The following is a 144,179-nucleotide window of genomic DNA, read 5'->3' on the forward strand; positions in this document are numbered from 1 at the left end:
CTTGTCGCAAGGGTCCCACTTACCTAGAAACGGGGCCTTAACTAACAACTGTTAAAGATAATAATAAAATATGAATCTAGCTTCAGGATTACTCTGCTTATTAGAGCTGGGGTCACTGAGCTAGGAATCCGATAATAGCTTCTCCTCCTTTCAACCAATTTGGAAACAAATTACTCTTTTGTGAGTCCCATTGTCACTAGTATTCATATCTGCCTCCAGTTCATCATCTCTATAAAACATTACAGTTCAAACATCAATATGCAAATATTTTAATATGTTTTGTAAAAAACAAATCGCATTTCTATAGCAACTAAGTGGTATGGAGTGGTTTATGAGCCTCATCTTATCTCTGGTGAGATAAGAAACTTTTATTTGGCATTATATAAACAAGTTAATGGTTAGCACGTGATGTTTGTACTTTTCTTGCTTTGTTCATACTAATTGTATTTTCCGAAGTAAAAAGTGTCAGTATGTACCACAGAAGATTGCTGAGACAAAATATATTTAAAGCTTTATAATGTTTCATCATTAAGCACATGGATAAGTACATGACTATATAAACATGCTTAGCATAATCAGAGGAAAATTATAATTTTACCAAAATGGAATACAGATATTTCTGCAACCAGGAAAAATTATATGTGACTTTCTCAATCAAATCTTGATAAATTAGTAATTTATCCTAAAAAAAAAAATAGGCAAGTGCCTAGGTAGTCCAAGCTTTGCTGAACCTTCATTATTTGTATATCCTTAACCTCTACCCAGCAGCAATATGATTGGACAAAGTACTGTCTGTACAATTAGAGTACAACACAGCCCCGGTGTAAAGTAAGCTTAATATAAATGAGACCATATGAATTAACTGGTATAGTCACCCAGGGAAGCTTACAATCTATATTCCTTTACAAAAATACATCCACAAGGATCAATTTCATTACTAATGAAGCAAAATAACCTACATTTGGGGGCACATTTACTAAGGGTCGAATATCGAGGGTTAATTAAACCTCGAATTCGACGCTCGAAGTTAAATCCTTCAAATTCGAATATCGAATTCGAAGGATTTCGTGCAAATTCGAAGGATTTTAATCGATCGATCAAACGATTTTTCTTCGATCAGAAAAAGCTTAGAAAACTGTAGTGGAAGGTCCCCATAGGCTAACATTGTTGCTCGGTAGGTTTAAAGTGGCGAAGTATGTAGTCTAAGTTTTTTTTAAAGAGACAGTACTTCGACTATCGAATGGTCGAATAGTCGAACGTTTTTTAGTTTGAATCGTTCCAATCATAGTCGAAGGTTGTAATAGCCTATTTGATGGTCGAAGTACCCAAAAAAAACCTTCGAAATTCAACGTTTTTTTACTTCCAATCCTTCACTCGTGCTTAGTAAATGTGCCCCTATGTAGTGTGGAAGTAAACCATAGCTACTAGAGCAGTGATCCCCAAACAGTGGCTTATGAGCAACATGTTGCTCACCAACCACTTGGATGTTGCTCCCAGTGGCCTCAAAGCAGGTTCTTCTTTTTGAATTCCAGTTTGGGTGCATAAAAAACAGGTTTATGGCCAGACAGAGCTTCCTGTAGGCTGCCATATAGGGCAACCAAATAGCCAATCATAGTCCTTATTTGGCATCCCCAGGAACTTTTTTCAAATGCAGACAGACCTTGGGAGAACTTGCACGCTCTTCCCAGAAAGTTCTCTTGTTGGAATTGAACTACTGAGCCACCATCCTAGTAAACCAATTTAACTACAGTCTGTGATATCCAATGAGCTTCTTTGATACAAAGAACAAATACACATCTGTAGAATTTCATTCCAAATGTCACCACCTGGACCTGAGCAAATAACACCAACAAGTCCAATGAAGACACTTGCAGTTGAACTCAGATTGACATAACTCTTTCACTATCTTGAAGAGCCATTCTCATCTATTTTCCTATTTATGTTTGCAAGGCAGATCAAACAAGTTAGGTTTGAGAAATTCCCTGCAATTATAACACAGTGACTAAAAGAAAAAAAAGGCACACATTTCTGGAACATTATCAAAACTGTAAAGGATAGTCATGTTGCCTTAAAAAGAAACTGAAAGCAACCACTAAGAAAATTACAAGAAATTCCAAAATTAAAAGTTATATAGAGTAAGGAGAAAGGGAGAAAGTTGCCATAGACTGGACACATACATCTATTTTTTTTAGTTCTTATGGTTTTCCAACTCGTCATATCATTGCCAATCATATAAGACTATGGGCCACCAGCCAGAGAAAGGATATTCAGAGACTGTACTTCACAATTCACAGCTCAGTAGGATGATTTGTCAAAACACTGGAGACAAACAAATTTTTATTGACAGTTCTCCAACTGCTGACTGAATGGCATGCTATAGATAGAGGCAACATGATGGTAGAGTAGTTAGCTGTCTTGTTTTGAAGTGTTGCAGTTTCCTCTCATGATCCAAAAAACACACAGGTTTATTGGCTCATGATTAACTAAATTCTAGTGTATGTGTTTGGGGTAGGGAACTTAGATAGACTGAAGATCCAACTGGAAGAATACATTGAGAAAGCCAGATCAGTTTATTCAGACCAGAAAGTCAGTAGCTGTGTGGCCATCTTAAGCCTAGGAACAGATTTTTAAATATATTTATGTGTGTGGATGAAGTTGCATTCCTTTTAATGTTGGTGATATTGTAAGAAAAATTTGAAATACTGATTTTTTTTGCAGAAGTCCCATTCCTGGCGACTCCTTAGAAGTGACAATACAAATGAGGCATAAAAGTTACCTTTGTTCATCCAAGTTTGTTCTGTTCATCCCAAATAGTTAACACTAGGGGGCACATTTACTTAGGGTCGAATACCGAGGGTTAATTAACCCTCGATATTCGAGCGTCGAAGTAAAATCCTTCGAAATATCAAAGTCGAAGGATTTACCGCATTTAGTACGATCGAACGATCGAAGGAAAAATCTTTAGATCGAACGATTAAATCCTTCGAATCGAACGATTCAAAGGATTTTAATCCATCGATCGAACGAATTTCCTTCGATCACAAATTGGCTAGAAAGCCTATGGGGACCTTCCCCATAGGCTAACATTGATGTTCGGTAGGTGGCGAAGTAGGTGGTCAAAGTTTTTTTTAAAGAGACAGTACTTCGACTATCGAATGGTCGAATAGTTGAACGATTTTTAGTTTGAATCGTTCGATTCGAAGTCGTAGTCGAAGGTCGAAGTAGCCAATTCGATGGTCGAAGTAGCCAGAAATATACTTCGAAATTCAAAGTATTTTTTATTCTAATCCTTCACTCGAGCTAAGTAAATGTGCCCCTAGGTGCCATTGTTTTGTTTTGATCTATTACAACATTATAGTCTAAGGGAGACACTGGTATACTGTACTAGAAGGTTTCCTTTACTGACGGTTTCCCATCATATCTTTTCCTTGTTTCAGTGACTAATAGCCAAGAGATTAGATTCCTGGTACAAGACTGTAAATAAACAAAAATGATTCACATTTACAGCTCAACACCTAGTAACATGTCATGTGATAAAAAAAGGCAGTCCTTATACGACACAAACCAAAAGGGAAGAAGAATAAGGGAAATAATGCCCAGGGTTAAATACAGAACACATTAGTCACTGTGGTAAACATCAGATTTTCTGTTTTTTATTTCAAAATAACCACTGCACATGTGACTGTATACTCACCTGTATGACTGATATATGCCAAAGAAACAGTCAGCTTGACACAAAAATATCAAAATTATTATTATTTTGTTGTTTGCATTTTCTTTGTTTCACCCATAGTGGTTATTAATACCTGCAAATTTCAATACCTACACAGAACTGAAGAAGACTTTATCATATGACTGGTTTATTATTATTATTATTATTATTATTAGTGGTGGGTTACATGAATGCTATTAAATTTTACACATTGGGAAATAGCTATAGAGGTTTATAAAAACAGAATGTTCAGGTACAACTTAAATAACTACATTGACTCTGCCTTTGTATTGAAATATTTCTTGATTGGGGAGTTAATTGATTCACAGGATCTACAACAGGCCTTTATAAATTCACATTTTATTACACACCAAATTCCTCTGTTTTTAGACCTTAAATATTTTACACATAGTCCACATGATCCATAGTTTTAATGCGCAAATAACGCTAATCTATATGACAACCCTTCACTTACCATGCACCTAGTTATGAGGTTTTACATCTTGTGTGGTTTACAGCTAAATATGATGAACCCTTAAACAAAAGAGTGCATTTGAGGGGGTCGAATGGCTGATTTATTCACAGGTGAACATAACATACATATTTAGTAATATTACTCAATAAATGCAGTTGAACAGTTGAATTCTAGGACAAACTAGAAGCAGAGCAAAGTGTTATTTAAGGGAAGTGTAGTGGAAATCCAGCCCAAAATCTAAAAATATTTATGAACATGTAACATTGGGGCCCATGTTTAGAAAAAACTCCATATCCTTTTTTTTAAATGATCTCCCTAAAATGGGACTGAGTTCCAGTGTATACCAACATACTGTACCGGTACCTGTTGATAATGGAAATAAACGGGCTATTGTAACACTTGGCTCAGTAGCAGTAATGCTGATGCAAGAAGATGGCGGATTTTCGGATTCAGACTTTTTGCAACTTCAGGCATAATAAATATTTAAAGATTTTAGTTTTTGGCCAAAAAACCCCAACCAGAAAAAAATCAAGGTTTAGTAAATTACCCCCTTAGTTTTCAATTAATTCTATGATATCTTCTTCACCATACTAAGCGACATATGCACCCATATTTATACATGTATGGGATCTGTTATCCAGAAAGTCCATCTTCCACATGTAATATTTAAAATTTTATAAAGAAGTATTTCCTTTTTCTCTGTAATATACACCAGAACCGTGTACTTGATCCCAACTAAGATTTAATTAATCCTTACAGGAGGCAAAACCAGCCAATTGAGTTTATTCAATGTTTAGAAGGTTTTCTAGTAGACAAGATATGGAGATCCAAATTAAACAAGACCCCTTATCAGGAAAGCCCCCAGGTATTCTGGATAACAGGTCCCATACCTAATCAAAGCAAAGGACATATGAGAGTTAATTTACAAAATCAAGTTGCAAATGGATACAAAATGGAGTGTTCATTGTCATTATTCACAAAGGTACTGCATCCATGCATACTCCTTAGCTACTTGATTTGAGCACCAATGCTCTTTTCTAGCCTGCTATGGCCATTGGCACTGATAGATTGGGTTCCATTAACAAGCTCTTTTGGGCAGGGCCTTCCATACCTTGTAGTAGATGTTCTTTGTATGTAATCTATATGTTCATTGTATTAATACGTTTATTGTACAGTGCAGTGGAATACTTTATAAGTACATGTCAATAATAATAATAATAATTAGCAGGTTGTGTTGATATTAACTTGAACAAAGTAAATCTGGCTCTAAAACCATTATCAATGCTGAATTTCATGAAACACAAGCCTAGCTATAGTGATTAAAGGGCTGGTGCAACATTGGATATGTGGGATGGTGGTGCAAAGTCTTCATTGTCGAAGATGTACATATTAAACATTACACTTTTTTGCACTGTACTAGTTAGCTTAGGTATGTACATTCTATCACCCTGCCAGGTATAGTAGTGGAAACTGAAGCAATTGTGTAAAGTGAGGATATTATTGGACAACCTGCTGCTGTTGTTGATATACAACTCTAATTCTACATAAACAATGAAGCACTGACCAGAGTCCCCCACAGGTACAGAAAGCCCTGCTGAATGACGTGAGCTTGTTTATTTGTGTGGGGGTGGAGAAGGCAGGTTCCAGGCATTATGGAAGTGCAAATGATATAAAAGAATGGAATATTACCTATTGCCGGATCCACAATGTATAATTATACAATTATAATGTTATTTGTTGGTCAGACACCTGCCCTATGCTATTTCTTATTGATTCCATCGATCACATTAACTCACTACGCACAGAATGCCCTGTGGGTTGTTTTCTTTCCCCAGCACACAATGTCAGGAGAGACTTTAAGTAAAAGAGGAAGAAGACTGTGAAGAAATACTAATTATACATTCCGTGTTATGAACATAATATGGCACACTTGAAGACTGTCTGGAGGACTTCCCGAAAAACCCCCCAGAGGTTTCCAAATAGCTACATTGTTCTCACGGAGACTGTTAAATTCTGTATATGTTGGGATTTATTATTATGCTTATTTATATAGAAACAGCATATTACACAACACTATAGAAAGAATATGTATAGTAAAGCAGAGCTTGCAATCTAATTTCCCTACTCACACACTTATTTGGGATCTAATACAAGGTTCTGTGTTATTTTTTATAGAGAAAAAGGAAATAATTTTTTAAAATTTGGATTATTTGGATAAAATGGAGTCTATGGGAGATGGCCTTTCCATAATTCAAGCTCTCAGGATAATTGGTTAACGGATAAGGGATCCCATACCTATATATATATATATATATATATATATATATATAGACAAATACAAGATTCCTCTGCACTCAACCCATTATCAATATATTTAAGACAGACATTTTGTGCATACTGCTACTGAAAAATGCCTTACCCTTTAAACAAAACAGGGATTGTTTGTCCATATATTGCAATATATTTAAGCTGGCCAACTACGTCAAAGTCATCCCATATCTGGCCAGTCCTATGCTTAATTTTCATCTGATTCATTAAGAATTCTATAGTTTAATTATACATTTTATAAAAGGGACGAATACGTTTTACCTGCAACTTACTAGCTGCTTTCAAAGTAAAACTCCCAAACTTGGCTGCCCTTTTATTAGACACCAGTGGGATCACCTGACTATAGTTGGAGGGGGTGGGAGCTACACCATGGAGCTGGTCACTGCTCTTGTAGAACTATAACAAACAAGGGAAAGTTGTGCTCACCACTAGTTTTTAAAAACATTAGGCGGGGGTGCAATGAGGGTGTGACCACAAAATACATATAGACAAATACAAGATTCCTCTGCACTCAACCCATTATCAATATTTTGATGTTTGAGAGGATTTCCTTTTTCTGTGTAATAATGTACAGGGATGGGATCCGTTATCCAGAAACCCGTTATCCAGAAATGGCCGTCTACCATAAACTCCGTTCTAATCAAATAATATAAATTGTTTGAGAGGATTTCCTTTTTCTGTGTAATAATGTACAGGGATGGGATCCGTTATCCAGAAACCCGTTATCCAGAAATGGCCGTCTACCATAAACTCCGTTCTAATCAAATAATATAAATTGTTTGAGAGGATTTCCTTTTTCTGTGTAATAATGTACAGGGATGGGATCCGTTATCCAGAAACCCGTTATCCAGAAATGGCCGTCTACCATAAACTCCGTTCTAATCAAATAATATAAATTGTTTGAGAGGATTTCCTTTTTCTGTGTAATAATGTACAGGGATGTGATCCGTTATCCAGAAATGGCCGTCTACCATCAACTCCGTTCTAATCAAATAATATAAATTGTTTGAGAGGATTTCCTTTTTCTGTGTAATAATGTACAGGGATGGGATCCGTTATCCAGAAACCCGTTATCCAGAAATGGCCGTCTACCATAAACTCCGTTCTAATCAAATAATATAAATTGTTTGAGAGGATTTCCTTTTTCTGTGTAATAATGTACAGGGATGTGATCCGTTATCCAGAAATGGCCGTCTACCATAAACTCCGTTCTAATCAAATAATATAAATTGTTTGAGAGGATTTCCTTTTTCTGTGTAATAATGTACAGGGATGGGATCCGTTATCCAGAAACCCGTTATCCAGAAATGGCCGTCTACCATAAACTCCGTTCTAATCAAATAATATAAATTGTTTGAGAGGATTTCCTTTTTCTGTGTAATAATAATTAGTACAGGGATGGGATCCGTTATCCAGAAACCCGTTATCCATAAATGGTCGCCTACCATAAACTCCGTTCTAATCAAATAATATAAATTGTTTGAGAGGATTTACTTTTTCTGTGTAATAATGTACAGGGATGGGATCCGTTATCCAGAAATGGCCGTCTACCATAAACTCCGTTCTAATCAAATAATATAAATTGTTTGAGAGGATTTCCTTTTTCTGTGTAATAATGTACAGGGATGGGATCCGTTATCCAGAAACCCGTTATCCAGAAATGGCCGTCTACCATAAACTCCGTTCTAATCAAATAATATAAATTGTTTGAGAGGATTTCCTTTTTCTGTGTAATAATGTACAGGGATGGGATCCGTTATCCAGAAACCCGTTATCCAGAAATGGCCGTCTACCATAAACTCCGTTCTAATCAAATAATATAAATTGTTTGAGAGGATTTCCTTTTTCTGTGTAATAATGTACAGGGATGGGATCCGTTATCCAGAAACCCGTTATCCAGAAATGGCTGTCTACCATAAACTCCGTTCTAATCAAATAATATAAATTGTTTGAGAGGATTTCCTTTTTCTGTGTAATAATGTACAGGGATGGGATCCGTTATCCAGAAACCCGTTATCCAGAAATGGCCGTCTACCATAAACTCCGTTCTAATCAAATAATATAAATTGTTTGAGAGGATTTCCTTTTTCTGTGTAATAATGTACAGGGATGGGATCCGTTATCCAGAAACCCGTTATCCAGAAATGGCTGTCTACCATAAACTCCGTTCTAATCAAATAATATAAATTGTTTGAGAGGATTTCCTTTTTCTGTGTAATAATGTACAGGGATGGGATCCGTTATCCAGAAACCCGTTATCCAGAAATGGCCGTCTACCATAAACTCCGTTCTAATCAAATAATATAAATTGTTTGAGAGGATTTCCTTTTTCTGTGTAATAATGTACAGGGATGGGATCCGTTATCCAGAAATGGCCGTCTACCATAAACTCCGTTCTAATCAAATAGTATAAATTGTTTGAGAGGATTTCCTTTTTCTGTGTAATAATGTACAGGGATGGGATCCGTTATCCAGAAATGGCCGTCTACCATCAACTCCGTTCTAATCAAATAATATAAATTGTTTGAGAGGATTTTCTTTTTCTGTGTAATAATGTACAGGGATGGGATCCGTTATCCAGAAACCCGTTATCCAGAAATGGCCGTCTACCATAAACTCCGTTCTAATCAAATAATATAAATTGTTTGAGAGGATTTCCTTTTTCTGTGTAATAATGTACAGGGATGGGATCCGTTATCCAGAAATGGCCGTCTACCATAAACTCCGTTCTAATCAAATAATATAAATTGTTTGAGAGGATTTTCTTTTTCTGTGTAATAATGTACAGGGATGGGATCCGTTATCCAGAAACCCGTTATCCAGAAATGTTCGCCTACCATAAACTCCGTTCTAATCAAATAATATAAATTGTTTGAGAGGATTTCCTTTTTCTGTGTAATAATGTACAGGGATGGGATCCGTTATCCAGAAATGGCCGTCTACCATAAACTCCGTTCTAATCAAATAATATAAATTGTTTGAGAGGATTTCCTTTTTCTGTGTAATAATGTACAGGGATGGGATCCGTTATCCAGAAATGGCCGTCTACCATCAACTCCGTTCTAATCAAATAATATAAATTGTTTGAGAGGATTTCCTTTTTCTGTGTAATAATGTACAGGGATGGGATCCGTTATCCAGAAACCCGTTATCCAGAAATGGCCGTCTACCATAAACTCCGTTCTAATCAAATAATATAAATTGTTTGAGAGGATTTCCTTTTTCTGTGTAATAATGTACAGGGATGGGATCCGTTATCCAGAAACCCGTTATCCAGAAATGGCCGTCTACCATAAACTCCGTTCTAATCAAATAATATAAATTGTTTGAGAGGATTTCCTTTTTCTGTGTAATAATGTACAGGGATGGGATCCGTTATCCAGAAACCCGTTATCCAGAAATGGTCGCCTACCATAAACTCCGTTCTAATCAAATAATATAAATTGTTTGAGAGGATTTCCTTTTTCTGTGTAATAATGTACAGGGATGGGATCCGTTATCCAGAAACCCGTTATCCAGAAATGGCCGTCTACCATAAACTCCGTTCTAATCAAATAATATAAATTGTTTGAGAGGATTTCCTTTTTCTGTGTAATAATGTACAGGGATGGGATCCGTTATCCAGAAACCCGTTATCCAGAAATGGCCGTCTACCATAAACTCCGTTCTAATCAAATAATATAAATTGTTTGAGAGGATTTCCTTTTTCTGTGTAATAATGTACAGGGATGGGATCCGTTATCCAGAAACCCGTTATCCAGAAATGGCCGTCTACCATAAACTCCGTTCTAATCAAATAATATAAATTGTTTGAGAGGATTTCCTTTTTCTGTGTAATAATGTACAGGGATGGGATCCGTTATCCAGAAACCCGTTATCCAGAAATGGCCGTCTACCATAAACTCCGTTCTAATCAAATAATATAAATTGTTTGAGAGGATTTCCTTTTTCTGTGTAATAATGTACAGGGATGGGATCCGTTATCCAGAAACCCGTTATCCAGAAATGGCCGTCTACCATAAACTCCGTTCTAATCAAATAATATAAATTGTTTGAGAGGATTTCCTTTTTCTGTGTAATAATGTACAGGGATGGGATCCGTTATCCAGAAACCCGTTATCCAGAAATGGCCGTCTACCATAAACTCCGTTCTAATCAAATAATATAAATTGTTTGAGAGGATTTCCTTTTTCTGTGTAATAATGTACAGGGATGGGATCCGTTATCCAGAAACCCGTTATATTTTGTGCATACTGCTACTGAAAAATGCCTTACCCTTTAAACAAAACAGGGATTGTTTGTCCAAATATTGCAATATATTTAAGCTGGCCAACTACGTCAAAGTCATCCCATATCTGGCCAGTCCTATGCTCAATTTTCATCTGATTCATTAAGAATTCTATGGTTTAATTATACATTTTATAAAAGGGACGAATACGTTTTACCTGCAACTTACTAGCTGCTTTCAAAGTAAAACTCCCAAACTTGGCTGCCCTTTTATTAGACACCAGTGGGATCACCTGACTATAGTTGGAGGGGGTGGGAGCTACAACATGGAGCTGGTCACTGCTCTTGTAGAACTATAACAAACAAGGGAAAGTTGTGCTCACCACTAGTTTTTAAAAACATTAGGCGGGGGTGCAATGAGGGTGTGACCACAAAATACATATAGACAAATACAAGATTCCTCTGCACTCAACCCATTATCAATATATTTAAGACAGACATTTTGTGCATACTGCTTCTGAAAAATGCCTTACCCTTTAAACAAAACAGGGATTGTTTGTCCATATATTGCAATATATTTAAGCTGGCCAACTACGTCAAAGTCATCCCATATCTGGCCAGTCCTATGCTCAATTTTCATCTGATTCATTAAGAATTCTATGGTTTAATTATACATGTATTTGTCTATATGTATTTTGTGGTCACACCCTCATTGCACCCCCGCCTAATGTTTTTAAAAACTAGTGGTGAGCACAACTTTCCCTTGTTTGTTATAGTTCTACAAGAGCAGTGACCAGCTCCATGGTGTAGCTCCCACCCCCTCCAACTATAGTCAGGTGATCCCACTGGTGTCTAATAAAAGGGCAGCCAAGTTTGGGAGTTTTACTTTGAAAGCAGCTAGTAAGTTGCAGGTAAAACGTATTCGTCCCTTTTATAAAATGTATAATTAAACCATAGAATTCTTAATGAATCAGATGAAAATTGAGCATAGGACTGGCCAGATATGGGATGACTTTGACGTAGTTGGCCAGCTTAAATATATTGCAATATATGGACAAACAATCCCTGTTTTGTTTAAAGGGTAAGGCATTTTTCAGTAGCAGTATGCACAAAATGTCTGTCTTAAATATATTGATAATGGGTTGAGTGCAGAGGAATCTTGTATTTGTCTATATGTATTTTGTGGTCACACCCTCATTGCACCCCCGCCTAATGTTTTTAAAAACTAGTGGTGAGCACAACTTTCCCATATATATATATATATATATATATATATATATATATATATATATATATATATATATATATATATATATATATATATATATATATATATATATATATATATATATATATATATATATAAAATACACAAAAGCCATGAATATCCTGTAAATTATATCCTTATAAACGGTGAGTAGTGATGTCTTCAGTTATAAACGGTGAGTAGTGATGTAATTTCTGTCACATGACTCACTAAAATTTGTGTATTATAATTAATAAAGTACCCCCAGTTGTAAAATATGAGGATATTATAAGTTACCTCGGAGTTCCATGACCTGTATAAAAACACTCGGCCTTCGGCCTCGTGTTTTTATATGGTCATGAAACTCCTCGGTAACTTATAATATCCTTATATTTTACAAGAGGGGGTACTTTATTCACTATATATATATATATATATATATATATATATATATATATATATATATATATATATATATATATATATACGGCATATATATATATGTATATATAGATATATATATACACACTCAGTATTATATTTTCCCACTAAAACACCACATAACAATTATATAATACACTGTTTGCTTCCTTGACGGTAGTAATATACAGGGGGTGAAAAGTATTATTTGCAATTAGTTTTGCTTACAAGTTTCACCATCACTGAAATCAAATCAAAATTTGACTCTGAATCCTATGGATGGAAAAACAGATTGCTCAGAGGGAAGAGTGAAGAGTAACAACTTATTTCAAGAAATTGTAATTGACTGCATTTACAAAGTTCCTTATTTCCATGGAATGTAGCTGATATTAAATGTTTATTTAGTTATCTAGTAGGTCACTAATTAGGCTGTTAGTTACATTTTTAGAACGTATATTTCTCCTTTAAATGTTTCATATTGGAAGCACTGATATGAACACATGATTATGATATATAAGAATAGGTCTGGAGGAAATACCAAGAGGGGGCTGATATTACGTTGTATCATTGCTGGGCATGTTACTGATTTGGTAAGAATTACTTCTGAATATGTAAAGGTGGGTGAGTTAGTGACATGGGCTGAATCAACCCACCGTTCAGCAAGACAATTAAATACCTACAAGGAAATGTAATGACTATGAGCAAAAAACCATTGTTATCTCTGTGAATCAGGCTCTCTGCCTCATGAATCACGCATTGAGATTGTGTTACCCATTGGATAAAGCAGTGCAGGAAACTGATGACCCATCTGGGGCACATCAAATAAAAATGTTGCAAAACACAAAAAATATGTACTTCAAGTTAAAGCCCATGTGGTAAACATATGAGAGAATATATTTATTAACAGGCATAGCAGTAATGTCTCCCATTAATTGCTAGATTGTACATATCTATTTATGTTGGAGTACTACAATTCTTCGGGCAAAATGCCTTCCCACCGGCTAGAATGTAAATCGCTGGTGGGGTGTCACTTGGATCGATTCGGCTTTCCGAAGTCGCCCAAAGTTTTCTCATGAGGCAACGTTGGGCGACTTCAGAAACAAATCATTCCAAGTTCCATCCTGCCGGCGATTTACATTCTACCCGGCGGGAAGGCAGTTCGGGGAGATTAGTCGCCTGAAGAAGTCGTGATATTTTTTATAAAATCGGACTTTTAAAAAAATCACGATTTTTTTAAGAATTTATTAAACCCAGAGTATGGAAAAGCCTGAATCTGAAAATCCGGCATCTCAGACCTGTCAAGGTTGCATATAAGTTAATGGGAGAAGTCCCAATGATTTTTTGATGTGCGCTGGGTTTTTGGCAATACCCCAAAGTTTTCCGAGTTTTTGGGCAAAATTCTGAGTTTATGGGTGAAAAATCTGAAAAAAAAATTGAAAATCAGATTTTTCATGATTTTTTCGGATTTTTTGCCGCAAACAAAATTTTCAGGAAAGTGTATTAATAAAGAGGGGGTACTTTATTCACTGTGTAAACAGTTGCAGGTGATATTAAAGTATAAATTGTGCTTTGTGATGTCACGTGTGTCGCATCTCACAGAGACTGCATTCTTCTGCCTTTATATGTATATGGAGCTCATCTATGACTTTTAGATTATTATTTTTTTTCAATATTGGATACATTTTTTTCCTATATATGTTTTAAAGCCTAAGTATGCTTATCTTTACATTCCTATATATCAGTCTCTATTGATATCAGTCATTTTATAACTGTTGAAGTTTGTAAGGGACTGGTAGTAGCTGAACATAAAATTCACCCTCAATAAATGTATAAAGATCACTGAGTTCAAATGAGATCTGGTGGCTTTGAATGGCCAATGACAGGTTGTAACCTAATGGTAACCATTAAAACCTTCACTTGGCCAATTTATATACAAAGTGCTAGGAAAATATGCATTTTCATTCAAGTTTTGTAATCTATTAAGCTGTTAGTGAGTGGGTTTAGCTCATCATTTCCGTAGAATGAAATAATGCACAATACAAACCATAGCACAAATGTACAGTTAAAATTCCTGGAAAACTAGGTATTTAAACCACACACTGTTTGTTATGAGACCATATGGCCATTGCATTCTCTATATTAACACAGATAGTCCAGATTAATTTATACATTGACCTGGGATGGGTTAGGACAAGTATATTCTACTGATTTTTATTTAGGTAAGGAAATGTAGATGTACAAGAAATGTACAAGAAATACAATAAGAACACCAAGAACAATATATATAGAAGTAATTTAACCAATGATTCAAATAATTTTAAAATGAGATGCTCAAAGGCAGCTGAGCTGATTTTGTCGGAGCCATGGAATAAAATCAGGCGCAGCTGGCATCTGTACATAGAAAGCCTAGTGTAAGTAACCAGCATTTTTTGGAGGACTGCCAAAATCATTAATACAACTACACAGTGTCACAGTTCAACAATCCCCACACTGTAGAGCTGGCCTGTTATCCTTTACCCGTTCCTGTACACAAGTGTGTGAATTAATATCTATATTAGGGGTATTGTAGTAATGTTACATACAGGAGAGTGTATTCAACTGTGACCTTGCTATATTAGTGACAGAGTCACCCAAAGATAAGGTGTAAGTATACTGTGGGTTGCAATTCTAATCGTATTTAATGACAGACAGACAGACAGACAGACAGACAGACAGATAAATAGATAGGAAAAGTTGTGCTCACCACTAATTTTTAAAACCATTAGGGGTGCAATGAGGCTGTGACCACAAAATACATATAGACAAATACAAGAAGTCCTCTGCACTCAACCCATTATCAATATATTTAAGACAGAGAGATTTTGTGCCTTCAGCTTCTAAAAATGCCTTAAACAGGGATTGTTTGTCCATATATTGCAATATATTTAAGCTGGCCAACTACATCATATGGGAAATTCCAAAAACACCCGCACACCCTCGTCCTTCGATAGTGACTCCCTGGTGCACAGCAAAGGAAGGAGACGGCCACCTTCCAATAACAGCAGTACAAAAATTTCACCGGCACACAGGATAATGCAAGCAGGCTCGGCCTTGCTATGTGATTTATTGCAGCATGCAACGTTTCGGGGTTACCCCCTTTGTCAAGCATGCTTGACAAAGGGGGTAACCCCGAAACGTTGCATGCTGCAATAAATCACATAGCAAGGCCGAGCCTGCTTGCATTATCCTGTGTGCCGGTGAAATTTTTGTACAACTACATCATATCCCATATATGGGATGACTTTGATGTAGTTGGCCAGCTTAATGGGTTGAGTGCAGAATTAATTTACCTCATTTCAACCTGAAATGGCAATAAGTGACCTTTGCAGCATGGACACAGATTGCTGCAAGGCTTGTTGTGATTGATATTAATATTTTTTTTATTAGCCTTCCTGTTCATCTTTTTATTCTTCCATGAAAATGTACCATGCTAAACTAGTTCAACCACAAAATTATGCCCAAATGAAGAGTATCTTAGCGTACAATGTAACCCTAAGGTTAATTTTATGACAATTTTCCCTTTCAAATTCATCTACTCATAGCCACTCATTGCCTGGGAGAAAGGGGAGTGAGTAGACAATATGCAGTGACAAGAAAAGAACTGATAATCCATCCAACGCATTATAATTACTTGTTTTTTTTCCCCACGCATTTTAATTACTTGTTTTTTTCAAGGAACCACCCCAAACAGTCTGTGCTTATCAGTGAATTTAGTAAACAAACGTATAGAAGATTCAGGGTTCTATTTGTTTAGTGGTGAATTATCTGTTTACCTTATTATAAATATGCTTAAATCTAGGCTAGGATCTGGCTAGGACCAGACGTTGCAAATCTCGGCCTGAGGAGAAGCACCGGCTGAGAAACCGCTCCTCCACTGCTGCTCTACTGACACCAAATACATTGCCTCAGCTCAAGTGCAGGCCAGTGGCGTAACTACCGGGGGAGCAGGGGGTGCAATTGGGGCCCCGCACCCGGCAGCTCCCACGCCACTGATTCCAGGCGGATTCCGGGCAGAAAATATCGTACGGAGGGGGGCTCAGCTGCACGTCCCACACCAGGGCCGCCACTCTAGTTACGTTGCTGGTGCAGGCAGATATTGTGGAGCAAAATGCAAAACCTTGTTTTTCAGCTCCGAAATTTGCCTCGTCTGCACACATACCGAGGCAATGTATTCGGGTGCAGGCATAGCAGCAGGACAGCGGATTCCACAAAGTCTGTCTCTAGATTGTGAATGCTTTTCCACTGTTTCTAAAGATTCTCATTCATCCAGATCATGGTTTTTCTGTAGAAATAAGTCAAATCAACTGGAATTTATGTATTTTTCTTGAAGACATTTCACCAGTAATCCGACTGGCTTTCTCACTGCTGATAAAGTAACGGTGTGTATAATGCAGACTTAATAGTATATTAAGGGGAGAAACAGAGCTCACCAAAGTTCACCAGAGGGAACGCTCACTGCTCTCCATTCACTAGTGTGAAATTGTTAGTGGCACATGCCTAGAGCGCAAAGCTGGGGGGCGCCAGACATGTACCATCTCTGCCTCCTACCCTGAGTCCGGTCCCTTATCTGCACTCTCATACTGGCTGTTCTGGCGCATTTATTCACGTGTCTATGTATGCATGCCTTTCCATTTGTATGCTCACGCACCTATTCAGAGTGTGAGAGGCGGTATGGCCATTCACGTTGCCTGGCCGGCTTGGCCCAGTAATTGGCATATTTATCAGTAGTTAAAAGTGAAATACCATGCAAATGAATAGAGGGCTGTTAAGAAAATCAAATATGACTAGGTTCTGTTATGGATCTCGTGAGTATGGCTTGGGTATCTGGTTCCTCTGCATTCCTTCTTTAAAGGCTGATACTATTCTGCATTTTCCTTGTATTTATTTATGCTATGGTATGCCCTGTAATCATACTCTGAAATCATACCAATTTAAATCTATACCAATTTAAAAACTGGATTGTATAGATAGCTTTGTAAATATGGCCTGCTCTTTTGTGGGTGTAATACCATTAGAGTTTTCCTCAAATTCGTTTTCATAAAGCCGAACATCAGCCAGATATCTATCAAAAAATCCCACAACAACAGGACCACACTGGCTCATTAATATGATTGCATTGGCCTTTGTTATGATCCAATTGTTTGCTTGAAGGCCAAATGATTAGATCAGCCTGATATGGCCCATCCCATAGGTGGCTATATTGGCCAAGTATCCGCTTGTTTGGAAACACTGTCAAACAATCAGGTGTATGGCCATCTTAAGAGACTGGTCTTTGGGATTTGTTCCAGGCAGGAAGTGCCCACTCTTTAGGATTTATGAAAAGGATGCATATGCCTAGACGTTTTTCTGGATAGTGTGTTGTAGCTAGTTGCCACCTATTCTAGAAAAACAGACTTCGTCTGTAGATTTTTTTCTCTCTTAATAGCATTGGCAATAAGCATGCATCTTACTGGTCAAACACCAACCAGTGGCATAACAATGGTTTCTTTGGGTATTTCCCTGGAAAATTCCAGGTCCCAGGCAATAAGAGATTTCTGAGCCGTGGCTCACCCATGGGACCCATTACAGAGGAAGCAGACCTTCCCCCCTGCAGCCGTGAGGTCTGCTACCTCAGTGTCGACTAGGACACCAGGGGCCCACCCAAAAACCTTTGACTAGGGGCCCACCAATTAATCTTAGACCAGTACTATTATTCTTCCTCTCCTCACTCAACCTCTATTCTCCTAGTCTCTTTCTTTTACATACTATTATCTATTATTCCATCTAATTAGCCTCTTTGTTCTCATAGAAATAGGGAATGGCCATGAAATAGGCCAAATGTCTAGCAGGATAAGGGCCCACTGACACCTTGGCCCACCGAGAGTTTTCCTGGTATCCTGGTGGGCCAGTCCGACACTGTGCTACCTCTGTAAATACACCACTGATAGCAACCCTAGTTGTGGCAGTTTATCAATTTTTTTTTTCATGAGAATTTATGGGTCCACCATGAAAAAAAACCTTCTTAGGATTGCTGCTGAAGTGACACTTCCACCAATGTAGTACTTTTTCAGGTACTTGATTTTAGGCTCAGCTTTACCCAAAGCGCAACTAACCCAGCTAGATCACTGGCAAGAAAAGGGTGCCTTCCACAGAATTACATAAGAGTTAAAGTAGATTGAACAATGTTGAACAAGGTCTGATAATATGAACCATTCTCGAGTTACATTTCTGACAAAATATGGACATTTTGCTGCCCGCGTCAGCATATCCCAGTGGAAGGAGCCCTAATTGAGATTTTAAAGTAAATTCCTTAAACCCAAGTATGGGTTAATGCTTCTTGAGATGGATTTGTAACATGATTCTGAAAGCAGCAAGGCAAATAAACACTTACATATCAAGCATTCCAAGGCACATCTGAGTTATAAGGGCTGATGTCACTGGAATGGAATGGAAGTCTTTGGAAGGTGCAGTGTTATTTTTCAGTGTTGAAATTCAGCAGAGACCACCAGGCCCCACATACCTCAGTGAAAGCCTGTATTCTTCCGTTTTCATATACACAGGGGCCAAGTCTTGCGAGGAATGTATACTGCAGGAGCATATGTCTGGCAGTAATAACATTCCCCAAGAGCCAGCTCTTTGCTCAAACGCTCATATGCATTTCATTCCCTTTTTAGGGGGAAATATAATTTTGGACTTCGAAGTGCATTGGGTTGGTCCAGGGCTGAATGCTCAAATGCGTGAGCTAGAAAGAACTTCTTTTTGGATGGATGGGGAGTAATAAAACTTGCTTACCTTAGCAACGAACCTCATAAAAGCACATTGTCACAGAACAGGGAAACTTTACTCTTTAATGAGCCTGTATTTTTTAATGCATTATATTGGAATATCCTTTATTAATAATAACCAGCAGGTTCCTGGGAATTAGGGACACCAGCTTTTGACTGGATATGTATGCATGGGTAATTGGTGACTGGAAGGAGTGAGTAGGGGGTAGAAGGATTATTTTTATATAAAACACTCACAGGTACATTATAATCTATTTAGATATTTTGCATTAAATAATAAATAAATACATAGTCACCTTGTAGAGGAAAGACCTTTGGCTACAATACAGATTATTACAATAAGGTTCTTGTAAACTTTACAAACTGAGGGGAGTATGCCACATTTAGGGGGTTACTTACTAAACCTAAATTTGTTCTGGTCAAGGTTTTTTGGACGGAATTTTTAGAGGGAAAAAAACTTGATTTTTTTAAGATTTATTATACCCCCCCCCCCCGAAGCTGCTAAAAATCCACCATCTCAAACCTGTCGAGGTCATGTAGAAGTCAATGGCAGATGTGCCTTTTACAATTGGAAGATATCATCTGCGCTGGGTTTCATCCGAAAAATTCGGGGTATTCGGACAACAACCTGAAAAAATTTAGTGATTTGGGTGTCAAATCCAAAATATTTGTACGATTAGAGTTTTCACTCAATTTTATAGAGTGTTTTCCTGACCTGACTTTTTCAACGGGTTAAGCCGGGTTTCATAAAAAGATGAGACAAAATTCAGTTTTAGTAAATAACCCCCTAAGTCATGCTATTTACATTTTTAAAAAACACAGAACATCACAGATCTCCTCCCACGTTCCCATTGCTGGAAAACACCAGTATGGGAAATGGGGCTTAACCAAGCCCAGCTCATACCTGACTTCAGAAGAGAAATCCATGGTGCTTTCAACTGACTCACAGAGACAACAATGGGGAGTGTAAGTTTTATTTTATTGAAGGTGGAAATAACTTAGTGGAAAAATATTCAAAATAGGCCTAGAATTAGATCTTTAACTTTTAACTTACAGACAAAGAAATACGCAGAGCAGATACTCTTATGGCTATAGCCAGATTGCAGCCATATCTTATCACACTGGGATACATAAAAAAACTTAACCACCCATATACCACTTGTCAAAGTATTATCTCTTTCCTGGCTGGCAAGGAGTTAATGCCTGAAGCACAGAGAGATGAAGTGATTTGCTCAAGGCCATGAGAAGTTGAATAAGAGTTGACACAGGGATCACACCCAGATTTTCCTGAGTCAGAATCTAATGACTTAACCACTAAACAATCCCTTCTCTTAGGCAATAGAATGCAACTGCTATTGCTTTTTCAAAAAAGAGAGATATAACTTTTTTGACTGGAGAGTTATGTTGATAGCTCACCAACAGGTCAGTTCTTATTGATGTCAAGTCCTGTGTGTCTCATTATTTATATGAAGTTGAAATGTCCAAACTGTTCCTTCAGCTGTTGTTGAAAAATGTAATATAATAACTGAATGAGCACTGGTGGAAAAACAGGTATGGGACTTGGTATCCAGAATTCCCACGACTTTACCTGAGAAGGGATGTTTCTGTAATTTGGATCTTCATACCTTAAGTCTACTAGATAAGGATTCTTTATATCATTTGGGTATTGTTATATTGTATGGATCAATTACAAGGTATTGTTTTATTATTACAGACCAAAAGGAATTCATTTTTAAAAATGTGGATTATTTGGATAAAATGGAGTCTAGGGAAGAGAGCTTTACCAAAATTCTGAGCTTTCTGGGTTTCCAGATAACGGATTCCATACCTGTATTGATAACGTTTTGTTTACACAGTCAAGAGGTATGTCACCAAGCTTTTCTATACATATCCTGCCTACAGGCATGGACCCAGTGTGTTGGTGGAGCCAAAGGTAGTTAGTTACCCTTAATATGAATCTTTCTCAGTACAGCTCTGCTTTTCAGTTAAGCATGAGAATGTAAAAAAAAACAAAAAAAAAACAAAGAAAATAAGGATTTTATAGCTCTGATATTATCCTACTATAAATTACAGTAATTAGTGGTTTGACAAATTTAATTCATGGCTACTAAATCCCTTTAAAGTAAAAAAACCTTTTCCAGTTGTTATTTTCTGGCACCTAATTTTCAGCAGGAGAAGTGGTTCAGACACTATGATAAACAGACTCCAGGGAACAGCAATTGTTAGGTTTTCTTACCACATCATAAATCCAGGTTACTGTTCTTCCAACAACCAGCTGTAATTTAGTATGATGCTTTTGGCCAGGGTCCTCATTTCTGGAGATCTTGAAATAAGAAACAACTCTTCCATTATAACAAATAGCTAAAGTGATTTAAAGTTCGATTTTTGAGACACAATTTTTCTATGTAACCAATCTATATTTGTTTTGTGGCCTGTACTTGTAGCCAAGGGACTTAGTTGTGATCGGTCCTTTCGCTATTTCACTATGGGGACCAGTTAAATACAGACCAAATACATTAACTTGTATGGTCCTTGGCCACACTGGGTACATTTCCAAATAAAATTTATATATATATATATATATATATATATATATATATATATATATATATATATATATATATATATATATAAATATATATAGGGACGGGGAGGGAAATTGCATGACTTTTTGACACAAAACAAGGAAGTAAAAAATATTTCCCCCTTCCACCTCTAATTTGCATATGCAAATGAGGATTCAAATTCTGTATTCAGCTGAATCTTTTACGAAGGATTTGGGGGTTCAGCCGAATCCAAAATAGTGGATTCGGTGCATCCCTAATATATAAATACATTTCGCTATGTTGCCTATCAGACGTTGCTATAATACTGAGTCTGTGGCCAATATTAGGACTTTCGAGGATTTTTTTTCAATAAACACAGATCTGTTTGTCGAGCACCTGTCCAGTTTTCGGTAAAAAGGATTTTTCATTCTCTAGTTGAGCAGACAAAGCCACAAATGATTAGACCCATGGTTATTGCCATTTAAAGGGGAACTATTGTAGAAATAAAAATTTAATATAAGCTTCATCATACTGAAATAAGACGTTTTAAAAAATACAAATAGTTTGAATGCAATCAATTAAACATTCTGATCCATTACTGAAATATTCAATTTACTCTGTTCTCCTCTCAGCATCTGATGCTCTTCCTTATCTCTACATGCAGGAGTTGGAAGTCTGATTTTGAATGACAGATGAAACAGATGCTGAGAGGCTCATAGTGAAGATAAACTTTGTTTCAGAACTGGTACATAATTTGTAATTGATTGTATTTAGAATGTTTCTTATTTCAGTATGATGAAGCTTATATTAAATTTTCATTTTCACAATAGTTCCCCTTTAAAAAGGAACAGTAACACCAAAAAATTAAAGTGTTTTAAAGTAATGAAAATATCATGTAGTGGTGCCCTGCACTGGTAAAACTGATGTGTTTGCTTCAGAAACACTACTATAGCTCATGTAAACAAGCTGCTGTGCAGCAATGGCGGAAATTGAAAAACAGCTATATGGCACAGGATAAATAATGGATAACAGATAACACCATTAGACAGACAGAGCTTATCTGCTATCTGCTGTGTAACCTGAGCCTTTTCTCCTTTGAATGGCTGCCCCCATTGCTACACAGCAGCTTATTTATATAAACAATAGTAATGTTTCTTAAACAAACATCAGTTTTACCAGAGCAGGGCAACACTGCATTATATTTTCATTACTTTAAAACACTTTCATTTTTTGACGTTACTGTTCCTTTAAGCATGAAAAACACATTATTCTAAAGAGAATATCTGCTATTTGCTAACTACTATGGGCCCTATATCCCTGTTGGAACTTGAATGGTAGTGACTACAGTGCTCATGTGTGTAATATTAGAGCTTCTAATGGAGGCAAAGTAGCAGTACTATGTATAGAAAACCCTTTCATTTTTTTTAGATTTAATGATGCTTTAAAGCTTTAAGTTTAGCTACGTAATTCATATTGTTAAGAATTCTCATTTATTACTACCGCATTCTAGCACAGAGCTTCCTTGTTTTGTGTTGTTTGCTCCATTTACCTTTCCCAGCCCTGTTCAAAAATATCTCCTGCAAGCTATATCCTCTATTCTTGTGAACAAAAGCATTTGGTGATGTCACCAGTTAGTCGTTCAGCTGTGTAAAATCCAAAAGATTTTGTTGTGACGGGTTCAGACGCATGGATGGCTGTACTCACACAGACGAATATAATCGACAAACAACAACATGCTGCATCCCACCTGCTTTGGCGCTTACATGCATCTGTGTGAACACAGCCCCCATGACAATAATTGAGTGTGTTTACTCCTGCACTCCCCTGAAATCGGAACACAGGGGAGCGTAGCAAAAAACACCTGTGTGAATCTGGATTTTAATCATTATAAACACTCAAGAACTCACCATCACCCAGAGAGTGACAAAACACCCCATGTGCCATTACTCTAAGAAATCAACTTGGCTTTGTGGGGTACTCTTGCAACTCTAACCCCAAAAAATCACTAACCCCAAAAAATCACCAACCCCACAATTAACAAACAGGTCCTTACCCGGGTGATAATCACAGGGGTACTAATTCTTTAATACTAGCAGTAACAGTAAGAGCGGGCGCACTGCATCAAAATCTGGTCCTGAATGGGAATCACATTAACTAATCACATTAACTAGGGCAAGAAGCAGTATTTTGTTGAAAAGTTAAGTAAAGATGCAGAAAAAACTTAAACAAAAAAAAGGTAAAATATAGAAAACATGCTAGGCTGATTTAGCACTGCAAAATAAGAGAGAACAGAAAGAAAGAAACAGAAGCCAACCATACAAACTCCAAAAAAAAAATTGCATTAGAAAGCTGTTTGAAATAGAAACAAATTGGAAAAAATGCTGAACAGGCATAGAAGTTCCCATTTAAACTACTGATAACATAGGTGTATGCATTTATATTTTCAGTTACATGTATTCTAAACTTCCATAAGACAAATGTAAGTTGTACTTTCCATGGAGAAAACGGTATAACTAATTTATGAGAAGGAACGCATTAAACCAATATACATTTCTGTGATTGGAAGATTGGAACAATGCGTTCAGCCATGCATTACATTTTTGCACACAAACAGGGGAGGGTGCGGCTAAATAACTTTTGCACAGAGATGTCATATGAGTTCAGATTACAAGGAGGTTTTCCGATTATTGTTTTCCCACGTCTATTTCTGTTAAAGGTGACCATAAGTCTACAGTATATAGTAATAGATATTATTTTGGTGAAGGTTTTTGTTATATAACTGGTTTAACCCTATTTCCAGCAAAATGTGGGCAGTGAGTTGCCAGTGAGTGAATTTAAGTCTATATAAGTAAGTAAGTTATTTTGGTAAAGGTTTTGTTATATAACTGGTGCACAGTGAGTGGACAGTGAATTTCCAAGCAACTTAGGTTAATGCAAACCAAGAATCAGTCCCAATGTTCATAAACCTTTGCCTGTGCCTGCACCAGAGCTATTGTGTTGGCCTGGGTGCAGGCACAAGGAGCAGATTTCAGAGCTGAAACTTGAGTTTTGGCGCAAAAATCTGCTCTGTATGACTACACCGAAGGCTGGCATTAGCCTTACAGTTTTCCATAGATTTACCTTTAAAGGAGAACTCAACCCTAAAGTTAAAAAACCCCTACCCTACATAGACTCCCCTCCCTCCCCCCCAAGCCTAGCTGCTACCCCAAGTCTTTACTTAACCCTCCATGCAGATTCTGTTCAGCAGAGTTCACAGGCACCATCTTCTGCCACTTTGGTAATCTTCGGAATGAGACCGGCGCTTCGGCAATTTTCGTGAGATTTGGCTCATGCGCAGTTGTCGCCGGTCTCATTCCGAAGATTACCGAAGAGAAGAAGATGGCGCCTGTGAACTCTGCTGGACAGAATCTGCACGGAAGGGTAAGTAAAGACTTTGGGTCATTTGCCCAGGGTAGCAGCTACGCTCGGGGTCTATGTAGGTTAGGGGGGTAGGGTATTTTTAACTTTAGGGTTTAGTTCTCCTTTAACTTATATACATAGAATCTATGTAACTGCCACACTAGTACTTTTGGGTTAAGGGATCAAGGGAATGTTAGGTTCAGAAACTCACAAAGAAAACAATAAAAGTGCCTTGCTTTCCTACTGTTATTAGTTAAAATGATGACCATAAGCCTTTGCCACGTCAAACTGCATTAGTGGGAACCATGGGATAAATATTTAGGAATGGCACTTACATTTGGTAAGTTATGACATGGAAGACAGAATTCAGAAAAACTTATCTCACTGTTTATCTCATAAAAACTCCATTGAAATCTATGGTAAAAAACTGGAACTCAATTTTGAGAAAAGATTTTTTCTCTTCGAATTGAATCTTGTCCATGAGTTTTCATTTTATAAACCAAGAGATAAAATTTTTTGCACTGAATTGAATCTGGCCCAATGTGTCCTACCAAAATATAGGATGCTATGAGTTAGTAGAACTAGATCAAACTTTGAATCAGTTATTACTTTACCCATAGGGTACTTTATGGTATTACTTTACCCATAGTGTTGTGAATGAAAGGGGTGGTTCACCTTTAAGTTATCTATTAGTATGTTATAAATGGCTCATTCTAAGCAACTTTGCAATTGGCCTTCATTTTTTTTCTTTTGTATAGTTTTTTAATTATCTGCCATTTCCAGCTTTCAAATGGGGGGGGGGGGGTCACTGACGCCATCTAAAAAACAAATGTTCTGTTTCTTAAGAATAAGAAGTAAACATTGGTAAGACTTGGAAAATGGCCAAAAACAAAAACAGTAATCCTTTACACCTATCACAGAGTCATAATGTGATTAGATCTTGCTGACCAAGTTACAGTTCCCAGTGGAGATGAGCACTGCTGAACCCTGGGTTTTTTTCTTCTTGTGAACTTTGTGTTTCCAGCCTGTAATAACATAACACGTAACAGGGCTGGGCTCTGACAAGCCTGATAATACAGCAAAGCTTTCAGTAACCCTTCCCCTGCTGGGAGGAATGACTGCATAACTGCCGACCACAGTGTTGTTGTGACAAAATGACTAAGAGATGATGGCAGTTAGATACAGCTACATTGACAAAAGCTGTATAGTACTGGTTTTGACAGGAACTTCACATTTTCTTTCATCCAAAAATTGATTTAGTCTTAACGACTACCTGTAAGTGTTGTCAAAATAAAACCTTTTTTATTCTTCAGCTATTTAGTAAACAAAGGTATCTGTTTTATAAGAATTCTTGGGCAGATTTATTAGATATTTAATGAAGGAATATTCATTAATAAGACATAATTACTAACCGGTGAAAAGTCGCCAGCGCCCACCCGGTGCAGCACTTTGCCAGACAACGCCAACTGACTAACATGCGGATTTTCATACTGGGCGCAAGCGCTGATGACTTTTTGTTGGTGGTACTTCGGCAATGTGAGCATTTCAAAGCGAAGATACGCTAGCGTTCATTTCTGCCTAGTGAGATCTTGCACTCAGGCTAATTTGCATATGACCAGAAATTAAAAGTTGTATGGACATCTTTATGTTATATGTTGCAGCAAATACTTTACATTTACAGTGTTTTTACACATGATCAGGGAACCTTAATAAAGACAATAGAGTTGTTATAATGCCCTTCACATGAACCCACTGTAAAGTTAATGCTCGATATGTTAGAAAATGTATGGAGAAAAACGTTTACAAAAAAAAGATTTAAGGACTTTTGCAGCCTATCACTCTGAAAAAGGAAAAGTCGCCAGCGTTTTTGAACTTTGATGTATTTTCCACACAGAATATGATGTAAGTAACAGAAGATTGAGGAAAATCTATGTACTCCAGTGCACTTCATCTAGTTTAAGATGGCGAAGGCAAGTCTGGCGAAAGACGTAAAATCCACATTTTAGTGATTTTGCGGAATAACGTCCATTCGCCAGAGCAATTGTTGCCTGGCGAGAGTGAGAATGAGTGCTAGCGCCTGCCTCTTTCACTAGCAAATGTATGCCTGTTAGTAAATAATATGTCCCTGCAGGCGGTAACAGTTGCGAATTGTCGCTAGCGTATTGTCTCTAGCGTTAGCCACTTTGCCCTTTAGTAAATCTGCCCCTATGGCTGTTCACTCGAGTGACTATTCCTGTACATAGGTTTCAAAAGGCCTGGTTGGCTGCTTGACTGGTATCTGCAGCCCTGTACTATAAGGATAACTTACAACTGTTAAGACTCACTGGGGGTCATTTATCAAGACTGGGCAAATTTGCCCATGGGCAGTAACCCATGGCAACCTATCAAATTGCTGCATTCATTGTTCTACTTGCAGCTGGCTTCAAAAAGCGAATCACTGATTGGTTGCTATAGGCAACTGCAAATGGGCAAATTTGCCCGGTGTTGATAAATGAACCCCACTGCCTCTCTTCTCTGTAACTGCATTGTCCACCTTCATAGAGTACAAGCTGCACAATACATTTCCCCTTTACAAAATGCTTTATGAGATATATTAGAGAAATATAGAGAAATATTCTGGGAGACGTAAAATCTACCATATAGGGAACTCTCAGCAATGCAGTCAATGCACTCAAAGGCAGGTAACAGGCACTAGGTATATTTTATATATGTGCTTAAAGGGATACTGTCATGGGAATTTTTTTTTTTTTCAAAATGAATCAGTTAATAGAGCTGCTCCAACAGAATTCTGCACTGAAATCCATTTCTCAAAAGAGCAAACAGATTTTTTTATATTCAATTTTGAAATCTGACATGGGGCTAGACATTTTGTCAATTTCCCAGCTGCCCCAAGTCATGTGACTTGTGCTCTGATAAACTTCAATCACTCTTTACTGCTGTACTGCAAGTTGGAGTGATATCACCTCCCTCCCTTTTCCCCCCAGCAGCCAAACAACAGAACAATGGGAAGGTAACCAGATAGCAGCTCCCTAACACAAGATGTTTGCTCTTTTGAGAAATGGATTTCAGTGCAGAATTCTGCTGGAGTAGCACTATTAACTGATGCGTTTTGAAAAAAACATGTTTTCCGATGACAGGATCCCTTTAAATAGTGTAGAAACAGGTGCGTTGTTTGTTTTTGTGTGTTGTAGAAGTGATGGAATGTGCTTGTTATAGGCAGTGACATATCTTCTATACTGCGACCAAGCCCACTTTGTGTGTACAAAGCCATGAGGTCAGCAATGCTTTGTTTGCTTTGTGTTCCTTATGCCATGTGCTGCTTGTTAAAGAGATAACAAAAAGCACACAGTAATCCATTATACGAGTATCAATATTTAGCACGTACAAAAGTTACACAGAGCTGTACAATTATGACTTAGTAAACACAGACAAGCAACAATACTGTTTAGACAATTGTCAGTCCTGCTTGGAATACAGAATGAGGGTAAAACATACAATAACATCTCCCCCTTGTTGTAGGAAGAATAACCATTTTCCCTAAGTTTTTTTTTTTATATATATAAAGAGATGAATAGTTAAATCATGTCATGTTCAGTTGCTTCCTCAAGATGAAATAAAGGCATCAGGAATGATTTGTTTATAAGGAGTCCTGTCTTGAATTACATACTCAAATGGTTGAAATTGGAAAAAAAGCCTGACCAAATTGGTGGATGTATGGCCAGCATAAGCATTCATTGCTCTCTTTTCTCTAGATATAAGCCTACTTATTTACCCCAAAATGCTTATATTGTGTTTCAATGCCCGGAAGATGGATGCTTAGCAGGATAGGAGTCTTTAACTGGCAAACAACTCCAGCAACAGTATTCTGTACGAAGCCTGATATAAAGGCTGACTGCTATTGTTTGTTAGTATCCTCTTAGAGGTGACATACACACTGGGGCAAAATGGGTGTCTCTTGTCTCTCGAGGGGTACCAAGGAATGGGAGTTCACCATAGACAATAGATCCTGCATCTTGTTAAAGCCTATTACCAATATTCATATGTAGTATTTGTCGGTCTCCCTTTCCTTAAATGGTCATAATGGAAAACACATTCAGCATATTACAATGACATTTGTAATCTTTTACTGTTTTTCAGCTTAAGTTTTTTTTATATATATATAACAGAACATGGGCCCAAAATATCTGAAGCATACAGTAGTAAAACTGACATTTATTGGCAGGGGCACCAATGTCATCAATTACAGGTATGGGATCTGTTATCCAGAAAGCTCTGAATTACAGAAAGGTTGTCTCCCATAGACTCTATATTAATCAAATAATTCCAAAAATGATTAAAAACAATGACCTTGTACTGAATCCCAAATAAGATACCACAAACCCTTACTGGAGGCAAAACAATCCTATTGGGTTTAAATTATTTTTTATCAGACGTTAGGTATGGAAATCCAAATTATGGAAAGATCTCTTATACAGCAAATCCTAGGTCTTGAGCATTCTGGATAACAGGCTCCATACCTATATTGTATTCCTTTATACATAGCCACACAGATTTTTTATTTAATTTCAAAAGATTGCTATAATTATTCTTTCCCTTTAAAAGAATGGGCTTCCTTCTTTCCTGCTCTGTCAACAGCACAACGAGCAGTCACCTGTCTAATCATTGAAGGCAAATGTCACACTGGATGACTTTTCCCACAGTGAGTAATCAGTGACGAAGTGTTCTAAACTGTGATTGGAACTCTTATATGGGGTTATAACTTGACAGAGCACCACTGTATGTATCTCCTTATAATTGCTGAACATAAGTCAGACAAGCCATATTTTCACACATATCAATATGCTGCCTGTGACTGATTCATTAGTAGCCTATTGGATCACTCGTTTGCATTCATTTACATACCTGGCACTTCCAGGTGTACCGGCTGTGACTGAAAGAAGAGCAAACTCTAACCATGTCCAATCAAGCATTTTTGGGATTCATACATTTAAAATTCCACTGTAAGAAGCAACAAATTGCTATTAAAACTGTATGTTCTAATGATGTATACTGAATTTCCATCAATGTATGCAATTATTTACATATGTCTTGGTGATAGCATGTTTTTCATATAGAAGACATTTAAGTAAGAGACTAACCCTGGGGATAGAATCATTTTTCTTTTCTTATTACTGTTTACATTAGTAATAGAGCAGTAATGTGGAAAAGCACTCTCACAGAGAAACATATATAAGCAGTTTATATTCAGATATTCCAGGGTTGGACTGGCCCTCCAGTATACCGGAGAAAATCCTTGTGGGCCCAGGTCCTGCTGGGCCTCATTCACTGCTCACAGCCTACCTTCACTACTGCCACACGTTGCCTTGCTGGGCTCCCAACGACGCACAGTCCACCTTCCTTCTGGCCCTACCATTATGTTACCCATCATACTCGGGGCCCCCTGCCACCCACTCAACCTGCTGGGCCTGCTGCTGGCTGCGCACTGAGGGACAGAGAACTCCTTTAAAACGAGATAGAAAATGTTAAAGATGGCCATGCGTTCCATTGTGGAATGTATGTGACCTTTACCCTGGCCCACCCCTCCATGCACATGTCACCTTGCTGTGCCCACACACCTGTCCATCAATCTATTGGGACCCTTGCCTGTTGCACAGTGTGTGACTCACAAACATTTTTAATTTCTTTGTTGGAGGCAGTAGGGGCAAAGACATGAGAAAGAAGAAACATCAGTGCATGAGGTAATTCATCCAAACTATTCAATTTCTGCAATGATCTTCCTGGAATGTCTGGGGTTACTATGCTGATTGCCAATTTCTTACTGGCATGTCTGGGGTTAATATTCTGATTGGCCATTTATTACTGTCATGTCTGGGGTTAATATAATGGCTGGACATTTCTTCTGGTATGTCTGGGGATAATATGCTAAAACAGACTATTCAATTCTTATTAGAATTCTATCCTGTGTAATTATTATTTTTGGACACGAATGTACAATATAATGCCATTGGGTTTTACAACCACTGTACATAAAAAAATCCAAGACCTAGGGGCAAATTTACTTAATTAACCCTCGATATTCGACTGTCGAAGTTAAATCGAATATCGAAGTCGAAAGATTTAGCTCTAGGATTTTAATCCATCAAGTCGAAAGATTTAGCTCTAGGATTTTAATCCATCAATCAAACGATTTTGTTCGACCAAAAAAAGATAGCTAAGCCTATGGGGACCTTTCCCATAGGCTAACATTCCCCTCAGTAGCTTTTAGGTGGCGAACTAGGGGGTTGAAGTTTTTATTTAAAGAGACAGTACTTCGAATGTAATTCGAATGGTCGAATAGTCGAACGATTTTTAGTTCGATTCGAAGTCGAAGTCGTACTCGAAGGTAGAAGTAGCTCATTCGATGGTCGAAGTAGCCAAAAAAACCATTCCAAATTCAAAGTTTTTTTTCCTCTATTCCTTCACTTGAGCTAAGTAAATGGGCCCCCTAGTATTATACTATATTATGTCAAGCTTAGTTTTGTATTATGTCCTGGAAACATACATGTCATTACCCCCATCCCCCCCCCAAGATCTTATTATTGTTGTATTGAAAGTAATTACAAAAATAATATGTGCTATAAAGGTGTCTTTGTAGATAGAAGCTAATGAACCGGAGAAGCACACAGACTGCCAGTTCTGTTCCTGTATTCAGGGAGATGGAATGCAGGCACATTTCAGTTCCCACACAGATTCATGAGCAGGAGGTGAGGCAGGAATTGCAGGATATTTCCTATTGCGCACGAAAAATAGAAGTACATTAAGTTCTGAATGAAAACACGAAGGAAATAAAAACTCAAAGCCTTAACCTTTCAGCGCATGTGTCTGTCCACAAGTCTTTTTGTGCGGTTGTATAAATAGCCGGCTATAATAATGTGCCAAGGTCAACACATCACTGCATAATTCTGTATCAAATTTTCCTTTTAACACAGAAATGAAACAAACGATTTTTTTTTTTGGAGGGGAAGTATGTATGCAAGCTTTGTTTAAAGAAAAGCACTCAACACAGGATTTAGAATTTTTCTTTTTTCCAAGTGACATGACAAATATTAGAGAGAACATGGTAGCTGATAATTGTAGCTGCCTTGAAACTAGTTTCATTGTTTTATATAGGGCAGCACTCCTCAATGCTATTTGGCTTAATCAGGACTCAGCTCATAGCAAGTGTTTATTTATGGGAATGGTTGTAACAGTCACTCTATGGATACTCAAGACACTAGTTAATTTCACCCTAATAGCACTATAGGCTGGGCCACCACCGTTCCAGCTTCCCATCCAGGTGAACCACTGCTATAGAACAGAGTACTTGAGACAAAAAAAACAACAAAAAGTTGTTAGCCAACTTTAATTTGTTAATTAGATACTAATCTAGATTTCACAAATTCTGCAGACACATCTGCACCACCAGTCCTAGGCTTCTGTAGGGAGGCAACCAGGCCCGGATTGGCAATCTGTGAGTTCTGGCAAATGCCAGAGGGGCTGTTATAAGGTCCCATAGAAAGTCAGTATTTAGCGGGCTGGTGGGGGCTGTTTGGTCCTCAATGTGGTCTGATTGGGCCTCTGTGTACCTGAAATGCCAGGGCCTATTTTAATTCTCAGTCCGGATCTGGAGGCAACCTACACTGTACACAGGGAACAGTCAATAATAGCCCTTAAACATAGCAACTAATCAACAACTAGTTAATCTGTGTACTAATAGTTAGAAAATGAAAGCAATCATCTGATGGTATGAGCAACCGGTTTATTGCAACTTATCACTTATGGTAGTAGAATTACTCCACTGTATTTTATTTTTATTTATTTTTTTATTTTTATTTTTATTTTTAAATATTAAATATTTTTATAACCCTGTTTTTTGAGCAAATAATTATAGATGTATAACAAAATACAAATGATTTCTCTTTGAGATTAGCACCAGTTTTGGCAGGTTGTTGAATACTTTCACTATAAGTGCTGGGGCGTTTATTCAGTGTGGATTGAGTGTTGCCAGCTAGCTAGTCCGGCATTAAACAGAATGAAAACTAGAATGGCAAAACCAGAACTAAATTACAATTTTACCTGGGATTGTTTAAAGGAACAGTAACACCAAAAATGAAAGTGTTTTAAAGTAATTAAAATAGAATGCACTGTTGCACTGCCTTGGTGCAACTGGTGTGTTGGCTTTAGAAAGACTACTATAGTTGTTACAAACAAGCTGCTGTGTAGCCATATAACAGTACGTTATATGGTCATTCCTTTAAAACCCTTTAAAAAAGTTATAGATGTTACTGTTCCTTTAACGTGTCTCTAACTTTGGAGCTCCTGCATTCTTCTACTTGGGCATGAATCAACTCAGATAAACATCAGGTGATAACACTTCTTCAGTTTTTCCTTCTTTTGGAGTTTAGCTGTCCTACCAGTGTAAGAAAGAAATGGTAACCTTTAAGTAACAGAAACTTTTGAGATTGTAAGTTGTTCAACCAGTCTGCAAGATGACTGGCTGAGTTGGCAGTTTGCAGGGCCTTATGCAATGTTCTTGACCGGTGAATACATGCACACAAGCATATCCATTAATTCATCAAATAATTGATTTTTAAGGCAGTCTACCCTTAATGGAGTATAGTTTTGCCTGGTTTCGGGAGTTCTGTATTTCTTGTATTTATTAGCCATCAAGAAATGTTGATAATTAAGGTCCAGCTATTTGTCTGTCTGCTTGTGTATTGGGTAAAACATAAAAAATATACTGTCTAACAGGGATTTGACTTTGGGACTTTAGTAATAAGGTTGTTGTATTAGAACTAAAGCTCTACCCATTCTAGTTATCCATGTGAGCAAATGTAAGCTTTAAGGTAAACCAAGGTTGTCATTCATTGCCAAAGGTGAAGGCAGTGGCTGGTAGACCTGTGCTTATTCCGATCACTAAAAGACACACATGCAGGACCCTACATGGGTAGACTATCTCAGGAGACACACACCCAAGGCAATTCCATAAAGGCCAATTCCTTTGTGCTTATATTCCACAGTCTGAGACAAGCAACTCTATTTTTATGGACACCTTACTGATATTATGGCCCTTCTGTGATTAACTTTTTCCAGGACTAGATTACATTCACTTAAAGGAACAGTAACACCAAAAAAGTGTTTTAAAGTAATGAAAATATCATGTAGTGTTGCCCTGCACTGGTAAAACTGATCTGTTTGCTACAGAAACACTACTATACTCCATATAAACAAGCTGCTGTGGAGCAATGGCGGAAATTGAAAAATGGCTATATGGCACAGGTTAACTAATGGATAATAGATAACACCATTAGACAGACAGAGCTGATCTGCTACCTGCTGTGCAACCTGAGCCTTTTCTCCTTTGAATGGCTGCCCCCATTGCTACACAGCAGCTTATTTATATAAACAATAGTAATGTTTCTTAAGCAAACACAGCAGTTTTACCAGTGCAGGGCAACACTGCATTATATTTTCATTACTTTAAAACACTTTTATTTTTTGAGGTTACTGGTCCTTTAAGTTATTTATTTACTAAAGAATACAAAAAAACATAATTTTCAGCAAAGCTTGTAGAGATAAGCAGCACTTTAGCACAGGTGTATGTAATACTTTCACTTCCTTGTCACCATAGCATGAGGTCACCTTTAGCTTTGACAAAATAGAAAGAAGGGTTACTGTTTGGGTCCAAGCCCCTATGAGCTGCCAAAAAAACCTGGGGTTATAATTTTAGAAGTGTCCACAACAGAATATCAGAATAAACCTCAATAATCTATCCTAGGGTTTGAGTCTCTATGGATATTTGGAGAATTCTTCTGTAACATAACAGCTTTTAATTTCCAGATGAGTCCCTTAACATGATAATGTATATTTAGATAGTAAACATATAAAAACACTTGAATCAAGAGAGCTGTCAGCGTTTTAGCCAGGCCAAATCTATTTATTTTGATTATGATCTCACCTAGTATATTTTAGGAAACAGCCTTCCTCTTCCTCTGCTGTACAGAGTTCTAAATACATCCAAGTTTAACCCTAGCTATATACACAAGTAAGGCTCTCTCTATTTTTAGTGCATCAGCTCATCAGTCTTGGTTTTTCAAGCAAGGCATTTGTTCAAAGCAGAAATGTCAAGATCAATTGGAACAACAGAAGGCACAGCTCCTGTTATTTTTATACTTACACCCACAACCTTGTCCTTGGTAAGCACAAAGCCTAAAATGCTTGTGTTTGTACACAGTATTTAATACTGAAGGTTGTTTTTCAAGTCTGATTTTTAAGGCTAAACGTGTGACTCATTTCACAACATAAACATTCACTTTTAAATTAATTATATTCTGCAACAATAGCAGTGGCTATGACATCTTAATTTATTCTTTAAAACTAACTAACTAGCACTAATATTTTCTGCATCCTCTACCTTGTTGATTATATAGACTCAATTAAAAATGGGCCCTACATTATTTATTAGCTAGATAAACTTGGTTCAGACTTGTGATTATTTTTTCTTTAGTATTTGTCTAATAGATATGATAGGTAAATATATATTTATATAATACACAAAAGCCATGAATATCCTGAAATGTATAACCTTAGAAATAGTGCTTAGTGATATCATTGGTTAAAATCTGAGCTTAGTGATGTAATTTCTGTCACATGATTCACTGAAACTTGTGTATTATAATAAATAAAGTACCTCCTGTTGTAAAATTTGAGGATATTAGAAGTTACCGAGGAGTTCCATGACCTGTATAAAAACACTTGGCCTTCAGCCTGGTCATGGAACTCCTCGGTAACTTATAATATCCTTATAAGTGGGGGGGGGTACTTTATTCACTATATAAAGTAGTTTTTCACTATTTTAAAGTAGTTTTTCCCTGAGTTCTGCAGAGGTTTAACCAACTCTGTTTGCTGATTTTTACATTGCATAGAAAGTCTTTATTGTGCCTTGTTGCAATATAGTCACACGAAAAAACACTAAGAATTATCTCCATAGGTGGAAAATAACGAATATTTATTGGATTGATGACTTAGACTACCCAAAAAGAAATCAACCGCTAATTATGGGATTTATAATAGAAAAAGGCTTGTTCTCTAAGAACCCTAGGCTCTTTTTGATCTCTCATCTTTATTTCTTGTTAAAGCAAATACAGTCTACTATTAATTTAGACTCTAGCCAGAGTTGATGGACAAAAGAAAGGTGTGCTTAGAGAATCCTGTATAATCCAAAATAAAAAAGGTACCAAGAAGGTATAATTTTCCATTTATTTCCATTATGCTTTTGAAAATGTACTATCGTAACTTGTGTGTTATTTTTTCCTATTCGGTACATTTCAAAGAGTCTGTTGAACCAACAAAATATTCTTTGGGAAATCCATCCTGATGTTACAGTCATAGTCTAAGAAGAATCACATGCACTGATTCTGGGAACTTCTAGACTGGCTATAGCTGAAGCTTGTACCTTTCTTCAGCATGGGATTTTACTGGGGCAATGTGTATCCTGCCATGTAGCAGGAAATATTAAGGTTCCCAGGGTTATGACTCAATATTTTTGACTTCTCCTTTTTGTGACCAAGACTGAAATGCATGAAAATAACACAATTATCTTGTCATATTCTTTTTGCTTTTTCCCAGCTCATGCTTTTTGTAAATGAAGTTACACTACCAAAGTCATAACGGACTAATGGCTGTAGTTGTAGAAATTCCCACAAAGATGAAAAAACATTTCTTAAAAACTGAAAACTACATCTTGGATATATTTCTTGAAAGCACTATACTGGGATTTCTAGAAATAGCAGTTCCCCTTCTTTTATTTTACCCATGGATGTTATGTTATTACAACATTTATCCTGCTTATTAATTTCTCACGTTAAGTCATTAGCTTTTTAAACCAACGCTACAGTGAGAGATTTATTATAATGAAACATTTATATGGTTATACAAAACTCTTTCCTCTATCCACTGTAGGTGCATTACTTCATCTTACATTGTGCCAGGTCTGGACTGAGATTCATACAGTTACTATGGATTTACATGTTGCCAGTCCAGGCCTGCTTTGTACTTCTTTTTTATCAACTGCACCAAAAGCCCTCACTCAGATTTGATGGAAATACATAAATATATCCTTTTGTATTGTATAACAAACTATAATTTATCCCATATGTAATGGTAATCAACCCCTCCATAGAAGAAAAGCTGACTTTTTTTTAGAGCTTCTGACCTACTCCCTACATGGCAGAATGTCCAGCATCCAGTATTATGTCTCCAACATGCTGTACATACAGTTATTTATGTTATTACCATATTACCCTTGATTTTGGAAAACAATACTGTTAAAAGAACAGTACTATGTAATAATAATGCTAAAAAAAGTAATTCATTGTTATAAAGTATGTCAGCAGAATATTCAAAGTTCATTTAAAGAAAGATAGAGAGAATATTTACCCTATATGTAATCATGATTACTGTTCTGATTGCCAGACCATAAAAGACAATCCCTACATTTTTGGAACCTTTGTCCTGCGGTGCAAGGCTGTGTAGTGATTTGTACCTCAGTTATGCAGCAAATGAAGAAATGTATGAAAGTAAAAGCTGCTCTTGCTTCAAAGCTCTAAGAGAGGCAGAGACATCACTGCAATTTGCCTTTATCTATATGGATCACTTGAGTTTTCTCCAAGTAACAAATTCTAAGAGATGTGTTCCATGTTTGCTATTGCATAGTTTCAATCCCCATAATCTTCTACTGCTTTCTCCCACCCACTCCGCAGGGTCTGTTGAGGGTCATTGAAAGCTCTACAAATCACTGCAGTTTATACCGACATATCATTATTGTATATGCCAACGGAAATCTTTTTTAGCCAGTGCATTAAAAGAGAGAGAAACAGTTTGCAGTATGATGTTGCTAATTCTGGAGAAAATATATACAATGAAAACAGCAGTCCTAGAATGTAGTCTAGTCTTCATTTTGATGGTGAGACAGAACTGGCAATTCAAACATCCAATAATTAATGAAAATCAAGTCATTTAAAGAATTAATAAAGGATCTAGTTAAAAAGTAAAATACATATGTCACCACAGCTCCCACCGAGGTAAGTTACATTAATAAGCACCGCCCATTGCCACAAAAATGGCAGTATTATAATTTTTGTCTTTTTTTACTACAATTAGTTTGGATCAAGTACAAGGTACCGTTTTATCACTACAGAGAAAAAGAGAATCATTCTTTTTTTTTTTTGGATTATTTAGATAAAATGGAGTCTATGGCAGCCGGCCTTTACATACTTCAGAGCTTTCTGGATAACCTGTTTCCGGAAAAATGGATCCCCTACCTGTACGCTGAATCTGTGATAGCCCAAATTATACATGAATCTGGTATCTTTCTATCAACATATTTGTTGAGCCCTGTAGAGGAAATTTTAAATCTCATCTGAGGCCATGCAAGACTAATTAGCTTGCTGCTCACAAAATCATACAAATTTTCAGTAGTCACTCTGGGCATATAGTGAGGAATGTACCTCAAAAACACAATTTCTTTGGAAAAGAAAAACATTTGGCTTGATTTGATTTCCATTTGGCACTGCAGTGTCTACTTTAAATACATAGTTCACTTTAAATTAACTTTTAACATGGAGTAGACATTAGTATTCTAAGACAATGCTGCATTTAGGCTTCATTTTGTGTTTTCTAAAATATTTATGCCTTTTGTTTTGCAGCTCTCAGGTTTGGACTTTACCCCTGCTCTGGCATTTTGTTGTTATACTAACTTAGTAAGAACACTATCCCTATCTTTACTTGCCTCGTTTGACATTATTGTTATTTTGGACTGAAATAATGATGGTGTTTATGATGATGTTGTATTGATATGCTGAATGGGAGCTCATTTAAGGGAATAGGTAATATTTTTACACCTGGGTGTAATGGTACAAGTTTAAAAACTGACACCAGATTACAGTATATTATTATAGGAGATAGTGATGGGAACTCAGTTATGCATTGTGAGTTTCTTTGTGAAATATTACCCTTACTAAAGAGAGCAAAAATGAGGTATGTGGTTATTTCATTTCTATATGTTTGTCATTTAGGTTCACAGTGTTACATAATTGCCAGGCCTTTGAATTTGCTTATTTTACCACCATGGGGTTAACTGGAACTCACAAGAAGAAGTGACTACAGCAAGCCGCAAAATTTGCATCACTTCTGAACAAAATGTGCTCATATATGTCCCGTAACAATGTCAGTCATAAAGAGGAAACACACATGAAATCATTGCAGGGCTTGCGGTAACATAGTATTGTTATTTTGTTTTCCATAAGCAAGTAAAGTTTACCCTTACAAAATGATTTTAGGGAATATTGTACATAAACAACATACAAATTAAAAAGTTAATAAATTCCAGTATGGAAGCAGGGCTACAGCAATAGGTCCAATGGCCATAGTACTGCCAAGGGCCAAGTCCCCGGTGACCAGCTATTTCTTAATCCTAATCCCTTCTATGAAGCTATATGTGTGAGATTGGGAAATGTGCTCTTCGGGTGACTATTCTTTGTTCTATGGTGAAAGATCTAATTATTTGTGTCCATTGGGCCCTCAGGGCCTATACTCAGTCCCAAACCCTGCATAACCAAACCTGTGGTGACCCTATGAGTTCCTGTCCTAGCAGTATTTCATTTTTTAGCTATGACTCCAATTGCAGAATGTGATAAAAAATATCAGACACTGCATGATAGATTTAGGTTTAATTCTGTGATGTTCCAAAAAGGCAACATTATTTGAAATAACATTGTTGAATACACTATTAAGCTTTGATGAAAGGTTTCTGTGATTTTTTTTTTAGGTTTGTATAACTTCGGATACCTGCGCAATGATCAGGCTTGTTCTTACCATTAAAACTTTGCGCTGGTGGAGAAAACGCCACCTATGCCATCTACCCTATGTTTCAATAGCACAACATCCACCTGCATCCAATGGGGTGAATTTTGGGCTGTAAACACACAACCAGGGCTACCATCAGGGGGGCACATTTGTACCGCGCCCGGGCCTAAAGGGGGGCCCAGCTGTGCTGCACTTAGCCAGGCCCCCCTTGACAGTGCCGAACCACAGAATTAAATTATATTAAACCACTGGCCACCACTGTATTACTGTATTTCAATACTATATAGGCCCCTGGTCACAGATTTTTTTAAAAATATTCTATTGGGCCCCTGACCACCAATGTTTCTTTTTAACTTGTAATGGGGGAGGCCATGTCGACTAATGTTTTTTTAAAAACTTTTATGGGGGGGCCCGCCAACATTTTTTTTATTTATAGGAAGGGACTGGCCACCACTGATTTTATTTAACTTGTAGGGGGGCCCTGACCACCAATGTTTTTTAAAAAACTTTTATGGGGGCCCTGACCACCAATGGCTTTTTATAACTTGTGTATGGGGGGGGTTTACCGTTTTTAGCGCTGTCTGTGTGGCCTTTTTACAGTGGGATGGGGCTTGGGGTGGGAACCAGCACATTTTGTACTGTCCCTGTGATTTCTGATGGCGGCCCTGCACACAACTATGCATATTTGGGCCTGTGTGCACAGTGACAATAACATAAAAAAATAAATGCATGTTCTTATGCATACCTCCCAACATTTTGGAAGTAAAAAGAGGGATAAAAAAAAAATTTCCGCACGTAGTGCAGCAATTTTTTGACCACACCCCTTCTGTTGCCACACCCCCTAATTACCATGTTTGTTTTACAAAATTTGGCAGGTTATGAAAGTTTGAAAATATTTCTCCTTATCTAAACTGTGTTTTTGTGTCTCAAAATTGTTACAAAGTATCTTATTTGCACCTGTTAGCTGTTCTGGGCTCTCTGCTAAAAGCCAATTAAGTGAGAAACTTTGTTTCTTTTTCTGGCTGTTCAGTGCAGAGAAAAGAGGGACTTTCCAGTACAAATGAGGGACTGCAGGTTGAGCTGTCAAAAGAGGGACTGTCCCTCCGAAAAAGGGACAGTTGGGAGGTATGCCTTATGTCATCCAATAATTTTTCTCTTGGCCATCAGCCCTGTGTTCCATAACATCCACCTGTCAGAGTGCTTACATGGGCAGATTTCAGCCTGCATATGCACTGTTTGTTTTTTTTTTTGGGGGGGGGGCAAAAGCAGGGTGTGATATCAACCTAATAGTGTAGAAGAGTTTCATAGGGTGCAAAGTGCAAAATAATGAACATAAACTGCCTTGTTTTTGCACTTTTTACCTAGCACATAGAAGTAACAAAACCCAGATGCAACCTATTTTTCTTATTTTATTTAAAATCTTATTTTAATAAGTCAGTCAGATTTGACTGGGTTCTGTTAGCTATATGTTAACCATAAAGGAAAATTTCATGTGGTTAAATTATATAACTTGCTTTTTACAGTAAATGAGTCAATGTTTATTTAAAGCCTGTTTACCCTTATAGTAATTCATAATGAGGACTGTAACTCGAACTCGAGAGAAAGGTTTACATAGTACATTTAAACATGATTGATAAAAAAACACAATTCGTTTTAAAGTATGAATGTTGTGCAAGCAAGTCAAAGTTCTTACATGTGTATTTCCAAGCTGCTTCAACTGAACTTTTTGGTACGCATATCCCACCTACACAATTTAATGAGTGGCATCTTCCGGTAACTGTGATCCAACACATGACCACATGACCATTGCTTCAAATAATCAGACACTGAATAATGCAGTTTGGCTCTTTTTTTTATTGTGCCATAGTTCACTTACTGGAACAATGGTCTAAAAAATATGTGCACCAGCCATAGTTGCTCAAAAAGATCCACAAATGTGTTTATATTGTAGACAAATGGTGTTCTCTGTGTATACTGAACAATGTCTCCAACAGGTGTGGGTCTTAGATGCAGAAGTGCAAGTTCAGAAGCCTTTATTCTATGTCACAGGACTGCTCTGTTTACAAGTTTACACATAAGCACTATTAACGTACATAAATTGTCCCATCTATGTTTCACCTTTGTACTACTGTTAAGTGCCCACAAGTGTACATGGAAATCAGTGTAGCAGTGTTTTTGCATGCTGTCATAAAATAACCTTTTCATAAACCAACAGAAAAGCTGTAAGTATTCCAACACTGTCATTAATGATTTAATGGAGGGTCATTAGATGGCTGCTTATCTCATAATGGTTTCAAATAAAACACTACACTAAAATCATTTTAGCCAGGAATTAAAGTAAATATCCTAGACATGACTGATATACCATTTACAGATATTATTATGACTAATGGTCTTAAATCATATATTTGCAACACTGACTGTAATTGCAAAAAAGAAACTAGTATTTTTAAGAATTAAAAAAAAGGAGGTTTCTTTTCTTCTGCCAAAGGGAAGATGATATCATGCTCAGCATGTGGAGATATTCATCATGATGGGAAGCAGGCCCACTGGCTGAAGATTACTTTTACTCTACAGTTAAAGTCATGTTAAAATCTCAAGTTAAGGAAGGCTGAAGGCAGGTAGCAAAGTCTGAGAGTGGGTGCAGGCAAAACAGGTTCATGACCTGTAAGCAGGCAAGAGGATTGGTACATGGGCTAAGCACACAAACATAACAGGATTCAGCAAGAATCCAGAACAGAGCCAAGCTTGGGCAAAGATTGGGCAACTGGCATTAAGCTTTTAGTAACACAAAATGGGGGTATATTTATCAAAAAAGTGAGAGATCAGCACAGTCAGCTAGAGTGAAATTCCGCTGCTCTCCATTCATTGCGATGGAATTTATAAAAGAGTATTTATCAATGGGTGAAATTTCATCCTTTGATAAATATGCCTTTCAAAATCCCATAGAAATTAATTGAGAGTAGTGGAATTTCACTCTAGCGGGCTGTGCTGGTCTCTAACTTCACTTTTTAATAAATATACCCCAATGATGGTGACATAAATGCAGATGTGCATAACCCAGGGATTAGAATCCTAGTCTGCAATGCTGTTCACTATTTTGCTTCCATGCCAAAAAAATGGCCCTTCACCTAATCCCTGTCTTCTATGTGTTAGCCTGCTTAGCCTAGGTTTCCTCTGAAATAGACCATCCATAGGACAACACCAAGGGGCCGATTCACTAAGGGTCGAATTTCGAAGTTAAAAATACTTCGAAATTCGACCCTCGAATTGAAATCCTTCGACTTCGAATATCGAAGTCGAAGGATTTAGCGCTAATCCTGCGATCGATCGATCGAAGGATTTTTCGTTCGATCGAACGATTAAATCCTTCGAATCGAACGATTCGAAGGATTTTAATCCAACGATCGAAGGAAAATCCTTCGATCAAAAAATCACAGGCAAGCCTATGGGGACCTTCCCCATAGGCTAACATTGACTTCGGTAGCTTTTAGCTGCCGAAGTAGGGGGTCGAAGTTTTTTTTAAAGGGGAAGTACTTCGACTATCGAATGGTCGAATAGTCGAACGATTTTTCGTTCGATTCGTTCGATTTCGTTCGAATTCGAACGAATTTAACCAATTCGATGGTCGAAGTACCCAAAAAATACTTCGAAATTCGAAGTTTTTTCATTCGAATCCTTCACTCGAGCTTAGTGAATCGGCCCCAAAGTGTTACCAAGCACATAGATATCAATGCCCTTGTCCTCAATCAGACATTTGTGACTTATATAAAGCAAATAGTACCTCAATATACAGAATATACATTACCACCACCCCCATACTTCCTTTAGATTAATATAGAAACTGTAATATGTAAGATCTTGAAGACATGAAGCATGAATATCTGATCTGCCTTCCAGATCTCATATGCGTGTGCGCTGACAGGCATGAAATCAGTAAACGTGACACCACAAGCCTTCCCTTTTCTGCCAAAGTGATGTCACCGTCCCCCCTCCCCGTCCCCTGGGACATCACCCATTGATGCAGAGATCACCACATCATAGCCCTGTTACATCACAAGCCCTCCCTTTTCCGCTCCTGTGATGTCGCCGTCCACCCTCCCTGTCCCCTGTGATGTCATCACCCGCCCCTAGCCCGAAGTAAGGAGCTGGGAAAGCTGGCAACCCTACTAGGTCCAGATGATGCAGGCTTAGCCTTGAGAAAAACACAGGTTGAGAATACCCTCCTCTGCTGCTGCTCTGCACCTGCACTCAAATACATTGCCTTGGCTTGGGTTCAGACAGATGTAACTGATTTTGGCACTGAAATGTGACATTTGCATTTTTCCGCCTTGTCTGCCTGCACCCGAGCTGAAGCAATGTAATCAGGTGCAGGTACATTGAGAGCGGAGCAGCAGCAGCGGTGGGGGTCAATTCTCAGCCTGCATCTGGCTCTGGTGAATTTGCAAACAATTGGAGATGACAGCTGTTATTAGACGCTTGGAATGTGCCATGTACCCAGTAAATATTTTGCAGCATAAATAAAGGTAGTAATGATCAGCAGGAGAAAAGTGCTAACAGTTAGTCATGTTTTCTTTACTCATTCCAAGTCCTAAAAGAACATGTAGTACAGACTTGCCTCCCTTGACAATAAGTACTACAGATAAGGTCCATTAGCTCTGTTCTCCAGTAAAACCATGAACATTTAAAAAAAAAAAAAAAAAATATATATATATATATGGTACCAGCAACCAATCAAAAAAAAAAATTGCCATTCAAGTCAATGAAAGGCAGCATAATCTCGGACAGTCTGTTAACCGTAGTCAGAGCATTAGCTGACAAACCAAACAATATGCCATTAGCACTGACATAACTAGAAATAACTTGACCCCACAGCGGAATCATTTTACTTCACTACCCAACAATGGTTTAGGACAAGAATCCTAACAACCGCACTCCAAAAGGAGCATTTATGTACAAATTGAAGTGTAAAACCTGCCACATCTCCATGTTTGTTTCCCTAATAGTTCCACTGTATTTGTGTTCGGGCATTGATTTGTCCCACTGAAATTGCACCTGACATGTTAAAAGGAACTAAGTTGTGGGTGTGCATTTTTCCCAAATGGGTGCAAGTTGTGATCAGGATTGTCAGAGTAGGGATTATGTAATTTCATACATTCAGTTTAAAATATCATTAGTGTGTAATTCCTATGGAGCCAGTCTGTTGCACAAATTAACACAACCGGTTATGAAAATGGAAACACAGTGGCAGCAGCTCCAGGGTTTCACAGCTAGAGTTGCCACCCTTTCTAGAAATAAATACCCATATTTGTAACTTTCTGACTTTTAATATTAATCACATTTAAGCTCATTTTTACCAGTTTGGTGGCAATCCTATCCACCCTCATCAGTAGTTGCACCTGTGCATGATTCTCCATAGATTCAGACGCCATTGCATCTCCCGTGGGCACCATGGGGGTGTGGGCCCGGGTGCAAACCCACGTTAGTTAAGCCACTGGCTGCACTTGCAATAGCATTCATAACTTGCTCCTCAAATCCCCTTTAGGGCAAGGCCAGACGTGGCGTTTTTGCTAAGTTTTTACGTTGCGTTTTTTTTAAAAAGAACAGCCATGCGTAAATATGCATAAACTGCACTACCACTGAAACTAATGGAAAACGCACTATGGCAATTCATACAGGGCGTTTGCAAGCTGAAATCCGCCACAGGACGCCAGTATTGGCGTTTTTTAGCAGAAACGCCAATATGTCAAGAAACTACCAAATCAATAGACTTTATGGGATCTGCACGTTTGAAACCACACTATGAGTAAATACACAGCGTATTTTAAATATGGTGTCCAAATTCTCAATGAGAACAATGAGAAGTGCATGTTGGGAAAAGAATCCTACGTGCTGAAAAACGCATGAAAAACGCATGTTGAAGGTCGCATGTGGTTTCAGTGGTGTATTTACGCCTGGCTGTTCTTTTTTAAAAACGCAACGTAAAAACGCAGCAAATACGCTACATCTTGCCAATTAGACCTGGCAACCCTGCACTGTATAGAGCCCACAATCTGGTTGGGGAAGCAACACTTAAAAATAACACAAAACAACACTTAAAAAGAATTGCCCCCTGGGGCACCTGCATGCAAAGACACCTGTTACCCTAAAATTGTTTTCTCCACCCAAGGAGCAGGCTAATAGAGCCCACATGCTGGTTAGGGGAAACAGGAGTTTCTTTCTAAAGATTGCCCCTGATAGTGCTAGGACACCCACTCTAGGCAGGAGCTCCCAGTTCCACCTGCCACCTTCGGGCACACTCATACTTAGTGATTGCCACAACTTGCTCATTATGCGCATACGTGCTACACAACAAAGACTGCTTTCCACCACCGGACCATGGGCTCAATTAGCCCACACCTTTGGTAGGGGAAACTATTTTAGGGTAACAGGTGCCCTTTAAGTTTAGTGTCCCAAATGACTGATTATGCACATGCGTGAGTCAGAGGTCTCTCATTAAGCCCATGCCTGTGACAAAACATGGCAGCCTGCATTGTGAGCTGGTGTGTGTGTGGCATAGTGCTGGCAGGGGGAGATTTTTTAAAAAAAAATAGAATTTTTCCCTCAAAGGGAGAACAAACTCTATTAGTCCGTATCTCCTGTGAGGGAAACAATCCCCCCCCCCAAAAAAAAACAAAACAAAACAAAAACAGGTCAGGGTGTAAAGTGCAAAAAAAATAACACTGTCTGTGCACCTCGTTTCCTGCATTGCACATAAATAACTCCTATTGTCTTGCATTGGCAGCAGAGCAGACTGGCCCAGATCACCTTGTTCTGTATAAATCACGAAGTATTTGTTTTTAATTGACAGGGACATGGATGTGGGGGGTGCACGTTGTATTAATTACCTGCTCCTGATTGGAAAACTACTTTGGAGGGAAGGGTAGGGTGGGGGGGATTTACAGCACTGCAGGGTTGCCAGGTTGGCGGTTTTCCAGCCAAATTGGGCTACTAATTAAAAGCCCAGGCAGGTTTTGAAAGTACAAACTAGCCAAGTTACGCATTTGGGCTACTTTTTGGGCATTTGGCTGGTTTGTAGTTGGGAAACCGAAGTTTTTTTCTTGCCCAAATGTGCCAAGCCTGCGTCTCCCAGTGCATGTTGGGTAATGTAGTTTTTGTTCATCAATTTGCCAACTGCCAAGTTGAATGTAAGTCTAAAATACCCAGCATGCAATAGGACTGACTTGTGTAGAAGTCGGGAGTTACCAGATTTTGGGCTCTGTACTCCAGTCTCCCATCCCTTTTAAGCATTCTCGTGTTTTCCGGTGACTTTCCTCAATTTGAGACAATTTGGGGGAAAAAAATATGCTGGCCACCAAAATGTCTAGAGGTTGAGCTGTTTTACCGATATTTATTGGTATTAGGGCCTTATGGGACCCCTATACCACCTGGGCCCCCCCTCTGTAGTTACACCCCTGGTGACGGGCGAATCTGTCCCATTCTGCTTCGTAGAAAAATATGTGAAAGTAAAAAATTAGAAAAAGGCATATTTTCACATGTATTCATTTATTTTTTAAGACTTTTTTATTCACTGCACATATTGTGCTATTATTGGGCTACTTTTAAAGTGCCTCTTGGCTAGTTTTGGGCTGATTTTGCAGCAGGTTTTGAAAATTAGACCTGGCAACCCTGCACTATGCAGCTCTCGGGGAAGGAAGGGAAAGGTAGCACAGCACTGTGTATTCCATCCCCCCCCCTCTTCCTTCTTCACAGCTTGTGCAGCAGCACAATACTGCCTCTTTAAGCTGGAGCAGGATGTGCTCACGCCTCCTGAGCCGACAGCCAATCACAAGCTGCAAAGCGTCCTGTTCTGACGCCAGTTCCGTTGTGTGTTGCCGGCAGGCTTGAAGAGGAATCTTGTCACTTTGTGCTGACTATCTGGCAGCGGTTCCTTTAAATCTGCACGCCAGACCTCCAGGCAGTCGCCCCCTGCTCTTACACAATGCCCTTTGACTTTAGAAGGTGAGTGCCAAGCAGCTGCACGGGCTGAAATGACAATGCTCAGTGCCAAGGGCATCCTCTTGCTCCCTGTCTCTCTTATGTGGGGACCTTCTTGTGGGCTAATGGAGAGGGATGATGGGGTTGATGTGTTTCACAATTAAATACCCAATAACATATATACACAGGGGGTGAGTGCATCATCCACTTATTCATTTTCTTTGTTCTCAGCCATTATCAGTCCAGTTGTAATGGGGCATGCTGGGAATTGTAGTTTCCAACTGCAGGAGTGCCAGTGATTTATGACACTTCCTGGCAGTGAGCAACATATGCCAGAACTGTCCATTAATCCCAGGTATGACAGTTAGAATGGCACGGGTTGAGGTGGCACCTCTGCTTTTCCCTGGGCACTGATCAATTCCTTATAGGCCTTAAACTACAAGGGAAATAGGAAATCATCTCATTACGCTGTGTAATATCTTCATAAATAATAATCAGAATAACTGCTTTTTGTTTTAACATTTATGTATTAGTATTAGGAATGCACCCAATCCACTATTTTGGATCCGGAATCATATACAAATTGCATATACAAATTAGGGGTGGGAAGGGGAAAAATTTTTTACTTCCTTGTTTTGTGACAAAATGTCACGCGATTTCCCTCCCCGTCCCTAATTTGCATATGCAAATTCAAGTTAGGTTCGGCCGTATCCGATTCCTGCTGAAAAAGGCCGAATCCCGAACTGAATCCTGGATTCGTGGCATCCCTAATTAGTGGCTCAGGGTAACATGGTGGCAGAGGAGACTGGCAGTTGCAGGTCCCACAGATTCTAATCTTACTTGTGCAAGAAACCAGGGGGAAACAGAGATCTGGGCCTGCTGTATGGATGTCAAGTAGCCAATGATTTACTTGTTGGCCCTCCAGCCTGGCTTTCTCTGGAGACTGAGTTAGACAAATCTCTAGGATGTGTCAGTAAAGTGCAATCAATAGGCTATATGTAAGCAGTCTCCTATACACCCTATCATTATAGGACCGGCACCAGTGCCAAGAAATGTCAGTAGAACTGATAATATATTTTAATGGGCACCTATTGGGGCTAAATTATTTCCTGCGCTAATGCAGCCTGGGAAATAATACTATTGTTTGTAAAAATTGCCCTCACCAGCACAATTTGGCCAGCATGCAAATAAAGCTTAGGGTCAGATTTATCAAAATGTGAATTAATAACAGAAAAACTCACTGAGGTTTTATTTATTCCTATGGGATTTTTTCAGAACTATATTTATTAATGGAGTTCACCTTTTGATAAATATGCTTTTATAAGTCCCTTGGAAGGAGCTTCCGGTGTGAGGGGCCATGTTGTACATAGCGCATTTCTGACTTCACGTGCATGCGCATATTAAGGAAGTTGCGGCATTTGCTCATTATGTGCATGCCCAACATGGCCACTCGTACCAGAAGTTCCCTCCCGATGTGTCCTAGCGCTGGCAGGGGACGATTTAAAAAAATAAATAAATAAATAGTTACCCCCAACAGGCTATTAGCCCACACCTTTGGTTGGGGATCATATTTTTGCCCAACAGGCACCCTTTAAGTGCAAGCATGTGATGAAGAATGGCAGCCAGCATTGGGAGCTCCCTCCTGGTTGGTGCAGACGGCATAGCACTGTATGGGTGCAATTTTTTGAAAAAATAGTTTCCCCCCAAACAAAGGGAGCAGGCTCTATTAGCATGGACCTCCTCTACTGGAAACTATTTTCCCCAATAGGTGCCCTTTAAGAGATGCAAAGCAGGGCACAAAATGCAAAGACATAATGTTGTGCACCCTCTACGGGCACTGCACATAATGAATGACCCCTATTGTCTTGCACTACCTTGTACTCTGGCTATTCAACGTGGAGCACAGTGGGTTCACAATGTGTTTTATTTTCATTGATTGAGGTGTGTGTGTGTGTGTGGCTCATTGTATGAGTAACCTGCTTCTTCAATGCAGCTTGTATTTGGCTCTATGCCCGAATAGAGTGCTCTGAATAATGAAAAAGAAATCATTATTATATATATGGCAAATAGCATCCTTTGCACTGCCTCCACAGCTACGGGTCTACTTGCTCAGTAGTTCCGCCACTGACCTAAGGGTGCCGGCTGCAATGTTGATTCTAAGGTACAGCTCACCGTTAATAGGAACAACCCACGTGGCTTATGTTGAGTCTCTTTAAACTGGAGCAGGATGTGCTCTCTCCTCCTGAGCCGACAGCCAATCACAAGCTGCAAAGCGTCCTGTTCTGACGCCAGTTCCTTTGTGTATAGCCGGCAGGTTTGAAGAGGAATCTTGTCTCTTTTTGCTGATTATGTGGCAGCTGTTCCTTTAAATCTGCAAGCTCAATCTCCAGGCAATCGCCCCCAATTCTATTGCACAATGCCCTTTGACTTTAGGAGGTGAGTGCCAAGCAGCTGCACAGGGAGAAATGAAAATGGTCAGAATGCTCAGTGCCAAGGGCATCCTCATGGTGCCTGCCTATGTTTGTGGGGACCTTCTTGTGGTATAATGGAGGGAGGGGGGTGTTGTTGCACAAAATACACAATAACGTGAGTGGGGACTTGTTCATCATTGTTCTTGATTTAAAATCATTGCATAGAAATGTTCTATAACTGCTGTATTTGTTTGTATTTATGTATTATTGGTTTAGGATCACATTCAGTACAGGATGTAGGTTAGGGATAAATACGTATGATTCTGGTGGCAAGAGAAATTACAAATTGTGTATATTGAAGTGACCAGACTATAATCCTCACATTGGTATGCATGCAGATAACCAGACAGGTGCTTCGAAAACACCCATAGGTGAAAAATTGCTCATGTGACCTACTTCATTATAATCAGTGGGAGAAATTCATTGTGTTCTGTCAAAGGAAAAGTTGCTGAATGATATAAATTGCCGGTAGGAGGGGTTGCACTGATTGCATTTGATTTGTAGGGATGGTGTTATTACAGAATGAACCCCCTTTCATAATGTTTATTTTTTATACAAGAAGTGTTCATTATTGTTACATTAGACATCAAGTCTGGACTAAGATTCAAATTAGGCCCTGGCATTAAAGGGGTTGTTCACCTTCACCTTCCAAAACTTTTTTCAGTTCAGCTGGTTTCAGATAGTTCACCAGAAATAAAGACTTTTATCACCTTTGCCTGCAGCAAATGCAGTATAAAGGGGAAGGGTGATGATGTTGAAGACATAGACGTGATGTCAGGGGGTCGGCTTTTAGATGGGGTATGACATCACACTTCCAGTGGTATGAAACTGATTCCAGAAGCATGCAGTACACACCAAATAAATATTGATTGGAGCAAAGCCCTGCTGTGTCAGGTAACCTCCATTTGGAAGGTTATTACCTATCAAACTCAGCAGTGCCTGATACAAAGTAACTTATGTGTCTTTCCACTGTATCCAACCCACGATCCCAAGAGGTACCAGATACGTGTATAGGATCCCTTATTTGGAAACCCATTATCCAGAAAGCTCCAAATTACGGGAGGGGCATAGACTCCAATTTAATGTAATAATTTACATTTTTAAAAATGATTTCCTTTTTCTCTGTACCTAGTACTGGATCCTAACTAAGATGTAATCTGTCCTTATTGCAGGCAAAACAAACCTATTGGGTTTCATTGATGTATACATGATTTTTTAGTAGACAAAGTAATAAGTATGGAGATTCAAATAACAGAAATACCCCTTATCCAGAAAACCCCAGGTCCCGAGCATTTTGGATAACTGGTCCCATACCTGTACTGCTGGTAACACATTGATAGCGACATTTCATTGTTTTGTTCATTCTGCCTGACAACCTGAGCCATCAGAAGTGAAAAGGTGCCGCAGCTCCTCATATCCCTGTTCTTATGATGCATTGCAGAGTCCTTTTATCTGTGATCTGACTGAATCACAGAATGGATTGTAGAAACTTGCTGTTGCCCTGGAATACCTACCCAGATGGTCGAGTGATATATAGTCTAAAGTGGTATCATACTCTTTAGCCCTGTACTAGGTATAGGGAAAGAACATAAACCAGTTGCAATCCTTGGAAGAATAAACAAACTAAGACATGAGCTCTCCTAGTGAGTGCAGAAACAGTTTAGTCATCCATGCAAAACCTACTCAGGAGACAGGAACAACCTCTTATTATAAGGGCTAGTCCACACGGGGAGATAGCGACGCGTTTGCGGTCGCGGCGACAAAGCGCCGCGACAGTCGCCGCGACCGGCGCAGGCGACAGTTTTGTATGGGCGCCTATGTAAAAACGCCTGTGCTAACCACACGAGGCGATGCGCTTTTCAACAGTCGCCTGAAAAAGCCTGGCGAGGCATTTTCAGGCGACTGTTGAAAAGCGCATCGCCTCGTGTGGTTAGCACAGGCGTTTTTACATAGGCGCCCATACAAAACTGTCGCCTGCGCCGGTCGCGGCGACTGTCGCGGCGCTTTGTCGCCGCGACCGCAAACGCGTCGCTATCTCCCCGTGTGGACTAGCCCTAAAGCTAGACTTTCTATATGCAAAATCACTTGCAGTGGGAACTTCAAAGTTCCAGTTAAAAGCTCATGGATTGTAAAGCTGATGTGCAATTTCTGTGCAATAGAGCTTATCCCAGGCATTAGAAGTTGAATATGTTTTGCCACTCAAATAAGCTGAAGCTATAATTAAGACTAATTATAAGTACATAATTGGTCTATTTGACAGCACATAAGTGCTTTCCATGGAAACCCTTACGGATTTAACCACAGGTAACTCTGGAATCTCTAGATCAACTTCCTTAAAATGAAATCACATTTCTTTCCGTTCCATTCCGCTTTACATTTAATGTTATTGCATGCAGATAATGCCTTGCTTTGGTATAAGTATTCCTATTGAAAAGCAACTTTAACTTGGCAACGTAATTTTTATTTTTTATTTTTATTATTTTTTTTTAATTCTGAACACAATAGAAATGTTCATTTCAGATAGACAGGGCAATGAATGATAGGGTCGCTCTGAACTACTGAAGTACTTATCTATCAATGGCATGGCATAGTGCAATGATTCTGTACACTTATTAAAGGTGTGGTGCACCCTAAAAGGACCAGTAACAGCAAAAAGTGTTTTTAAAAAATTTGTTAGTATGCTACGAAAAAAAGACACCAACATATATTAGACTTTAAAGTCGCTAAGTCTTTAAGAAATAACTTACCGAAACTCCGCTTGCTCTCCTCTGAAGAAAAGGCGATCGGCAATCCATTGTGTGGCGCTTCATTTCTCCCCCCTGCCTTCCTTATAGGAGATAGCCAGGGAGGAGAAATCGAGCGCCGCACAATGGATTGTCGCATTGTCGCCGTTTCTGAAGAGGAGCGCAAGCGGAGTTTCGGTAAGGTATTTCTTAATAAAGATTTATTTTTAAGTTTAATATGTGTTGGCGTCATACTAACTCATTTTTTTTAGAAAATTTTTGCTGTTACTGGTCCTTTAAGTTAAAATTTAGTATGTTATAGAATGGCCAATTCTAAGCAAATTATATATTTTTTTAATAGTTTTTTTTAATTATTATTAATTATTTGCCTTCTTTTGACACCATAAAACAAAACAAAAAGCTCTGTAAGGCTACACATTTATTCTTATTGTGACTTTTAATTACATATATTACTATTCAGTAATATATTCCAGTCTCTTATTCAAATCAATGCATGGTTGCTAGGGTAATTTGGACCCTATAAACCAGATTTCTGTAATTGCAGATTGGAAAGATAAATCACTCAAAAACAACATTGGCTGTGAATATCATACTCTGTCTACATCATACTAAAAATGAACTCAAAGGGGAAAAACCCCTTTAAAACAGTGTAATACACAGTAACAGAATGCCAGCATATAGCTTTATATATTACTATTGTGTTCAGAATCTATTCAGAATCTCTTTTTTTGTGTTTTTTTTTAATGCCGTGCCTTTTTTTTCACATGACCCAGTGGTGGAATTACATCTGATGATGGGAGCATTTTATACAAACACCATTAAAAACAGACGTGGCAGCCAGAACTCACTAAACAAATTAAACCTGGTGGACTAAAATTATTTTTAATTAATGCTTTCTAGCAAACATTTTGAGGAATTCTCAAAAAACCAGATCAACCAGCAGCAGCAGCCATCTGAATTTGTTTGTAGGGGTCAATTATCCAGAAGCTCAGTGGTTACCATTCTGTACAGGAATATAATGTCTCCTTGTTATCTTGCATCCTGAAGCTTTTATCTGTTTTCTGATAAGAAGATCAAACATCCCGTGTGTGACTAATGCAGAAGCTAAAGGGTTTTCCATTTCAGTTGTTAAACCTTTCATTTATTCTAATACAAGTTAGGACAGACAGCTTTTTCTACTTGCCTGAAGCTTGAGGGTGAGAATTTAATGTGTGTAATTGTGTATTTGACTCCCTGCCTTGCAGCAATATGGGATGTTGACTTGGGTTCTGATTGCTTTTACATTACTCTTTAGGTTAGTCACATTGCAGTTATTTAATTACAAATATTTATAAATAATTTATTAAGGCTTTGGCAGTTGTCTGAAGACTTATTCCATGTGCTTAAATGGCCACCTTTGTCTTTTGTCCCTTCCCCTTAAATAAGAAATAGAATATAGCAAATGCTTTTGACACTTTTCTTTCATAAACTTGCAGAAAGTCACTCTTCAAGCAATGACATTTGTTACCTCTGCCATAAAACTTTATTAGTTTACGACCAGACTGGCAAGAAATCAGCCTGCTGAATGTGCAGGCCAATTTCAGCCCCTACCGCAGGCTGTATCTTCCATCATTCGCGTCCGGAATCATTGTGTCGCGGATTTTGGTGCGAAATGCAAAGTCTCAAATTACTTGGCTGAAGTCTAAGGAGTGATATACCGCTTGTTAGTGATGTGTGGGCCGGGCTGAAACCCGCAGGTTTAGGTCTGCTACCGAAAAAAAATCTTTGGGTTGGCCAGCTTCTGTGAATTTATACACTCACCCCTTGCCCCGCCCGTTTTGTGACATCACCGCGGGACAGGTGTCACGTGACCCATATCCACGGTGGTGTTTTTTGTACCACCATTTAACGCTAATAAATTCAAATAAACTCAAATGGGAGGTTATTTAAGAAAAAACTCGAACGAATATTCCCGAACCAAAAACTCAAATCAAATTTGACTAAACTGAAATCAAGTCTTTTCTCCGAAATATAATTTGAACATCAGGAAGGCAATTAACATCTTCAAATTGGTCACTGGACTTCTGCCATTGACTTCTACGTGAACTCGGCAGGTTTTAGGTGGCGAATAGTCGAGTTGGAGTTGTTCCTAGGGTCCAGGTATGATAAATTTCGAATTTGAGTTTGGATTATTCCCAACTCTAATTTGTGTGTTTTGACCAAAAATCCAACTCAAAATATCTAATTCGAATTAATTTGCAATTTGAATTTTAATAAATCGGCCCCATAGTGTTCATTTATATAAACTGGTTTGTATATGTTGTCCTGCACAGATCATTTCAGCTGGCTACATAAAAGTAATAAAACATTGTGCAAAGACAGGCACAAGTCCTTTCTACTATACAGAGGTGCAATGTGTGCAAACTCATGACGCTGCACCATGCCTCCTTGATAAACAACCCCTTCTGTATATTAATAACAGTACTCTACATTTCTGTGCACTCCCTGTAATGCAAATACCTGTTTGAGTACTCGAAAAAAATGTTACTTTGCAACCTGTATGTCAGGTTTGAGAATATTTTACAAAATCATTGTTAGTTTACTGTAATGTTTGTATAGATCATCTTATTAGATAAATATAGATGTGTTTAAAAAAGGTAAAAATGTTCTTCTAATCAGTGTTAGTCAATTTAAACAAAGCAATCCATGTGATTCTGTCTTCCCTTATGCTAAGCTAGACATACTTTGCTGTATCATTACTACTGTATTCTTCAGCACCGCATTTTTATTCTGAATATGAACTTTAAACAATTGCATTCCATTAAATACATCAGGACTGTACATAAGCAAGACTTTTATTGCTTGCGGATATAAAGGGCAAGCTTGACTATGCAGCATAGGACACCAATTGGCTGCTAGGAGCTGGAAGCAGAGTTTGAAGTTGATGAACCCCTAGCATGTCGCTATCATCTTCGTTTATTAATATAGCGCCATTAATATAGCGCCAGCAGGTGACGTATCTTCGTTTATTAATCTATCGCTTTACATTCATTTTTAATGAACATGGTATTCCAATAATTTAACCAACAAGAATTATAGAATAAAAGTAGGATCAGAGAGCTCACAATCTAAAGGGTTAGGGTACATTTGAAACATAAGGAATATGGAAACAAGTGTTGATTTATGCTGCTGTCAGATCAATCAAGATATATTGAATAAGCTTCCCAAAACAGGTGAGTATTTAGGGAGCTTTGAAAGTTGGTAGAAAGGTAGTCAAGGTAGAAAGTTCCAGACACATGTAGAGAATATTTGTTTTCTAATATGCCATGGAGTGTTTTAATTTGCCATGCGGCATAGTACAGGTACGGGACCTGTTCTCCAAAATGCTTGGGACCTGGGGTTTTCCGGATAACGGATCTTTCCATAATTTGGCTCTTCATACCTTAAGTCTACTTGAAAATCATGTAAACATTAAATAATCCCAATAGGCTGGTTTTGGTTCCAATAAGGATTAATTATATCTTAGTTTGGATCAAGTACAAGGTTCTGTTTTATTATTACAGAGAAAAAGGAAATCATTTTTAAAAATGTGGATTATTTGAATAAAATATGGGAGATGACCTTTCTGTAATTTGGAGCTTTCTGGATAATGGCCCATTTTTATGTGTTTGAGGACTGTTCAAACGCAAAAACGTTTCTGGATAATGGGTTTCCAGATAACGGATCCCATACCTGTAGAACCAGGCTGTAGTAACGATTGCAGTCTACTACATGTATAGGATGCATTATCTGGAAACCCATTATCCAGATAGCTCCGAATTATGGGAACTCCGTTTTTTTCAAACAATATAAAATTTAAAAACATATTTCCTTTTTCCTCTGTAATAATAAAACAGTACCTTGTACTTGAACCAAACTAAGATATCATTTATCCTTATCGGAAACAATGCAATTCTATTGGGTTTATTTGATATTTAAATGATTTTCTGCAGACTAAAGGTATGGAGATACAAATTACGGAAAGATCCCTTATCTGGAAAACCCCAGGTCCCAAGCTTTTGGGATAACAGGTCCCATGCCAGTTCTAATTTGTACACTTCAAGATCTGCATTATAAAAGGCATCTGGAGAGGGGAAAAAAAGCTTTCAGTTCTATGTTCTAGTGCAATATGTTGGTGCTCTATAAATACATGTTATTAATAATAATAATAATAAATATGAAATTCAGCTACAAGCAATCCCAGTAGCAGACCTGGGTACTTTTCATGAACTTCAGTCTGTTAAATCATTATTTAGGGTTTTCCATGACTTTCTTTCCTGTGTCATGACAAGACCTTTGGGCATCTTGTTGCTTCTCTGCAGGGAGGCATGTGTTGGACAGGTTTAACCAACTGTTACCTATTGATGTGGTGTATGTGTAACAGCTTGTGTCTCTCTCTGTCAGTTTTGTGCAAGCTGCTCTATTGACCTCAGTGTAGATAACCTCTTTACCCTTAGGACTTACAACAGGGCTTATGAGGTAATACGGCTGCTGTTCTTAGCAAATGTTCAGGTCTGCGTAATGGTGTATTCACTTCCGACCATTTGCTCTTGTAACTGCAACGTAACTATATCCCTCTGATCTGATTTCTACTAATCAATTCAATTAATGCTTCTGACTACAACTTCAAAGACTGGCTGGCAGTCGTCCTCTGACCTCATAATATCCTTGTAATGCTGTCGGCAGTCACAGGACATCCTTATACTCATATGCCTTCATCAAAGGAAGCTTACGCAGAATAGGAAACATCTTGTCACAGAATTTTTTATTGTGTTATGACGGTGAATACCAACTACACAGTGAATAGCAGTCTTCTCTTGCATTCAAGAGGTTAACAACCCCTTTTTAATGTGTTGCCTCTATGTAAAGCCTTATAGACCTTGAGGAGCCAGCGCATTGTTAGGTTTCCTGAAGAACTGACATCATTGGATTTAAACAGTTTGACAGTCCTGTCTCATAGTATGTACAAGCCTAAATGCCTAGCATATACTGTTCATATTCTTCACAGATATATTTATATAGTGACTATAAAGTAAAACAGCTTCTGAATGGATTTTCCAAACGGGAGTCAGGTTGGTCTCCATATTTCACAGATAAAGACATAATCTTGTTAAAGGGATACTGTCATGGAAAAACATGGTTTTTTTTTCAAAACGCATCAGTTAATATTCTGCACTGAAATCAGTTTCTCAAAAGAGAAAAATAAGTTTTTTTTATATTTAATATTGAAATCTGACATGGGACTATACATATTGTCAGTTTCCCAGCTGCCCCCAGTCATGTTACATGTGCTTTAGTCACTCTTTACTGCTGTACTGCAAGTGGGAGTGATATCACCCCCTCCCTTCTCCCTCACCCCAGCAGCCAAACAAGAGAACAATGCGAAGGTAACCAGATAGCAGCTCCCTAACACAAGATAACAGCACCCTGGTAGATCTAACAACAGCACTCAATAGTAAAATCCAGGTCCCACAGAGAAAGATTCAGTTACATTGAGTAGGAGAAACAACAGCCTGCCAGAAAGCAGTTCCATCCTAAAGTGCTGGCTCTTTCTGAAAGAACATGACCAGGCAAAATGACCTGAGAAGGCTGCCTACGCACCATTATTACAACTAAAAAAAAAATACTCTTGCTGGTTCAGGAATTACATTTTATATTGTAAAGCGAATTATCTGAAGTGTAACCAGTGTAATAAACTACATTATAAAAATCATGACAGAATCCCATTAAAGTTCCCCTATCTTCCTTAGAAAGGAAAATGTGCTTTTTTTTTTTACAAGAAGAAGTTATAGTTACTCTTATTATTCTGTAAATATATAGAAAAAGTCATAGTATATTCTGCACAGAGGTGCAATTTAGAACCTATGTTTATAAGCTAAACCCCAGTGTCAGCAGGTTAGACGGGATCACGGTGGAAGGACGAAGTATTCTTTTGTGGCCATTGTATAATTTTAGTGGTTGTTTGGGAGGGATTAGGAAAGTAAACAAGTGTGGTAGGTCAGATAACATCTCAAAAGCTTTGAAATTATGGAAACGGCAATACTTATGAGTAAGAGCTGCACTATAATATTTAAGAATGTGTTATTTAAAGCAAAAAAGTGATTTTTCTTCTATTCCTTAATAGCCAGCCACTGGAATAGTTATGTAATGCAGTATAAATATCACCTGTCTGAGAGACAGACTATCTGTTTTCTCAAATCACTTTTCTCTTTATAAATTCTTCTTCTCACGTTGTCATGTCCAGCCTGTCAGCTATAGGAACAATCTAGTTTGTAAGTGCACAAAAGCTTCAAATGCGACAAAAAGATGAATAAAGGTAGGCCTAAAGATGGACATATGTGCTAAGGTCCGCTTATTGTCGAGAGGTTGTCAGATCACTCCCTGATATGGCCACTTTGAGGTGAGCCAAAGGGCCCAACGATTAGATCTGAATGACAGGAATACAGGAGATTGGAGTGAGGACTGCATCAATGAGCTGATGTGGTCCTAACTCTGATGGGATTTTTAAACCTGTCCAATTGATAGCAGGATTATTTTTGATCACATAGCAGAGGGCCCCCTGTATGAGCCAATTAGCTGTCTATGTTGTCCGTCAGCCTTTTATCGGCCTTTGTATGGCCACTTTTAGTTGTATAATGAACACTTTTCGTATGCACACACGTAATTCTGCAACTGCTGGACTCTACGGGTTTCTGACATGTAGAAAGCTCCTAATGATGATAAATCAAGGCATTTAATGTCACGCCACAACAACTAAACCCCACCAACCCCTTCCTCTTGGAACATGGTTTGCTATTTGCCCTCCAAACAGAAGAAACTATCAGGAAATATATGCAGGCCATTAAGTCTGAACTCAGGCCACACCAATGGCACATGTATGGTGCTCCCCTAATGTTTTGTGGATGTCCTTTCTGCAGCACAAGTGTTTCCCATTTTATTTTATGATCCACCTGTATTGCTGTAAGGCTATCCATAAAACATTCACTTTTTATGAGTCGTAATGACAGGTTTAGAAATGTATGACATAAATCAAGTAAGCAATCCGTATCTTAGGAATGCACTCACAGGCATCATCGCTCATGATTTTCTGTAGATACCTCAGCTTTGCTACATATAGAAGAGGGAAGCTGTTTTCTAAGGGGCTTAATCTGAGCTGATAATAGTGACAATAGATGTACAGATACAGATATGGCAGAAGATGAGCCGACCGACCAATTCTAAGCAACTTTTCAACTGGTCTTTATTATTTATTTTTTATAGTTTTTGAATTATTTGAGTTGGGATCAATATGTCTCTATGAGGTGTAGAATGTTTAATCACTATGTATACCTAAAAGTAATATACTTCATTAGTAGAGAATACTACTAAATACAGGTATGGGACCTATTATCCAGAATATTTGGGAGCTGGTATCTTCAGGATAAGGGGTCTTTCCATAATTTGGATCTCCGTACATTGTCTGCTTAAAATGTATTTAAACATTAAAGGGGTGGTTCACCTTTAAGTTAACTTTTAGTATGTTATAGAATGGATAATTCTAAGCAACTTTTCAATTGGCCTTAATTTTTTATAGTTTTTTAACTATAAAAAATTATTTGCCTTCTTCTTCTGACCCTTTCCAGGTTTAAAATAGCGGGGGCACTGACCCCATCTAAAAACAAATGCTCTTTGAGGCTATAAATATATTGTTATTGCTATTTTTTTATTTATCATCTTTTTATTAAGGTCCTCTCCTATTCATATTCCTGTATCTTATTTAAACAGGGCATGGTTGCTGGGGTAATATGGACCCTAGCAACCATATTTATGAAATTTCTACCTGATGATCTGCAGAATAAAAACGCAAAATAACTCAAAAATGACAAATAATCAAAATGAAAATCAATTGCAGATTGTCTCGGATCACTCTCTACATCATACTAAAAGTTAATTTAAAGGTAAACCACCCCTTTAATACAACCAATAAGATTGTTTTGCCTCCAATAAGTATATCTTTGTCTGGACAAAGTGCTGTTTTATTATTCATTTTTAAAAATGTGGATTATTTGGACAAAATGGAGTTTATGGGAAATGGCCTTTCGGTAATTTGGAGTTTTCTGGAGAATGGATGCCATACCTGTATTGTGTTTCAGCATCCACTATAGTGTGTTCACTCTTGTCCTTTCTGTGACGAGTGCATTGGTTTTCCCACTTGCATGTTACAGACACACACTTTTCCTTGTAATATTCCTTGATATAGCGCTAATGTGAACTTGCCCAAGTGGCACACTCTGGGGGTTATTTATCAAAGGTCGAATTTTAGAGTTTCTGATACCTCGAATGAACGTGAATGAACGCACAGCTCGAATGGTTACTTATTTAACAAAAAACTGGAAAAACTCGATTTAGCTAGTTCGAGCTATTTAATAGATCTTAAAATATTGATCTTGAAAATATTTGAGTTTTTTAATTCGAAAATTAGATTTTTGATCAAACAACCTGGAAAAGTCGATTTTTTTTGTAGAAAACAATGTTCAGCTCATGTAACAGCCGTAAGGTCCCCCGTAACAACATTCTCCTCTATATTTACTTTGACAATTCAATAGAAAACTTCTCCCTTTACTAATTATTGAAATCTCTAATTTTTTCAATCTTTCTTTTTAAATCATCGCTGCCCTGCTGTCACGATGAGTATTGGGGCTGTGTGAGTCACAGGTAATGTCCTGTCTGACTCACTGCACGTATCACTGTATCACTAGTATGGTGCACTCTCACTGCTTGCAGTCACCTGCACATCTTGCCCAACAGCTACCAATTAAGAAAGAGAATATTGTTATTCTGTGTACCATTACACCTAACATAATATTAACATTCTAACCCCCCGCCCCAGTGATTATGCCTTTCTTTCTCCTTTACTTGTATTCACTATACTTGCTAAAAGTTACATTCTAAGCAAATATTCTAGCTATTCGCATTATTGCAGGCAAATAAAAGTTTGTAAAAATAATATAATTTTCTCTCATAATAAAACGATACCTGAATGGTAACTAAGCTGCATAAATCCATATTGGTACAATATATACAAATTATGGAACAAAATTCTTGGAAAACCTCAAATTCTTGTATAATAGATCCCCATTAGTGATGTGCCCGGTTTAACTGCGGGTTGGCCGGTTTGGGCCGGCTATTACAAAAAAAATCGTAGTATTTTGGATGGCTTCGGGTTGAGTGCTTCCTTCCGCTCTCCCTGTCTGCCACCTCACACTTTAATTCCCATCAATTTATAGACTTGTGCCTGCCCCGCCCCTTACGTGATGTCATTGCGGGGTAGGTCTGGCAAGGGTCTACAAATGGAGGGTACTGAGTGGGCCTGGTTAGTTTTGGGAGGTTGTGGGTCGAGGAAAACTATTTGGCCGAATCCCAAATGTTGATCGGAATGGATTCTCAGACTCTCCAGATCGCATGATTTTATAGCTCTGAACATCAAACTATGGTTGATTTTGTTTCTTAGGTCTGATATTCAAATTTGGGATTGGCTTGAGTTCATTATTTGGGCAAATCTTTTGTGGGGAATTAGCTTGTAAGTACTTAGTATATTCTTCCTAAACTGGCACATCTTAAGCTTACTCTGCTCCAAATATAAGCATTTGAATATTCGGCAATACAAGTGAATATGTTGCAACTGCTTTTCAAACCACATTTCCTTCTATGAAAACGACAAACCTGTCAGATCTGACTGCTGAAAGCTGATTTGCCCGTTCAGCTACATGACCATCAGCTATAAGGTTTTTTTCTTTTCTTTTTTTTTTTTTTCTTCTACCCATCTGAATGAAGTGCCATTCCTGCTGCGTGGCTACATTTAGTAATTCTCTTTTTTTAAGGTGTGCAGGAAGTGGTTCAGTAATTAACCAATAATAGTTCTAGAGCGTGTAATGAGATGATGGAATTAACAAAAAGGTTTCCATACCCAAGCAATTAATAGGTCATCTAGTTTTACCTCTACTGACCTAATTTAATGCACAGCTCTGGTGTTTAAATATCTGAGAATAATGACTTCCTAAAACAGATATAGTTTAGGATGCGAGCCAAAAAGTGCATTCCTTCAGCCCATCCTGTTCTCACCTTTTATTCTAAACACATTGTTCGGCGAAATGGCCCCCAGCCATCACTGGGCGTTGGTGCTTAGCTGCAGGAAGGTTCTTGTTTTCCTTTGAGCAAAGTTGTGATGTCATAGATAGGAAGCAATGTAAATATATGTGCCCTTGTCCAGGAAATCTCCAATATCCCCATACATAATATTACAAGTGTATACTTTATACTTAATACGCTATCCATCAACGAGATCATTTTTAAAGATTCATCAGAATTCCATAAACAAACATATTTCATGTTACATCATATTATGTGTAAATTCAAAAATGAAAGAAAACCAGGCAATTGGTTAGTAAATTTAGTCAAACAAGGGGCTCAGGGTGCATTGTATAATTAGCCAAACGCTAATGCCCCATGTTCCTGTATGAGAGGGCTGCCATATTTGTGCAGCAGGAGTCCGTTAGCATTAGAAACTCTAACTGACAGGCTAAGAGGTGACAGTCAGGTTGGCAAAACAGTCAGGTTTAGAAACTTCAACTTACAAAAACAAACCTCTCAGCAAAAAACGATCAACATGACCTATAGATAACTTTTAATGTACATTCATATTATAAAAAGTAGTTTTTTAGTCAGTATCACTTTAAGAGATATCAGAAGTGTTATGGAGTAGAACAGGGTTAACCTCCATTGAAAACAAAGTGGCCCTGGTATGTTTTGTGACGGGGCTGTGATAAAGTGCTTTTCTACTTGTTTTGCTCCTTGCTACTGCACCTGAAGGCTGGCCTGTATACTGGTAATAATGGAGAGTTATAACATATCATAACAAAATTTGTGTTTGACATTGACCACAGTACATCACGGAAGATATACCAGCATTTTGACATTTAGGGCTTATTTATCAAAGGTCAAACTTTAGAGTTTTTTATACCTCGAATGAACTCACAACTTGAATGGTTTCTAATTTAAGAAAAAACTTGAATGGAAAAGACTTGATTCAGCGAGTTCTGGGTTAACAACCAGAAAAATCGTGTTTTCGGCAGAAATAAACTTGATCGAGTTTTCGGGCAAAACCCTCGGAAAAAAACTTGAACAACAAGAAGGCTATCATCTTCAAATGGTTGACGGGACCTCTGTCATTGACTCTTACATGACCTCAACAGGCTTTTAGATGGTATATTTTCAGATTCAAGCTATTTCCAGGTTTGTGGTTCGTTTTGACCAAAAACAACCTTGAAAATTTTAATTTTCTTTGCTCTTGCAGAGGGATCCCATAGATCAGAAATGTGCCAAGCTTTATGAGCTGTAAATCACTTAATATATGAATGGGGTAGTTCCTTTATTTTAAAATGGTTCACCAGATGTAATGATTTTTTTCATTCGTTTCATTTTTAAAAATCTGATAGATTAGTATTTCTTAGCTTTAGCCCCTAAACTTTACTAAGGTCAACTGCTACAACTGATATAGTAACTGCCGCCATTGTGCTGATAACCACTGATCGATCAAGCAATTGTAAAAGTTTAGGGCAATGGCATATTTGGAGATAAGTCGCCTATAATGTCCTCTAGCGCCAGTGACTAGTTTCCGGGAATTGCTTTCCTACCAGCAATAATGTAAATTGCTGGTGAGAAAGCATGTCACTTTTTGCCTGTAGTTGTTTCAAAAGGAAGCTTAGGGTGACTTCAGCAGTGCATATGTTTTCCCCAGCGGCAGTTTACATTATTGCCAGTGAGAAAGCATTTGCAGATTAGTGGCTACTCTTTAGTGTTTTTGACTAGCTGCTCCCCAGGTGCAGGCTGTCTATAGGGCAATAACATACTTTCCAACATTTTGAAAATAGAAAGAAGATCAAAAAGTTCTGCAATTTTTTTGTGTTATTACAGTTTTGCAAATGAAGGTGAATTGCAGTCACAGTTCCTCCAAGAGACTTGTTTATCTTCAATTGTTACAATTGGTTGCTTATCTGAAATTGTAACAAATGTATCTAAGTGCAGCTGCCACATATTCTGGGCTCTGCCAAAAGCCAATTAAGTTTTAGAAACATTGTATCTTTTTCTGGCTGTTCAGTGCAGGAGATCAAAGACAAAGTAGGGACATTTCAGTAACAATCTGGGACTGCAGGTTTAGCTGTCAAAAACGGGACAGTTGGGAGGTATGCAATGGATGGAGAGTAGTCACCCATTATAAATCACCTCTACCACGTGTGATTACTCGCCACCCATTGCCCTTAGAGAGCAGCTAGTCTGAAACACTAGAGAGAGGAAAAGGAATGCTTACATTTAAAGGAAAAATAGAAAGCAAGTCATTTTTTTGCTGGTGTCCTTTCTGAAAACAATGGAATTTTAAAAAAGTTAAACTGTGAAAATGTTCTTCTGTGTTGAAAATAAAAAGAATGAACATTTCTGGGGGGGGGGGTGTTAGGGGGACTTTAAAAAAATCAAAAATAGGGTGGGTTGGGTGCATGTGTATATTCACTTGCCTCCCTATATGTTTCAATAAATTTCCCCTGACATTGTATGTAGGATGTGGCTTGGTTTTAGTTTGAGAACTTGTGTATACTTCTAGTGAGGTTTAAGTGAGAATGGCCTGCTATGATAACTAATTGTTGTAGTGTGTGGGTTGGTGGTTTGACTTTTGTGAGCTATCTTTGGTTAGCTGGGGCGTTTATATTTTTAGTAGATATATTTCCCTCAGTGCTTTTGTTACTCAGTACTGGCTGCATAGTCAGCTTTAAATAGTCCCTTACGCCTACTTCTCTTTGTAAATCCCCACGCACAGGCTTCCGCCCTCGCATTCTCACCCTGACTCTCAAATGATCAAAATGTGTGTGGAGCATAACAGGTGATATTTTAATGCAGGCACGGTTCAGATGGCATTTGATCGTAAAACAATTGCTGTCTATTCATCAAAAGGCAAAACCTCATTAAACAGCGTAGGCAGATAAGGATCAGGCCATTAAATTCACCCATAATAACACTTGTGTGATAGACCCTTTCAAAGAACACTGGCACATCGACTGCTATGGGGAATCGCTCTGCTCGAGATCAACACATATGTTCTTAAATGAGACCTAGTTTGGGTGCAAGCACATACAATTTTATTGCTGTATCAAAAAATTAAAATCATCATGTAGATATCATTTCTTAAAGGGGTTGTTCACCTTTAAATTAACTTTAGTATGATAAAAAGATGTGATATTCTGAAACAATTTGCAATTGGTTTTCATTTGTTGTTAGTTATGGTTTTTGAGCTATTAAGCTTTTTATTCTGCAGCTCTCCAGTTTGCAGTTTCAGTTATATGATTGCTAGAGTTCACATTACCCTAGCAACCATGCATTGATTTATACAAGAGACTGGAATATGAATAGTAGAGGGCCTGATTAATAAAAAGTAGCAATAACAATAGATTTATAGACTTACAGAGCATTTGTTTTTTAGATGGGGTCAGTAACAGGTCCTATACCTGTATATCCAGGCAGAATAAATACAATTGCCTCAAGCAATGGAAGAGCTAAATATGTTTTAGGAAGCCAAAAGGGGTATATCATATTCCAAAATGCTTATTCACATACAAAAGATTTTTTTTAGGTTCCATGTCTAACTTTGTGTTAAAGTTTGTGTTAAAGTTGCTTAGAATTCGGTTTAATAGGCAAACAATTGGGTTTTTCTTTTTGGTTTGACTTTCCCTTAAACTTGCTGTTCAATGTAGTTTAGTACTAAATACAAACAAGCTAAATTTCAGGGCAATGAAGTCGTTTCTGGCGCACCATACAATTTTAAGTCCCACAGTTTGTACCCAAACTCCTATTCGTAGAATGAAAGTACCAGTAATATTGCAAGTTATTACCACAGGGAGGGTTTGCTATGGGATGTGACTTACTTGGGTCAGCATTCCTTTGTGATCTTATAATAGTGACAGGAAGCTGGATTCCACATGTATTGGCAAAGGAAATGTCAAGGCTTTTAATTTTTTTTCCCCATCCTTCCCTGGCGGCAGACGTGGGGCCATGACTGCAATATTATGAAATGCTAACATTCATTTTGCTCCCTTTCATAAACACTGAAAGCTGTGCCATTACATTAATTGACATGCGGCAGCTAAAGGTTAAAGCAGGTGTTGCTGGCAAGGAATTTTAGCATTTTATGTTCCCTGGTGTTCACTGAATGGATCACTGAGAACCTTGGCACGCTCAAGGGCTTACTCTGGATGTACTGTGATGCAGCCATGAAGGGTTGGAAATAAAACTTAAAGTGATTAGTGATGTGCAAGTCAGAAAAAACTCAACCTGCACCCAACCAAAATCTTGCTCTGGTTCCCTGACAGGGAATTTTTGGGAGCAGAGGAGGAGTGTACTTCCCCAGTCTGACCCACACCCAACCCTAACCTTCAATGGTCACCCAAAGTTCAAACCAAACCTACCCAACCGGTCTACCCACCGGTCACCGCTGATTTCAAGTTAACCTGCACATCACTAAAAGTGATGTTTCTGATGGAATGCTTTTAGGTAAGATGTGCAGAAGCCTGTACACATATATGGACCTATGTTTGAAGTGCTTGCTGTTTTAAAGGAGAACTAAACCTTAACTAAAGAAGTAGGTTAGAAATGTTGTACATTATGTTTTGGGCTTCTGTACCAGCCCAAGGCAACCATAGCCCTTTTGCAGTAATGATCTGTGTCTCCAAAGATGACCCCAGTAGCTCCCCATCTTCTTTTCTGCTGATTCACTGCACATGCTCTATGGTGCTGTCACTTACTGAATTTAGGGACCAACTCACAATATACTGTATATACAGAATAGAAATGCAACCATTTAAGGTTAATTAGTACTCTGTACAGATACTGTAATTACTACATGGCAGCATAGAAACCAGTGTAATTAGCATCAGAATTTAGTAATCAGCCTTGTAGCATCAGCTTATATTACAAACCTCATATCTGCTTATAAATTTGCAACAACCCCTCAGCTTCTCAACAGCTGCTCAGAGCCCACTGAGCATGTGAGTATCACGGACACTTTCCAAGATGGTGACCCCCTGAGAAAAGTTTAAAGTTCTGGATCATTGCTGCTATTGAGATGCTGAAACTTAGGCTGGTACAATAAGTTCAGTATGTAGCAAATTACATTTTCAACCATATTCATTTTTAGGGTTTAGTTCTCCTTTAACATAGTCCAGACTGTAGCTTAATTCTGGGGTTATACTTATAACAGAGAATGCATATTACATGCAGATCAAATGTGAGTAAGGGTAGGTAACTCACAAAACAAATTCAATAATTATGCCTATGCAATGGATAGGGGTGTTTCACCCTTCATCTGGATCCGTCTTCTTGTAAAAGATTAGAACCAGCTGGCCAATAAGCAGTGCATTACATTTGCTTGTTTGTATGTCAAAATGGAGGAATTCCAGTCATATTTCTAAAAGAGAGCCATGGCATTGACTACAAGTTACTACTGTAGAGATGGTCCCATTAATCTCATAACCAAATTCTCATAAAAATGGTAGAATTAGTAAATGGTCTGGCCACTTACAGGAGATATATCAATGAGCCAAATGATGACAATGGTGTTTGCTCTTCCAAGTAGCCTGTCTCTTTTTTTTTTTCCCTCTCCCTCACTCTTTCTCTCTATTCTGAGCACATTTCTGTCTCGCAACACTGTCATTTTAACTTTCTAAATCAAGAATTCTTCAAGGAACCATTTATAGCACAATGAATCATTCCTGCAGTGCTATTAAGGTATGGAAACTTTTAGCAAAACAAGCATGATTGCTTGACGTATGGGCAGCTTCATTAATACTGACCTTTTAAAGGGAAGTGAACATCTGAAAGTGAAAATGTGCAGCCTATTTCTAAACTAGATCTCTTCATATCAAATAATATTTTTAAGGGGGAATTTCTAAGGAAGGACAGTTCTGTGTTGTCACTGTGTGATCAACTTGGTTCTGTGTAAGGGGTAGCAGGTTCAATGGGCTTCTGATGCTACAATTATTATAGTTAATGTATGTTTATGTCTCATTTCCAGACTTTCTACATTGACATTACTGTAGCTGAAGTTACAAGCATATGCAGAAAAAGTTTGGGAACCCCTCTCAACCTTCATAATAATTTATTCTACAAGGGGTGCTTTCTGAACAAATATTTTTAGTAAATTTGGGTACCCTTGTAATTTTGCTAATTTGAATGCATTTAACTGCTCAATATTGATTACTGGCAACACCAAATTGGTTGGATTAGCTTGTTAAGCCTTGAACTTCATAGGCAGGTGTGTCCAATCATGAGAAAAGGTATTTAAGGTGGCCAATTGCAAGTTGTGCTTCTGTTTGACTCTCCTCGGAAGAGTGACAGAATGGGATCCTCAAAACAACTCTCAAAATATCTGAAAACAAAGACTGTTCAGTGTCATGGTTTAGGGGAAAGCTAGAAAAAGCTATCTCAGAGGTTTAAACTGTCAGGAAATGGAAGGCCACAGGCACAGTTGCTGCAAAACCCAGGTCTGGTAGGCCAAGAAAAATACAGGAGCGGCATATGTGGAGGATTGTGAGAATGGTTACAGACAACCCAAAGATCACCTCCAAACACCTACAAGAACATCTTGCTGCAGATGGTGTATCTGTACATCGTTCTACAATAAAGCGCAATTGAAGATGTTTTTTGCCTTCATGAGCTTTTCAGGTTTTTTTCAGTGGTTTGCTCTTGAATACTCAATTAATCTGAGTTTTTTTTAGCCTATAAACTTGAGATTGCATTCAGTCGAGTTTTTTTACATTATGGTTTTTTTTTCATAAATAAGCAAAGTTGGGAGTTTATCCAAGGCAGAAAAAAACATCACAAACTCAACCTTTGATAAGGACCGACTCTCGCAACAAACCTATAATTATCCTTGTCTAGGACCTGCCAGGAGGTCCTCTGATAGTGTAGCAGGCCAGTCCAACCTGAACCAAACAGATACTGTACAGGAGTACCCTTCTGAGCTTTCTTTGAAAAGGTCTCATTGCATAATGTATCTTTTTTAATCTAATAGGAACTGCTGACCAATATAATGGCACCTTGTGCCTCCATTCTATTGGCCCCTGTTTGTTGTGATCAAAACACATTGTAAGCTCTGGTTGAACAAGTAAATTACAGCCCACTTATTTAAATCAACTTTAAGGCAAAGCATATATTAGCCCTTATTAAAGTATTAAACCTCATAGGGAAGGAACCCTTGCAAATCAAATGGCCCCATGCACATTTACGTTCAGCATTAGCCTCTGGGTAGACCCATAATCCACCACCAGTTCTTTTTTATAAAGATAAGCTCACATGATGACTGATCTGATAAGGTCCAAAAAGAAGTGTTTGTTTGATTAGTTATTCTATTTCTTTGCCCATGAATGAAAAGGTTATAAAAGTATAATGTCCTTTATTTTGTGGTGGATTATCTGGAGGCTTTGCTTATCATACCCTCATGATTAAGATGCTTTTAACAGAGTCCAATTGTACTTTGTTCTTTGTTTGCAAAAATACGTCAGAGTAACCTTGGGTAAACTCCATTATGCTGGCATGTAAGATCCTTTCTCTATTAAAGTCTACTCAGCCGTGTTCCAGATCAGTGAACCATCAGTGACTTTTGGCAAGCATTCCGTTTGCGGTCCATTATTACAGTTCATGTTTAGGAGTTCATTTGACTTGGTTTTTGGAAACTGGAATGGAAAAGGAGAGAACTGTGTATTAATCCTCCTGGACCAGTACAAATCACTTCTATATCTCAGATAGTATGATGAATCTGAGTCAGCCCATGACCGTATCTTATTCTCTCCTTCCAGTACAGGTATGGATCCATTATCCGGAAACCGGTTATCCAGAATGCTCCGAATTACGGAAAGGCTGTCTCCCATCCTAGTTTTTAAGAATGGTTTTCTTTTTCTCTTTAATAATAAAACAGTACCTTGTTCTTGATCCCAAGATATACTGTAATTAATCCTTATTGGAAGCAAAATCAGCCTAATTTTTACATGCTTTTCTAGTAGATGAAGATCTAAATTACAGAAAGATCCATTATCTGTAAAAACCTGAATAACAGGTCCCATACCTGTACCAGTCACAGGTTAAGTCCTGTGCTCCATGTTTATCAGAAGGACACTGGAAAAAATGCAGTATCTCCATAATGCTTCATTTTTATCATCCTTAAATTAAACTGTACGTAACTATTTCTTCAGATGTCTTGGCTAGAACCTGTTTCTTTAGGTCCCCATACAATAGGTAGCCTCTATGTCCCTAATGCTAAGATAACTAACCCATTGTCTAGAGTGCATGTATGTTTACAAATGTTTGCTTATAATATAAAATAATGTTATTAAAAGTAAGTGCAGTGATGTGTGATCCTTTCCATGTGTAATCCCCCCATGTATTATTTTTTGGATCAGTCCACCCCATACATTTTTGTTTCTTTTTACACAGGCTCATGTATAAATACATGAATCATATGTTAAAGGGGTTATTCACCTTTAAATACAATTTCAGTATATTGTAGAGGGCAATATTCTGAGACAATTTGCAATTGGTCTTCATTTGTGGTTTTTGAATTATTCCATTTTTTGTTCAACAGCTCTCCAGTTTGACATTTCAGTAGCTATCTGGTTGCAAGTGTTCAAATCACCATAGCAACCAGGCAGTGGGTTCGATGAGAGACTAGATTATGAATAGGAAAGTGCTTGAGTACAAAGATAACACAAAAATGACAATAACAGTTAAATCGTAGCTTCACAAAGCAATACTTTATGGGCTGCTAGAGTCAGTCCCCCCCATTTGGAAACTTGAAAGTGTCAGAAGAAGAAGGCAAATAATTCAAAAACAATATAAAAATGACCAATTGAAAAGCTGCCAACAATTTTCAATAACATACTAAAAGTTAACTTGAAGTTGAACTACCCCTTTTAAAAAAACTCAAGATATATAGGAAGTAAATAAAAATATCTTTATTTTTGCATTAATGTATTGATTTTCCTATCGGCAATAAAAAATAACATGTAACCCTTCTTTTGCAAGTAGCTGGATGGGTTCCATAACAAGGCCCCTGAAATATTTGCTTGTTTCCAGTCCCTGCTTAATAATATATAAGAAAACGTTACATCTGTGAAACTAATGACTAATACTCCTGGCATATTAGTCTTTAACCAGTTTAAATTGATCATCCATAAGACTGCTTGTTAAGGCTATGAATAATACATTATGGTCCAGATTAAATTTAGGTTTATGTTTTAGGTCATATTGCAACAGACTCCAATATAACTATATGGTAATGGAATGTAATCGAATATTATAATATAAAGGAAATTGATTATGTATATTCACCTTTAAATTCCCCGAACAACTGACGGCAAAGGGAACCAATTGGCTGTGCCCAACTAATGTGGTATGGAAGTTTTGATGTGGGGTTATTCAGTTTAATGAGCCAAATTAGTGATAGGGGGCCTTTAATTAACTTATTGTGTGATCTTTTATTATAGATTTGATATCTACCGGAAAGTGCCCAAAGACTTGACACAGCCCACGTATACAGGAGCTATAAGTAAGTAATCTTTTAATCAATAGTTTTTTTATAGAAATTCTTTGCACTCCAATAAAAGTCACCTTGTAAGGTCAATATGGAAGTATACAGAGTAAAGCTGGCCATAGATGCAAAGATCCAATCGTTCGAATCCTCGAACGATCCAACTTCCCAATCTCCCAACCTGCCACTAACCATTCGGATCAAATAAAGTAGTAAAAGACCAGATCAGCCGATGTTCTGCCCCTGAGAGCAATCGTACGAAAGTTATGTCCGACTAAGCTGGTGACAGTCTCCCACTGAAAATCGTCCGGTCGGCAATACACGCAGAGAAATTATTGGTAGGTGACAGAAATCTTTTAACCTGTCCGATCGACCAAACGACTGATCTCCGTGGGATGAAAGATGTCGGGACTCTCCACACACGATCTGAAGATCGGATCTTTGCGTCTATTGCCAGCTTTAGGATGGAATGGGAAGCTTAAGAAAGCAGAGATTGTGTATGATGATATAGGAGTATATGCTTGTGGAATTTGCAACACTCCAGCACCCTCTTTTCCACTACTGATTTACTACTCAACATCTCACACATTACCACGTGGGGTTGCCATCTTGCCGGTATTTAACTGGCTTGGTCGGTAAAAATTATGCTTGATGCCAATGTTATTTATTCAAAAATATAAAAGTATAGGGAAGCCGTTATTTTTTCCAGGAGGAACCTTACTTAACCTACTCACATTCAATGCTTTGCTAGTAGTGATATGCCGGATACTCGCAGGTTGGAAGGGTTCGGGCCGACCACGTTGCTCCTCAGGTTCTGGTTGAGCTCTTCTGCCTGCCCTCCCCAACGTCACCTGGCTGGCTTCTGACTTCCTGTTTTATAGACTCTGCCCTTTTGTGACGTCATCAGCCAAATACAAGCCGATTGTCCGAATCCAAGTGCCTGGCCAAACCCGAATCCTTAAAAACACGCAACTTTTCGTCACGCAAACAAGAAAGCTAAATAAATTGAACTGCGTGTTCTCTTCGGCCTTTCTGGTGCTAATTTGCATGTGCAAATTAGGGTTCAAATTCATTTTTGCATTTGACCTAATCTCTCATGAAAGATTCGGGATCTGGCCAAATCCCAGTATAATGGATTCAGTGCATCCTTATTACAGAGCTAATAATAATAAATAATAATCTTGCATTGCTTTCCTTAGTAGGGAACAGGTTATTTATACCTTGCATCGACTTGCTTTGGCTTTTTTTACTTGTTGTGCTATATATATATATATATATATATATATATATATATATATATATATATATATATATATATATATATATATGGGGGAATAAATTCATGAATAGACAGGTGGGTAGACGATAAGGAGACAGATGGAGTGAGAATATGTTTTGGTACATCTTCCTTGGCACAAATTGTTTATTTTCAGTAATGCAGTTTTGTTTAAGAGAGATCTCTGCTGAAGCAATAAACATATCAACCGCTCTCATATGTTTGGAAGCCAAAGTAAAGATAATGTCTGTCCCATGCATAACTAAGTCATTGATAATTACCTACTTAAGAGTGTTAGCCAAGAAGTAAAGCTGCCAAGGCTGATGGAATTGATTGGGATTGATATATTCTTCCCTCCTCCCTCCACAAAGCTGATGATGTCTGAGAGGAGGATGTCAGCAAGAGTAACAATGCCTGACCTCAGCTGAACAAAATGTTTTGATATCCTGCTGTCCTTGATTCAACTAAAACTTAGTCATTGCTTGCTGTATAGTGTGAGAACACTTAATATAATGCTATGTTTAACTTGTCAGACGTTAGTATCCAGCATGATTCACCTTATCTTTTAAGAACTGGGAAAGGAAATCTGTTGTTGGACCTGCTGGGACAGCCCTACAGTTTGTTTTTGAGTTTACTAGATCAGTTTCAATTAAATTTGTAACAGAACCTGTAATTGTAAAGCGTATAGCCTGAAAAACATGAAAAACAGTTATCTGAGCTGAACCATTGTGTTCAAGCAGAAATTCTGGTTCAATAAGTTTTCTGGAAGCACCATTGGTCAGTGTTCTTCTGAGAGCACTGGATTCTTTAACTCGAACATCAAGATTCTAGAAGGCTATGAACCTCTTTAGCATTTTTGTTGTCTAAAATGAAATTATAGGTAAACCACTATGATTGTTAATTTACAAAAGTCCTTTGAAAAATTTAAAAAAAAAAAAAAGACAGAGAGAAAGCAAAAGTGTTGCCGTGGCCTCTCGCTTGACCCTACACCGTGCCCATTGGGAAGACCATGTGATACTCTTAGACACTGCTAATTATACCTCGGATTCAATGAATATTGTTTTTTAAGGTCTTGTTGGAAGCTCTTCCTGCAACCTTGCACAAAATATTTCTCTTTTTGTCTTGTATTGGCTTTTGCTAGCTAATCTAATAATGTGACAGAGGAGGTACCCTAACAAATATATGTTAGTGATTCTAAAGGCTAATGTGCCAACTGAAAAACTCTGATGGAGAAAACAAGAGTATAGCCGATGCTGATTTGTGTCTCTTGGCAGTGACAGTATTTTATCCTATCTTAGTCAAAATATGGATGCTCCCTTACCTTTGTGCTTTTTATGTGATGTGTTCTTGTTGCATGAGCAGAAAACTAACTTAACAGAAGATATACAATGTTAATTTCACCCCACCTACCCTCCTCAGTATCCTACAGAGCACACAATAAGTTGTTTTGGTACTGGGTGATGGTGGGTGGAATGAGAAGTACTCTGTGAGACTGTGTGTACTGGTAAGGGTGGTGGAGGAAATCACTCAGGCAAGCATCATGAACATTTTTTAAAGGGGAATGCACATTTTTCTTTGATGTATAACTGAGATCTGGAATCAACTATGGGGTTAGTCCTACAAATATGTGTCAAATGTGAGACATTTGGTTTTAAAAGCCAACTACCACTTAATTCCGAGTAATACGTTCCATTGTTTGTGAGATGCTGGCTACTTGGTATAACACAAGCATTATAGGGTCAACAAGGGCAGTTTGTCTTACCAGCATCAATGTGCTTGACCATTTTTTTTTCACATTTGGGTGTATAAATATGGCTCTGGCTATTTTTAAATTCAGCTAAGGAGCACCAATATGGCACCCAAAGAGAGATGTGTGTAGCCCTAGCTTGCACCTGTTCAAGGTGCGAATAGTGATTGGTTTATACAGTGAGCCTGGTGATTGGATTATTAGGTAATTGTTGTGTCTTTTTGATTGGTGCACATTAATACCTTGTGTATAGCTCTGTATAGATAGCCTATGACTAAGTGTTTGTAACACGAAATGCGTAAGGCTATGGACACAATAAACTGTCTTACCTTGCTCCAACTACCTGGTGGAAAATGTAGCTCTCAATGGCTGATACCCCCCATACCTGTATTTTCTAAGAGTGACCTTCTTTCTATCTCAACTATTCCCTGTTTTCTTTTCTTCCTCATTGTGTTCCCTGCATTCCCCTACTTCTGGCTAACCGGATTTTATGTCGTATAAGAAGATATCATCTGATTGGCATTTCCTGCTACTAATGGGGACTAGGTACAATCTAAGGAAGTGTCGTTATACTGCCCATTGGTGCCTTTCTTCAGCATAGATCTGTGTGCTAGGGTTTAGAATTTGTCCAGTATGTGGTTTGTTGTAGAAAACTGGTGTTAAGGGTTGTCTGTCTCCTGGGACTGTGCTATTACATTCAGTGTTCCTACCTTGCTTATAGTCTGCTCCTTAAACATCCAGAATGGAGCAAAGGGCTTATAGGGTTATAGTGTATATAGTGAATAAAGTACCCACTATTGTAAAATATAAGGATATTATAAGTTACCGAGGAGTTTCATGACCATATAAAAACACGAGGCCGAAGGCCGAGTGTTTTTATACAGGTCATGGAACAACGAGGTAACTTCTAATATCCTGATATTTTACAACTGGGGGTACTTTATTTATTATAATACACAAATTTCAGTGAGTCATGTGACAGAAATTACATCAGAACTCACCGTTTATAACTGATGACATCAGAACTCACCGTTTATAAGGATATAATTTACAAGATATTCATGGCTTTTGTCTATTATAATTAAATTACCTATGACTGTAGCATATGGCTTTCACATTGATCACTCAGTTTACCATTATGAAGTCAAACCTTTTATGAAATGGTTAATTATTTTTTATTAATGCTACAAAATTGATGAGATACCATCCTTGTAAGTTAATAATATAATGGTTTCTCAGCTTTTAAATCTCTGGTAGGGACAGAGAGAACATATAAAAGCTGTGAATGGCATTTCATATTACTGAATGCCCAAACAAATGGCTTTGTGCTTGTTTTATTCCGGTTTCTCTAACTAGGCTGCATCTGCATTGGATGCTGCATAAACAAAGTTCCCGAGGCAAATGCCTACCCATGTTTTGCTTGCCAGGGATGCTAACACTGGTACTTTTTTTTTAGTGGACTTTGCTTAAATGAAAATCCCCTAACAGTGACGTGACTGTATTATTTGCTGTACCCTTAGAACAATTAATCCCTACATTAAAGTTCTATGACATCACTCACAGTTGCCACAAAACAGATATCATTACAATGAGGCCATACACACAATTGTACTTTATAAATAATATCTCCCACAATGAGACCCAGGAAGGCTTTTCTCTCGGCTAACGTTGTTAAGTTACAAACATGCAAAACATTCATAATGTATAGCTTTATCCTCGTCATTTTCTTTCTGCTGGAGGATTTTGATCATAAAACCTGTGGGCTAAAATGACATATAAGTAATTTCAATGAGTAAATATGACATAAAAATTATTCTATTTTTGTAAACAAAACTGGAGCTTAAAGCTAAGCAAATATGGGCTAATATTGGCTGCCAACCAAAATCAGTAGCCTGTTAGCCAGTGAGTGCCCCCGTCACTATTTGATTAGGGCTTGTTTTAGGGATCCCATCCAGTAAAATACTAGCCACGGCTGTGGCAGGTATTACAAATTTACAGACAAAGTACATTGCTGGTAAATTTCAAATTCCTAGTTCTGCCCTCTGCCTTCTTTGGATCCATCTACAAAGCCCCCTCTCTTCCCCCAAACCCTGCTTACTCACTTATTCCAAGCACTGCAGTCCTGCCCAGCCAACCCTCAAAAATAATGGCCCCGTCCTCAAAAATGCCACAAGTCCGCCCCATCCTGCCCCCGCATCAGAGGCCGGTGAGGGCTGAAGAAAGAGATGGCAAAGCTAGCTTGTTCAGATACTGATCGGGAAGGCTGAGAAATGATATCATGTTGCAGATTCAACCTTTGACTGATAGGTCTGTATGGGCACCCATGTGATCAGATCGTTGTGTCTCCTTTATTTGTCCCACCACTTTTATATATGTCCTAAACCCGTTACCCAGAAGGATCCAAATTACGGAAAGGCCATCTGCCATAGACTCCATTTTACGTAACTAGTTAACATTTTTATTATTTCCTTTTTCTTTGTAAAAATGAAACCGCGCCTTGCACTTGATCCCAACTATAATTAATCCTTGTTGGAGGCAAAACAATCCTGTTGGGTTTATTAAATGTTTAAATTAATTTTAAGCAGACTTCAGGTATAGTGATCCAAATTACAGACCCCTTATCCGGTCATCCTTAGGTCCTGAGCATTCTGGATAACAGGTCCCATACTCCTGAATAGAATTGACATTAGCCATTTAAACCATCCTATCCGCAGAAAGCCTGAATCAGCAGTGCTAAGTAGCCTTATAATTGCCCAGTCTGCCCATTTTTATTAGACAAAACAGGTGGGAGGAAGTCAATAACAATCTATAACTGTTTCACTGTGTAACACGTCAGAACTTGCCTTCGGACCCTCCTGTTGTTGTGCCTGCTGGGATTGCTGACCAGCTGCTCTGACAATCTGTCCAGTCTATTGCTAATGATCTGTAGAGACAGCCGATCCCTGGTAAAGAATAGCAGCCGACAAACATACCATGACCGCCTCCTACTGAATGTATAACACGGAACGACAGTACTTGCTCTTCTAGCACAATGCTTGCTTGGTGTAAGCTATTTTCAGGCGGCAGTTGCTCCTACGGCATCCTGAGGATGTGTTAGTGTCTGTGCTTGGAAAGTGACACATTCTTGGGGCAATGAAGCCTAAATTACAATTCTTTTTTTTTTCTAAATTCATTTTAATAGCAGTCATGTCTGTTCTTTGTTGATGCCTTCTGAAAAGGGAATACGTTTTGCTTTATTATTACAGGTATGGGATTCGTTATCCAATAACTTGTTAACCAGAAAGCTATGAAATATGGGAAGGCCATCTCCTATTTTTAAAAATGATTTCCTTTTTCTCTGTAATAATAAAAAAGTGCCTTGTACTTGATCAAAACTAATATGTAAAACATCCTTGTTGGAGGCAAAACAATCCTCAATAATGTTGAAATCATTTTTAGTAGACTTAATGTATGGTGATACAAATTACAGAAAGATCCCTTATGCTGAAACCCCAGGTCCCAAGCATTCTCAATAACAGATTTTATACCTGTATTGAATTTTATGACAATTTATTATTAAAATGCAGGATTTCATACCTATGCAAACGGCCCATTTCAGTCTTTTTTTTGTTGTTGTTGCTGCTATTCTTAAAGGGCATGTAAAGGCAAAAAAATTAAAATCACATATATACTTTCTTTAATGAAAAAGAAACCTTTAATTAAAAAATGTGTGCCGTTTTTATAAGACACCTGACTGTATGCAGTGAAATTCTCCCTTCATTTACTGCTGTGGATAGGAATTGTCAGATGGTCCCTAACTGCTGAGCAGGGAAACAATCATACTTATAAACAGCAGGGGGAGCCTCCGCCTTACTTCCCAGCCATGCAGAACTCAAGCAGCTTTGTTTATGACGATCCTAAGCAGCCCAGACCAAGCTGAGCATGTGCACAGTCTTAGTCTTGCAAAGATGTTTAACAAAGTTACAAGATGGTGACACCCTGTAGCCAACTTTGAAAGCATAAATCATTTGTTTGATTAGGCTTGTGGTGCAGTAAGTTCATGTTTATATTTAGTATACAAAATACAGCATTTCTAGCCTTATTCTATTTTAGACTTTACATGCCCTTTAAGATAAATGTCACATTAAGGAATATGTTTTAGAGCTCTGAAAAACAAATCTGTTGTTCAGTCAAATTTGTTGTTCGGTAAAATAAGAGCATTGGTTAGGGGCCTGGATATTTTTGTGATGCACTGCAAAGGGTATTAATCAAACTCTGAAAAAGATACTCTATGGACATTTAATGTGCAGCTGAAATGGAGTACTATTTAGGGATCTCAGATTTGCTATTCGTTAATCCGTGTGTCATTCACAAGGGACCAAGGACTCGAACGCAGAAGTTCAGTACGTGAGCTAGAAGATGACTAATCGGCTTTGCAAAGATTTGGTGCTCGGCGGAAGTATTACTGCATCACCATATTAATTGATTTAGTCTTTTAACCCCCTCTTGCCAAGCAGCCACCAATCACATTGTTCATATTTAGTCTTAGGCGACTAAGTATTTTCCCTTACCTATCATATCGTGTGTTAATATAAGAAATGTTATGTTATACAGTGTAACCTTAATTTTTACATATCCTGATTTTTAAGGGGTTGTTTACCTTGAAATTAACTTTTAATATGACGTAGAGAGTGCTATTATGAGAAAATGTTACCGGTATATTATTTGTAGTGTTTGACTTATTTAGCATTTTATTCAGCAGATCTGCAATTTGCAGTTTCCAAATTACCCTAGCAACCGTCCACCGATTTGAATGAAACACTGGAATATGGATAAGAGAGGGCCCGAATAAAAACATGAGTAATAAAAAGTTGCAATAAAAACTATAAAAAAAATAAAAATGAAGGCCAATTGAAGAATTAGCCCTTCTATACCATACAAAGGTTAGCTTAAAGGCAATGAAATCCAATCGCTCACATGTCGATTTATCCTAGTATTATGATGTATTCTTTTACGTAGGTGAAACGTCTGAAAAATTTGTTCTGTCTTGCTCTCTCTCTTCTAGAATTTAGGAAAAGTTAAAGGTGTATTATTTTGAGACGCACACAAATAAACGATGAGTCAGTCCCAGCATCCATTTGAGCAATATTTGGTTAGGAAAAGTACATACTGTTCTGGTTTGCTGCGCTCATTCTCATATGATGGTGACTAGCCTTAGACACCTAAGGGTCCTGCAGTATTTGTTTCCATTTTGTGACTAACACTCTTGTTTTTCTGTCTTGCAGTTTCCATCTGCTGTTGTCTCTTTATTACGTTCCTCTTCTTGTCCGAGCTCACTGGATTTATTGCCAATGAGATGTAAGTATTTGGTGAGCAAAACAAATCATGCACCCATTGTATTCGGGCTCAGTCATCTGTTGTCTGTGCCCACTGTTGCAATATGAAGCATTAGTAGAAAAAAAATATTATGACGTTTTTGTTTGGTCACGTGGTGGGTAAAGCAATAATAATAATTGAATATAATGTGTTAATATCTCTTAAAGGATGGATAGTCCAGTAGCATTGATGTGTTAACTTGGTTGATTGTCCCTGTCTTCATGACCTGCAGATGCTTCATACATCCACATGGAAGAGGCATCAGCAGATTGGAATATTTTTCTATACTGTCTGACTTCTAAAGAGCAAATTCACTTTTTTATTTATTCATTTATTTACATGCCCTTTAATCCCAGATCACCACTGTTCTGTTCTACCCTGTGATAAGGGGCTCTTGGAAAATGTTTCATATGATGGCAGTTGTGTTTCCCTAAGCATTCATTCCTCCTCTCTTAAGCTTCCCATACACAAGCCGATATTAGCTGCAGACAGATAAAGTCGGCAGTTTATTCGGCCCTCCGTCAGGTTTCCCAATCGATATCTGGCCGAAAGTCGGCAGATGTCGAGCAGGCGGTTTAAAAATCCCATCGGATTGATGTGGTCCTCGATCCGACCACTGTATTCTTCTCATTGTGATCCGATCATTGGGCCTTAGGGCATATTGGGGAGAGATCCTCTTGTTTGGTGACATCTCCAAACAATTGGATCTCCCTATGTATGGCCTGCTTACTAGCCAGACTCTGTCAGATATGTTTGAGAAACACAGGACATTTTTTTTAATGTTCAAAGTTAAAATAACTCTAGAAATGCACGCCTGCTATGCAGTACTTCCATTTTCACACTCAGTCATTATTTGGGCTTAGGTACTTGTGTTTGAGATAAATAAAATAGGTCATCGTGCAAAGATACGCTTGTGCATAATCAGCCACAGGGGACAGCCCCATTGATTTACTTTTTCCTCTCCTCCCTTCCTGTCTCCACTTGTGAGACTGCTGAGCAATGAGCTAAGCTAGGGGAGCTGCTAACTTTGTAAATACATTTTTAATTGGTGATGGCTGCATCTAAAGAAGGGTGGCTGGCTTTTCTGGTCCAGACATTTGTTTAAGGGGGAATATTTTCATATTTTAAAGAGAAACCATAATCCTAAACAATTATTTACTTACATTTTCACAAGCTTGCTCACTTTTATGTGTTCTGCTATTGCAGTGGCTATCATTAATGGGACTGAAGTCAGATAGGGTGCTGCCAGTGATTCTGATGCAAGCAATGTCATTACAGGGGAACATCTCCCTTGCCTGTCCTTCCAAAATGTCCCCACTGCTGATTTAGATTTATAGATTAGATTTACATGGGTCAGTACTGCTTGCAGACAGAGTTGGCAGCTTATTGGCCTGTGTATGGGGCCAGAGCAATGGCCTCCTTATCTGTATGGGGTAAGAGCTTAACCAGAGTAAGACCTAGTCATCTGTGTGACCCTAGCTTTATTCTACATTTTATCACAAAGCCGCAGATATTTCATGCTTTATAACTGAAAAAGTAGATATCAGATCACAATGTTCTGAGATGGTGTCTAACACCTTTTATTTGGATCACTGCAGGATATTGAGCCCCTGACATGTTTAATTAGCAGAGAAATAGAGATCAGAAAAACCCACCACAAGTTGTATTATGGATGGAGTAGGCCATCCATATAGATGGATACATTTCTTAAAAAACAGCAGAAATTCACAGTGCAATAGTAATACAAAGTAATCATAACCAATAAAATTACCACCCAGAGGTCCACCTACCTATGCCGAGTCACAGCTCTAGGGTCCCTCGAAGCTGCCCCATTTGTTGTACCTGGTTATAAAAGGCAAAGTAGTTCATAGTGATTGGTGGGCACCATTTTGTGCCTCTCTGTGTCCTTTTTCCAGCAATCTTATGACAGGAGCATGCACAATGGAAGCTGATCCAGACCCGGCATCATTTGCACATGGTCCAGGTCAGGGATCCCTGAGGAGCTGAAATAGCACACGACAGCACCCACTATTTCTCTCTAGCAGTAGCAAATACTAAAGCTTTTGTGCAGTTTCGTGCAAAGTTTTCAATGGCAGTGGCAGTTTTTTCTACTCCTGTATTAATAGAGCTGCAACTGCTTTATTCACATTTCCAGAATTTCCCAATTTTCAACTACTGTCACAGGAATCTTTTGTACCTGGAAATGTCCGGAGTAAATAAGAATGTGTGTGCTTTTCAAATTTATATTGCAAAAGAGTACACAAACCCACATTTCAGCTTCAGCTTTGACAAGGGCTTGATTATAAGGTTGTGTAGAAACTGAATTGGCACAGTTTGAGAGGCACTTTATGTAACCACTTGACCCTCTTGAATTGTGGCTTTCATTTGATAGCAAACAAGCATAAGTAAGGTATAGACATCTAGGCTTCATCTAAAATCCCAACAGGCAATAAATGATACTTGCTGTTTATAGTTACTATTTAACCTCTCTAGAACCTACACATTCTACATTCTACAGATTCTGGCTTGCTTGGTTTTCATCCACTTGTGTTTTCCTTTAAGGGTATACTCTACAGTTGACTTTTCTTCTTTTTTTTTTAACGGAAAACCACCCACAAACATTCAAGAATAGACTCCTAGCAAATGTCTGTGGTATACTTCACAAAGCATATCTGTGGTTTTAGTTCCTACTTTCACTGTCAGCAACAAGGCCATGAGGTGATCCAGTAACAATTGCCAGCACAGTGTAATAAAATAAAATAGGCAAAATTTGCACAGGTCTTCTTCAGACTAAATCAACCTCTCACTGGCAGACAATATCCATTTAATTAAAACATAGACTGCTGGAATGTGTTTGGTTTCTCTTCAAACAGAACCTCCCCCCCAGCAGAATACACTCCCTTTCCATAGGCCTATTCCCATAGTTCCCAGAGTGTCACAATCCTTCTAGGTGAATACTGTTCACCAAAATAATGGCCCCCTAATGCGAGCATCATGAGAAAAAGAGAGAGAGAAAAGTAAAGCCAAAAAAGTAATGTATCAAAATATAGAAGGTGGGAAGAGGAAGCGGAAGAGGGGAGCTTAAAGGGAAAAGCAAATGGAATGTACTTTTTGGGGACATGACATAAAGGTAGGCCAATGCAGCATCCTGACAGATGGTTTTAGCATTAAACTGATTCTGATCCAATCACACTGATATACCCTAAACCTCGTGCAGATTCTGATAAGCACCCATTGCTTTAAAACCTGAACTGAGACTGTTATAAAAAGGATAGTTGAGAGGTACAATTATGAGGCCTGTTATCCAGAATGCTCAGGACCTGTTTTTTCCCCCCCAGATAACGTATATTTCCATAATCTGGATCCTCATACCTTAAGTCTACAAGAAAATCATGTAAACATTAAATAAACCCAATAGGCTGGTTTTGCCTCAAATAAAGATGAATTATATCATAATTTGGATAATTTGCACCATACACATCTGTTAATGCTTATATACTGCATAATAATGATGTTAACACGTAAATAAAAAGTTTCTTCAAACACAAGTTCTTTACAAGGGATAGTCTGTTTATTGTTGGTGTGTCTGATATGACTAAATCTGTAAAATTCTATTTCTGGCCAATTCCTTCTCCCTTTCTTGTTTCATCAACTGATTCATCTTTAAAAGTATGGACGTTTGTATGCTGCATGCCAGGCTTATCTAGTATGTGTGATCTCTCCAAGAAGTCATTTTAAATACCTGCATTAAAGCCAAACAGGAAAAACTAAAATACAGCATTCATGTTACTAAGCATCCTATTGGGAATGAATAACAAGACTGTACAGCTAATAAAACGTGCCAGTGTCTTCAGCACTTCTCTCCAAGATGCATTCTGGCTTATAGTTGTAAATTGACAGTTGACAGCACTTTATATTAGACAATGGGGGTCATTAAATTTGAAGATTTTTTTACTAGGTAGTGGAATATAAAACAGTGAAAATACCAAGTTCTTCTCTCTGTAAGACCTAACTCATCTACATTGCTCAACTAATCATAGTCATTTATATTTCAGTTACATTTCTGGATAATTGTTTTTATATTAATTCGTGGATACATTTTCAATAGTACAGCTGTAGAATCATACTGCTTTTAACAATATTACATTTATTAATCCATAAATTAAAGTTTCTTAACGGGCACTCAACACATTTATCCCTCGTATCCCTTGTTTTCTCTAATTAATGTTTTCATCTTCCTTCTAATTATGTGCTCCAATGTTCTGGCTATACAAAATTGATACTTTACCTTGAACCTCATTGGAATGACACATTGGTGTCAAAGTGCAATAAACAAGTGTTCAAGCACCAAGCTGATCTTGTTATTAGAACTACCTTAGAACACTACTGAAAGTTTCACTCATGAAATGGTCCAGAATGGAAGATTGAGTTCTTAGAAAATAACTCTTGCGCTGCATTAGTAAAGTGGTTTATGGTTTTCTTTCACTCAAAGAAAATAATGGGGGTGCAGTATTGCTTTGCATATGTTTATCTTTCATCTTCACAACAAAAGTTTACCTTCACTTAAAACAAAACAGGATTGTCATCTGATTTTTTTCCCACTGCAAAAGTAGTGCTAATATGGACTAAGCTGCTTGTCACTAAGAATTAAGCTGGCCGAAGAATTTGTCGCTTCCGAACTGCTCCTGTTTCAGAACAATGTTCTCATTTATGTTTCTAAAAGCATAGGAAGTAATTAACAATAGCTTACTTGGTTCTTGTACATCATACGCTCTATGAAAATATCAAAAACATAACTTAAAAAAATGATGTGCATTGCTAATTGAAACATGTTTCTTATATCTGTTTATTCTGATTCTTGTATTTTTCATTATGTCTGAATAATTTAAGCTCTAGTCCTAGCACACAGGTCCCCAACCTTTTCTACTTGTGAGACATGTTTACAATAAAGTGAAGAAAGCCACACTAGGGTGAAAAAAAAATGTTGCTAAATTAGGGCTGTGATTGGCTGTGGACTACCATAGCACAACAGCCTATATTTGGTGGTAAACGTGCATGGCCAATGGGAGCATCTTTAAAGGGGCTAGCAAGCAACATGTTTTTTGTGACTGGTTGAGGATCACTTCTTTAGCTTTCATAGATACTGGCTATCTTTGGTTCCTCCAATCAAAGGTTTATATCCTACATTGTTAATTGCCTTCTTAATATTGTGGGAAATATTAGGCCGATTTGATTGGGCCAACTGTTGGATCCTAATTGCTCATAGACCAGCAATCAGATCAAGGATCGCATCAACGAGCAGATGCGGACCTTGATCCAATTGGAAAATCAAACCTGCCTGATTGACATCTGGCTGATTCTTGTCCAGATATCGATCAGGGGGGACCCATACACAGGCAGAATTGGCAGCTTAAATCTGCCCATGTATGGCCACCTATAGTCTCCTTATGTTGGAGATGAGATTTACTTCTTGATCCTGGCCACTTTAAATAAGGTGAAGAATAGACAATCACAGGTAGGAGAGCTGTAGGGATAGTATATGTTTATAGGTAAAACATGCAAATATAAAAAAAAAACCTACCCAAATTAGCACATATATGCAGAATTAAAAAAAACCTTTTGGATACTGATGAGGATAAGGAAATGTATGAATGAAGTGTCTGTTTACATTACATGTTTATAATGAGTACTGTATGTCTCGGTTGCATCACAGAGAAAATTGCTGAAAGCAGATATATTCAGCCTGTAAAGAATGTCACTATTCAAATGCTTGCAATTCTTCCTTGCTCGTCACTACTATAAAATGATAACCACAGCGGCTGTAAGTGTCTGACCCATTTTTAAACCTACACATCAGATTGCTATTCAGGTGATCACTGCTCTTCTGCTCCAAATGCTTTTAATAATTAATCATGGACATTTAATTAGCAGAGCCATTATGAACACATTTTTTGATAGTACAGCATGTTTGCCCCACATTCCAGTTAGAAAATTATTGCCTTGATATCTATGTCTAACTATCGTTCTTTGGTAGCAAATTTTTTTTCATTGACTGGTGTAATGAAGAGGAAAAAAAATGCAAATATTTAGGGTCAGGAAATTAATATGTCCTGAAAGCATTTAGAAATTATGTTTATTTAGCCTTTTAGCAGCAATCCTTAAATATCTGTTTGAAAAATATCTCATTTTGGGGCCAGTTCATCAATATTTGTGATCTAGGGTTCCATTGAACTCAACTGGGTGGGGCTTTGTTTAGACAAATGATAAAATAAAGACAAAAGTTTATTTGACACGATCTCTGTGGATTCTGAATTCACAAAGAGTCAGAACCCTGCACAAAGGAATCACAGATTTTTATGGACTTGGGAACGTATGGCATGAGAATGTATCGTTGTAAAAGGCAGTTACCAGTGGGAGAGCATTGAGATATTGCTCCACAGCACAGAAAAACAAAGAACTGCCCTTGCAACTAAGAAGGTGGCTCTGCCTCAGGGCCAGGGTACTAGTGACCAAGGCTCGCTTGAGAACAGAAGTCAGGGGGACCCTTGAGGGAATCTGCATACAGAGAATTTTTATTCTCTCTCATGTGGCATTGGGCAAAGACCTGTGACACACCAGGCTTAGCTTCACTATGGTATTTATGCTGGTAAAGAAATGCCTGTCACCTCATGGACTGCCCACCGCTGAAGTGTATGAGACGCTCTTTTCTCACTAGTAGTCACAGGGTGATTTTGGTCCCAAAAATTTTACATTTGAGTATTTTGGGGCTCAAATCTAGCAGGCACTTCTGGTGACAAGCGGTTGCCATTTATGTCTATGTTGGGCATACCAAGAGTATACAGGTTTCTCTCTTTGGGGCAAATTTACCTCCCTCTGAAATTGCACCAGCGAAGGCTACGCACACTTCGCCACACTTCGCCAGGCAAAAATTCACCAGGACAACGCAAATTTGCTAAAATGCGAAGGGTCAGTGGCGTAACTAGATATTACTGGGCCCCACAGCAAATTATTTTTCAGGCCCCCAAAATGTTTAGAGGTTGACTTGTTTCTCCAATATTTATTGAAATTGTATATGAATTAGGGCCTCGTGGGGCCCCTATACCTCCTGGGCCCCCCTGCAGCCGCAGGGTCTGCTTCCTCTATAGTTACGCCCCTGCGAAGGGTCCAGGGCGCTGAACGATGGCAAAGTTTCTCTAGCGTTAATTCTGCAAGCAAAGTGAAGTTGCGCTAGCGTTGGCTAATTTGCATACGGCGGGAAGTTAAATTTCAATGGACGTATATGTTGCAGCAAATAGATTACACTACACAAGCCCAGGGAACCTTAATAAAAGAAAATTGAGTTGTTATATTGCCCTACACATGTGCCCAGTGTATAGTTTATGTTCCATATGTTAGGAAATGTGGGGGGAAGCCGGGTACCCTTTGCCTGGTCTGACGTGGAGAAGGTAAGTCTGGCGCAAGACGTAACATTCATTAAAATCCGCATCTTAGTGAATTTGCGAAGTTATGTCCATTCGCCAGAGGAAAAATTCACCTGGCGTTAGAGTGCGAAGTAGCGCTAGAGTCTATCTCCTTCACTAGCAAAGTTATGGCCGTTAGTAAATCGGTCCCTGAATGACGTCACGCTGGCGAATTTTCACCAGCGTAAGTCACTTCACCCTTTAGTAAATTTGCCCCTAAGCCTGATGTCATGCATTTTACATAAAATTTTATATAGGAATATATATTGAATATCTTGAAATAAAGCATTCTACTTTATCGAGAATGCTTAAGTACTAGCATAATATTGTGATTTTTCTGCAGGTCTGGAGAAGTTGTACCCTAGTTCTATGATTACTTAGCTGACTGTCTGTGAGTGCTTTTTGTTTGGTTGCCTAAACAACCTTCTTCCGAAACATGTTCAACTTACTAGTATGTCTATAAAGATTTTCTTTCATTTCAGGTTGTGATATACAGTATCTAGTCTAAAGCAACTGGACTTTGAGTTGTCTCAGAAAAAAAAACTAGGCAAAACAGCACTAGGTGAAGGCACATCAGGAATGGAAAAAAATAAATCTATAAATTATCTTGTCATGCTGCCTGGGAATGTCTTTGGCATAAAGGCTATAGATTTGCCAGGCAAATATCAGGCCCTCAGAAACTTTGTCCAGTCCACTGTTTGTGTAAATAATCATCCCTAATTGTGAATATCTGAATTTAACTCTGCTCCCATAGCCAACGTGGCATCTTTTCAATAACCTTCTCTCTGCATCAGTGTTTTATGTGTGACAAGTCTGTTTTAATTCAGTTGCTTGCCTTTCTTAATGATTAAACACACTTCCAAGAATGACCCCATGGATGTAGTGATAAAAGGGCCAGAATTAAACAACAAATATATGAATTCCTGCATAGTATATCAGTCAGTTTTCTAGCCATTTATCGGTATGTTCATGTTATCCTGTCCCGTTGGATCAGCACTTTATTACGATTCCATCTTTGGCCCAGCACCTTGGATTTGCACATTTAGTGTAACTATTAAAAATTGTAAACTTGCACAGAATGGCAACATGGGGTCATGGTATGTCCATTAATCAATCACCTCTTCTTTTTAACATAAAAATAAATATATCATAATTATTTTAAAATGTTTAATTTATCCATAACCTTATTAAAAGGATGGTGGCCCCATGATTAAAAGTTTGGACTTCAATCTGAGTCTTCAGTAGGGTTGCCACCTTTTTTTAAAAAAAAAAATACTGGCCAGTGGTGGGGTTGGATAATAAAGGGGCGTGCCGTGATGCAAACGGGGGCGGAGCCGGTGGTCATCGCCGCAAAAAAAGGGGGCGGAACCACAGGGTAGTGCCGCAAAAGGGGCCGGGCCACATTGCAGAAGCCAAAGGAAATGTAAGTTTTTACTGGAGGGCCAGGGCTTTTGTAAAGGGTATTACAAATTACCGGCAGCTACATTGCTGGTAAATTTGTAATTCCGGCTAGGCCAGTAAAATACCGGCCGGGTGGCAACCCTAGTCTTCAGTGGGATCCCAAAATATCTGCAATTCACTCATTTGCTATGTGTTGCTCACTGAGAAAACCCCCAAGCTAGTGCAGTTTTCTGCTAGCAGGAGCACTGGCCCGGGGGATCTGGTAAATTATTCTCTGAGGACTGCCTAACATTTAGCATCCCCCATGACTTTAACTTACCTTCTCCTTTAAACAATAGTTTCCAAGGTCAAAATGGATGAAAAGAAATATAGGGCGATATGCCTCCACCCAGTAATATTACTGTTCTGTATGCTATGTGCTTGGTTTGTGTTTACAGTACAATTTGCTTCCTTATGAAACAGAAATAACAATGAGCACACGTTGTCCTGTAGGAAACCAAACATAGAACAGGTTCATTTAATAGTTATCCCTGAGTTGTCTAACTTCTACCAGATGCCTGCCACGTAACTTTTCAAAATTATATATTAATTAATTGTATATTTAACTAGTGGTACATAGCTATTAAGTAATTGGCTCCTTTTAGTGACGTCTCTAACTTCATAATAATGCTATTTGGGGACTTGCCAACCAATCAGCCTTCTGCACACCTAGCAAATGCCACTTGCTGTGATGAAAGTCTCACCCAGTCTTTTGGATTGTCAGCATTATGTTGTCTGTGTGTACTTTCTGTGGAGTAAATGTGCTTTTTGGGGATATTAAGAAAATAATTACAATTTTGAACATATGGGTTGAGAAGCTGGTTTATTTAATTTGGATCTTAAAAAAAAAAGTTAAGAAACACTGGGTTTAATATACTAGTGTTCTAGCATTTCATCTGCATGACCGACGGCTATAAGTAAATTGAAATAGTTGAGTGCTGTAGTTTTGATACCCCCACGCTCTGTTTCTGAAACCTTACTGACATCCAGGCAGTTACGCTTCTCTATATGCAGGAACTGTAGGTGTAATGTCAAGATTCCCCCATTATGTTCAGCTTTCATGTTTTCCCTTTTTTCTGATATGTGATAAACTTAAGATGTTTAGCTTAATTTTTCGCCAGAAATGGATTTGCAGCGAATTTCCACATTTTGCCATCTGTGAATTTTTTTGCACAACTGCGGCAAAAATTTGCAGTGGCAAAAATGTTGCAGAGAGTAAAAAAGTCGCCATAACAAAAAACTCCTATTGGCTTTAATGCATTTGCACAAAAAAGGCACAAAAACGTTGCCATAAGAATACGCCCATTGACTTTAATTTAAAAAGTCACCATAACATAAAACGCCAATTGACTTCAAATTTGAAAAGGGACATCTCCCATTGTCTTATACATGACCTCGATAGGTTTGAGATGGAGTATTTTAGGATTTGGACTTTTACCAGCTTCGGGTAGAATAAATCTTGAAAAATGTTTGCTTTTTCACTGCAAGCAGTTTCACATTTATTTTTTATGGCCTTTTCCTATGTTGGGAAGTGACCATTACAGCACAATATGGACCAACACTACACACAGGAACAATGTGGGGGGGAAGCCGGGTACCCTAATTGGCAACCAACAGATTTGCTAGAGCATGATTTATAGAAGGTGAGAGTTAGCGCCTGTATGACTATGTGACACGGCATTGGAAAACACTTACATTCTGACACCAAAAAAGTTGTTCTGCTACCAATTAATTAGTCACAGCATATTCAGATACTATTGTTCTCATGGATTCAGGTTAAAAGGGTTATACCTGGATGATGAAAGTGCACTGCTTCCTTAAAACACAATTTATTGCAATTTTGAGGAAAACAAAAGTACTCGGCCTGGAAAACTGTCATCCATTATACCACATCATAATCTTTTGGACTTCGGAGGTGAATGGACTTAATTTTTTATGGGCAATTATGAGCCTCGTTTGTGAGTAGGCTTCAGAATAGGCACAAGTGCTTGTACCAATATTTTGTTATTGAGCTAAGCATCAGCTTTGTATCAAACCTTATTTATCAGGTCAGGCTATAAGGGCAAAAACGCAAATTTTTCGTGGAACAAAAAATTTGTTTTTCCCGAGATTTATTATACCCCAATGCTGCAAAAAGCCAGAATTGGAAAAACCAGCATCTCGGACCTGTCGAGGTCCTGTATAAGTCAATGTGAGAGGCACCTATCTCAATTTGAAGTCATCATGGTCTGCGCTGGGTTTAACCTGAAATCCGTCTTTTTCGGGAGTTTTGGCCAAAAATTGGAGCGATTCGGATTTTCATTGATTTTTATAGAGTTTTTCAGCGATCTAATTAGATCAGAACCCTTTGTACATTCAGGCATGCACCTTTTATTTGTACCTGTGAAACCATGTGCATTTGAAGAGGGTGTAAATGAAAGCCAACATGATGCCCAAAATGGGGCGAACTTCAGCTGCATTTACTAAAGGGCACAAGGTTTCCTCTATCACAGCTTGTCCATAGCAGCAAAGCAAAAATTCAGTGGTGACTTTTCTCCTTCTATTATCAGTTTGTCTTGGTTAGCAAATTAACCTACTGTCTCTATGTGATACGGAGAATACTGTTGAATATTGTTACAAACGATAATGCTTGCAATAATAAAGATATTATGACATCTCACTTTGGGAAAAAGTCACCAGGCAGTTCTCTGGGAATGATGTTTAAGGAGGCGACAGGAGGGGTAGTAGATTCCTAGTTTGCATCAGTAAATAAGTAAGCAGTGATAGCAACATTGGCAAATTGACAATGCTAACAAATACATTGGCAAGGCTCCAGCAGACAACAACTCCAGTTATTAGAGGGACTGCCAAAATATCTGCATCATATCTGGTATTTCATAACAACAGGCCCATTTTGAGATGAACAAATGAAATGAAAATACCGCACCATATTCAATCCCTGTGTATGTCCCTTTATTTCTAGGTTCAAAGAACATGCTGTGGCACTTCCATTTGCAAAGAAGGTGTTTATTAAAGGTCAAAGACCAAACAACAATTGAGGCCTTCTCTTGTAAAAGGTTTAGAAAAGGCCAGAATCTTCACCTGTTCTTTGAATTTTAATAAACACCTTCTTCACCTTTTGCAAATGGAAGTGCTGCAGCGTGTCCTTTAATTGATGACTTCCTACCCCTGGCAAGGGTCTAACCTCCTGGAGAACCCATCCAAAAAGGATAATTTAAGGTGGTTAAATTAAAGAATTAAAGTCATTAAAGAATTGTCCTTTTCGTCTAGGTTTTCTGGGAGTCATCAGTTTTACAACATGGAGGTTTATGTATGAGCTGCCTATATAAGGCCAATGTAGTGTGGATTAGCACACCCACCTTGTGGATAAGTGAAGATATGCCTGGTGCACGTGGGTGGAGGCTCGGCAACCCCCCAAAGCAGTAATGTAGAAAGAACCTCACGGCACACAGGTCTGCATGAAATTTTCAGTGATTTATTGAAGCGGAGTGCACTCCTCTTCAATAAATCACTGAAAATTTCATGCAGACCTGTGTGCCGTGAGGTTCTTTCTACATTACTGCCTATATAAGGGCCAGAATTAAAAGGTCTATTTTGAACATTTAATGCCAGTGGCAATTCCATTAAAGTGTGTGCCACACGGGCATATGCCTTTTTTGTGCTTGGCTTGGTATAACACTACAGATGTTCTTTTTTGGCAATACAGATTTATTTCCACCCTCTCTTTTTCTTAAAATAGACTTATAGTTTTCTCTTTTGTAATCCATTCCATTGAGACTTCCTCTCCCTGACCCAGTTTCTGTACATCAAATGAGTAATAGGTGGCGTATACCTCTCAAATCCGACCTAAGTATTACTTTGCAAATAGGCACTCATGTTTGCTACATTCCCGAGTGTTGCATAATAGCTTTTATTAACATATTAAGTAATTAATTCATTCAGTTCTATTCATGATTCCTTGGCAAGAAACGTTTTTAGAGTAGTTTTCCATTGCAACTTTGGAGGTTAAAAAAAGGATATTGCAGCTATTATAGTGTACAAACATTGTTTTGTTATCTTTTAGATATTGAGAAAATATACAGAGAACAGTAACTATTTTACTGTAGCCTTGTGATAAATTGGCCATTTTCAAATAGGCACAGCCAGCTCTTGCTCTTGTTCTTGTACTAGCAGTTTTTGTAGATGAAAATAGACACACACATCTGTAAGGCTCAATGTTCACTCAATTCCCAGTTATGCAGAGGAAGAATATTAATATTCCTCTGAACCTGTATTTAGTTGGCTTTCCCATTCCTGCGTGAATCAAAAATGGTTATTTCACCAGCTGTGGGGTCAAAACACAGCAGGGTTCCAGTTGTTTTAATTTTCTAATTTCCTTAAGAGGCCTTCAACCTGTGACATAAACAGAAGTTACTGTTACTTCAAAACTTAGTCCTCTGTACTGTACCTCCCGGGCACCTCTGTAGTTGCAGGGTCTTTTTTTCCAGTATAAAACAAGTACAAGTACGGGACCTGTTATCCAGAATGCTCGGGGCCTGGGGTTTTCTAGATAATGGGTCCTTCCATTATTTTGATCTTCCTACCTTAAGTCTACTAGAAAATCATTTAAACATTAAGTAATTAAATGCAGTAGGCTAGTTTTTCCTCCAATCAGGATTAATTATATCTTCGTTTAGATCAAGTACAAGATACTGTTTTATTATTACAGAGAAAAGGGAATTTTTAAAAAATGTGGATAAAATGGAGTGTACGGGAGAAGGCCTTCCCATATTTCGGAGCTTTCTGAATAATGGTGTTCCAGATAATGGACCCTATAACCTGTATAGTCTCTTGGCTTCTTTAGCAAGAAATAAGAGTATTATCAACCCGTTACAGCTATAAATTCATATTATGTCTCCAACAATATAGCAAGCCAAAGCATGAGAGAAAAGACTGGTTAATGGCAGGGAAACGGAAAAGCTAAATAATTGTATTTATTTTATTTTTTTTGCTTAACCTGACTTAGCATTCCTCTTTCTGCTTCTGTGCCCTCATTGTGTTATACTACGATAACACAGTGCTGAATTATGACCCACACGAGACCCTAAAGCTGATTAAAGCGCATAATCCGTATCATGCTACCGTGTGCTGCATCTGAAGGGCACAGTGTGGGGATATCACACACAAACTAATCCTTCTTTAATCATGCTGAAGTCCATTGTTCAGATTAACCAAAATTCTTCTCAGTGCAATCTACTTGTTGGCATTCCCACCCTTGGTTTTTATTCTCATAATTATAGGAGACTTTATAGGAGACTCCTAGACATGGCATTCAGTGATTGACAGATGCTATAACATTTTATTCTTTTTCACAACAGCAAATTAAGTGTTTGCTTCTTTTTAATCCTCTGTTCTTGCTGATCTTTGGTATATTGTTTTCCATTCCAGTGTTAACGAGCTCTATGTTGATGACCCCGATAAGGATAGTGGCGGGAAAATAGAAGTGACTCTTAATGTCACGTTACCCAACCTCCCTTGTGAAGGTAAGTTGACTTCAGCTAACACAACACATGCCATTGTTTTGGAAAAGTTATTTGAGGCCTATGTGGCAATTTTGTTATCCGCAAGACAATTAAATCTTTGTTGAATCCAAAGAGCTCTAGTGTTTGCCAACTGGCTGCTGAAACTGTCAGTTGACAACAGCTGGGGGCCATAGGCCTGACATCCCAGCTAATGTCGAAAGAATGTATGCGGCAAATGTTGGCCTGAAGATTTCCCTCAATCGCATTGCTGTTACTTCTGCGTTCCAATGAACAACTTCTCAGTGGAAGGAGGCTGGTTATCATGAGTGTAAAATTGATCTCCTTTTGTATCTATTTATGGTACTGAAGAAAGTTATTGTATGCTACAAAGTCCGGGTGTGCGCTTGCTTGTTAGCTGACTAGTATTTGTTTACAACCAAAAGTCTAGTCAATATCTAAACGCAGATTTAATCAAATAAGTTGACATGAAATGCATCATACTGCATAAACCCTGCATTTCTATGACCTAGAAATACCACTCTTGGTAAACGCATCAATGGGATTTTCAAACCTGCCTGATTTTTAGCCACCGGGGAGGTAAACAAAAACACTGCATTAAAACTTCTTTCTTTTTCCTTTGGATTAATTTAATTTAAATATTTAGTGTTAAATGTATATTAAATTTTTTTTTAAATTATTTTGCTCTATATGACTAAGCTTCTATGATGAGTTGAGGTTGACTTTTTTGCCTTTCCTTACCTAATCAGCAATGTCTTGCTAGCAGACTGGCCACAAACTCCATTTTCACCTCCATAAAGGCCCCCTAATAAGTTTATTAGACTAATGGCACTTGTAGGTTTTCTGCTCCAATCACATTTCAATACAACCCCGTGTCTCCTGTCATATACATTACTATAACTCAACTATCACCAGGTGGATTTCTTCCTGAAAATGCTCAAATGTGCCTGCATTCATATATGTGAAAGGAGTCACTAGGGAGTATTGGATGTTTCTCACCCAGCTGAAATTCACTGACACGTGTCCCATAAGCCTTACGTAAGACTGATGTATCTTAGCAGTCTAAGGAATGGTGAGGATTTTTTGGCGACATGACCAGCTACACAGCCATAAATGATACAAGTTTCTGGGTTATCTCATAACCTGTACAGAGAGATGCTACCAATGTGTGCCAGAGAAAGCGAGAGTGGTGTCCAGCAAGGTACCCAAAAAATGTTTTCAAAATCCTCTTTAACACCTGCTACCTACGAGTTGATAATTGTTGAAGCCATTGATGGTACCAGTTCTCATCAGGCTCAAGTCTGATAAGTGTCACATTGTAAATACTAAGAAAATATGTTGGCCATTTTTGTTGGTTTGTACTGAGAGCTTCTCCTGTGTGCAACATGATTAATCCTGTTCTGCTTTCTTTTTCCTCAGTGGTGGGACTGGACATTCAAGATGAAATGGGAAGACATGAAGTTGGTCACATTGACAATTCTATGAAGATCCCTCTAAATAATGCACATGGCTGCAGATTTGAAGGGTTTTTTAGTATTAATAAGGTAATATGAATTCCACTTATGTCGGTATACATGACAATTGCTCAGCTGCAGGGCTGTATAAAGGCTTAATGCCAGTTAATTTTGTGTGTACCATAATTCAGCATCTTGCAGCCTATTAGAGGTGGTTGATATAGGATAGGTATAATCACTCGCACATGAGTATACATTGGATATCTTGGGTGTATGCTATGAACATTCTTATGAAGAGATATCTTTATCCACCTCTGTGCACGTGCACTTTTAGCATTTTTCTCTCCAGGGTGACTGCTTTCACGTTACATAAGCTGAGCCCTAATGTACAGAAACGTGCTTTAGCTGATAAAACAGAATGCCTGAAATTGTAGCCATACCATGCAGTATATTTTTTCAGGGCATACATTTTGATAAGCTTTAATTATAAAAATTGGGTCAGGGCTATGGCATAACAGGGGTGTGGGGCAAGGTTTGTACCTTAGCAGTTATCCCATGCGTCAGTGAAACCATAACAGTCTGGCTGGGTGATATCATAGTCTAAGGAGCAGATTTTTTTGGCTGCTGATCTCTCTGTGTATAGCATGAATGACATTCTCTCATATAGTAATGCTATAAATATGCACCAGTGGCAATTAAATCATACGTTAACTGTGACTTGTTTTCTATCTTTGTGTTCTTTAATAAACTCTGATCTGAATGCTTTTTCTTTCTTTTTCTTGCTGTATGTAGATAAAGCCCGGTTAGGCTTCGTAAGGCCCCTTTGCAGGCTTTGAATGACAGTTCATGTGCTTTATTTGTGATCTATGGTAGCCATCTTTGGACCAAACTCCTTTAGCTGGAGAGTTGAGTTTTCAAGACCCTCAAGTGTTAAAGGAGAACTACCCTTAAAATGAATATAACTAGAAATGCTGTATTTTTAGAAACTGAGCTTACTGCAACGGCTTAAAGGTTCAGCATCTCTGTAAGAGTAATGATTCAGGCCTACAAATCTGTGCACAGCTCCTCACTAATCTTGGGTTCTGCTAGGAGTGTCGATGACCTTGCACATGCTCAGTGTGCTTTGAGAAGCTGCTGAGAAGTTTAGCTTAGGGGTTGTCGCAAGTCATGAAGCAGAAAACAAATGTAATCTGTCATAGAAGCTGATGCTACAGGGCTGATTATTACAGTCTGATTACACTGCTTTCTGAGCTGCCATGCAATGGTAATCTGAATTAATAACTAATCAACCATTTATCATTGCTTTTATATTTAAAATATACAGTAAATTGTGAATTAGCCCCTAAGCTTAGGCAAATGACAGCAGCACAGAGCATGTGCAGTGAATCGGCAGAAAAGAAGATGTTGAGCTACTAGGGGCATCTACAGAGGCATATATCTTGACTGATCAAGGGCTGTGGTTGCCATGGCTGGTACAGAAGCCCAAAACATAATGTACAACATTTCTAGCCTACTTCTTTGTTAAGCCTTAGTTCTCCTTTAAAGTAGAGGGATGTCAGTTTTTTGTCTCCTGTAGGGGAAGTCTTTTGGCCCTCTAACTACTGTTGAATGACAGCTCTCCGCTTTTGTGGGCTGCTGGGAATTGGAAGGCCACACCTTGCGTTTGAATGCACCGTAGTTAGGGAAAACGGTATTTACCTCTCACTGCTTTATTATTTCAACACCTCTAGTACTACTGGCAGAATGGGTAGTATTTCATCCCTTCTTTATTACAATAGAGTACTATCAGTGGGTATTTTGTTTTTTAGATTATACATCATACCACCCTATACTTTATATACATGTAATATGATTGCAGGCACATTTTATTCATAGCATAGCAGTGTGCAAGCACCGGTTTCCATAGGAACCAAAATACCAAGGTCAAAATCTGCCTTTTGTACTGAAAAACCTTCATTAATATAAACTTGTGAATGAACACTGTTGTGGCGCTTTTCACCAGCTAAAAATTAACAGTTTGTTACCCTTCTAACACTGTAGAGCAGCAGCTGAACTGTACACTATGGGGCAGATTTATTATGTGGTACACAGGATAAGTAGCCACACATCACCAGGCTCTGCAGTTTAAAAAACCGGAGTAATCATTTTTACACTTATTTTCTTAGAGTTACTTCTGTTGGAAGCAATCTAAAATAATGGCGGCAAATCTGGCATTCACATGGTGTAAAATAAAACACACTTTGATAAACTCGCCATTTATCTTACACAGATTTTTACACTTTTTTGGCGAATTTTGTTTTACACACCATAATAAATATGCCCCTTAATAACTGCGATGGATGAGAAGGAATACAGGTGTTCTAACATATTGTGTCCTGCACATACCACTGCCTCACGTCTTCCTCTTTCTTCACGTGGCTGCGCGTGCGCAGTAGAATGAAAAGCCGAACTTTAATTAAAAAGTTGCCAATTTCATTCAACTGCTCATGCGTTTGCCCCGGGAAATTTGGAGAAAGAAGAAGCCGGAAGAGGATCGCTCAGTGGTGCTCACTGGAATAACCCTGGGCCAGTGCAGTTTTCTGCTGATAGGAGCACAGGCCCGGGGTTTCAGGTAAGGGCAATATAATCACTTGGGGTGCCTAACATTTGGCACCCCCAAGTGCAAGATGACTTTCCTTCTCCTTTAAGTGCATTATGGGAGGGATTCAATAACCCTTTGGAGTCAGTCAACCCATTTTTTAATTTCAACAGTTTGTCTTGCTTAATTTCACCCAGAACCTATCCATGCAAAAGAATAGCCCAGTTCTTTTCCTTCCACCTATAACTAACTGAAGTAAATTTGTTCTATGTTGTAAACACACTGATGTAAAAATCTATTTGATGAAGAAGTTTCCCTTTGCTAAATAGATTTTTTTTTTTTGCAATGCCTTATGTATTTTCCTGCTGCAAGTTGTTTGGATTGACTGCTGTGACTTTATTTTATGTAAACAGGTTCCAGGAAACTTCCACGTATCTACACACAGCGCCATGGCCCAGCCAGCAAACCCTGACATGAGACATATTATTCACAAGCTGAGCTTTGGTAAAACATTGCAGGTGGGTGTCCACAGCCCTTTCCATAAGAATGTTCTCCCACTGATAAACTAACCGATGTGCACAGGGGAGCACGGATAAAAAAAAAAGAAAACAATATAAAATAGATTTATTAAACGTTCACTAATAATCTAAAGTGCATTTTATTTGGTCCTACTGACTATTCCTTGTTTGATGCCTTTAGATAATCAGTGCATCCGTGTTCTCTTTGGAAAGTGTCTTCTAGTTACATATAATATCTTTATTTAGTATCTTATTGACTGAAAAAAAGGATGAATAGAAGTTCAAGGCACATGTTTGTACCTATGGTTTTATTCAATTATTACCACACCTTGCTTCTGTTTATTGGGCCACCACATGTTATATAACTATTTAAGCTCTCCAGAACCACTCCCTGCAACATTCCTTGTAAAGAAACTGGCAGAGAACACAGTATTAATGAGTGGTAAAGGGCAGGGTGTAACAAGGTCATTTTTCGGGTGCCCTAATGTTATTATGTAAATCACAGGCATCAGTCAGAAATACAAACCTCTTATGTGCTAGGGTGTGTCAGTCAGCTTTACGTAGCTGTTAAGTGATTAGTGGGAGCAAGACATTAGTATGGCAGTATATTGCTGCATGTAGCTATTCCCCTATGGTAATAAAAATACTACTATGAAAGCTAACTTAACATAGAATATTCATAGCCTCTGCTGAAAGAATCAAGGAACGGTTCCACTTCTCAGTTTTATGCCTCACATATGTCGCATTTATTTTATCTTGCTTCTAATAAAGGGCCAGATTTTTGCAGCTGATGAGGGTCTTCCTTCATTTCCAAATCATATTCAGGTTCAAATTTCAGCTGCAAATACATGCATTAGCTTAGCTCTCAAGTAGGGATGCACCGAATCCACTTTTTTGGTTTCGGCCGAACCCCCGAATCCTTAGTGAAAGATTCGGCCGAATACCGAACCGAATCCAAACCCTAATTTGCATATGCAAATTAGGGGTGGGAAGGGGAAAACATTTTTTACTTACTTGTTTTCTGACAAAAAGTCACGCAAATGCCCTCCCCGCCCCTAATTTGCTTATGCAAATTAGGATTTGGTTCGGCTGGGTAGAAGGATTCGGCCGAATCCTGCTGAATAAGGCTGAATCCCGAACCGAATCCTGGATTCGGTGCATCCCTACTCTCAAGGCTAACTAGCAACTGCAACAACTTTTAAAGGAGTCGTCTAGAATTGTCAGTTCCTTTGATTTCTAGCGAGCTAAAAGTTTTGCAGATCATCTGATTGAGAATGAAATAAAATTACATGAACTCCTTTAGTACGGTGAATACAAAGATTGTCTAGTAATTTTCATAATGTATTCAATGGTTTTGGGGGCTTTTTGACTATGTATTCTGGCGTATACCCATACGTTATGCTTCTGTTTACATCTGATTACAGGTTGAAAACATTCATGGTGCTTTCAATGCCTTAGGAGGAGCAGATAAACTGGCCTCAAAAGGTATGTATAGGGGACGGTATGGAACCGGAAACCCATTATCCAGAAAGCTTCGAATTACGGAAATGTCGTCTTCTATAGACTTAATTTTATCCAAATAATCAAAAAAAATGTAAAAAAATTCTCTGTAATAATAAAACAGCTCATTGTACTTGATCCAAACTAAGATAGAATTAATCCTTATTGGAAGCAAAGGCAGCCTATTGGGTTTATTTAAAGTTTACATGATTTTCTAGTAGACTTAAGGTACCAAGATCCAAATTACGTAGACTTAAGGTACCAAGATCCAAATTACAGAAAGACCCATTATCCAGAAAACCCCAGGTCCCGAGCAGTCTGGATAACAGATCCCATACCTGTAGTTACAACAGATTGCTTACAGGATCTGCACTTGGATGCCAGTGTTTTGGTTGGGGTTTCAGGCCTCTGTTACAGATGCACACTTTACCCTCTCCTACATACCCAAAATTGAGGAAAATCCCACCTTCATAGTAGTTAAGGTAAAAAAAAGACTCAAAAATACCTTGCCTACTTGTAGATCACTCAAAATTATTTCTGGCTCCAAAAGGATAATTGGACAACTCCCTTTGTTAAGTTATTACTATCAGTACTTGTACTATCATGTCCTTGTTAATAGCAAACAATCCTGTAGGTTTCTTTGTTTCTATATTTATACTTAAATGTTCTTAGTAACTGCAAAGAATGGTGCTCAACATTAGAGAACTACACATTGTCTTGCAAATTAGGCCTTGGGTATTAGATTCTTTATAGCAAACACACACCTCTTTAAACACTTAACACATTTTATTCCCCAAGCTAGGTGCTGGGGCTATTACTATTTTAATATATGCTGACACTTAGATGTGGAGTTCATCACTATATGTTGTATAGAGCACTGACTTTTGTGAAGTACAACCCCCAGAATCCCTTCATTAATTTGCCCAAAGTTGTTCTGTGCCTCAAAGAGAGATCCCTGTTGACCTCTAAGTACAGCGATACTTTTGCTTTACTGACATTCATCCCCTGTTTGCAGCTCTGGAATCCCATGATTATGTCCTAAAGATTGTGCCGACTGTCTATGAAGACATGAATGGGATGCAGCAATTTTCATACCAATATACAGTGGCTAATAAGGTACGTTTATCAAAAGAGCAGCGAAAATGAGCATTGCCTCATAGTGAAATGTAAGGCTAATAACAGGAAAAGGGTGATCTGGAAAAATGAGGTAAGTTTTTATAATTACCCAAATGATGCCAGCGGGCAGAAAAAAAAACACACACTGACTTATTAAAGAAAATATAGAATTCCAGCTGCATTACATAATGAGTAATGTAACGATCAGATAACCAAAGAAGGACTGGAATGTAAGCTCGTCACCATGAGGCAATGATGTTTTCAGTTCTTTCTGTTCTTCTTTTTATTATGATGGTCCTACTTATTTTGTTTTATGTGCGTAAAATAGTCTGGCCATGTTTTGCAAACAAGTTTTTCAATCAGACAACCGGCATGCAGGATTAAAGGGGTGGCTAATTATTTTAAACTGGACTTCATTTTTATTGTTTTTAAATTATTTTCCTTCTTCGTCTTTCTAGTGGGGGTCACTGACCCCATCTAAAAACAAATGCTCTGTAAGGCTACACATTTATTATTACATTTATTATTAGTATTATTACTCATCCTTCTATTAAGGCCCTCTCCTATTCATATTTATGTCTCTTGTTCAAATCAATGCATGGTTGCTAGGGTACTTCAGACCCTAGCAACCAGATTCTGAAATAACAATCTGGAGAGCTGTTGAATAAAAAGCTAAATAACTCAAAAACCACAATTTAAACCAATTGCAATTTGTCTCAGAATATCACACTCTACATCATACTAAACACTATCTTCTGCACAAAAACCAGGTTTGGGATTGTTTATTGCCTCAGGGAACGTATAACTCACATGAGGCTGACCTCCCTGGCCCTTTATTGAACTGTCACTGTAAAATATTACTTTAGAAAATCCTGGCAATGTAGAGGCTCTAAATCAGGCCAAAACCATGAACTTGTCCTATGGAAGATTACCAAGGGACATCAAGGGTACAAGCAGGGTTGTAATCAAAATAAAATCAAAACATCTTTAGTTCTCTTAGGGAAATAGTATCTAAACATGGCTTCCAGGACCAATAACGCAGAAAAGTTGTTTATTTGAATTGATTAGTCCATTATTTTTAATACTACACACACAATTTGCTCCAGTCTTGTAAATATCTCCTGAGGCAAAGTGCTAGATATCGTCTCATATTATGGTCTGAGGATCACAAAGAAAAGCATATATTGAGTAGTTTTCCATTGATTCATACCACCGGCTCACATTTTCCGGTACAAATCCGTTTGAAGGCCTGTAGATAAACGTCTGAAATGGAACACAGTATGTCGCCCTTCGTTTTTTTTATAAGTTGCCCTGTTGTGCCTTTGGTTTATTGCTTTCGGTGGTACTTTCCATAATACATTATGACTTTGGCAAGAACCTCTACAGAGGCAACATAAATGTATTTTCGTAACCAGAATGTGAAAATGATGTGACTTTTTGATGTTGCAGGCATGTTGCCTTCTCTAGTTTTTTTATTCACCTCTTATTCATTGTTTGCTTAATATATATTCCATTCTATTTGCTTTTCCTTCTTTTTTTAATTGCAACTCTTCTGTCTTCATCTGAGCATCTTCAAAAGGCTTCTGTTTACCTTCTAGGAATATGTTGCATACAGCCATACAGGACGCGTAGTACCCGCCATCTGGTTCCGGTATGACTTGAGTCCAATCACTGTCAAATACACAGAGAAGAGACAGCCAATGTACAGGTTTATAACCACAGTAAGTATGTAGTGTTGCCCTATTGAAGGAAACAAAATGCAAACCACTTAAGCTTTTACTATTGCTAAAGACTTCATTGGAGCACTGAAAACAACCCTATAATAAGTGTGGCTCCTTCTCAAAGGCAACCGAGGTGTTGAAACCCACCCATCCCCTGTTAGCAGCTGATTTGCAATCATATGAATGGCTATTTTGCTGCCTGTACTATCAAGCATAGAATCAAGAGTGTCAACTTTCCAGGTGACCCAGCCTGAGAGTGCCAGCATCTGCTATAGGGAGTTTTTATTATTCAAATAAATATATGAAATATGTTGCCAATGGTAGATACTGGCACAGGAGAGAGTGATGCATTATTTGTTGCAGCTAAACACAATATATGCACCATATATTATATATTAAATAGCATTGTGACCTTGCATAGAATTCACTTTGAAGCAAATATTCCAGTCAACTAAAGGCTAAAGGTCTAAATTAACTTTCATAGGACTTACAGTAATAGAAAGTATAGATGTTAAGCAAACAGTGGGGACAGGTGGCAGTTGTACATCTACACTGTTCTTGGGGCCTGTTATAAAAAACAGGTATGGGACCTATTATCCAGAATACTCTGGGCCTGGGGTTTACCAGATAAGGGGTCTTTCTGTTGTCTTGATTTGGAAGTCAACTAAAATAGCATATAAACATTAAATAACCCAATATGGGTGTTTTGCCTCCAATAAGGATTATTTATCTTAGTTGAAATCAAGTACAAGGTACTGTTTTATTACTACAGAGAAAAAGGATATCCGTTTTAAAAATCTGAATTATTTGATGAAAATGGAGTCTATGATGGTGGCTTTCCTGTAATCCCGAGCTTTCTGGATGACCGGTTTCTGGGTAACGGATCTTAAACCTGTATAGGCAGAACCAGATGAATGGTTGGAATGCCGCGACCGTGTTACAAATCAATGGCATCACCAAAGTATGCCAAACAGTGCTCAATACTTTAAGTTGACTAGGTACACATTAGAAAGGAAAGGGGAGCTTTGACTGTGCCACTCTCCTTTTTGGGGTTTACCTTTCTACTAGTGTGCTTCCTCCTCTTCCTTTCTTTATGACTCATCAACTGCAATCAATGTACAGTTTGTACAAGAAAGCATTGTGATGAATGACATTATATGGTTGAGCAGCTGATATTTTCTCAGTCTTCCTATATTTTATTTTAAGAGCATTAACAAACTATTTGTAACCATAAAGCCCCGTGGCTGGCTCAGTTATGTTATTTTAGGAATTAAATAATCGCGCAGTTGCGTCATGGAAATTGTGCTGTGGAAACAGCACTACTTCATGCGAGCTTATGGAAAATGGCAAAATAAATGAAGGTTTAAACTGGTTAATTTCTAAGAAAGACTTCATGGTAGCCAGCCAAAAAACAAACACAATTCACTTAATTATATAAATAACTTTTGGGTTTTCTAATTTTATTAAAGGGGCGGTACGCCTTTACGTTATCTTTTAGTATGTTATGGGATGTTTAATTCTAAGCAACGTTTCAATTGGCCTTCATTTTTTCTATATTTTTATAGTTTTTGAATTATTTCTTATTTACTTCTTCTGACTTTTTCCAGCTTTCAAATGGGGGTCACTGACCAGTTGAAAAGTTGCTAGCCATTCTATAACATTCTAAAAGTTAACTTAAAGGTGAACCATCCCTTTAATGATTGATGCTGATTGGTTGCAGTGGGTGACAGCCATAAACTTTGATACATCTAGTGTAATTGAAAGCCAATGTCTTATTGCTATAAGTCAATACTAATTGCCTTTCTGTCCCAGGGTAGGCAGTTTGACAGTTGCAGCCTTTGTTACTATGGAGTTAATAGTACTTTTTAAAAGAAACAATGCAAATATATATTTGTATTGTTTGTTTATGTGCATTGTAGAGTTAGGAATGTGTAGCTGTGCATTATGTCATGCAGCAAAACCATATATGCAACAATATATCATTTTATAATGCAATGAAATGAACCAAGTTTATGAAGCACTTCCACGTAAAACATAATTAGAGGCCAGTTACAGATTCAGCAAGCAGCTCCCACGTTCTTTTATCTGTTAATTTATCTGTGTGCTGTACAGTGCTGTACAGTGGAATATTCCTTTATATAACTATATGCTTTACATGTTCGTCTTAATGGCCAGAATTCACCCTTGTTTAACATGCAAATGTATTTTTTTTTTTTTTTACAAAAATACATATTTTTTACTATAGTTTATTTATTAGTTTGATATTAATCAAAACTTTTGGAGAGCTTGCTTAAGCAGCTATTGTTTAAAAAAAAAAGCCACTCCATTTTCCTGGCTGGAGCTGTCTCAGGTTTACAGATAAGGAAAAGGCAATGAAATATAAATAATTTTCATTTTAAAGCTTACCCTGCTTAATTCAAGAAATAAATCTATAGATTTTTTTTAATTAAAGCAGGCATAAATGGAGCAAGTTTTCAGATTGTTCACCAGAAATAAAGACTTTTTTTTTAATTGCTTTCCATTTTTTATTTTTCACCATTTTTCCAAAATTTTAGTTTCAAGTTGAATGTCCCTGTCTCTAGTGTTAAGTCTGGCAGCTCAGTAATTCAGGCGCAGATTCCGAACTATTACAATTTTGCAACATTTAGTTGATACATTTCTGAGCAGCATCTCTGGAGTATTAGCAACTATTGTATCAATTCTAACAGCTGCATTTAATAAAACTCAAGGATTCTGCTCAGCAGGGACAATGATAAAAAAATTATCAACTAAATGTATCAAGTTACAGAGTAAGCGACACCCCCCCCCCCCGAGCTGCTTCATGCACACACAAGAAGGTGAAAAACTTCTATATTAAAGGGGTTGTTCACCTTCAAACAACTAGTTGTTATCAGATAGATCACCAGAAATAACGACTTTTTCCAATGACTTTCTATTTTCTATGTGTCACGGTTTTTCTAATATTGAAGTATAAAGTGTCATTTCTCTCCTTCTGAAGCAGCTCTGGGAGGGGGGGTCGCCGATCCTGTAAACTGTTCTAAATTGATACATTTAGTTGATACATTTCTTATCTTTGTCCCTGCTGAGCAGAATCTCTGGGTTTCATTACAGGCAGCTGTTAGAATTGATACAATTGTTGCTAATACTCCAGAGATGCTTCTGAGAAATGTATCAACTAATGTTGCAAAATTGTAACAGTTCAGAATCTGCACCTGGATTACTGAGCTGTCAGACTCAAACACCAGAGACAGGAACATTCAACTTTAAACTTAGATTTTGGAAAAAACGTAAAAAATAAATAATGGAAAGTAATTGGAAAAAGTCATTATTTCTAGGGAACAATCTAAAAACAACTAAATTGAAAAAAGTGTTTGGAAGGTGAACAACCCCTTTAAAGAAATAGTCACAAATAGAGAGTAATGAAAAAAAAGTATTTATTTCTGGTGAACTGTCTGAAACCAACTGAACTGAAAAAAAAGTGTTGGAAGGTGAACAATCCTTTTAACATAACAAATCTAGAGAAATATGACGTGGGGTGAAATAGGTTAAAATCAAGGCTAAAATTTTGCCCTTTTAATTAATTTATTTCATGATGAAGATCATATGAGTGGGAGCTGCGATTCTGCTTTTTTTTCTAATGAGGTACATTTCTTTTATTTGGACGCCAGCAGGACAGTGTAAAGTTTACCATACATACGGAGATCAGCTCGTTTGGGGAGGTCGCCAAACAAGCAGATCTTTTCCCAATATGTCCACCTTGAGGAGGGCAATATTGGGCTGATTCGATTGTGGGCCCTAGGGCCCAATGATTGAATCACAAAAAGGAGAATACAGGTAGTTGGAGCGAGGATCACATCAATGAACTGATGCGGTCCTTGAGCTGACTGGATTTTTAAACCCGCTCAATAGACATCTTCCGGACTTTCGGTCGTTCGAGGGCCCCATGCACTGCCCAATAGTCTGTTGGCAGCTTATATCTGCTCATTTATGTGTTTGCACAGGTAGAGTTGCTATCCTGCAGTAGGAACTGTTTCTCTGTAGGCAAAGTCACAGTCAGAGTGAAGTTAGCAAGGAGCACACCCCTGTGCTGATGGTATAATCTCCATCTGCCAATGATCTAGTTAGAGAGGAAAGCGTTCTTCCTGCGGACAGATGGTGGACAGATGAATAAGACTTCGAGGTTAGGGGAATTGGTAATTGAGAGACACCTGCTGTTAGCACTGCTGCCTCATTCACAATCTCCTGTTAAGAGCATGAGGCAACAGCAGCTCATCCATTCACACAAGCCATTCAGCCATCGTCCACATCAATAAGGCAAGTGGGGAAGCACGAGGGACTCCTTTTGCACATGACCAAACAAAAGCCTTTTGTGTTAACAAAAGAGGAGATAGAATAAAAGGAAAGTTTCCCAGGGCCAGTAAGACTGGCTGTTTCTTGAGAGGAGGCAGGCCATTGGCTGGTTTATATTCAAATAATCCATTGTGATATGTCTGCCTCCAACCTGTTTGGCTGAGATAAATGGGTACATTGCTATTCATGGCTATTTACCGGGAGTCAGACTGCAAGTGGCCATGAGCAATTACACATTTCACATGGGGAACTGACAAACAAGCTGGACGCCCTCAGACACTTTACAAATGTCACACTGCGAGCTTTTAACCCTCCATTCCCAGCCACTGTGCCGGAGATCAGATTTCTGGTTTGACGGCGACCGGGACAATGTTTGGAAAAACAGAAACGGCTTTAAGCTGTATCACTTACATGCCCGGGTATGCATAGAAACCATTAGATGTAATGATATGTAATTCTATGCAGGGGGAAGCTATTTAAACTGCCCATGGCACTTCCTGCTGTGTCCTTCTTTATTACATTTCAGTTTCTGAGAATTGGGTGGTTGTTTCTTACAATTTGATGAAAGATGGTGCATGTGATATTCTATACATCCTCAAACAAGGCAAAAATAGGGAAGAGAGGCTAACTATATATAGGTATGGGGCTGTTTTCTAGAATGCTCGGGACCTGGGGTATACTAGATAACAGATCTTTCTGTAATTAGGATCTTCATACCTTAAGTCTACTAGAAAATCATGTAAACAATTAAATAAACCAAATAGGCTGGTTTTGCTTCCAATAAGGATTAATTAATCTTAATTGGGATCATGTACAATATACTGTTTTATTATTGCAAAAGAGAAAAAGGAAATAATTTTTAAAAATTTGTACTACTTAGATAAAATGGATTCTATGGGATATAGCCTTTTTGTAATTCAAAGCTTTCTGGATAATGGGTTTTGGTATAACAGATCCCATACATACATATATACATATATATATATATATATATATATATATATATATATATATATATATATATATATATATATATATATATATATATATATATATATATATATATATATATATATATATATATATATATATATATATATATATATATATATATATATATGAATGGGTATAGTGTGCCACAATGTATGACATGCTTAGCCAGAGGTCCAGCAATGTAGGTTCTAGATTTCCAGGAGGTTCCATATAAACATGCATTGCACAGTCATAGAGTGCCTTGCTACTGGCAGTTCAAGGAGGTAATGGGGTTCTGAGGCATTTTAAAAACTCATTTATATGTCACCCCCCATTGCACTGTAGATGACACTTTTATTGAGATCACTGAAATCAGGGCCTCTACTATTTTGGTTGTCAAAACTGTCCTGTGGTTGCTAAGATAATTGACCCCTAGCAAACAGCTTGAGAGCTACAGAACACAAAACAATAAAAAAACATTTTTTTTAAATGAAGACCAATTGCAAATTGTCTTAGAATTCTGATCTCTAAAGCTGGCCATACACGGCCGATAAAAGCTGCCGACAAACCGAGTCTGCAGCTTACCGGCCTGTGCGTGTGGCAATCCAACAGGCTTCCCCAATTGATATCTGGCCGAAAGTTGGCCAGATGTCGATTGGGCAGGGTTAATCTGATTGGGCACGGCACATCTGATCGTGACCGCATCTGTTTCGTTGATGTGGTCCGGCGATCTGACCACCCGTATTGGTTGCATTATTATCTGTTCGTTGCGCCCTAGGGCCCAGGATCGGATTAGCCCGATATCACCCACCTCAATGTGGGTATATCGGGGAGAGATCCGCTCATTTGCCAAAATCGCCAAACGAGTGGATCTCTACGTGTATGGCTACCGTAATCTCTTCTAAAAAAAAAATCATATTAAAGTGAACTACCCCTTTAGTGAGTTGTAACCTTCCCCACCCCTTATGATAATGTATTAAATAAAAAAATTGATAGGCACTTCAGCTTTTGGCAAAATGCTTTCTAATCATTGGGGAGGGGTTTCAAAGAGCAGTGTTTAGGAAGTGGTCTGTTTTAGCAATGGAAAGGGGGGGTTGAATAAACCTATTTATAATGATGACACACAAGCTCTTGCTCGGTAACCTTCTCACCTGCTAATCTGCAGTTGCAGTTTGTCCCGTGCACAATTCCTCCGTGTGCTCCACATTCCCAGTGCCAAAATCACTGACTGACATGCTGATTCCGGAGGGCTTGGTCTGTGAACTGACGTGATTGCTGGTTCTCACATACTCATTGTGGCTGATAACAAATCCTCATCCATGGTGCTTTGTGAAGCCGTGTCATGCAAGCATCTGTTCGGCTGCTTCCTTTATCTCCGACATGACACATGGACACACAAACACACACAAATCTATAGGGGAAGTATGTGTGTGTATGTATACTCACCCAATAAATCAAAATACATCACAAAGGTTTTTAGTGTATAAAAAGCCGTGATTGGATTTTTTTTATACATTCAGATACATTACATATTCTAATATTAGATAGCTAATCCCTATTTACAATTCATTTGCAACTTGATTGGTTGCCAAAAATATTTTTTTTCTGAATTTCAGTCAATCCTTAGATTTTGGGTGAAAAGACAAACAGTGATATGTGTATAAAAAGAACCATCAGCCTCTTCTCTGTAACAACTGGCCATCTTTTCTTTGAATGCTCCAAGCCCAACTCTTCCATCAGTGTATTTTATTCCAGAAATATCTTCCAACTGCTCTCTGAGCAAGGTAAAGGCTATGTCCTGCATCACATCATCCTCTGTCCATGGCAGTGCTGAAAACTGACATCCATCCAGAAGCTGTGGAGTGTGATATTAGGCTCAGGACCCCATTGTTCCCTCTAACCCATTGCTCTAGTGTTTAGACCAAATGCCTTGTCAGCAATTATCCCTAAAGTGTGATGGAAAGTTCTAACACCTCCGAGGTGTCCATAATCCCTCCTTATCCCCAGCCTGGCACCTGTTTAGCTCACAACTGCATCTGCTTGAATAGAATTATTGCTGTTTATGTCTAAATTGTTTGAAAGCCAGACTAGAGAGTGTCAAATTAATTAACCCTTTTCACAAAAAAAGAAGTCTGGTGCAAGTCTTCATGCTGACAGTTTGCAATCACTGCAATAACACCGGGATTTTGCAGAAAGAATGTTGTCATGGGTAAAAATTACAAAAAAAACCATAGCAAATTGCATATTCCTTTTTTACCACTCGTAATAAATGAGCCATTCATTTATTTAAGAAATAATAAGCATCACAGGATTGACCTCTTTTGCATTCTAAAGTGAATTGTCATTGTTACTGTGTTGCAACTGTTTATGTTGCAAAGGGTTAATAGCGAAATAAATCACTGCTAAGGCATCTGCCAGTCATCTGATCCATCGTTTATAGTTCCACGTTTCTTAGTCACTGTTACATTTAATGTCAAATACATATTAGGATAATATTTGAGCCACCTCTTCAAGAATTAAATTCAGGTATGGGATCAGTTATCTGGAAACCTGTTAATCCAGAAAGCTCCAAATTACGGAATGACCATCTCTGATAGACTACGTTTTAGCCAAATTAAAAAAAACAGTATATTGTGCTTGATCCAAACTAAGATACAATTAATCCTTATTGGAAGCAAAACCAGCCTATTGGATTTATTTAATGTTTACATGATTAGTGGACCTGTCACCTACAGATAAAAAGCTGCACAATGAAAGTCCATAGCAAATTAAACACGAAACACAACATTTTTTTTCATTCAAACATCCATACCCGTTATAATGGTGTTTAAATATCTGAGCTGTCAATCAAATATTATTTTCCCCCACCTCTATGCCTGAGGCATAGAGGTGGGGCATTCAATTTCTTTCACTTTACATTCAGCACTTCCTACATGTCACTGCACTCCTCACATTGCCCCTTCCCTCCTCATTCTCTATAATTATCTAGGGCACTGCACATGGGCATTAGGTTCTGGTGTATACACAAGATTTTGGGGTGATACACAATTTATCTTAATAACAGTGTCCACAAAATGGCTCCTGCCTGCTTGCTGTGATTGTGTAATAATAAATATAGTGTAAGGGAAGTTTATTTTACTCAACTAACATGATAGAAAATAATTTTGAATTATTTCTTAGGGTGACAGGTCCCCTTTAAGGTATGAAGATCCAAATTACAGAAAGAGCCGTTATCTTGAAAACCCCAGGTCCCGAGTATTCTGCATAACAGGACCCATACCTGTACAGTCTAACACCGATTTTACTGAATTGTTATCCACCATTTATTCCATTTGTTATAACTAAGGTATAGCACTGCGTATCTTGTCGGCGAAATATAAATGATGATGATGATTGTACGGTTTTTAAATGTTATTTATGTTCTAATGCTTCTTAATGGGATCATTTTTTGGATTTTAAGTCAGTTTTCCCACATTTTACATCATCATTTTGGCCCATTTTCATTAAACCCATGTTTATCCCTTGTAAGTGTCCCCATATTCTAAGTCTTTTTTTATATTTACATTTTACACCATTTACAGGAGAACCCCAATTTTATGTTTTCCTGGATTTTACAGTTTTTTTGTTGTTTTTTTTTGGTCTCCTGAAAAAATAGAAAAAAAAATCAAAACGTTGATGGGGTTGATATTTATTAATGCATATCCCCATGGTAAGTTCTTTAGGGCAAGGCCCTCTTTAACACTTGTGTTGGTTATTTTTGTATATTGTCTTGTGTTTTTTGTATACACCCATTTATTGTACAATGCTGCTGGATATGTTGGCGTGTTAGAAATACATGTTCATAACTATCATGCTTCCATTGACCGTGTTGGTTTTACATTACTTTATTAGAATGCTATACAGCTATGAGTTCTCTTATCTGGAAAGCCGTTTTCTTCTGCCATGGTATGTGGGAAAGGGATATGGCTGTAGTATAGTGAGATGGTGTCTTTAGTACCAGATCTGTGGAATAGCACTTTATAAATTTGTTGCCCATCCTGTAGGCCTACATTTCTTGAATGGGGGTGATAGCAGAGCCATAGATAGGGCAGTCTTAATTCTACAAATAACCAGAACCCACTAATCCCTCTGGTAAATCAGTGTATTCAGCAGCATTTCCAACATATGGATTTTTATAATAATGCTTCTCATTTGGTGCCATATACAAAGCAATTATGACAAGGACACCAATATTTTTTTTTGTTTAGCCTCTCCTTTTTATTTGTTTTTGTTTTATTTTAGCAGTTTCTATTAAATCCCTCCTGTTCTCATTTGACCTGAAATGTTGTTTTCAATAAGTGACTCATGATGTGGCTGCTACATACTTGTTCAATTTCACTAAAGCAGTCAAAGTTTCCCTAGCTGTGTGCTGGCAGCTCCTCACCCACGTCACTCTTAATACTGTGCCTTTGCATGGGAAGCTCTGCGTCACTTGGGTGCGTATTAATGATTAACACATCCGCTGGCGAAGAGGGGGGGAGCGATGACCTCAAGAGAAGTGATAATATCCATTGTTTATTTAGCTTGCTCACCTGCATCCCAGTCTGTCAGGACTTGTCCGGCTAAGCTTGATTTGGATCATACGTCACTCTTCACTGTCAGCTCTTGCCCACTGACCCTCTAGTCACCAGAGGCTACTCTACTGCTTTATTTCTGCTGCTCTTGCTACTAAATTATTTGTTTGCTAATGCAATGCTATTGAAATAATCTGTATTTAATAGTATGTATGAGCATTGCCTCGTACTGCTGTTCCCGAGGAAAGGAGACCAACAGCGTGGCTCACATACTGAATGCACCTTTTAAGGATCCAAGGAATAATCTTCCCTCTGCAATGTCATTCTTATACTCGTATATTTAAAGGGGAACTATAATGAAAATTGAATATAAGCTTCACCATACCAAAATAAGAAACTTTGTAAATACAATAGATTAAAAATTCTATACCGTTTCTGAATAAATAAAGTTTATCTTCACTATTCCTCTCTCAGGAACTGTTTCTCCTCATTCTGTCTTCATGCAGCAGTTGGCTGTCAGATAATCATTGACCATTAAATTCAATGGGGCTAATTTATCAACACTGGGCAAATTTGCCCATGGGCAGTTACCTATAGAAACCAATCAGTGATTAGCTTTTTGAAGCCAACTGCAAGTAGAACAATGAATGCAGCAATTTGATTGGTTGCTATAGGTTACTGCCCATGGGCAAATTTGCCCAGTGTTGATAACTGACCCCCAATATATCTTATAGGGGAGCTCCTTTTGCCTAGACGATGTATTAGAGCTCACTCTATTAAAATCACCAGACATCCTGCCTCTCTACGTGCAGAATTTGTGCAAAAGGCAGTTATTTTGTTAGATTGTGTTTGTACTGGAATCAGTTATTTGAGTGAGCTCTAATACATCTGCTAGGAAAGGGAGCCCCCCTATAAGATAAATTGGATCTAACTGTCAATGAATATATGACATTCAACTGCTGCATGAAGACAGAATGAAGAGAAACAGATGCTGAGAGAGGGATAGTGAATATAAACTTGATTATTTCAGAAACAATGCAGAATATTTAATTGATTTTATTTAGATAGTTTCTAACTTTAGCGATAGTTCCCCTTTAAGGCAGAATAACAAAACAAAAAAACACGCACAGGGCTTGATTTAAGTAGAGCTGGCAACCAGAAATAGGAGCGAACGTGTGACAAGAAGAGAGGGAGAGCCAGGGGATCATCACAGTCACCAAATTAGAACACTCAAACCAAAATGACTGTCATCATCTTTGCCATGCCCCAACATGGGATTAGCAGCAGCTGGTGCCCCTGGGAACGATAAAAATATGAAACATTGGCCAGTTATAGCATTTGTTGAAGACCGAGGATTGATGTGGGTTATTTTTTAGCTTGTGATGCTGCCTGCTTGTGTATGTCATTTCAATTGGGAAGTGTTTCTGAATAGGTATTCATGCTGTCATGACAAAGATATATGACAAACTTTATAAGGTTTTTGTATTGTATTTGTGACCTGTCTTTTAACCAGCTTTGCAGGAAAACCAGTGATAGTTGCTCTGCATTGGGAAGATTCACGAAATTTCACTGCTCAAGTGACCTCACAGGGTTGCGCTTCCTCAGCAAATAGCGATTGCTCAAAACGCACAAGTAAAACTTATAGAAAGTGTATTTATAGATTATTAATTGTGGTACGACACTTTGGTCTGAATTTCAGAGAAGTTACTAATCACTTATATCACTTTCAGACCTGATATATTAGATGCGATATTAATGTTTTATACTATTAAATATAAAGGGCCAGCCACACAATCAGTGTTAAATGTTCTGAATGATTTCCCTTCAAATGGGGGCAGTTATCATGTCGAAACGAATGTTAAATTCATGTTTCACTCTACTAAGTTCTGTGTTGTCATTGAAGTCTGTTAGTCATGTCAAATTTGTTTCCATTGCAAAGTTTTCTGTTTACATTACCATTGATCGTGGCTTGAGTATGAAATAGGATTTCTAAAGTGCTTACCCGGGCAAATTTCATTCCCACATGAGGCTCAACACCATAGAGCTGAGCAAGGTGTAGTTTCACTTATTCATATTACCTCATTTCATTGCCAAAATAAGGGGGAGCATTTCCCTGAAATTGCACTGCAAATGCAATATTGTTCTACTCCAGGAATATCTTCTGTAAATGCAGATAAAGATCATTTTTAAAACTCCATTTCAGCAGTTTTAAAGGAACTGTGAACTAAAATATAACATTTTGCATAATGAAATTAAGGGAGTTATTTTCTAATATTCAAATTTATCTCGCTTTTTTATTAAACCAAGCTCAGCCTAAATACCCTCGACCTGAAAAAAAATCGAGTTTAGGAAATAACCCCTAAAACTGGAATTTCTCATATTTTTATTAAACCTAGCTGGACCAAAGGCCCATCCACGATTTTATCTTATTTATCAATAAAATAAAATTTGAAAAAGTTGGGTTGGGAAAACTCAATAACATCGAACAAAAACCCGAATCGTATGAATTATTTTTATTTATTTTTTGGGTTATCGACTGAAAACCCAGAATTACAATATCTTCAAATTGTAAACGAGACATCTACCATTGACATTTACATGACCTCGGAAGGTTTGAGATGGTGGTTTTTCAGATTTGGACTTTTTGCTGCTTTGGGATATAATAAAATCTCCAAAAATTTTAGGTTTTTTTCCCTGTAAAAATGTGAGGTTTTGCCCAAAAAGCCTCAACCAGAAAAAAAATCGAGGTTTAGTAAATAACCCACTTAATGTTGTTCTAAATAGCCGAAATATCAATTTATATCAATGACTAAAGTTATTTGTGAATAATTGTAGCTGAAAGCAGTATTTGTCCTTTGCTGCTTAAATCTGCACCCTTATTATGAGCTAATGCAGACCCTGGCCAATGGTTGAACCTTTGGGGGAATTCAATGGAAAAAGTCCAACAACTGGTTTAAAGGTTTAGGTGTCATGTTTAAATACAGAGGTATTCCATCAACACTGGATTTCCCAACCTCTTCCCCTCAGAGGAGAGAGGCAATGGCATGATCTATTTGGGGCGATTATTGGGCCAACTGCAACAAAATATAACTATATTGAAGTTACCACTTATCGGTCTCATGTTGCTTATATAGACTAGATAATTGCTAATAGTCAAAAGTGAATAACACCCATCATTGCTTTCTTATGCTTACACCTCCTTCTTCCTTTTATTATTTTAATTTCTGGTCTAAATAGGAGGGTTTTGGTCCTAAGTGCTATTTACCATTTTCTTAACCACATCTCATTGGACTAAGGCATAAGTCATTAACTTGGCCATGGGCACCTTTCTGACTTATTAAATTTTCTGTGTAAGTTTAATAAAGGGAGAATTTCCTTTCCAATCATACTCTCGTTCTTTCCATTGCAGGTTTGCGCCATCATCGGGGGAACATTCACAGTTGCTGGGATTTTGGACTCTTTCATTTTCACAGCTTCAGAAGCCTGGAAAAAAATCCAGCTCGGGAAGATGCAGTAGGGAATGTTTACCCCCGCGCCGTTTTATTGCGGGACGGACCAATCGGAAGAAACACCAATACATTAGGAAACAAATTTTTGGGTTTATTGTTATTTAGAATCTAAATGATGAGCAAATGCAATATCTCAGACGTAGCCTCCTTGAGTATTAACTCACATCATTTGTTTACATGCTCTGTAGAATGGCCAGCAGCCATTGTGTTTGTCTGTGTGTAGTGGCTCAGTTATTTTAGCCTAATGTGGGACAACAACAAAAAACATTGGCTGGTACTCCAGCTGTGCTAGAACTATAACTCTCAGCATCCCATTACTTGCCTTGCTAGTAGTGCGAGATCCTGAGTGTTGTAGTAATGCAGTATTAGCAGTGTCGCAAGTTGCCTATCCCTGACCTAATGTGACTTAAATGCTGCGTTGCTTATAATGTAACATTGGGCCTACTATTCATGCTCCTATTCACTCAACACTCATGTTACAGCTGCTGCACACTGAGCTTTTATACAAGTCATGCAGGGACTTTTAGGGGGACAGCTTTGATCAGCATACAATAACCATTTTTCTTTAGAATACAATATAGATTAAGAACATTACAAACATCTACCTAATGCCATTCATATAATCCCATTTTATTCAGATTCTGCCTGCCAGCATCATGCTTAAAGGGATACTGTCATGGGAAAAAGAAAATTTTCAAAATTAATCCGTTAATAGTGCTGCTCCAGCAGAATTCTGCACTGAAATCCATTTCTCAAAACAGCAAACAGATTTTTTTATATTCAATTTTGAAATTTGACATGGGGCTAGACATATTGTCAATTTCCCAGCTGCCCCAAGTCATGTGACTTGTGCTCTTATAAACTTCAATCACTCTTTACTGCTGTACTGCGAGTTCGAGTGATATCACCCCCTCCCTTTCCCCCCAAGCAGCCAAACAAAAGAACAATGGGAAGGTAACCAGATAGCAGCTCCCTAACACAAGATAACAGCTGCCTGGTAGATCTAAGAACAGCTCTCAATAGTAAAAACCCATGTCCCACTGAGACACATTCAGTTACATTGAGAAGGAAAAACAGCAGCCTGCCAGAAAGCATTTCTCTCCTAAAGTGCAGGCACAAGTCACATGACCAGGGGCAGCTGGGAAATTGACAAAATATCTAGCCCCATGTCAGATTTCAAAATTGAATATAAAAAAATCTGTTTGGATTTCAGTGCAGAATTCTGCTGGAGCAGCACTATTAACTGATTCATTTTGAATTTTTCTTTTCCCATGACAGTATCCCTTTAAGAGCACAAGCAGTAAATAAGGAAGCAAAAAAAACTTTTGAGAGTGTATATATATATATATATATATATATATATATATATATATATATATATATATATATATATATATATATATATATATATATATATATATACCACAATTATAATGTGGTTCAATGGAAAGGTATTTCTAGGTGTTTTATTGCTTTTGTATTGATTACCCCAAATAAGAAAAAAACGCAAGTTTTGTCTATTGCGGCACATATTTTAAACACTCAAAGATGCCAAATCTGTGGCTCTCCAGAATTCATTGGTTAGGGGAGAGCTGTAGTACTGTAGTTCCTGCTGGAGAGTCAGACGTTTTACATCTTATAATAAGTAAGTATTGAAGGAGTCTTTAACCTTCCTCTTTCATTTGATTCATCAAGAACATGAAAGGCTCATGTCTGAATTAAAAATCTCAATCCATTTCGTGTTAAAGAGGAAGTTATCCATTCAGCTAAAAAAAATGTATTTAATTATATTTCATTCTTAGAAACTGCCAATAGGTATTCAGTGGTTTTAAAGGTTCAGGTATGGGATCTGTTATCCTGAAACCCATTATCCAGCAAGCCCATCTCCTGCAGACTTTTAATCAAACAATTAGGGATGCACCGAATCCACTATTTTAGGTTCGGCCGAAACCCCCGAAACCTTTTTTGAAAGATTTGGCCGAACCTGAACCCTAATTTGCATATGCAAATTAGGGATGGGAATGGGAAAACATGTTTTACTTGTTTTGTGACAAATATGTCATGCAATTACCCTCCCCGTCCCTAATTTGCATGCGCAAATTAGGATTTGGTTCGGCCGGGCAGAAGGATTCTGCCGAATCCTGCTGAAAAAGGCCGAATCCTGGATTCGGTGCATCCCTACAAACAATTCACATTTTTAAAAAGGATTTCACGATTCTCTGTAATCATTTAAACAGTACCTCGTACTTGAGGGTAACTAACGTGCATACATTAATATTGGTGGCAAAACAAGGGATCCAAATAATGGAAAGATCCCTAATCCAGAAAACCCCAGGTCCCCAGTATCCTAGATAACAGGTCCCATACCTGTATATGTAAATGTAATTGCATTTGAAAGCAGTTTCTGTCTCTTACAATTCCCTTCTGACTACTCATATCATCCCAACGTTGTATCGGAAGTCATCACAACCCCAGCCAAGACTTATTTTCCCACAATGCTTTGCATACTTTGTGACTAACAGACCAGACTATCCCCCATATGCATTAAAAGGCACAATGTTTGGCCAATGTCAGTAGCCCTTTAACCAATAAGATGTCTGCTTTTAAACATGTGACCAGTAAATTCTGCCTGCTGTGGGAACTGGAGTTTTGGTTGGAGGAGAGCGGATTTCTGTTGGCTGTAGATGGTAAATAGGAAAGGAACTGCTGTCAGTAGCAATATCCTTTACAGGTAACTTGAACATTTGTACTTTAAATTACATTTTGTCATAAGATGCCAAAAATAACATTATTATTATGGTAGTCATAGCCTTTAATACCAAGTATTCAGCCTGGCAGCAGGATAGGAAAATACATTATATCAGTGTTCAAGTGCTCAGTGTTTTTTTCCCCCCAAACAGACATTATGGATCATTTAGAAAACCCCAGGGCACAAGTGCCTGGCCAACGGGCTGGATTCCATATGGCATCGGCCCATGTGTGTGCAAATATATACACATAATAATCTATGCCATTGAACTTGTCATTGAACGAGCTCAGTGCCGGCCAACCTTGCCCTCAGCAATGTTTGTTATGAGATGCTGATCAAAAGTCTTTACATAAGCGTTCCGTATTAAACAAAGTCATGTGGTCACAGCACACAGTTGCTAGAGGCAGTCCCACGGTATGTAAACCGCCATTCAGAGATTTGTTTTATCATAGAGCCACAAAATCCCAGCACTTGGGGTGATACTGTATATGAAGAATATTCAGGGAGAAGCAAACACACAACTGCTGGCTAGCCTCTTTTGTTTTCAATATTCTTGAACGTCAACTTCTGGCAATGTCAGCCATCTTGCTTCTTTGTATAAGCAACAAGTTTGACTCTGGTTTGTTGCTGCCTTATGCACCGAGCTGTGGATACGTTTAAGCTATGTTCAGCAAAGTTAGCTCAGAATTGAGGCGATTGGCAGAGTTTCCAAGAGGATGACATTGCTACGTCTGTGCCGGGAAGTCTCTGTGCTGTATTTAGTACTGTCTAATGTTTGTGCCATAAATTTACATGAACGTATTAAGGAAGCCATTGCCAAATTCGTACACCTGTTTGTGTACATTTGCATTTATCATTTAAAAAAAAAAAAAAAGGAAGCTGCCATTTTGCTTTCCTCAACTAAGGTGAATGTTAAAATTCTAAAATATTTGTATTCTCCGGTTTATGATAAAGGTGAGCCAGATGTGCCAACGTTTTCTGTACAAAATATACAACAGTTTATCCATTAAAGGGATTTTTAAAAGACTAAGAGCCCAAGTTTGTTGGGGGCTGCTGGGAACTGTAGTTCAAATAGAAAGATGCCGGCTGAGAATTCCTGCTTTAAATACATGCGCCCTTCTGTAATTCATCTTCCCTTAGAGCATTTACCAAAAGGTCATGCAATAAATAGATTTATGAAAGGCAAAATAGAAACTAGCACAGCAAAATATATTTTTGGAGAAATTTGTTACATATTTTCTCTGTAATACATCATAAGCATACGCAGTGTGGCAACCCATTCCCTTTTTTATGTTATTTTATTACTAGATGTAACTGTTACAGGCTAGGGAATGTCTGAGATATTATGTCTGTTTGCATTTAATAAGGAAATCAGTAAGACTGAGCTTAAGTGTGGTGGGTTGGGGCAGTTTTTTTTTTATATATAAATCTAATGACAGGTGATAAATGAAGGCATAATATTAGGAATAATCCTATATGTGTACATATCAAACAGATTACCATTGTAGGAAGAGTAGTATTGTTCGATCTACCTCTACGTTTTATAGGCGACCCCTCTCGCTTGTTGTGTTGGAATGATCAGTGATGTAATCGTAGCAGAGGCTTAACATCTCCCTATTATTATTTTCTAGTTGTTTGAGATTTTAATATTTTGTTTGTTTGCTTCCTCGGCCAAATCTTTTTTTCTGCTGCAGGCAAAGCGCTCATAACGTCGGTAGTGCTTTGCTGGAATCGGCCAATCAGAGCAGCTAAGTGCTCGCAGCAGGAAAAAGTATGTTCGGCTGAGGGGGGATACAACTGAAGACCAAAATACGGTACTATCCTAGTCTTCCCTTGGGAAACAAATGGAAGCTCAGCACTAATTATACATATGTATATGTGTATGTTTTATAAAACTGAAGTGGGCAGCATTATCACACTGACTTCTAAAGGCATTCCCATGAGATTAGTTCCGTCTCTAATTTTTAATGCACTACCAGAAACTGTTGATTCTTAAAATAATAGAGTTGCTGGGAGATGTAGTTCAGCAAAGGCTGCACAAATGACATATCCTTTGCCTAGACTATGTGATTTTTGTTGTTATTTACAGATAAAGGGAATAATGTAAGGAAAAGTATGACTGTTGGGAAGAGCAGGGGATATTGTGCAATCTGGATCATTGATTTTACTTTTTTTTTTTAAACCTTGAAATAAAGGAATACTTTGTAAATGCTGTGTCTGCATCATTCCTCGCGGTTCTCGTGATGATACTTGGCTGTGCTGGGCCAGTGTGAGTGTATCGAGGCCGGTTTTCATTAGTGTTCTCTCGGCCGCTCCCCAGAACATCTGTGCATTTTTTTGGAGGTCGCATTCATATTACTGAGTCAGAAATTCATAGCTGATACTCTGTGTAATGTTGCCTTTAAAGGTTAAAGCCATGCCGTACGGCTGAATGTACACACATTGTGTCATTTTAACTGGGCTTATAGTTAACATTTTATTGTGGGTGGCAGAATAACTCGGCATAACTGCTGGCTTTTGGTGGCTTTCCCATGGTCCCAAGGAAATGACACACGCTCACAAGGGAACTGAAGTCAGGCTTTGAGTTACACTCCATTTGCACATTTCTCCACTAGCCTGTATCCTGAGCTCCACCTCTGGGTTTGAAACATGTCATCTCCCAAGGGAGCCAAAGCAGCTTCCACTTCATGTCCAAACAAACATATGGGTTCCCAATGTAGTAACTGCTAATTGCACCTCCCATCTGTATTTGTAAAGACCAGAGAATAGGCTTTACCATAGGGGTGCCCATAAGGAAGATCGGGCTCTACCAGTAGACCTTTAGCTGGTGATCAGTAGATCTTAAGACTCTGTCAAAACATCCTCCTGTTTCATGCTTTTCATTTAGATATTCATCATAATGTAATAATACATTAAAACTTAAACATAGCAATATAACTTTTTCCAAAAATCAATATAATGTCTAAGTAATACAAAATGCTAACAATGCTATTATGGATGTAGATCATAATGGGACAACATCACTAAAAGTAGACCTCGCATTAGTAAAGTATGAGCACTCCTATTATTGGAATATTATTAGGACAAATTTGTTCTTCCTGGCAGCATTGCAATGAGCCTCCATGTATTCCCAGTGGGCCTTTGGGTTCTCCTTTTGTTCCCTAGTGACTTTTATCCATTGCTTGTCTTCCCATGAGTTTGGCGACTGCCAACATTGACAACCTCAATACCTCAGCAACGTTCCGGCCCTAATTTAGCTCCACAGCCCATTCTATCACAGCCGTATCCCTGCATCATCCTATTTCAGTAACCACCTCGGACCACAGCCTCTACCTTCATTCTGCCTGTTTGGTAAAATGGTTTCATAGCCACAGGTTAATCAGGTAAAACAAACCGTTTACCTGGGGGGGGGTTACATAGTTAGTTACATAGTTAAATTGGTGTGAAAAAAGACAAAGTCCTTCAAGTTCAACCTCTCCAAATGAAAACCCAGCATCCATACATACACACCTGACATATCACAAGGCTGAAGTAGCAAACTTTGATGACATAAAATGCCAGGGGGGCACTTTTTTAACTTGTAATTGGACAAAAATGTTACTTGAGGCCTAAACTGATCTTCATTTAAATCTAAAAGAAGGTTTTTCGATTAACCAAGCACAACAAACTCGCCCCTCATTCATTTTACTTAAGAAAAACCCCACCCATCAACTTCTGAACTCCTGATATGGACCCTTTGTATTTCTGGGTGGTGTACTTTTGCTTGCAAATCTTTGTTTATGTTGGCTCAGTGTATCTCTTACACTTCCTCCATAATATAGGCAGTTTCCCTATTTAAACAAACGTATATGTCAAGGGGCAACGGTATCATATTTGATATTAGCGTGGCATGGGATAGTGCTCCAACAAGTAGAATATGAGTTCAGTTTGGAGAGGCCGAGGGAGATTTCACAGTCTGACACAACCAGGAATCTACAACAACACAAGTGAAGGAATGTAATGAGGGACAGAGAAGTGAATGGTTTCAGTGTCAGTCTGGGATGCCACCAGAAAACCTTAGGCCAACTCTCAATTTTATTTACTCACTTCACTCAGCCTATTTATTCTCATAGTCTCTTATTTACATTGTATATTCTATTATTTTTTCCCCATACAGAAATATGGAATGAGTATTAGGCAGATGACAATTAGGAACTACCGGCAGTTTTCCTGGTATTCTGGCAGAACAGGACACCATGAACATGAGGCTTCCCCGGTTTGATTTATCCTCATACGTACAGTGTTTGCCTAGGATATAATTATAGGCAAACATTAATATTATCTCATAACTGCCGATGAATGTAATTAAAGGCACAACGTGTACCCAGGTCTAGTCATCCATAGCGACCAATCAAGTGTTTGACCAGTAATTTATTCCTGCTGACTGGTTGCAATGGCTGACTAGATAAGTAGTAAAATGTCCACTTTTTATTACATTACCCCTAAATTATGGGTCTGACATGAATAAAGTGGCATTGCAATTTCCCCCCTGGGGTGCTGAGCTTGCCATGCTAATAACTAATAATAGCAGATCTGTATCCTTACAGAGAGGCAATAGTGGTTTCCAGGGGCCAGGCCCAGATTTGTGGCGAGGCCACAAAGGCCCGGTCCTAGGGCGGCAGGAATTTGGGGGCGGCATGCCACCCAGCCGCATTCAACATGTTGTGCAAGCGCATTTGCACATATACAAGATGTGTGCATGCGCCTTTACGTCTCAAGCGTAGGATGACGTGGATGGGAAGGGGAACGGGGAAGGCGGCGCAGACAGGGAGGGGAAAGGAAGGTAAGAGAGAGGTGGAAGGGGACAAGTATGGGGGGAGTAGGGTGAAGGGGGGGGGGTGATTAGTGGAGAAGGCCTAGGGGCACCCTGTTTCTAAATCCGGGCCTGCCAGGGGCGATCCTGGCCCGTTTGCCTCCTCTCTCCCGCTCATCTTTTTGGCATCGGAGGGGGTCTGGGGGCTCCACAATGTTAGCTCAAAGAATCACAATTATGCTTTCTTCCATAAAAGACCCGAATTAAAAGACTACTAAAATTTGGTGGATCTATCGCAGAAAAATTTAAATTTAGTATAAGCTTCATCTTGCTGAAATAAGACACTTTCTAAATATAATGAATTCAAAATTCTATAACATTTATAAAATAATCAAAAAACTCTTCACTCTCCGACTCAGAGCAACCTCTCTTCATTCTGTCTTCATGCAGTAGGTGGAGTCAGTTTTTGGATTATTTCAGTGAGATTAGGTTTAAATTAAATTTTCATTTTTGCAATAGATCCCCTTTAAAGTTACCAGGAACGTCATTTTTGCCACCTCTGGTGAACCAGTGAGTTTCTCAACTCGCCTCGTTGGGGCAGCACCCCTGGTGGTTTCAGATGCTAGGGAAGTAACAATCATTAGATCCCATTAATCCCAAGTAAAATATAATTAATCCTTATTGGAAGCAAAATCAGCCTATTGGGTTGAAATCACAGAAAGATCCCTAATCCGGAAAGCCCAAAAAGATCCCTAATCCGGAAAGCCCAAGGTCCCGAGCATTCTGGATAACAGGTCCCATACCTGTAATACAATGCAAATACATATTCTAGTTGCCTTTAAATACATACATGATAATATTTCATTATATCTAGTTTTTTTCATGTAACTTTAGTTGTATCTGCAAAACGAAGCACCCCTAGACACCCTATTCGGCCCTATTGGCTAAACACCCCAAATGTCCCTGCAGAAATAGCAGTACAATTTAGTGTAAGGCTCAGAGAAACAGAGGAGTTTATCTGCAAATAACTGTGAATGTGAGAGCATTTCCTTATGGTACAGGTTAATGGAATAATTAACATACGGTTTGTACAGTCGGTGCTGATTTATGACAGGTTTCTAGGAACATTAAATGCATGATACATACCTCCTGTATTGATAATAGGCTTCTGACAGCAATGGGTGGGGGTGATTGAAACCTGAATGCTTTGTAAATTGCAAGTGTCTCAGTATTAACTCATAGCCATGATTTAAAGTGTAAATAGGGTTCCTTTCTAGCTCCCTTATTACAGTAATGGGAACTGCACAGTGAGCAGAAACAATGTTGTTTTTTGGGTGGGAAGGGTTGACAGGCCGTCAAATCAATCGCCCTCTCCCAGCTGGCTCAGGCAGAAAGAATGTGCAAGACTAAACAGTATGGATTCTTTCACTTTTAATGCCGAATAAATACGTACCGGGGAAATAATTCATCTGGCACTGTAGAAAATGTGCAGTGCATGGATTTTATTCAGCTCTGTCCAGCGGACATTGTGATTTGATAAGATCACTCTTTATTAGTAATAATATGACAGTCGCTGCTGGATGCTTTCCAGGAGACCTGCATTCACGGTCATATTTGGAAGGGATGCAGATTTCAAAATATATCGCTGTGTAAAAAAGAGAAAGTGCCCCATTTACTAATCCATGAAACACCCGAGGCTAAGGTTTTAGCAGAGGAATCAATGTGGCGTGCCTTTAATCTGAAATACCAATTTATTTTAAAGGCAAGAGGGATGGAAATCATTCGTACTGGTACGCCATATTAACTCTTGATCCATTTTAAGGGTTTTTTTTTATTAAACATCTGATTTGTGAGGTTTTTCCCAACTCGAATCAACTCACAATTTAAACAAACTCGAATGTTTGCTTATTTATGTAAAAATCCGAATGTAAAAAACTTGATTGAATGCAATAGGGGAAAAAAAAACTGAAATACCTCGAATTGATCACGTTTAAAGTGGACCTGTCACCCAGACACAAAAATCTGTATAACAAAAGTCCTTTTCAAATTAAACATGAAATACAATTTCAATTTTTTATGAAAGTATTCATAGCTGTTATAAGCTCATTTAAAAATCTCGACTGTCAATCAAATATTGTCTGCCCCTCCTCTATGCCAATGGCATAGAGGCGGGGCAGACAATTACTTTCACTTTCAATTCAGCACTTCCTAGATGTCACTGCTCTCCCCACATTCCCCCCGTTCTCTTTACCGGTTAATTGTGTAGCCCGGACATGGAAATGGACATCAGGTCCGCTATTCTGGTGCACAAACAAGATTCTGAGATGATACAAGACTTGTCTTAATAACAGTGTCCACAAAATGGCTGCTGCCTGCTTGCTATAATTATGAATTCCCAGACTGAAGGAAACAAGATTCAAATAATTTATACAGTGTAATTAAAGTTCATTATCCTTGACTAATCAGATAAAATAGGATTTTGAATAATTTTTTTGGGTGACGGGTCCCCTTTAAAGTCTAAAAAAACATGAAATACCTCAAATTTATAGAGTTTTCGAGTGAAAATCAGTGTAAAACACCTTAAAATCATGAAGGCAACAAACATCTTCAAATGGTTAAAGGGACTTCTACCATTGACTTTTATATGATTTGATAGGTTTTAGCTGGATTATTTTCGGATTCTGACTTTTAGCAGCTTCGAGGCATGATAAATCTTTTTTGTTTCTGAGAAATTTGAGATTTAAGTGAAACTAACCTCAAAAATCTCAAATGTTTCAACTCAAAACACAACTCATCCTTTAATAAATAACCCCCTAATAGGCCTAGTTAGTGATGGGCGGATTTATTTGCCAGGCGCGAATTCGTGGTGAATGTGCGCCGGTGTCCAAAGAAACGGACCCCGGCGTCCAAAAAATGGACGCCAGCGTCAGAAACGAGACGCCGGTGCTGTCTCGCAAATTTTTTGCCGTTTTCCGAATTTCATGGGAAATTCTCAAATTATTCGGCGAAGCGAAACGCCACAGATTAGCCCGTCACTAGTCCTAGTTTCTTAATCAAGATCAACTATGTAAAAGTGTCCAATAAAGGGGCAAAAACCTTTCAAATACTTGCAGCATAGCGCTTAGTATAGGCGAATAACTATACTGACTTAAACTGGAGCTATCTCTCTGTCCCTGTTAAAAAGAGTTTTTAAAGCTCCATTTAACTGGTTGTACCCCAGTGCCTACCCACCTTGGGCAGAAAGTGTGTCTGTTCTGCCTTATTGTTGAGAGACTGTACCTGTTACAATGGAAAGTGATAATAATATATTTTATTTATGTAGGATCTTCATAGTACCAAGCACATACTACAGGTATGGGACCTGTTGTCTGAAATGCTCAGGATCCGGAAACTGGGATATTCCATACCTTAAGTCTACTGAAAAATCATTAAAACATGAATTAAACCCAATATGATTGTTTGCTTTCAATAAGGATTAATTATATCTTAGTTGGATCAAGTTCAAGTTACTGTTTTATAATTACTGAGAAAAAGGTAATCATTTTTGAAAAATGTGAATTATTTGATTAAAATGGAGTTTATGGGAGACGGCCTTTCCATAATTTGGAGCTTTCTAGATAATAGGTTTCCGGATAATGTATCCCATACCTGTACTAAAAATTCATGGCACCCTGTGGTCCCATGAAGCTAACAGTCTAATTGTTCTACCATAAACACATAGACTTGGGTCAGGTTCATCAGAATCCAACCAAGGAAAGCCACACAAACATGGGAAGAGTATTCTAACTCCAGTAGTCTAAGCAGAACCGAACCAAAGACTTTGGCTTTGCAAGGCAGCCCACCAACCCACCAGAATGGCTAAAATGTAATTTTAAGCAACTGTTCTATTTACATTCATTGAACTATTTCAATGAGTTATCTGTAATTGCTATTAAAAGCAGTATTTGTCGGTCCTGTACTGCTGGTTCTGGCTACACATACAATTAATACAATGTTGTGGTATTCAGCTCCCCTCCAGCCAATTCCCACAAAGCCCTGCATGTTCAGTGACTTATCAAACCCAATCAAATGCTGCCGGCAACAACTCTCATTCCCCAGAATGCCATGTTCTATGATTAAAAGACCTGTAAAGGCGATAATCTACCATGCAAGGCATTATGGGAAATGTAGTCTTGAAGGGGGGAGAACTGGTCACTGCTGCATTGATTCAGTTGTGCTTGTGGTCAGAACCATCATTGCAGGGAATAGCAGTTGACAGACAAATACTGCTTTTTTTAAATCAAATGTACAGCTAGTGACAATGCCACCCATGTACTTGGGTAATTCTACATTTTCAAGCAGCAACATACATTCCAGGCTGTAGGCCAATGTGGATCTCTTAGCATTACCAGCCATATTTGATCCTAAAGAACATCTGCCACTACTATCATCTATACATGAGCCTGAAGGACCATATGTCCATAGTGACATACAGGAATGTCTTCTACCATTAGATTTGCTCATCTTCTAGCCTTGATTCCCTGGGAGCTGATTTGGATATTAATTGTTATTTTTATGGCCGGTGACAAAAATGAGTTGTTGATCTCCTCTTGGACTAAAGATTTGTTGTATTCAGGCCTAATGTGTCCCTGAACTTGTAAAGAACAAAAGCCACAAATATTCTGAACTACAGCACCCTCTTCTGATCCAATTGGAACATGTCTTGGGAAGAGAAGAAAACGAGTATATAGTGCAGTACTTACAGCATTAATCTTGGTAGATATCGCTATGTGAGGCTACTCACTGGGTAGTAAAGTTTTTCCATCTCTTCTGCAGTTTGATTGGGTGATAATGATGATAATGGTCCATGCTCTGTTTTCTGTAGCTTTCAAGATAAGAGAAGTCCTACAGGCATCACAGCACTCAAGACAGATAATGGAGACATGTGTTAGGTTCAAATAAGGGGCGTAACTACAGAGGAAGCAGACCCTGCAGTTGCAGAGGGTTCAGGAGTGTAGAGGGCCCAGTGTTGACTTATTTAATGAGCTATTTCAATATATCATAGCAGAAAAAGTCAACTTACCAATATATTGGGGCCCTAATTGAATGTGAATTGCTGTGGGCCCCAGTAACATCTAGTTACACCACTGATACAAATTAACTGATCTATAGGGATTGCGTGTGTATATAATCATGGACCAAATCTTTAAATACTGAAGCATATTGAAAATGTTCCTGGTTGTGTTGATCATGAATGTGTTTACTTTCCTGTACATGAGAAGTTACAGAAGTGCACCTTAAAATTCACTTTTTTATATAAACATCAGTAGGCCAAGACAATATGCAAGTAGTCTTTTTTTTATTTAATTTTTTGTCTGCCATTTCTGCTGGATGCTTCAGTCAAAGGTTACAGCAGTCCAATGGTGGGTCTCCCTGTCTTGGTGGCCCCTGGTTCAGGCAATGCAGATAAATGTTCCACAACAGTAAGGATAAGAAGAGCAGAGAGAGACAAAGAAGGAAATAAATATTGGTAAAACCCCAAACTATCAAAACGTGGAGGCAAATATAACATATAAAATCCAATAACAGGTTAATTCCTATTGTCTTGCAACACGGGCCAGCTACAGTCATCCCTACTGCTGCAGGAACACATTGGGTTGGGATAAAATAAGACAACTTTGCCATCCACAATATTCAAAACAGTACCGTGGCCTTCTCAGCCATGCATTGATGTGAATGAGAGACTAGAATATGAATAGGAGAAGCCTCAATAGAAAGATGAATAATAAAAAAGCAACCTTAAAGTAGCCTTAAAGAGCATTTGGTTTTTTTTTTAGATGGGGTCAGTGACCCCCATTTGAAAGCTGGAAAAAGTCAGAATAATAATTCATAATTAAACAATTATAACAATTAAAAATGAAGGTCGATTGAAAAGGTGCTTAGAATCAGCCATTCTATAACATACTAAAAATACTTTAAATACACCCCAGGACCCTCACCCAAGTGGTGTGCAAGGAGAAGCGCCAAATATAAAATGTGAAAAAAACAAGCACATTGAGATTCTTATATGAGATCAACATCATTCATTCATATATGAGATGCTCCCCATTTACAGTATGTGCCATGGGTTTTAACAGTTCAGAGCAAGCTTTTTAGCCAAGGGACACAGAATTCTTTTTTTTTTTTTTTTTTTAAATGTTCATTTTGACAATAACCCGCTAAGGGCATCTTGTGGCCATTTCTATGTACTACAATTCTCTAAACTTTCTCCATCTGCTGTAACTGTCACTAAATGACTGCTTCCCTATAAAGGACATGATTTGTTGATCTGTTTCTTATCCCTTTGGTTACCTTTGCATGGAAACTCATGAGCGTAGAATTTGTTGTTAATGTACAAGAAGTTAGTCAGCCTAATATTACCACTGGGCAGACTGGAGAAGAAATGATAAGGTACTTCTTGCAGCCAGCAGTGTAGAATCTCCCTCGAAACCCAGTAAGAAATTTCCATAATATGTTTAACACCAAGAAACCTCAACTATGATGACAAATAGTGGTGACTATATACTCCACTATATATACAGTAGATATTTTATATATAATTTCTGTATAGTATAATTTAATATTATTATTTGTAATATTTCATTATATATATATATAGGTATGGGGCCTGTCATGCAGAATGCTTAGGTCCTGGGATATTCTGGATACGGGGTCTTTCCATAAATTGGATCTCCATACCTGAAGTCTGCTAAAAAGACACATGTAACATGAATTAAACCTCCGCAAGTTAGTAATAATTGTTGCAGCCATATTGGAAGAAGGTACAGGTATGGGATCCGTTATCTGGAAACCCGTTATCCAGAAAGCTCAGAATTACGGAAAGGCCATCTCCCATAGACTCCATTATAATCAAATAAACCAATTGATCCCAACTAAGATATAATTAATCCTTATTGGAAGCAAAACCAGCCTATTGGGTATATTTAATGTTTACATGATTTTCTAGTAGACTTAAGGTCTAGTAAACCCCAGATCCCGAGCATTCTGGATAACAGGTACAATACCTGTATTAAAAATGTGAGAACAGATATTGGGTCTGGTTATACCAAGTTCCCAGCACGGGAACTTTTCTGGGTTACGGGTGACACAGCAAACATTGCCAGATTCCCTAGAGAGACAGCTGTTAAATGCTGCTAAACTTCTCATCCCACTTAAAGGACAAGGAAAGGCAAAAAAATAAAATCCCATTTTTACTTTCTTTAATGAAAAGTTAACCGTTTTTTATAAGAAATCTGACTGTATGCAGTGAAATTCTCCCTTCATTTACTGCTATGGATAGGAGTTGTCAGACGGTCCCTAACTGCTGAGCAGGGAAACAATCATACTTATGAACAGCAGGGGGAGCCACCGCCTTACTTACCAGTCATGCAGAACTCAAGCAGCTTTGTTTATGACGATCCCTATGCAGCCCAGACCACACTGAGCATGTGCAGGATCAGGCAAAGATGTTTAACAAAGTTACAAGATGACAGCCCCCGGTGGCCAACTTTGAAAGCATAAATCATTTGTTTGATTAGGCTTTGTGGTGCAGTAAGTTCATGCTTATGTTTAGTATACAAAATACAGCATTTCTAGCCTTATCCTATTTTAGACTTTCCTTGTCCTTTAACCCTTTGCCTGCCAAGAACGTACGCCGTACGTTCTGGCAGGCAAGGCTCAGACTGCCAAACACGTACATAGTACGTTGTTTGGCACTTCCGGTATTCTTGTGTGATCTGCGGCTTGCAATGCAGCGAAAAAGCCGCAGATCACTTGGCAAGCCCCTAGGCAATGGGTAAAGGCTCCTCAATCCCGTGCTAGGCCCCCCGATCGACCCCCCCACCCGACCCCAAGATGGCCGACCACATGGACACGTACCTTGTGCGATGTGCGCATGTACGATGTCCGCATGTGGAAATCTTCTGTGATCTGCGGCTTTTCCCTAGCATCGCAAGCCGCAGATCACTTGGCTCTCCCTAGGCAACGAGCTCCGGGTTGCCTGCTGGCCACTGATCGCCCCACCGACCGCCCCACCGACCGCCCCACACATGAGCAGAAGCAGCGCCGACATCAGACACGTGGCTGCTTCTAGGGGCTGCCTACCAGCACTGCCCCCTTCTCTACTGGTGCTGATCTGTCTGGGAGCCTTCCTGCTGCGGTCCTCCAGTGTTGCTTGAGAAAGAGAGACTTTCCAGGTACAAAATTTGCTTTATTTCACATTTGTTTTTATCAAACTTGTCTTTCTTTTTGCTTTTTCAATTTTTCACTTCTTTCTCCCACTTATTGTTGTACACCCATATACCCACACATATACTCGCACATATACACACCTACACACACCTATACACACCTATACACCTGTATAATTATATTTATTTGCTGTAATTTTATCATTATTGCATTTTCTGTGATTTTTTATTGAATATTATTTTCTGTTTTGCTTATGTATCTTTAGTATAGTTTTGGTGTTTGGTGTTTTGGTATAGAAATATGTATTTTACTTTGTTTGATCCGTGAGAATTTGTGCTTTCCAAAAATATATGGGGTTTCTGGGTTTTTTTTTTGTTTTTTTTTACAGTTTGGGGGTCTTACCGCACATAATGCAGTCGGGGCTGAGTTGGCCAGCGTGAAAATTCATATGCACTATTTTTATTTGGGGTCCGCCCATGCCATTTGCTTTGGTATATCTATGCATATTGGGCATCAAACTGTTCGGTAGACCCTTGCCATCAATATTTAGGGTGTTTTACAATTTTATGTAAGAAATTGGGTGAGATATATGCGGCCAATTGCAATATTTTTAGGCGATTTTCAGAAATGTCATAAAAACCGCTGCCTTTAGCGTAGATTTGCAGTATGGTAGTTTGGAGTAGAAAGACATAATTACCTATTTTTGATTCGTCAGCATGTGTACTTTCCAAAAATATATGGCTCTGGGGGGTCTTTGTACTGTTAGGAGGGTCTTGTGGCAGACAATGCTCAGTCACAGATCTTTGTTCACAGAAAGCGAATCGGCAGCGGAAAAACGAATGTGCACTGTTTTTATTTGGGGTCTGCACATGCCAGCTCCTTTGGTATATCTATGCATATTGGGCATCAAACTGTTCCGTAGACCCTTGCCGTCAATATTTAGGGCGTTTTACAATTGTATGTAAGAAATTGGGTGAGATATATGCGGCCAATTGCAATATTTTTAGGCAATTTTCAGAAATGTCATAAAAACCGCTGCCTTTAGCGTAGCTTTGCAGTATGGTAGTTTGGAGTAGAAAGACATAATTACCTATTTTTGATTCGTCAGCATGTGTACTTTGAAAAAATATATGGCTCTGGGGGGTCTTTGTGCTGTTAGGAGGGTCTTGTGGCACACAATGCTCAGTCATAGGTCTTTGTTCACTGAAGGCGAATCGGCAGCGGAGAAAAGTCAAATGCACTGTTGTTATTTGGGGTCCGCACATGCCAGCTGCTTTTATATATCTATGCATACAGGGCATCAAACTGTTCCATAGACCCTTGGCATCAATATTTAGGGTATTTTACAATTGTATGTAAGAAATTGGGTGAGATAAATGCGGCCAATTGCAATATTTTTAGGCAATTTTCAGAAATGTCATAAAAACCGCTGCATTTAGCGTAGCTTTGCAGTATGGTAGTTTGGAATAGAAAGACATAATTACTTATTTTGGATTCGTCAGAATGTTTACTTTCCAAAAATATATGGTTTTGTGGGTTCTTTGTGCTGTTAGGAGGATCTTGTGGCACACAATGCTCAGTCATAGGTCTTTGTTCACTGAAGGCGAATCGGCAGCGGAGAAAAGTCAAATGCACTGTTGTTATTTGGGGTCCGCACATGCCAACTGCTTTGGTTTATCTATGCATATTGGGCATCAAACTGTTCAGTCAACCCTTGGTGTCAATATCTAGGGTGTTTTCTAATTGTATGTAAGAAATTGGGTGAGATAAATGTGGGCAATTGCAATATTTTTAGAAATGTAAAAACAGCTGCCTTTATCGCCAAATTTCGGAAAGGTTCTGGCTTGGTGCTTTGGAGTAGAAAGACATGCATATCCAATTTGGATTCGTGGGAATGTGTACTTTCCGAAAATATATGGTTTTCTGGGGTGAACATAATGTTTTCTACCTTTGCGCCCCCCAAACTATGTAAATGTGTTCATTTTGCAGTACCTGCAATGACAGACCATATTGGGGGGGTCTTCATTTTGGGGCGCTTATATGCCACATGCTTGGGTACACCTATACATATTGGACACCAAACTGTTCAGACGACCTTAGGCTTTCATATTTGGGGTGATTTATCTTGATACCTAAAAGTATGTGGGAAATACGATGCTGCAGGTTGGAAAATTTGAGTTGATTTTTGGGAATGTCACCAAAATCACCAAATTTAGGATTGGTTTGCGGCTTGGTACTGTGGAGTACAAAGACATGCATACCCAATTTGGATTCGGGGGAATGTGTACTTTCCGAAAATATATGGTTTTCTGGGGTGAACATATTTTTTCTACCTTTGCCGCCCCCCAAAACAATGTAAATGTGTTGATTTTGCAGCACCTGAAATGACAGACCATATGGGGGGTCTTCGTTTTGGGGCCCCTATATGCCACGTGCTTTACTACACCTATACATATTGGGCATCAAACTGTTCAGAGGACCCCAGGCTTTCATATTTGGGGTGATTTATCTTGATACTCAATAGTATGTGGGACATACAATGCCGCAGGCTGGAAGTTTTGAGGTGATTTTTGGAAATGTCACCAAAATTGCCAAATTTAGGATTGTTTTACAGCTTGGTTCTTTGGCGTAGAAAGACATGCATACCCAATTTAGATTCGGGGGAATGTGTACTTTCCGAAAATATATGGTTTTCTGGGGTGAACGTATTTTTTTCTACCTTTGCCCACCCCAAAACGATGTAAATGTGTTGATTTTGCAGCACCTGAAATGACAGACCATATGGGGTCTTCATTTTGGGGCCCTTATATGTTACGTGCTTAGGTACACCTATACATATTGGGCATCAAACTGTTCAGCGGACCCCAGGCTTTCATATTTGGGGTGATCTATCTTGATACTCAATCGTATGTGGTACATACGATGTGGCAGGGTTGATGGTTTGAGGGGATGTTTGAAAATGTCCCTAAAATTGCCAAACTTAGGAAAGTTTTGCAGCTTGGTGCTTTGGAGTAGAAAGACATGCATACCCAATTTGGATTCGGGGGAATGTGTACTTTCCAGAAATATATGGTTTTCTGGGGTGAACGTACTTTTTTCTACCTTTGCCGCCCCCCAAAACAATGTAAATGTGTTAATTTTGCAGCACCTGAAATGACAGACCAAATGGGGGGTCTTCGTTTTGGGGCCCCTATATGCCACGTGCTTTACTACACCTATACATATTGGGCATCAAACTGTTCAGAGGACCCCAGGCTTTCATATTTGGGGTGATTTATCTTGATACTCAATAGTATGTGGGACATACAATGCCGCAGGGTGGAAGTTTTGAGGTGATTTTTGGAAATGTCACCAAAATTGCCAAATTTAGGATTGTTTTACAGCTTGGTGCTTTAGAGTAGAAAGACATGCATACCAAATTTGGATTCGTGAGAATGTGTACTTTCCGAAAATATATGGTTTTCTGGGGTGAACGTACTTTTTTCTACCTTTGCCGCACCCCAAAACGATGTAAATGTGTTGATTTTGCAGTACCTGAAATGACAGACCATATGGGGTCTTCATTTTGGGGCCCCTATATGCCACGTGCTTGGGTACACCTATACCTATTGGGCATCAAACTGTTCAGGGGACCCCAGGCTTTCATATTTGGGGTGATTTATCTTGATACTCAATAGTATGTGGGAAATACGATGCTGCATGGTGGATGTTTTGAGGTGATTTTTGAAAATGTCCCTAAAATTGCCTAACTTAGGAAAGTTTTGCAGCTTGGTGCTTTGGAGTAGAAAGACATGCATACCCAATTTGGATTCAGGGGAATGTGTACTTTCCGAAAATATATGGTTTTCTGGGCTGAACGTACTTTTTTCTAACTTTGCCCCCCCCAATCTATGTAAATGTGTTGATTTTGCAGTATCTGGCATTACAGAACAGATAACTCAAATGGGGTGTCTACATTTTAGGGCCCCTATACACCACATGTTTAGGTACACCTATACATATTGGGCATCACACTGTTCAGTGAACCCCAGGCTTTCATATTTGGGGTGTGCTACATTGATACCTAATGATGTGTGGGAGATATGATGCTGTAGAGTGGAAGCTTTGAAGTCATTTTTCAAAAAATTCACCAATTTCTATAAAACATTATAACTTTAGGAAACAATTGCAACTTTGTAGTTTGGAGTACAAAGATATATTTACCCATTTTTGATTCACCAGAATCTGTTCTTTCTAATAATGGGTAGTTTTCTAGGGTAAACCTATTGTTAGTGGAATGTTTGGCCTTGAAATCAGAAGTATGCCGTTTGGGGAGTGTTGCTTTGGAAATTTGGTAGTGTACTGCTTGTAGATTTTGACCTATACAAGTGAGAAATCTCCATAAAACTATATATATTTGGTATTGCCGCGTTCAGGAGACATAGACCTTTCCAAATCAGCTGTGTTCTTGTACATAAAATAAATGATGTTTCTGATATATGTGATTGTTCTTTGTGAAACGTGATTTTTTTCATTTTATTAGACACTTAGAAGCCTATATTTTTTTACAGAAGTAGAATTACACCAAAATTCTTGCATATTTTGAAAGTTCAGGTTGTCCTGAAAAAAACAATATATTGTTATACTGGGTAAACTAAAAGACCACCCCAAGAAAGGCCCTTAAAGTGAAAGAGTACAAAATGTCTGAAAACTGCTTGGCAGTAGATGTTCGCATCTAGTACAAAACGGCTGGCAGGGAAAGGGTTAAATAAAAAACAGTCTCTCCTGTGGGCGGTGATTATGACACACAGCAAAACAGCGTAAAAAATTCAGGGACACATGGGTTCGATGGTTTATTTTTAATGAAACAGATGATTATAAACATATTATATGTACATGCTAATTATTCAGGCCTTGTTCATCTCACGCAGTGAATACAGCGGGCAGAGCAAATTGCCTTTACCCTCTAGTACCAAACAGGAGATGCAATGCTTTTACTGCACTCACCTGGTACAGAAGGCCATTGAAAGTTATGGAGAATTACTTAAGCTGTCCCATTTCTTGTGAGCAGTAGTTGGTTGGAATCATTGGAATGAAGATTTTGAACTGCCAATTTCTCATTTCTAATTACCGCCTCCCCTTCTGCCTTTTTGTACCCCTTCCTTTTCATGGTTGTTTGAAATGTTAATAAAACATTAAAATACAAAATAACCCTCATTAATTAAACCAAATATAATTGTTTTGCCTCCAATAAGGATTAATTAGTTGGGATTAAGTATAAGATACTGTTTTATTTTTACAGAGAAAAAAAAAGAAATTATTTTTAAAAATTTGATTTTTTTGCTTCAAATGGAGACTATAGGATAGGAGATGGCCTTCCCATAATTTGGAGCTTTCTGGATAACATGTTTGTGGATAATGAATCCCATACCTGTACTAGTTCCCTAGTGAACAATTTTAGCTAATATATCAATAATAAATTCTATTATACACAAATAAACATAAATGTAATCATACAGGACTAAAAAGAAATTGAATACACTTTGAAGTCTTCAAAGTTATTTATATGAAGGACATGGAGCCTACATCAGGCAGTTTGGATCTTCTTCTCTTTCTTCAGTCTGCAAGGCCTGATTCACCCTATACCAGAACATGCAGGTAGCATTTCTCTCCTGTGGCCATATTAAGTACGTCTTCTTTTTGATAAGTTTCCTTATCTGGTGGTAGAGGGAAAGCTGGTGATCTGGAATTTGCTCCAGAAACAACAGAATCAGAACATCTGTATGTTCTTCAAAGAGACGGAAACTGGCCAATTGGATTTCTTTTGAACACCATTCACTCTCAAGGTAGTGCCTGCTGATAATGCAGATGGTCTTCCTGCTGCTATAGATGCCATCAACAATGTTTTCAACGATAGCTTTGCCTGGTTCAAAGTCTCTGTGATGAAGACAAAGCCTCCAGTTATAACTCCCTTCTAGATTTGGAACCAGTTGACTGAAGACCCATTTCTCGTCATGGCAGTTGTAAGATATGAAAGCATCGTACTTACATTTCTGTTTCTTCCCTTGCCACTTTCTGTTATAGACATAAGCGAGGGTAATGTAGTAAGCATAAATCAAGTGCCATCTCCAAAAATTCCAGACCGTTGCAGAAATCAAAAAAGTCATTATGAAGAGCGTTGATGTAAGGAACAAAATAAAGGTATAGTCTAACCTACAGGAAGAAATGTTGAAAGCGGACAGTTTGGTATTCTTGGCGGCAGGTGGATAAGCACATGTGTATTCATAGAAATGCAGTACTTGGGTTTTGGTATCATTGTGTACCCAGTCTATAAACCACTGATTGTCACAGTTGCATGTCAGTGGGTTGTTTTGGAGGTCCAGGAATCTCAGAGATGGCAAGGCTGCATACTGTTGAGCAGTAAATGAATTCAGCTGGCTACCTACTGCACGGAGAAGCTGTAGATGAGTCATATTTGATTGAATAAGAAAATCCAGAGTTTCGATACGAGTTTGACTTAAATGCAACTCCGTGAGATATTGTACATTTTTTAGCAAAAATGGATCAAGTCTCTTGAATGGATTTTCACTGATATCAAGTTCTCTCAAATGCGGAGTGTATGAAAATGTTCTCGAGTCAATGCTAGACAAGGCTAAATTGCCTGCATGGATCTTTTCTAATGCCACCAGACCTTCAAAGAAGTTGATGGGTAGATTCTGCATTCCATTGTGACCTTGACTGTTCAGGGTGATCATCCTTAAATATTTTAATGGAAAGAATGGCACGATATCAAGATAATTCGAAGAATCGTAGTTGAGATAGTTGCCAAAAAGCTGTAGCTCATGGAGTGATCCCAAGCCTTGGAAAGTCATATTGTGTAGAGTGTTCCTCGTGATCTTGTTGCTACCCATTATCAAAGTGTACAGGTTGTCGAGACCATTAAAGGCACCAGGATCTATCACCTCTATCTGATTGTCTGCAAGATTCAGATGCTTCAGAAAGGTTAAATTTTGAAAAGTATTGGTTGAAATAGAGCTTAACTTATTCTTACTAAGCGTGAGCCTCTGCAGCATGGACAGACTTGATGCAAAAGAAGTACTAATATCTAAAAGGTAATTTTCTCTCAGGTTCAGGTCTTGCAGACTCCAGTTGCCTTGTGTGGAGGAAAGAAAAACTGTCATTTTGTTGCCAGATAAGTCAAGTTCCTTTAAATTGCTGCTAGAGTTTTTAAAATTGACCTCCGTAAGATGGTTGTAACTAAGGTTCAGCTTTTGCAAGGAGGCCATTAAAGGGAGATCGTCAGGTAGAGCAACCAGTGAGTTATTGGCCAGAGACAACTCTCTGATAGAGGTAAGATGCTGGAAAGTAGACCCTGGTGCACAATGCACTCGGTTGTGAGATAAATCTAACACTTTTATAAAAGTACAGTTTTGAAATGTATCTTTTTTGAATTCTGTATACTGGTTACCTGTAAGTTTGAGCGTTTGAAGTTTCAGGTGTCTAAGGCATAGCTCCTGGATAAGATTATCAGAGTCTGTCAGGTTTAAGTAACCTAGGTTAAGCTCTTCAAGGGAGCTACATGATAGATTTTTAATTATACCCATTATAGCTGGTGGTTTTATATTATTCCCTTTAATATTTAACTTTTTCAGCCCACTCAAGAAGCAAGATTCTTTAACATACCATAAGATGGGCAGCTGAGAGAAAGATACATCCAGGGTGGTAAGGTTCTGTAAGATATTGGTTGTGAAACTGATGACTGAAAATGGATTTCTGGATGCATCGATTGAATGAAGGGTAGGAGAAACTTTTACTATGTCCTCAGTGGAGAATGATTGTAAGCTGCAGTTTGCTATATTTATCTCCTTGAGGCTCTCAAGCTGAAAAACAGGGTTCAGAGTCTTCAGTTTGTAAAAACTGTTGAAGGAAAGACTGAGGGATTGAAGGTTGAACAAATGTGATAAAGCCTTGGGCTCTATGGTCACAATATTGTTATTATCCAGTAAAAGAGTGCTCAGGTTTTGCAATCCTTCAAATGTGCATCTGGACAGAGAACTAATCATGTTTCTAGTAAGGTTGAGCAGTTCCAGAGCAGCCAGATTTGCAAAGGTCCCATTTTCTATATATTCAATGTTATTGTTTGAAATGTTCAGTTTCTGAATGATCGTAAGATTCTGGAAGTCTCTCCTGTTTATGGACTTGATATTGTTGTGGGAAAGGTCAAGCTCAAAGGTTAGTGGTGGAAGCTGTGTTGGGACCTTGGTTAAATTTCTGTTGTAGCAGAGAACCTTCAGATTGTACTGCCCATGGACTTCACAGCCTTTAATTGCATAGGAACCCCCTCTTGTGATTAAATGAAACAGCACTAGGCAATTTAATAATGGAAACAACATCTTAAACTGCAGCATCAGCCAACTGATAGAACCAGCTGTATATCCCCACTGTACTTCTAGGAGGACTATTGTATGGAAGGCAGATAACTGCCAGAAATATTTCTTTTGATTTTTATACAAATGCACGCGACTTGCAACATGGGTCTTGTTTACTTTTGTTGATGGACTTGAGATGTAACTCTGTTCACGGTTCCCTGTTCATAGAAACAAAAAAAAAATCACAGGTTGCATTACAAGGCTCTAGTTCTCCTTTTAGAGGAATTACAACATATTGAACTTCTATGAAGCTAAATAAAAGGAACTATAAGTGTAAAACACCAAGAAACACACGCTGCAGCACTCCGAATCCTGTGAAAGTGGTTTATTGTGCCAACAAACTAGGCAACGTTTAGGCCAACGCCCATTCTCAATAAAGGCGTTGGGGCGTTGGCCCAAAACATTGCCTAATTTGTTGGCACAATAAACCACTTTCACAGGATTCGGAGTGCCGCAGTGTGTGTTTCTTGGCAGGGTCGGACTGGGGGGCCACCAGGGCTGCTGTCACAGGGCCACTCTCCCGGCAGTCCCCAGGGCCCCCTCCTGACCTCCAGCCCGCTTCCATGAACGTGCTGTGTGCGATCAAAAGACGAGACCCAGGGCCCCTAACTTCCAGTCCCCTGCACACATCCATGAACACGCCGTGTGCATTCGCACAGAAGACGCGCCGTGGCAACAGCTTTATCTTTTCTGGGGAGCTGGTCTGGTTTAAGAACTCGAATTCGACTATTCGCCACCTAAAACCTGCCGAATTGCTGTTTAAGTCAACGGGAGACGTCCAGGGATTAATTTGGAGTTGTTTGCAGCCTTCCTGACTCAGAAAAAAAACTCGAAACAAATTCAATTTGAATTCGATACAAGTTTTTGGGTCGATCCTATTCATCTGAGTTTAAAAATGTGATTTTTATAATACATTTTGAGTGGTCGAATTTCAAGCTCATGCGGACTTGTGAAATTCATTTTGGTGGATACCTTTAAGGGCCAAATTATATGACCTGTTTGTGTATTTTTGGCTGGTGAACAATTTCTAGTATTAACTGTGAGGTTAGCCACAAAAGTACCTTGTTCTGCAGTCTGCTTTCCTGAGAAGTGTTGGAAAATAGTACACTGAGTGTCTGTGTATAGACAGTGTTTGAGGCAGTGAGAAGCAGTGGTAGGCTGGGTATATGTATATCACCATCACTGACTCATTATAGTGCCATGATTATGGGGGATATATGTGCCTCACTATGGGTGAATATACACAGAATATTGCAACCACTATTGTTGCATCCATACTACATCTGAAAACCTAAAGAACATAAAATACAGTATTTGCAAACTATAGGTATAATTTAACCATGTGGCTTATTGTTTCTGTTGTTGGTGGATCCCCTTTAGGGCCATTCCATGTGAATCCGTTTCACACACATGATGAGTAAAGAATCACAAATCTCTCTTTGTACGATGGCCCTAACAGTAAGCAACCTTTCGTATTATTATTGTGGCATCTCCTTTCCTACGGAATCAGTGGGTCGTATGTGCTCTTGTAACCTTCTTTTTACCAACGCAAATAATGTTCTTTACTCATCATATACGAAAGTTAGATATTGGGGAGCACCAACCATCGGTTATAGGAAAATGGTGTGCAGAGTCAGATAATAAATATGAAATCACAGAAAAAAGAACTGACCCATATAACTGCACCATCCCATCCACAGCATCCAAGTTTCTTACGTGTAAAGAGATAAATAAAACGTAACTTATAATGTAAAATTTATGTCCAGTGTTCACACTTAAAAATGGGCTAACCACGGAGTACTGATTGGCCAGGGCAAGATGAGTTGGCACTTTTTAGCTACGGGTTAGGCAGGACTACTGATAGGGACCTTGAAGGGCTCAACCAAACGGATCGGGTGGGAACTAGATGCTGGTGAAGGGGTTGGTGGCGTCTCATGATCCGATAAACCGCTCCAATAGCAGTAATTTACCACACTTCAGGCACACTGGTTTGGTGTTAAGTGGGTGAAGGGGTTGGCACGGGGTATTTAATCCTCTATATAGTGTTAACAACAACAATTGACTAAGCGAACCCGGATCGCTACTCTATGGGAAGGATTTCA

General features: G+C 38.4%; 2 protein-coding genes across 5 annotated transcripts in view; one reads left to right on the plus strand and one right to left on the minus strand.

The window, feature by feature from the left end:
• Positions 1-47,831: 47,831 nt before the first annotated feature.
• On the plus strand, positions 47,832-118,518 carry ergic1.L (endoplasmic reticulum-golgi intermediate compartment 1 L homeolog). Of its 2 annotated transcripts, none has more exons than XM_018252168.2 (10): positions 47,832-48,040; positions 72,809-72,870; positions 81,140-81,212; positions 95,558-95,652; positions 97,069-97,193; positions 100,095-100,199; positions 101,624-101,684; positions 102,715-102,815; positions 104,414-104,536; positions 117,821-118,518. In XM_018252168.2, the coding sequence occupies exons 1-10, from the start codon at positions 48,021-48,023 to the stop codon at positions 117,926-117,928; spliced, it is 873 nt and encodes a 290-aa protein (XP_018107657.1). In that variant the 5' UTR covers positions 47,832-48,020; the 3' UTR covers positions 117,929-118,518. The 2 variants fall into 2 exon arrangements, with proteins under 2 accessions (XP_018107657.1, XP_018107658.1); XM_018252169.2 differs by lacking the exon at positions 47,832-48,040 and adding an exon at positions 50,305-50,452.
• Positions 118,519-138,497: 19,979 nt separating this feature from the next.
• Positions 138,498-144,179, minus strand: part of LOC108710235 (toll-like receptor 13) — an 18,229-nt gene continuing 12,547 nt past the window's right edge. For all 3 annotated transcript variants that reach the window (XM_041586208.1, XM_018251380.2, XM_041586207.1), the window contains exon 2: positions 138,498-142,235. In XM_041586208.1, coding sequence (XP_041442142.1) covers positions 139,231-142,056 — 2,826 coding nt within the window. In that variant the 5' untranslated portion in view covers positions 142,057-142,235 and the 3' untranslated portion in view covers positions 138,498-139,230. The remainder of the gene's footprint in view (positions 142,236-144,179) is intronic.

Source organism: Xenopus laevis, chromosome 3L (genome assembly GCF_017654675.1).
Source record: "Xenopus laevis strain J_2021 chromosome 3L, Xenopus_laevis_v10.1, whole genome shotgun sequence".
NCBI classification, from domain to species: Eukaryota; Metazoa; Chordata; class Amphibia; order Anura; family Pipidae; genus Xenopus; species Xenopus laevis.

Coding starts and splice junctions, on each gene's coding strand:
- ergic1.L (XM_018252168.2), top strand. CDS start 48,021: ATGCCCTTTGACTTTAGAAG. Junction 48,041..72,808: donor ATGCCCTTTGACTTTAGAAG/GTGAGTGCCAAG, acceptor CTTTTATTATAG/ATTTGATATCTACCGGAAAG. Junction 72,871..81,139: donor CACGTATACAGGAGCTATAA/GTAAGTAATCTT, acceptor TCTGTCTTGCAG/TTTCCATCTGCTGTTGTCTC.